At 41.4% G+C, this 103,757-nt stretch overlaps 3 protein-coding genes and 1 long non-coding RNA gene across 7 annotated transcripts; 1 reads left to right on the top strand and 3 right to left on the bottom strand.

Annotated features, from left to right (window-relative positions):
- The first annotated feature begins 6,419 nt into the window (after positions 1 to 6,419).
- Positions 6,420 to 11,369, top strand: LOC115143648 (uncharacterized). The gene is made up of 7 exons (XR_003865682.2): positions 6,420 to 8,144; positions 8,311 to 8,452; positions 8,606 to 8,778; positions 9,017 to 9,265; positions 9,356 to 9,524; positions 9,663 to 9,790; positions 9,956 to 11,369. It is a non-coding gene; the product is annotated as an uncharacterized LOC115143648 (long non-coding RNA).
- Positions 11,370 to 17,869: 6,500 nt separating this feature from the next.
- LOC115142883 (copine-3-like) lies at positions 17,870 to 59,816 on the bottom strand. 4 transcript variants are annotated; one of them, XM_029682696.2, is made up of 16 exons: positions 59,730 to 59,807; positions 55,206 to 55,337; positions 43,212 to 43,391; positions 42,992 to 43,066; positions 42,806 to 42,877; positions 42,595 to 42,678; positions 37,178 to 37,267; positions 36,871 to 36,966; positions 36,246 to 36,332; positions 35,359 to 35,418; positions 34,738 to 34,871; positions 34,173 to 34,227; positions 34,028 to 34,079; positions 27,144 to 27,277; positions 21,282 to 21,518; positions 17,870 to 21,024 (listed from the first exon to the last, which is right to left on the bottom strand). In XM_029682696.2, the coding sequence occupies exons 1-16, from the start codon at positions 59,778 to 59,780 to the stop codon at positions 20,911 to 20,913; spliced, it is 1,653 nt and encodes a 550-aa protein (XP_029538556.1). In that variant the 5' UTR covers positions 59,781 to 59,807; the 3' UTR covers positions 17,870 to 20,910. The 4 variants fall into 4 exon arrangements, 3 of the variants coding, with proteins under 3 accessions (XP_029538556.1, XP_029538555.1, XP_029538557.1); XM_029682695.2 differs by lacking the exon at positions 36,871 to 36,966 and adding an exon at positions 36,706 to 36,804; XM_029682697.2 differs by lacking the exons at positions 36,871 to 36,966; positions 59,730 to 59,807 and adding exons at positions 36,706 to 36,804; positions 58,437 to 58,685.
- Positions 59,817 to 66,548: 6,732 nt separating this feature from the next.
- Positions 66,549 to 81,349, bottom strand: LOC115142882 (RNA-binding protein 12-like). The gene is made up of 2 exons (XM_029682694.2): positions 81,279 to 81,349; positions 66,549 to 70,067 (listed from the first exon to the last, which is right to left on the bottom strand). The coding sequence occupies exon 2, from the start codon at positions 70,040 to 70,042 to the stop codon at positions 67,433 to 67,435; it is 2,610 nt and encodes an 869-aa protein (XP_029538554.1). The 5' UTR covers positions 70,043 to 70,067; positions 81,279 to 81,349; the 3' UTR covers positions 66,549 to 67,432.
- A 20,823-nt stretch (positions 81,350 to 102,172) lies between these two features.
- Positions 102,173 to 103,309, bottom strand: LOC115143647 (odorant receptor 131-2-like). Its single transcript, XM_029684126.2, has one exon. The coding sequence runs from the start codon at positions 103,229 to 103,231 to the stop codon at positions 102,236 to 102,238; it is 996 nt and encodes a 331-aa protein (XP_029539986.1). The 5' UTR covers positions 103,232 to 103,309; the 3' UTR covers positions 102,173 to 102,235.
- Between the last annotated feature and the right edge of the window lie 448 nt (positions 103,310 to 103,757).

The following is a 103,757-nucleotide window of genomic DNA, read 5'->3' as shown; positions in this document are numbered from 1 at the left end:
ATTTCCTCGTCTTAGCTTTCGGGAGACTTATGTTTGTCTCATTATCTCCATCTCTCTCCGCCTATCTTTTCATCCCTGTTAAATATTTTTCCATGGCGTCTCTTAAGGGTTTGTTATCTGCACTTCATATCTCCTGCTCTGTGCTGTGTGCTCTTGTTTGGTGCAAAAAACCCTACTCCCTGCGGCAAAAAAAGCATGTTCCCTGGGGTCACACGCGCCCCCCCCCCTGGCATCGCTCTGAGCCCCCCCAGGGGGGCACGCCCCACTATTTTAGAAGGACTGCTGTAGTGGTTGGTTTTGACTGTTGTTCAGGCATCTGAAGCACAGGGTCATGGCTCAGGGACACCACGTCGTCTTCGGCGTCATCGGGTTCCATAGGTTGTGGCTGAGGCGAATCAGCATTTTCAAAGCTGAGGTTGCCTCTTGAGCTGAAAAAAGGTCAACATAAATGAAAAGTTAAATGTGTTTTAAGTAAACTTTAGAAACCTCAGCTCAGGCTCAATTAATCACAATGTCACAATGGCACAATGTCTAATACTGCTGGTTTTCATCATTCCTCTGTAATAAGAGACTGATTCATAAGCTATAGGCCTATATAATCACTCATTCAGAAATGGGATACCAGCTGACATGAACCAATCACGTAGTGACTTAGCAGGTAGAAAATAAAGGCAGCAATACTGCAATTTGTTGAGATTTAAAATTCTGTGCAATAAATTCAAATGTATATTATAACTTACCTTCTTGGCTGAACGTAAGGTATCAATGATAATATTTTCATGTATTTCCATTCTTTCTGATTGGTTCTCCCAGAACCACTGGGCTGGGCCTTCCGTAGGTTCCTTACAAAAGTGTCACGGAGGGACTTCCATCTGGTTTTGCACAATTCAACTTCTGTGAAGAGTAAATAAAATTTAGATTGTTATCCAATAACAAAACGTTTATTTTGTCATTACAGAGGAGGAGGCAGAGACGGATATTGTCGTGGAGGAAGAGCATCAGCGTAGCCAGGGAGTGAAGCAGTGACAGGACTATGATACAGCTCACTTCACTACCAGAGATTACCCGGTGAGATTACCCGGTGGGTATTTGGCATCTGGAGACTATTTGCCTGTTTGCCTGGCCTTCACCTATCGTCTTGGATTCGAGACAGTGTCGCAGTGCATTATGGAGACCTGTGAGGCCATAGAGAGGAAGATGCTGGCGATCCATCTGCCACGACCCACTGAGGAAACCTGGAGACAAACTTCAAGAGTTTCATGAAAAATGGGACTTTCCCAATTGTTTGGGATCGGTTGATGGAAAACATGTTATGATCACCAAACCACCAAACTCAGGGACACATTTTTTTTAAATTATAAAGGAACCTTCTCTGTGGTGTTACTCGCCCGTGTGGATGCCAATTACCACTTCACAGCTATTCAAGTGGGGGATTTTGGGAGAAACAGTGATGGAGGAGTCTATGCCAACTCCCCACTTGGAAGGGCAATGGCATCAAAAACACTGCAGGTGCCTTTCTGCCTGGGGGTGAAGATTTAGGAAAGATACCATACACATTGGTGGTGCACGCTGTCTTCCCACTAAAGCCCTACCTGATGAGGCCATATGCCGGGCATAACATCAGCTACGAGAAAGAAATCTTCAACTATCGTCTCTGTCGAATGACAGTGGAGAAGGCATTCGGGATCCTTGTGGCCAGATGGAGGATCCTCTACCAAAAATAAACCTACTGCCAAGCGAGGTTGATATCCTAGTGGTTGCAATGTACATCCTCCACAACTTCCTCACAGAGCCGTGTGATGTGGAGATGTGGCTACAGCAGGGTGGGGCAGGGATGAGGCAAGGCATGAGAGGCATAGCCATCCAGGCCAACAGAGCAGGTCAGGGGGCAGTTTCTGTCAGACAAAAGTTTACTAAGTATTTCACCTCTGTGGAAGGCAAAATTTACTTCCAGGACAGAATGGTTGTAGCTAGGCCTACTTAGATGCACTGTGTGAGAGTGTGTGTGTGTATATAGTTTATCAACTCGGGATAGTAAGTTCAACTTTGACATCTTCGTTTGTTTTGTGTATTCATTCTACACTTTAAAACGATTGTACTATCCCACCATTATTTCAACAATGAACAAAACATTTACATGAACATTTGAAAAATTGAAACACAAAAATCTCACATGACTGTTGGCTTCAGAGGATTTATGTATTAATAAAAGCATACAGCATACAGCACACATGACATTTACATTCAGCTAACGCTAGCTAGTTCGTTTTGGGTTGTTATACTTTACCTGAAATGTGCATGGTCTTTGCAATCTCTCTCCATAACACATCTTTATTAGTTGGATCCTTGTAGAATTTTGAAGACGGGTCATATAAAAGTGAGTACTTCTCTACTTCAACGATAAATCTCTCCTCGTCCATCTTTCAAGCACCCACGTTGGCTTTTGTTTACAGGAAGTAGGGGACAGACATATGTTTGTTGTGAGAACCAATGAGTTGATGAGAGGCGGAACTTCCAGACTTGATATGGCGGTTAGCAACCAATTTAATGTGCATTCCGCCACCAACTGGAATGGAGTGTGTACCTTGCAGTTCGTCTTTCAGTCACACTTGTGGGTATAACCAATGAGGAGATGACACATGAGTACCTGATAAACCAATGAGGAGATGGGAGAGGCAGGACTTCAGCGCAATCTGTGTCAGAAATAGGAATGACTTCTATTTTAGCCCTTGGCGTCACAGACGCTCGCGAGCAGTGGGTGCAATAATTGAATAACATGGATTTCTACATTTATTTTGCAACGCTTGGGCACGCGACGTGTCCGGTCTGGTCAGCATGTTATGATTAACTTAGACTCAGCAAATGAAGATAAATAAAATATTTTTCAGTGGGTTATACTAGACTAGGTCAGTGTGTTAATGCTGCCGGACCCCAGAGTACTGAACGATGTCTCGCTCATCTAACACATCTGTTTCAACTCATGAAGACTGAACTATGTCAGAGAGATGTCTATATTGTCCAGTACTGTGCTGGGTCGGAGAAGGACTGAGAAACATTTGAGTTAGCTGGTTTGATTGCACATGTGAAGATTTGGGATTTCTGTTTAAAACCAGGTATATACGTGGCAGAGCAAAAATATGTGAAACTGTCTGAGCTGACATTTGATTCTTTCTTGAAAGAAGGCATGTGTGTGTTACCTTAGGTTTGATGGTGCCTTTAGTTAGTTAAGTTGTATTTTTCTTCATATTGACACTATTTTTTAATTTTTTTTTTATATATATATATATATATTTTTTTTTTTTCACCTTTATTTTTTTTTATTTCACCTTTATTTAACCAGGTAGGCTAGTTGAGAACAAGTTCTCATTTGCAACTGCGACCTGGCCAAGATAAAGCATAGCAGTGTGAACAGACAACACAGAGTTACACATGGAGTAAACAATTAACAAGTCAATAACACAGTAGAAAAAAAGGGGGAGTCTATATACAATGTGTGCAAAAGGCATGAGGTAGGCGAATAATTACAATTTTGCAGATTAACACTGGAGTGATAAATGATCAGATGGTCATGTACAGGTAGAGATATTGGTGTGCAAAAGAGCAGAAAAGTACATAAATAAAACAGTATGGGGATGAGGTAGGTGAAAATGGGTGGGCTATTTACCAATAGACTATGTACAGCTGCAGCGATCGGTTAGCTGCTCAGATAGCTGATGTTTGAAGTTGGTGAGGGAGATAAAAGTCTCCAACTTCAGCGATTTTTGCAATTCGTTCCAGTCACAGGCAGCAGAGTACTGGAACGAAAGGCGGCCAAATGAGGTGTTGGCTTTAGGGATGATCAATGAGATACACCTGCTGGAGCGCGTGCTACGGATGGGTGTTGCCATCGTGACCAGTGAACTGAGATAAGGCGGAGCTTTACCTAGCATGGACTTGTAGATGACCTGGAGCCAGTGGGTCTGGCGACGAATATGTAGCGAGGGCCAGCCGACTAGAGCATACAGGTCGCAGTGGTGGGTGGTATAAGGTGCTTTAGTGACAAAACGGATGGCACTGTGATAGACTGCATCCAGTTTGCTGAGTAGAGTGTTGGAAGCCATTTTGTAGATGACATCGCCGAAGTGGAGGATCGGTAGGATAGTCAGTTTAACTAGGGTAAGCTTGGCGGCGTGAGTGAAGGAGGCTTTGTTGCGGAATAGAAAGCCGACTCTTGATTTGATTTTCGATTGGAGATGTTTGATATGAGTCTGGAAGGAGAGTTTGCAGTCTAGCCAGACACCTAGGTACTTATAGATGTCCACATATTCAAGGTCGGAACTGTCTGAGCTGACATTTGATTCTTTCTTGAAAGAAGGCAGGGTGGTGATGCTAGTCGGGCATGCGGGTGCAGGCAGCGATCGGTTGAAAAGCATGCATTTGGTTTTACTAGCGTTTAAGAGCAGTTGGAGGCCACGGAAGGAGTGTTGTATGGCATTGAAGCTCGTTTGGAGGTTAGATAGCACAGTGTCCAATGACGGGCCGAAAGTATATAGAATGGTGTCGTCTGCGTAGAGGTGGATCAGGGAATCGCCCGCAGCAAGAGCAACATCATTGATATATACAGAGAAAAGAGTCGGCCCGAGAATTGAACCCTGTGGCACCCCCATAGAGACTGCCAGAGGACCGGACAGCATGCCCTCCGATTTGACACACTGAACTCTGTCTGCAAAGTAATTGGTGAACCAGGTAAAGCAGTCATCCGAAAAACCGAGGCTACTGAGTCTGCCGATAAGAATATGGTGATTGACAGAGTCGAAGGCCTTGGCAAGGTCGATGAAGACGGCTGCACAGTACTGTCTTTTATCGATGGCGGTTATGATATCGTTTAGTACGTCGCTCTGGATAAGAGCGTCTGCTAAATGACTTAAATGTAAATGTAAATGTACCTTGAGTGTGGCTGAGGTGCACCCGTGACCGGCTCGGAAACCAGATTGCACAGCGGAGAAGGTACGGTGGGATTCGAGATGGTCAGTGACCTGTTTGTTGACTTGGCTTTCGAAGACCTTAGATAGGCAGGGCAGGATGGATATAGTTTGGGTCCAGGGTGTCTCCCCCTTTGAAGAGGGGGATGACTGCGGCAGCTTTCCAATCCTTGGGGATCTCGGACGATATGAAAGAGAGGTTGAACAGGCTGGTAATAGGGGTTGCGACAATGGCGGCGGATAGTTTCAGAAATAGAGGGTCCAGATTGTCAAGCCCAGCTGATTTGTACGGGTCCAGGTTTTGGAGCTCTTTCAGAACATCTGCTATCTGGATTTGGGTAAAGGAGAACCTGGAGAGGCTTGGGCGAGGAGCTGCGGGGGGGGGCGGAGCTGTTGGCCGAGGTTGGAGTAGCCAGGCGGAAGGCATGGCCAGCCGTTGAGAAATGCTTATTGAAGTTTTCGATAATCATGGATTTATCGGTGGTGACCGTGTTACCTAGCCTCAGTGCAGTGGGCAGCTGGGAGGAGGTGCTCTTGTTCTCCATGGACATCACAGTGTCCCAGAACTTTTTGGAGTTGGAGCTACAGGATGCAAACTTCTGCCTGAAGAAGCTGGCCTTAGCTTTCCTGACTGACTGCGTGTATTGGTTCCTGACTTCCCTGAACAGTTGCATATCACGGGGACTATTCGATGCTATTGCAGTCCGCCACAGGATGTTTTTGTGCTGGTCGAGGGCAGTCAGGTCTGGAGTGAACCAAGGGCTGTATCTGTTCTTGGTTCTGCAACGGAGCATGCTTATCTAAAATGGAGAGGAAGTTACTTTTAAAGAATGACCAGGCATCCTCAACTGACGGGATGAGGTCAATGTCCTTCCAGGATACCCGGGCCAGGTCGATTAGGAAGGCCTGCTCACAGAAGTGTTTTAGGGAGCGTTTGACAGTGATGAGGGGTGGTCTTTTGACTGCGGCTCCGTAGCGGATACAGGCAATGAGGCAGTGATCGCTGAAATCCTGGTTGAAGACAGCGGAGGTGTATTTGGAGGGCCAGTTGGTCAGGATGACGTCTATGAGGGTGCCCTTGTTTACAGAGTTAGGGTTGTACCTGGTGGGTTCATTGATGATTTGTGTGAGATTGAGGGCATCCAGCTTAGATTGTAGGACTGCCGGGGTGTTAAGCATATCCCAGTTTAGGTCACCTAACAGAACAAACTCTGAAGCTAGATGGGGGGCGATCAATTCACAAATGGTGTCCAGGGCACAGCTGGGAGCTGAGGGGGGTCGGTAGCAGGCGGCAACAGTGAGAGACTTATTTCTGGAGAGAGTAATTTTCAAAATTAGTAGTTCGAACTGTTTGGGTATGGACCTGGAAAGTATGACATTACTTTGCAGGCTATCTCTGCAGTAGACTGCAACTCCTCCCCCTTTGGCAGTTCTATCTTGATGGAAGATGTTATAGTTGGGTATGGAAATCTCTGAATTTTTGGTGGCCTTCCTGAGCCAGGATTCAGACACAGCAAGGACATCAGGGTTAGCAGAGTGTGCTAAAGCAGTGAGTAAAACAAACTTAGGGAGGAGGCTTCTGATGTTGACATGCATGAAACTAAGGCTTTTTCGATCACAGAAGTCAACAAATGAGGGTGCCTGGGGACATGCAGGGCCTGGGTTTACCTCCACATCACCCGCGGAACAGAGAAGGAGTAGTATGAGGGTGCGGCTAAAGGCTATCAAAACTGGTCGCCTAGAGCGTTGGGGACAGAGAATAAGAGGAGCAGGTTTCTGGGCATGGTGGAATATATTCAGGGCATAATGCGCAGATAGGGGTATGGTGGGGTGCGGGTACAGCGGAGGTAAGCCCAGGCCCCGGGTGATGATGAGAGAGGTTGTATCTCTGGACATGCTGGTTGTAAATGGGTGAGGTCACCGCATGTGTGGGAGGTGGGACAAAGGATTTATCAGGGGTATGAAGAGTGGAACTAGGGGGTCCATTGTGAACTAAAACAATGATAACTAACCTGAACAACAGTATACAAGGCATATTGACATTTGAGAGAGACATACAGAGGCATACAGTAATCACAGGTGTTGAATTGGGAAAGCTAGCTAAAACAGTAGGTTAGACAACAACAGCTAATCAGCTAGCATGACAACAGCAGGTAAAATGGCGTTGACCAGGCAACGGGGCCAACAGATAAAACAAACAAGCAGAATGGAGTACCGTGATTAATGGACAGTCCAGCGTGCATCAGCTATGTGGCCAAGAGATCAGTGTCCAGGGGGCAGCGGTGGATGGGGCAGGGAAGCTGGACTGGCGAGTGTTATCCAGGTTAAAAAAACTAACAATGACTAAATAGCTTGTAGCTAGTTAGCTTCTGGAGGTTCTTGAGTGTGTTCTAAAAAATTAAAAATAATAGCGATTCCGTATCACATTGGGTGAGGCAGGTTTCCGGAAGGTATAAACAAATTAAAAATCAAAAAGAGATAGAAAGTAAATATGGGTGTTTGGGACGCGGTGATGCAGACGGTTAGCAGGCCTGTGCTAGCAGGCTAACAGTTCGTAGATAGCTAGTTGTGAAGATCCAGCTGAAAAATGTTCCATTTGCGGTGGGAATCCGGGGAAGAATCCGGGGATGAAAAAATAAATAGGTCCGTTATGCTCTGGTTAGAGTCGCGTTGTTCGAACTGGCGAGAGCTTTCCGGGCTGAAGGTTAGCTGATGACCGGTTAGCTGAAGACCGCTAGCATGGCTAGTGGTTAGCTGGCTAGCTTCAGTTGAGCTTCAGTTGAGGGGTTCCGGTTCCGAAAAATAGCTACATCGGGTGAGGCGGGTTGCAGGAGAGTATTTGGAAGCTTATTAGGTTTAGCAAAAAGTTTTTAAAGAGATATGCAAAGAAAAATATGTAAAAAACTAAAAAGATATATACAGGGGACACGACACGACAGGACGACTTACTGCTACGCCATCTTGGAAGGTCCCCTACTAGGTCCCCTACTATTTCACCTGGACACACAATGTCTGTTTTTTCTTCTTCTTCAGTTTTCATCAAATTCAGCATACCAGAGGAAAGACAGTCTGACATCAAAGTGTATGACCAGTCTCACACAGAAATTGACTCAGAGGTGTTTGAAGAGATTGCAAAGGAGTCACCTGACACCTTCTGGACCACTCTAGGCGATGAAGGACTTGGTGGGTCATCCCTGTGTGAAATTATTTGTAGTATTTATTAATTCAGACTCTTCACAGTTTAATGTTAAGCTGAAAGGTTGATTTATAGCAAGTATGACACAATTCAAAATACTAAATGTTCACATATTCACATGGCTTTTACATTTTTTGCTCTCCTATTTTAAAGCTTTTCAATCATCATCGTCATCCTCTGTAAGATCTGATGACACTAATTCTGAATTTCACTGTGTGTGACCATCATGAAGAAGCAGCCACTGGTGAAGGGAGCCAACCCAAAAGACAGTGCCGGATAAACTGAGGCTAAAACGGTATGTGGTAGAAACTACTGTTTAGTGTAATCTGTATGTTTGTTTCATATTATGGGATTGGGGAGTGTTCTTGAGCTGATTCTTTACTATTTTAAAAATATTAAAGTTTAATTTACTCACCAAGAGCACCTAATTTCTTTATTTTGTTTAAAGTTGATTGAAAGAATCCGAACATCAAAACCTGGTGGTGAACGCATCATACAAGAGTATGGAAAAACCAAGACTCTGACAGATGCCACCAGAAGGCAGATGTCAGGATGATGTATGCACAGGGAATTGTTGCATTGTTTCCTTATCTCGAAGACTAATTTTCAAAAAATGTATATGTAAGTAAAGTAAAAGTGTCTCTGGAACATTACGTACATGATCAGTCTTTGAAATGTATACATTATGCATTTATATGTATCTTTTATGTGGGAACATTACTATGATCAAGAGAGTGGGTCTGGATACATGGCATGTAATTGAGGACCATACAAAATAAAAGCACATCTCCCAAAGGTAGGTTCACATACATATTATAGGTTAATATAACAATGATTTAATGAGTTGTGAATCATGCAGGCTCTCAAATGGACTTTGTCTCCAGTTGGTGGGCCAGGCCATTGTCGATAGCCCTTCACCCGTGACGAAGTGCCAACTAACGAAGACATCGAGGCAGCCATTGCTGTTTTGAGATACTCTGCTGATGAAGACTCTGTCCGGGAGAAGATGAAGACTGCCTTCCCTCATTGCCAAGCAATGGTTAATGATGCAGACAAATAAGCAGATGTCTTCTCAGTCTTCCCCAGGGTATTGGATATACCAGGACTGGTATGACATGTTAAATCACTACACCACCAAAATACCAAATACCGCTTCAAGTGTTAATCAGAAAACTATGTCATGTTTGTTTCATTGCAGATAGAACAATACTTCAGGCTTCTGTTTGGTGAGGCCACAGCCAACAAGTTCTTGGAGAAGTGGCCAACCACTTTTAAGGGAAAAGTGATGGAAAGTCATGGACTTACACCCACCACAGAACTCTTGGAATTGATGCGCAATGCTGAGTCAGCTGTTGAAAATGAGAATGGTATGAGCAAAGCAATGCTTTATCTTGCCATTATTGTTTTTGTGCAGGTGCACAATATGCATTTTGGTAGCAATGTAAGTTTGTGACAACCAGTATTGAATGCAAATGTCCATTTGACATTGATTTACTGATCAACAGGCTGGGACAGTGACATGGCTGCTATCTTGCTGCTGCTACATTTGCTACCACCAGCTGTGCAAGGTCGTAAGAAGCCAGGACAGATGTCTGCATGTCAAGTGGTAGATCAGCTCATCAGATTTCAAAAGGTGTGTTGAAAAGTTGTCTAAAATGTGTACACCAGAAATGGCTCAAGTTTAATAATCTGTCCCTACCTCAAGCTCCCATGCATAGTGTGAAGTGATCTGATGTTCCTATAACCTTTAAAAGAAGTTAGTCACTAAATGCTCCTACAAATATCTCTTGTGTTTTAGGTTGGAACCAGTGTGCAGCAGCATCTGGATAGCATCACCCAAAGCGGTCAGCCCTACCTTCTTGCCTTGGGATCCACAAAGAGCAGCATTCACTCCTACTTTGTTGTGATCGACAAGCATGCGGTTCCATGCAAGGCAACGGCCTCAGTAGGAACCTTTGACGAACTCTTTAAGACTCACTTCATCGTTGGTACATCATACAGTTCTTGCCTGAGTAACTTCTTCACTTTTGTGCAAACAACCATCTATAACATTGATATGGGGGAAACAAAGGAGACTCCCCAAGTTGCTGAGTTGAGAACAAGAATGTTGCATTAGTGAAGATCTGCTAAGGTGAAATTATGAAGTGTTTTCTATGCAAGACTGAGCATACAAGTTCCGCTTCTAGTGTCAATCAGAAAATTATGATTGTATAATAGTAATAATTGTCAAGCACCTTAAAGTAATTAATGGACTTTGTCCAGGGAGAACTCTTTATCTAAAATGTGGTCAAGTGGGATGTTCACGTTCCTTTGGTAGCTTTTCTGGTTTTAGAAAGCATTTAAGTAATTGCCACATTAGCAGTTTATTTGGTTCAGTCGATGATGTTGATTTTTCAAACTCTCAAAGCACCTTTAACACTTGTAAAGGTAGTGATGTTAGAGAAGTGTTGACTGAAAATGTAGAGTGAGTCAGCGACGTCTTCCCCAGACATTGTAAATAGTTGTGCGTCTGTAATTGCTGATCTAAAGGCAGCAGGTGTAGGTCAAAGTACAGTTAATTCTGTTGTGAATTCCATGGAAGAGAGAGTTCATGATATCCAACAGCGAGCTAAATAAACTGTCGTTAAGCATGTTCTATGTGATGAAGGACAAACTGAAATATCCAAGAAAGGAGGCATCTTTTGAAGGGTTAGAGAATCCTTTCACTGTGCTAAATTCTGAATACAAGATGTCCACATTTTTCAGAGAAGTGAAAAACTGTAGAACCAGTTGAACATGTCATTGGCTCAAGATTTGACACAAGACGAAACAAAAAGACTGGAACATATGACCAGATTGTAGTTCAAGACAAATTCATGTATGTTCCAATATTGTCTACCTTGCAGTCAATATTCAAATGTAAACATGTTTCAGAGATGTTTCGCGATCCTAGTGACACAAGACTGTGATGGATCTTTTATTAGGAGTCACCCTCTTTTCTCAACAGAAAGACACGTCATACAGATTAAATTGTTCTAGGATTATTTTAAGGTTGCAAACCCTTTCATAAATTGGGTGCTATATATTTTACTTTAAGGAACTTCTCTCCTAAATGGAATTCTTGTTGGGCTAACATATACCAGTGTGCCTTATTTCATGCTCAAGATCTTAAATGTTATGGATTAAGGGCAATCCTTGCTCCTATTGTCCGAGACATTAAAGTGTTAGAGTGATGGCATTGTGGTTCCTTTATACAGTGGTTGTGTTCATGGCAGTGTGGTTCAGGTTACTGGCGATAATCTGGGTCTTACATAGTTTGTTTGGCCTGGTGGAGTCTTTCAGCGCAAGGTATTGCTGTAGGCTCTGTCTTGCAGAAAAAGATGACTCAGACAGAATTCTCTGAAGATTGTCCCAAGATAGTGTTGTGAACTAAAGAAATGCACACTGCTCACTGTCAGGAAATGAATAGGAATCCAACTCTTCCTTACGTTTTTGGTGTGACGCATTCATGTTTATTAAACTGAGTATTATCACAGAACTGAGAAGTTGATGTGTTAGAGGGTGTGGCCCAGTACGAGTTGAAGTTATTTATCTGAAGAAAAAACATGTAACATCAGCAGAATTAGATTTAAGAATACAAAGTTTTGATTATGGATTCATGGAAAGAAACAAACCAGTGGCTGTGAATTTATCAGAAGGATGAATGATTTGGGGCTTAATGCAATTCAGTCACAGTGCCTACTGAGAAACGCTCCTCTTATTTTGGGGGATTTGGTAACTTCTACTGAACAGCACTGGGGCCTACTCCTTTTATTACTTCAAATAGTTAACATAATATTTTCTCCTATGTTAACAGCGGGTCTCTGTGTTTATTTAAACAGTTGTTTTCCCAGAGAGAACTTTTACCAAAGCACCATTTTCTAATCCATTATCCCCGCTGCATCTAGAAAATTGGACCTGTAATTCATAGTTGGTGTATGCAGTATGAAGGTAAGCATGTTTTTTTAAAACTACAATCTTTAAAAAAATAATGTATAAAAAAATATGGCGTATAATTGGCAATCCTCTACACTTTTTAGTCAATAAGACATTGGTCCTGTGAAATGGTGCCTTTGAATATGGTAAAAGCTGGTTCTATGATTGCTATGGCAATGCAAGTGCCCATTAGCACTCAGGTTATGAAAGTGGACTGGGCTAAATACCATGGCTTTGTTTACTGCCCAAGCAAGGTTATCTGTTGTAAAATTGAATTTGAAATGCCTCTGTTTTATCAAATGCAGAAGTGCAGAATGCAGAAGTGTTGCTGCTCACGGTGCCTTTAATTACTCACATTTCAATGTGTACAAAGTAACCAAGTCAAAACATGGTTTTGTTTTCTTTCATGTCCGACAGACAACCTGCATTATCATAGACCATTTGATATACAATGGTGCTTGCCTACGGAGCTGTGAGGGGAACGGCACCTCAGTACCTCCAGGCTCTGATCAGGCCCTACACCCAAACAAGGGCACTGCGTTCATCCACCTCTGGCCTGCTCGCCTCCCTACCACTGAGGAAGTACAGTTCCCGCTCAGCCCAGTCAAAACTGTTCGCTGCTCTGGCCCCCCAATGGTGGAACAAACTCCCTCACGACGCCAGGACAGCGGAGTCAATCACCACCTTCCGGAGACACCTGAAACCCCACCTCTTTAAGGAATACCTAGGATAGGATAAAGTAATCCTTCTCACCCCCCCCCCCTTAAAAGACCTAGATGCACTATTGTAAAGTGTCTGTTCCACTGGATGTCATAAGGTGAAAGCACCAATTTGTAAGTCGCTCTGGATAAGAGCGTCTGCTAAATGACTTAAATGTAAATGTAATGTAAATGTATGGAAGGAATTAGATCTCTATTTGTTGTCCCATATTGCTTTCTCTGGTGAGCATGTCACTTGCGATGTTGACAGTGTAAATGGTTACATTGATTAAAGGCAAGGTGAGGGGTGGGTTGATGTGCATTAACATTGAAATGGATTACTTTTATCATGTGTAATTGTGTTTATTCACATTGACACCAAGTTAAGTAATTGGGTAATACTACTGTGCAGTGGAGCTTTCTGGATAACACTAGAGAAAAAAACAAGTGTCAATTTTAACACAACTTTGAGTATACTTGACTCTGAAAAGCGTGATTAAATAACAATGCAGAGTGCAACTAAACCATTGTTGAATATGATTACACATTTAAGTGTACATTTTAACACAACATCGAGTATACTTAACTCTGAAAAGTGTGATTAAATAACACTGGAGTGTAACTAAACCAGTGTTAAATATTATTACACGTGTGAATTTTAACACCAATTTTGAGTCAAATTAACTCTGAAAATGTGACACTAATGTTACCTGAAACAGTGTTGAATTCAACTCAAAAGGAGTTAAATTAACACTTATTTTTACTGTGTATTTGAACTAAGCAAGCGGTTAAAATGTTCAGTTTGCATCTTAAAACAAACACTAGCTGCTATATCTAAGAACAAACATGGCAATAGTTAAGTTATTTTCAAAACAAACTACTTCTGTTCACAGGTTTCACTATATATATCAACACAGAACCCTCAAATCTACACCCTTTAGCGAGTGTTAAAATGCTGCGTAAAACAAAGTTTGACGATTCGTAACATCAATCGTGCTCTTGCCCATATATACTGCTAATTTTAATGTTACTGTTGATGAATCGATACAGGAGACCAAGTTGAAACACTGGACAAGGTGGATCAGGTATAGTAAAGACAGTTTATTTTATAGTGTAGAGATATCTGGCATAGCGTGCACGGACTCTCATTCGTCCAGCTCAGAGGGAACCTTCCGACAAGAGCCCCGATACATTGTGTACAGTCATTTTATTCATGGGTATGACGTAGGTAGATTCTGGTAGATCAGGCCTCTGGTAGGTTGCTGGTAGTTGATTGGCAGTTCCCTCCAGACTGGTGTCGGCGTCCCATTGGCAGTTTGGAAGAGTTCTTTGTCTTTGGAGTCCATCCCCAGGGGTGGGGGTGCGTGTGTGCAATGTGTGTGCGTTCCTGTCTTGGCAAGTCTGTGTGTCCTCGCAATGAGTGTGTGTATGTGTGTGCGTTCCTGTCTTGGCAAGTCAAGGCTGTGTGTCCTCGCAATGAGTGGGTGTAATGTGTGTGCACTCTTATCTGGGTGTCCTCGCAGTGAGTGTGTGTAATGTGTGTGTGCTCTTGCAGTCACGGGATGTTGTGGCCGAACTGACGGCTATCACCTGTGGCTAGGATGTATCCTGTTTCGACAGTGTTGTGGATGATTTAAATGTGTGTGAGAGATATCCTGTATGAGGCCTAACATGTTTTACTGTGAAAATACGTTGTTATGTGCTGTCTCAGTTATAGCAATGTAATAGCAGTAAGCTGGTCATTTGCATAGGAAATAGCACTTCATTACATTACCCAACACTCTAATTCTCACAAGGATTATACAACCCCAAAATCTGCCAAGAAGCAGGGTTGATCCAAGCTCTCTTGACCTCACAAAATATAATACTTTTGTCTCACACCCAAGCTAACTGGCTAAAGTTGGCTAGCTAACGCTACTTCTAGAAACAAACAAGAGAATACATCCTCACTCTCCATTATACTCTTCTAGCAATGCTGGTTAGGCTTTTTTCATGTTATTCAAACAAAAGTTGGTGACTACCCTGTGCTGCTGGCAATAATTCAAATTACGTTATTTCCCTAACATTTACTGACAAGGATAAATTCAACCCGTCGTATTCTGCGCTCTGGTACATTCAAACCAGTGCTCTGAAATCCGAACAAAATAGCCAGAGCGAATTTATAAAGCATCCCATTTAACAATTTCCATTGAGAACGCACAACGACTATGCCATTTAGCCAAGCATGACGTGAATAGTCAATATACTAGCAAGTTCGATTCATAAGGATAGGGCAACCAACAAACGTCATAATTAGTTCAAACAAATCATTTGTATCTTAAGATCAATAAGCATACTACATACTCAAATGACTTCACAAAAAAGTATGATTAGGCTAATAGAATGCTAACATCAACACGCTGGTGTATTGAACTAATGATTATTATTTTATGTCATTGTGTCAAGTCACAAATACATCCCTCAATTCTCAAAGATTGGAATTTTTCTTTCAGCAGGGCCAAATTTTTATCTATGATTAGATTGAGATCTTACGAGAGAAAAAGGAAATGTTAATTTAAGAATAAAACAGAGACAGACAGAACCCCCTTCACGTCTTTATTGCAGGATTGTAATGTGATTAATCAACGTTGACACTTGTGATGTTTAACTGTATTTTGTATACATCATTTGCTAACATAGGTAGCCCTATAGATATGGTATATAGGATATACCCCTTTTCATTTGCAAACAAGCTTTCACAGCTTTCCATATGAGGATAGAAAACAAAGAAATAGGCTTCATTATACTCATTAGACAGCACTGACTATTATGTTGCTAGTATCTCAAAGTTTTCCCCTCTAGGGATTGGAACGGGAGAATATTTTCATAATGTCTTCCCACAAAATGACCTGCCCTATCCAGTAGCCTACATTCTCCCGTTACTGACAGCTGGAGCTGCAATTTCACCCTCTTCCATGGCTGTTATCTACAAATGAATTTGGATAGGTAGCTAATAAAGTTAGCTAGCTGATGGCATTTCATTCACTTGGCTAAACAGTGTGTAACGTTAGCCTACAAAATGGTCTACTGTAGCCAGATAATAATAGATCTCTTTTTACATAAAACTGGATTTAATTACTTGAATAGGTTCTCCCACTGCCTCTTTAAATCTTAGCTTCTTAGTATGCTTTTTAAACATTCAATCATTGTCAATCCAAATACCAAGGTATTTGTATGCAGGGTCTTGTTCAATTATAGAACCATCTGATGAGTGAAGATGTTCTCTGAACGGAACTTGAAAACATGTATTAAGCACAAGTTTTAAGTCAGTTAGGGCTTTGTGTACAGCTGCAAAATCGGACTGTAGTCTTGTCATATCCAGGTCAGCAGTCGGGGCAATTGCGTACATAATAGTATCATCTGCATATAGATGAAATTTACAATTTTTTACATATTGACCAGTAGCATTAATATAAATGGTGAAAAGAACAGGTCCTAGTAGTGACACCTGTAGAACACCTTTTATGTACTTCAAGAAATTCGAACTTAACCTCAATCACGATGGCCTGAGTTCTGTCACTAAGATAATCATGAAACCATGAGCAGGCATCAGAGCCCATGCCAATCGAACAGCATGACCGACAGTATCAAACACTTTTGACAGGTCCAAAAACAAGGCAGCACAATTAATTTAAGTTTCTAAATCATTAAATCATTAACTACTGTGGTTGCTGTGCCCTGGCCTAAACCCAGATTGATTAATATTCAATATACCATGCTCAGAGTTTATTGCTTATCTACCAAAGACTCGAATCTTAGCTAGACATGGAAGCCTGGAGATGGGACGTTAATTATCAAGATCAATACTATCCCCGCCCTTGGAATGGCGGTACATATGCCGTTTTCCCTGCTTTTGGAATATTTCCTGTTAAACATAACATTAAGATATGGCCTACTGAGCCAGCACACTTGAGTATACCCGGTTCCAATTGGTCAGCCCCTGATGATTTCTTTGGCAACTTTGTGAATTGCCAAAATGCTAAAACTTAAACCATTTTCTGAGTCAATCTGCAAAATTCCAAATCAGCATTCAGCTCAGAGTAGAGCAAGAGGCTCTTTCAAAAAGTAAAACGATTAAATGCATCATTGATGGCATTTTTGTCCGTAATGGGGCCAGAGTCTGAATGAATTTGTTGGAGCAGAGAGGAAGCACAATCTTTCAGAGATTTGACAGTTTTCCAGAATTTGGCCAGACTCCCCTTACCATCAGAAAGAGTGCTTACATAAATAATCAGCCGTTCTAATTAGTCATATACATTAGGCATCTGAGGAATCAAACAATCGCCAATCCAGGCCTATGTTCCCGGCAACATTTCTTACAAATGACTTCAGATAATTCAGGAGTGAACCAGGCATTCGATCTACTTTTAACTGATGTTTTGAAAGGTGCATGGTTATCTAGTGTTAAAGACATTTACAAAAAAAAGCTAAATCAGGTTCAGGGACTATGGAGTTTGAGTTCATAAATAGGAAAGAGTAGTCCTACCTACAGCATTAACTAATTACAAAAAAATGGAAGCAGTGGCCTCCCGAGTGGCACAGTGCTAGCTAGATTCTGGGTTCGAGTCCAGGCTTTGTTGCAGCCGGTCGTGACTGGGAGACCCACAGGGCGGCACACATTTGGCCCAGCATCGTCCGGGTTAAGGGAGGGTTTGGCCGGCAGGGATGTCCTTGCCCCATCGTGCACTGCGCCCGACCCGCCACACGAGTCACTAGTGCAAGATGGGGCAAGGACATCCCTGCCGGCCAAACCCTCCCTTAACCCGGACGATGCTGGGCCAAATGCTGACACTGTCGCCAGATGTACGGTATTTCCTCCGACACATTGGTGCTGCTGGCTTCCAGGTTAAGTGGGCATTGTGTCAAGAAACAGGGCGGCTGGGTTGTGTTTCGGAGGACGCACAGCTCTGCCTTCGCCTCTCCCGAGTCCATACGGGAGTTGCAGCGATGAGACAAGACTAACTACCAATTGGAGAGAAAAAAAAGGGGTAAGAAAATAAATAAAACCGCAACCAGACAAGTCATTTTGAAATATGTATTTATTTCAGAATGCAAAAGACATGTTGCAAAAAGCTATATTTCAGAAAGGGTGAAAACGAAAGCATCCTAAATATAATTGGCTGAATGTTGGTATGGCTAGGCTTAGATAAGGTCTCTTGGTTACAATTACAATGATATTTCATTTTTATATAATTTGTGTTGGCTCCTTAATTTAGTTGAATTAAATCTCATAGCACAACTGTTTGGCATTAAGTTAGAAAGTGTGTTTTTTCTAATCTAAATGGCACAAATGCTGCCATCAGTCTTGCTGTATAACGAACACAAAATCAAGCCCATGGCCCTGTGTAACCCAAACAATGTGGGGCAAGAACAAAAAAAAAATAAGATTCTGTTCAAATATGTAGATTACAACCAAATCCACTTTGGCCTCAAAAGCACATTAAAGCAAACCAGATTCATGGCACAGAGAACTCATTTTCGTAAAATAATAAAATAAAAATATAATAGAACATTTGTCTTAATTATAATTGCACACCACATTTCGGGAAAAATACAGAGACCCCTTTGAAAAACAGCCATCATTAGGTCGTCTCACTGCATAAGGTTGTTTAAAATAAAGTGAATCAATAATAGTCAATTCTCAACTCACTAACTCAGTTTTTCATATTCACATATTGTAGCGGAGACCCTATTTTACCAAATCTGTGGTGTTCGTTGTCCCCACCATCAGCACACTTGATAACAGGGAGTGTAATTTCAATCAGAGAAATAGAATTCCTAGATTGGACCTATCCCTTCAGACCACTACAATTTAGCTGGTACGCCATAGGTATTAAATAGTATTGACATTTTAACGTCCAACTACTAACCACAAAGACGGCTGCCGGTCCTCTCACCGTTGAATGGGACTGTCTATTCCAGCGGTACTCAACTCATACCCTACGAGGTCCGGCGCCTGCTGGTTCTCTGTTCTACCGGAATTTATTTCACACACCTGGAGTCTCGTTTGAGGGGTTATTCGATCATCTATATTTCTACGATTTCAACACGTTTCCTATAGAACCCTCAAACTCAACTCTGGATCTCAAAGCCAGTTCCACTGTATTTTTTTCATTGTTCCCCTCTAATCAGTGATTGATTTAGACCTAGGACAGCAGGTGTGTGGAATTCATTATGAGGTATAACAGAAAACCAGTAGGCTCCGGACCTCGTAGGGTGAGTTGAATACCCCTGCTATAGAAGATTGACAATATTATTTAAAACAATGGATATTCCCATTCAAGTCAACATTCTCTGATGGGTGGACCTGCAACAATTTTTATGGTACCATTTGGAGTTGAAATGTTACATTTTAATTCACATTTTAGTATTGTACTGTATTTAAAGAGTATGGTGGGCATAACAAACACCTAATTTGATGTGAAATAGGGTATAAACTACAGCATAACACAAGAAAAACATGTTTTGTTAATTGACGTCAAAAAGGTGTAAAAATGACAACCCTGTTTGTATGCTTTCAAATTGCATCAAAATCAACACCGTCTGAATCAATGACCAAGATATGGACATGTGGGACGACCCTATAATGTAAATACATAAACATTACATTCTCAAATCTATAATTTTAGTTTCCATTGTTTTAGGGAGAAAATAGAACAGGCGAAAGCATCTAACATCTGGATCAATAGCAATTTCCTGATAATAATATGGTGTTCAAATGGGGGTAGTAAACAATGTGAGAAGTTCTACAGCACTACTCTAATTAAGGCACATTTTATTTATCTTTGGTACAAAACTTTAGCAATCCATAGCATACATTCTATTGCAGCAGATTAATATGATGTAGCATACATGTCTAATTAATCTCCAGCATGAGAATACCATTCTAAATTGGATACGTTACAAACGTCAAAATGTGAACATTACTGGAGCCACATCAGTTTGTTTCAGTTAGCTCGCTAGAGTTCTATAGATTTAGAGTTAGCTAGCTACCAATCCTATACTGTAGCGTCATGCCTCCAAAAATGACTGTCTCCAGTTATGTTTACATTTTGGCATTTGTGACATACACTTTAAGCATATTAAGTGCAAGGTGGTGTATAATACCAGCTCTCATAATGTGACATACACTATCGTTAAAAAAACTACATTGCATAAAGGTTAATAGTGCAAAAGGCCATGCACAAGTATTCAAGTTTGAGTGGTGGAATGGTAATGGCTTTTTTTCTCAAGCGAAGGTCTTTTAAGGGAGTATGCAAGCACACTCGTTCGGTTCACAGAGCCAATTTCTGCTAGGTGCCAGCCGAACCAAAGCATACAGAAGCCTTTAGAAACATGTAACGTGCGGTGCAAGCTAAGCATTTGTAGCCATTATTATTATTATGAAGATGTAACACCTTGATCAGACCTACAGCATCATTGCAGCAATGCTGCAAAATCAATTCTGGCGGTCAAACTTTTTTCATTACATAATACAATCGTTTTACTGGATGTGAGAAACAAAAGTTCAACATTCACCTTTTGTTACTATTTCCGTCAAGTCTACAAATACAATTCAATGCATACGTTGGATAAATCCATGTATGCGCCACACAGAACGCACTGCTTCTGCAACAGAGTTTTGGTGTACCAAAACGCAATTACGCTCTTGATCTGATCGAGGAGTTCAAACTTTGTGTTACGCGAGTAGCCTACTTTATTTAATCAAATGTTTTGAAGCTGCATTACATGAAATGCATGATTATTTTGGCTTTATTAAAGCTCTCCTTTCCACTATTTTTTAACATCACCCTTCTTGAACTCCTTGTTACTTCCAGAGGAATGAAATAAGAATATCTGAAGCAGCAAAGAATGAGAAATATCTATGACTGTAGAAAAAAGAATATATATATATATAGTCAGAATTGTCATAAGTGGCATCAAAGGGCAAAATGAGCATTGACAGAAATAATTTCAGTATTTTCACATCCGATAGTGGGCATACTCAAAACCCTGTGTGGTGGAGTGTGCTGGCTCCCTCATGTGGCTAGGAATGCAAAGTGCTGCATTTCTGCTTGCTCCACTAAGCTTTGGGGGCAGGAATGTTGACTGGATCCAGTTTCAGCATCTTGTAGTAAGACACAAGTTGATTGGGCACTTCAGCCAAGACACTCTGGGCGAGGGCTTCCTTAGGGGCCTGCAGAGGGCGGAAGGACAGTGAGAAGATAAGTGCTCCAATAGCAGTGCAACAAAACAAAAAAATAAATTCAAGATAGAAAAGTACGTAAAAACCTGTCAATATCTCGCCAAAGTGTTATGGAATGGTGCCACACTACCCACTGATACTATTACTGATGTACACGTGTGAATCTTCTCAATTCCTCGCCAAACTGGTGTGGTACTGGTACTGACAACACACTTCACAATGACAAATGCAGATTAAAATAAACATACATTGGCAAACTGTCTGAGGGGCACAAACTGCACAATATCCCTGGTCACGGACTCGCCACTCAGGGACTTGAGTACGCCGTCGTCTCCATCTAGCAGCTCCATGGCCTTGAAGTCTGCTTCGCCCACCCCGATGATGATGATGGACATGGGCAGCCGTGAGGCTTTGACAATGGCATCCCGGGTCTGGTCCAAGTCCGTGATCTCGCCATCGGTGATGATTAGCAGGACAAAGTATTGCTGACGGAAGTTAAGAGGACAGAACAGTTTGTTAAATTTTATTTAGTTTGAAATGAACAAATGCGCTAGACATGGCAAATCCTCCTGCTTTCCACTGTGTTCATTCTGACCAAGACACTTTTTCATAACTGTTGAGTAGGCTTGTATTGTAAATGTCTGATTTGCATCATGTTTGTACACAGTGCCTTCGGAAAGTATTCAGACCCCTGGACTTTTTCCACATTTTGTTACAGCCTTATTCTAAAATGGATTAAATTGTGTTTTTTCTCTCATCAATCTACACACAATACCCCATAATGACAAAGCAAAAACAGCTTTATACATTTTTTCAAACAGTACTAGTCAAAAGCTGACACCAAATCATTCAAGGGTTTTTCTTTATTTTCTACATTATAGAATAATAGTGAAGACATTTAAACTATGAAATAACACATATGGAATCAACGTGTTAAATGAAAATATATTTTATATTTGAGATTCTTCAAAGTAGCCACCTTTTGCCTTGATGACAGCTTTGCACACTCTGGGCCTTCTCCCAGCCAGCTTCATGAGGAATGCTTTTTCAACAGTCTTGAAGGAGTTACCACATATGCTGAGCACTTGGTTACTTTTCCTTCACTTGGAGGTCCAACTCATCCCAAACCATCTCAATTGGGTTGAAGTCGGGTGATTGTGAAGGCCAGGTCATCTGACGCAGCACTACACCACTCTCCTTGGTGAAATAGCCCTTACACAGCCTGGAGGTGTATTTTGAGTCATTGCCCTGTTGAAAAACAAATGATAGTGGGACGAAGTACAAACCAGATGGGATGGCGTATCAGTGCAGAATGCTGTGGTAGCCATGCTGGTTAAGTGTGCCTTGAATTCTAAATAAAATCACAAGACAGTGTCACCAGCAAAGCACCCCCACACCATCACACCTCCACCATGCTTCACGGTGGGAACCACACAAGGAGATCATCTGTTCACTTACTCTGCGTCTCACAAAGACCCATTGGTTGGAACTAAAAAATCTCACATTTGGACCAAAGGACAGATTTCCACCCGTCTAATGTCCATTGCCTGTGTTTCTTTGCCCAATCAAGTCTTCTTATTTGTGTCCTATAGTAATGGTTTCTTTGCAGCAATTTGACCATGAAGGCCTGATTCATGCAGTCTCCTCTGAACAATTGATGTTGAGATGTCTGTTTCCTGAACTCTGAAGCATTTATTTGGGCTGCAACCTGAGGTGCAGTTAATTGCCAATTTCTGAGGCTGGTAACTAATGAACATCCTCTGCAGCAGAGGTAACTCTGGGTCTTCCTTTCCTGTGGAGGTCCTCATGAGAGCCAGTTTCATCATAGTGCCTGATGGTTTTTGCGACTGCACTTGAAGAAACATTCATTTTCTAGATTGACTGACCTTCATGTCTTAACTTCACTAGGGTAGGGGGAAGCATTCGGAATTTTGGATGAAAAGCATGCCCAAATTAAACATTCTGGGACTGAGTAGCAGACAATAGGATATGCATATAATTAGTAGATTTGGATAGAAAAGACTCTAAACTTTCCAAAACTGTTAAATAATGTCGGAGTATAACAGAACTGATATGTCAGGCAAAAATCCGAGGAAAATCCAACCAGGAAGTACTATTATTTTGAAAGGCTGTTTTTCCATTGAAAGCCTATCCACCATACAAAGACTTAGGACCCAGTTCACGAGCTCTGTGCGTTCATCTACATGTGACCATTGTGTCAGGCTTTTACTCTGAAAGTGCCGTATCTCCCTCATTTTTCAATCAGTGACCAGTGGAAATTTCCATTCATCAGCCATGCGCCCTGTGAACGCGCCTTTGTTTCTCCTTTCCTATTGACGAAGCTTTTGTCCGGTTGAAATATTATTCATTATTTATGACAAAAACAACCGGAGGATGGATTTTAAACATCGTTTGGCATGTTTCTACTAACTTTTATTGTACCTAAAAAAAAAAAAAACTTTGTCCTGGAAATAGTGCCCGCCCGCGCCTTCTGAATTCGGATTACTGGACAAAACGCATGAACAAAAAGGAGGATTTTGCTCATAAAGAGGGACATTATCAAACAAACAAACATTTGTCTAACATGGAGACAGTGCCACCAGATGAAGATCATCAAAAGGTATGTGATTAATTTTAATGCCATTTCTGACTCCTTTGTTGGAAAATGGCTGTATGCGTTTCTCTGGCTAGCTAACATAATTGCAAAGTGTGCTTTCACCGTAAAGCGTTTTTGAAATCTGACACAGCGGTTGCATTGAGAAGTTTATCTATACATTTCCATGAAAATACTTGTATAGTTTATCAATGTTTATGATGAGTATTTCTGTCATTTTATGTGGCTCTCTGCACTTTCACCGGATGTTTGAGACAATGCATTTCTGACCACAATGCGCCAATGTAAACTGATTTTTGAATATAAATATGAACTTTACCTAACAAAACATGCATGCATTGTGTAACATGAAGTCCTTTGAGTGTCATCTGATGAAGATCAAAGGTTAGTGATTCATTTTATCTATATTTCTGCTTTTTGTGAATCATCTCTTTGGCTGGAAAAATGGCTGTTATTCTGTGAATAGGCACTCACCTAACAATCATTTGGTTTGCTTTAGTTGTCAAGCTTTTTTGAAATGGTGTAAAATACATGTTTGAGGAATTCTAATAATGGTATTTCTGTTTTGAATTTGGCGCCCTGCAGTTTCACTGGCTATTGACGAGGTGGGACGCTACCGTCCCACGTACCTTAGAGAGGTTAAAAGTAATGGACTGTCATTTCTCTTTTCTTATGTGTCGTCTCCCGAGTGGCTCAGCAGTCTAAGGCACTGCATCTCAGTGCTAGAGACACCCTGGTTCGACCACAACTGGCCGTGATTGGGAGTCCCATAGGGTGGCGCACAATTGCCCCAGCGTCGTCCGGGTTTGGCCCTGTGTAACCCTTCATTGTAAATAGGAATTTTTCTTGATTTCCTAGTTAAATAAAGGTTAAATAAAAATGTGAGCTGTTCTTGCCATAATATGGATTTGGTCTTTCACCAAATAGTGCTATTTTCTGTATACCAACCTTACCATGTCACAATACAAGTGATTGGATCATACATTAATAAGGAAAGAAATTCCACAAATTAAGTTAAGGCACACCTTTTAATTAAAATGCATTCCAGGTGACTACCTCTGGTTGAGAGAATGCCAAGCTGTCATTAAGGCAAAGGGTGGCAATTTGATGAATCTCAAATATATTTGATTTGTTTAACACTTTTTTGGTTACTGTGTTATTTCATAGTTTTGATGTCTTCATTAACCTGTTGTGTAGGGGGCAGTATTTTGATGTTTGGATGCAAAAACTGCCTATTTCTCAGGCCCAGAATATGCATATAATTGTCAGATTAGGATAGAAAACACTAAAGTTTTCAAAACTATCAAAATATTGTCTGTGAGTATAACAGAACTGATAGTGCAGGTGAAAACCTGAGGAAAATCCAACCCGGAAGTGCTGTTTTTCCTGAAAGCCCTCTGTTCCATTGCCTGCCTTCGCTCCATTTAAAGGGACATCAACCAGATTCATTTCCCTATGGCTTCCACATGTTGTGAACAGTCTTTAGACATAGTTTAAGGCTTTATTTTGAAAAAATGAGCGAGAAAGATCACATCGCGTCATTGTATGGCTGGGTGCCAGCAGCGGTTTGCATGTGCAACAGCTTAGAGCAGACATTTTCTCTCTCTCCTATTGAAGAAGGTACAGTCCGGTTGAAAGATTATCGATTATATATTGTAAAAACAACCATAGGCTTGATTAGAAAAAACGTTTCACATGTTTCTACGAACTTTATGGATACTATTTGGAATTTGTCTGCCCGGTCGTGACCGCTCGAGCCTGTGGATTTCTGAACATAACGCGCCAACCAAATGGAGGTATTTTGGATATAAAAATAATCTTTATGGTACAAAAGGAACATTTATTGTGTAACTGGGAGTCTCGTGAGTGCAAACATCCAAAGATCAAAAAGGTAAGCGATTCATTTTATTGCTTTTCGTGACCAATCTACTTTGCTGCTAACTGTAATGTTATGTCTGCTGAGAGAGATGTCCTTACATAAACGCTTGGTATGCTTTCGCCAAAAATCTTTTTTGAAATCTGACACGCCAGGTGGATTAACATCAAGCTAAGCTGTGTTTTGCTACATTGCACTTGTGATTTCATGAAAATTAAATATTTTTAGTGATTTAATTTGGCGCTCTGCAATTCAGCGGATGTTGACGAAAATGATCCTGCTAAACGGGATGGGTGCATCAAGTAGTTAACAAGGACAACACACAGGTCTTTCCATCATTGTATGATTTTTTTGGTGTCCAAATGAACAAGTTTACAGACAATGTCAAATGTGAAATAGCGAAGCACTTTTGAGTTGGGTGCACAATTATGCAGGTACTTTCCCCGAAACGGATGACAAACAACTGGATTCGTTATCCCTTTCATGCCCTGCCTCCAGTCCACTTACCAATATCTGAACAAGAGAGCCTCATCGAAATGTAATTTAAATCAGAAGCCACTGCCAGATTTCTTGATTGGGCTGCGCTCAGAGTATCCTGCCGTGGCAAGACAAGGATGCCCTTTGCAACCACGTACCTATGAGAGTGTGGAATCTAAGCCATCACTAGCATGAAAACTAAATACAGGCACAGACTGTGTGTGGAAAATTATTTAAAACATACTCTCTCCAATACAACATTGCAGTTATGTGCATCTTTTTAAGCACACCCTTCTCATTAACCTGTGGCCAGTTATTCACAATTTTCAATGAACAAGTAAGGTTTTATACTTAAGATGGTTAAATAAGAGCAAAATGATTGATTATTATTAGTGCCCTGGTCCTATAAGAGCTCTTTGTCACTTCCCACGAGCCAGGTTGTGACAAAACTCATTCTTATGTTTAATAAATGCATTGTATAGTGTATGTGGCAAACTTGCAATGATGGCAAAAAAACATTTGAGAGAGTGTGCGGACCCTGGTGCTAGAGGGGGTACGCAACTGGAGGTTGAATGTTTGAAGGGGTACGGTACTATAAAAGGTTTGGGAACCACTGCTGTAGAGCATCTTCTGTTTCCAGGTATAAAAGTTATCTATAAAGAGTGATTTCAACAGAGCTACAGTAATCTTTTAGCCAAGTGTGTAATGCCAGTAGCCTGCTGAATCTTTCACACTCGTGGGCCAATAGAGCTGCCAATGACAACAGCTGGTGCAATGGCGGAGGAGGTCCGGCCATTCTTTCGCCTTGACTGGTTTTGCAAACCCCTCAAGGATCGAAGGGCGGTGGGGCCCAATGGACCCGAGCCAGCTGTAGTATCCTTTGTGGATGATTAATGGGCCGGACTCTCAGGCAGCCTCACATTCCCTTCCTGGAGCCCACCCCTCTTTATTCACGTTTTTGTTTAGTCTGATGTTTTCTTGTTTAATTTGTACAATTGCAAAGCGACTTTGGGTCCTTGAAAAGCACTATACAAGTCTCATGTTTTATATTGTTATGGCCTATTTTAAAAGGTAAGCTGAAAAAGTGAAGATAACCTTTAATGAGATGGAGGGATAGAGGTGTTGCATGTGGTCTAGACTCACCGATGCGTTGTTCTGCTGTGCCGCCCCTGACGCGATGCCTGCCACGTGGTTGATTATGGGGGAGAAGTTGGTGGGACCGTATAGCTTCACCTGAGGTAGGGCCATGCGGTAGGCCTCCACAATCCCCTGGACCCCTGCAACATATTAAACACACAGGGCCAGTTTGAGCTTGAACTGGTGTAGGTAGGTCAGTGATACTCAAATACTATTTGGGAAAGTTCAATCACACAGATTTCCTAGTCGGATGGATATTGTAATTTATCGCACATTTTATGACTTGGGTTACATGTTTTTGCATAAAATGTTTTGATGAATACTGGTAAATGCATCAAATGAGACTAATTAAATATTTCAATTAATTAAAAACACAACTATTTTGATTTTGAAAATGTGCCTTAACAGTGCAGGAATTTGTACATTAGGCTACTGCTATTTTAGTACAACATTAATTATTAACCTCTCTGGGATCGTTCGGGATACTAGCGTCCCACCTCGCCAACAGCCAGTGACATAGCAGGGCGCCAAATTCAAAACAGAAATCTCATAATAAAAATTCCTCAACCATACACGTATTTTACACCATCGTTAATCCAACCAGTGTCCGATTTCAAAAAGGCTTTTCTGCGAAAGCAGAACATATCATTGTTAGGTCAGCAACTAGTCACAGAAAGCATTCAGCCATTTTCCAACCAAAGAGAGGTGTCACAAAAAGCAGAAATATAGATAAAATGAATCACTAACCTTTGACGATCTTCATCAGATGACACTCCCAGGACTCAATGTTACACAATACATGTATGATTTGCTCGATCAAGTTCATATTTATATCCAAAAACCTCAGTTTTACATTGGCGCCATGTTCAGAAATGCCTCCAAAACATCCGGAGAAATTGCAGAGAGCCACATCAAATAACAAATACTCATCGTAAACTTTGATGAAAGATACATTTTGTATGGCGGTCCATGTATATTTGTAAACAGCTGGTGCACGATATTTAACTTTTTATGGCTGCAGGGGCAGTATTGAGTAGCTTGGATGAAAAGGTGCCCATTGTAAACGGCCAGCTCCTCAGTCTCAGTTGCTAATATATGCATATTATTATTAGTATTGATAGAAAACACTAAAGTTTCCAAAACATTGTCTGAGTATAACAGAACTGATATTACAGGTGAAACCCTGAGGAAAATCAAAACAGGAAGTGGCTTCTATTTTGAAAACTCCATGTTCCATAGCCTCCCTTTGCTGGATTAAAAGGGATATGAACCAGATTCCTTTTCCTATCGCTTCCTCAAGGTGCCAACAGTCTTCAGACAGTTTAGGGCTTTTATTTTGAAAAATGAGCCAGAACGATAACATCGCGTCAAGTGGTCACATGAGTTTTGCTTGCGCAACAGAGTTTGGATAGTATTGCTTTTCCCTCTCCTACTGTGAAAAACATTTGCGGTTGATATATTATTGATTATATATTTTAAAAACAACCTGAGGATTGATTTAAAAAAACATTTGACATGTTTCTGTGGACATTATGGAAACTATTTGGAATTTGTCTGCGTTGTCATGACCCTCTTTCCTGTGGATTTCTGAACATAACGCGACAAACAAACGGAGCTATTTTGGATATAAATAAAAGGAACATTTGTTGGGTAACTGGGAGTCTCGTGAGTGAAAACATCCGAAGATCAAAGGTAACCGATTAATTTGATTGCTTTTCTGATTTGTAACCAAGCTTCCTGATGCTATGTGTACTTAATGTTTTGTCGTGCGATCGATAAACTTACAAACGCTTGGATGGCTTTCGCTGTAAAGCAGAATTTCTAAATCTGACACGACAGGTGGATTAACAAAAGGCTAAGTTGTGTGTTCCTATATTGCACTTGTGATTTCATGAATATAAATATTTGTAGTAATATTTATTGAATGTAGCGCTATGCTATTCAGCGGTTGTTGATGACACTTATCCCATTAGTGGGATTGCAGCCATAACAAGTTAATGAAGTCTCAAGGTTTTGCTCGCCTAAGGTAGAGAACTCATAAACTGTAGACGACACTATCTACCAAGAGAGTTTTCATTTATATTCTTTGTAGCTGTCTATTTACCACCACAAACAGATGCTGGCGCTAAAACCACACTCCATGAGCTGTATACCGCCATAAGCGGCGCTCCTAGTGGCCGGGGACAATAATGCAGGGAAACTTCAATCCATTTTACCTAATTTCCTTCAGCATATTAAATGTGCAACCAGAGGGGAGAAAAAACAAAAACAAACTGTAGACCACCTTTACTCCACACAGACATGTACAAAGCTATCCATCGCCCTCCATTTGGCAGATCTGACCATAATTCTATCCTCCTGATTCCTGCGTACAAGAAAAAATGAAAGCAGGAAGCACCAGTGACTAGATCAATAAAAAAAGTGGTCAGATGAAGCAGATGCTAAGCTACAGGACTGTTTTGCTAGCACAGACTGGAATATGTTCCGGGATTCTTCCGAAGGAATTGAGGAATACACCACAGTAGTCACTGGCTTCATCAATAAGTGCATCTTTGACGTCGTTCCCAGTGACTGCACGTACATACCCCAACCAGAAGCCATGGATTACAGGCAACATCCGCGCTAAGCTAAAAGGGTAGAACTGCCGCTTCCAAGGAGCGAGACTAACCCAGAAGCTTATAAGAAATCCCGCAATAATCTCCAACAAACCATCAAAACAGGCAAAGCGTCAATACAGGCCTAAGATCGAATCGTACTACATCGGCTCTGACGTGGCAGTGCTTGCAAACTATTACAGACAACAAAGGGAAGCACAGCCGAGAGCTGCCCAGTGACACAAGCCTACCAGACGAGCTAAATTGCTTCAAGGAAAGTAACACTGAAACATGCATGAGAGCATCAGCTGTTCTGGAAAACTGTGACCACGCTCTCTGCAGCCGATGTGAGTAAGACCTTCAAATAGGTCAACATTCACAAGGCCGCAGGGCCAGATGCATTACCAGGACGTGTACTCCGAACATGAGCTGACCAACTGGCAAGTGCCTTCACTGACATTTTCAACCTGTCCCTGGCAGAGTGTGTAATAACAACATTTTTCACGCAGACCACTGTCGTGTGTTTACTATCATTAACTGAAGACTTAAAGTTATCAAAGATTCTCTGTAACTATTTGAAGGTTTTCGATAGTCTAGCATTTCGTGATTAACTAATCAGGCAAATGTAATTAACTAGGAAGTCGGAGCACCAAGGAAAATATTTAGATTACAAAGTTATAATTTTCCTAATATAACTTTTCAGATATTTTAATATCTGATCAATTAGTCTTCTGATTAATGACTTATTCTTTATTTTACCTCACGTTAGTCTCATTCCAAACGTCGTACATTGTTGGTTATCTGCACAAACCCAGTCTTCACGGAATCATCCATACATCAATTGTCTTAAATCATTTATTTACTAACTAAGTAATTCCCAGAAATGCATAAACAAACAGTAGATAGTTACAAGGAAACGATAACAGAGTTTCCCTAGTGGGATAAACCGGTATCGCGGCTTGGTGGACGAAAAGGGAAGTGGGGGTCAATTGAGATAAGACAACACACAGTTGATAATTATAACATTGAAATGCTAATCCTTTGCACATGAACTCATTCGGGAATAATTGCAATCGATATACATATTTACACTCAGTGTGTCGTCGTGATCTCTGAAAAGTTTGTTTCTGCTGGAGAGTTTGTCCGCTCTGTCTCGTGGTTAGAATGGATAGTTCAGAGTGACATTTATTCATGTCGTTATAGAATAGATGTTTCAAAGACTTGTTCTTATTCTGTCGGTATCGATAGTCTAAGAGTTTAACCACGTGGGATGGTTAAAAGATTCAGCATTCTGGTCTCAAACATTGTCCCTCTCGTTATCGAGGGAAGCTGGTCTGCAACCTTTGTCCTCTCGTAATTGAGAGAAACATGGTCTGGTGATAGAAAACCCAGGTGGGGGTTTTATCTGGAACATCGAAAAGGGTCATCTCATGACTGTTAAAATAGTGTCTGAGTATAACAGAACTGATTTGGCAGGCGAAAACCTGAGAAAAATCCATTCAGGAAGTTGTGTGGTTTTCTAGTTTTCTATTCAATGCCATTACAGTATCCATTAACTTTGGACTCAAATTGCAGTTCCTATGCCTTCCACTAGATGTCAACAATCTTTAGAAATGGTTTCAGGCTTGTATTCTTATGAGGGAGTAAGACCCGTCTGAATGAGTGGACCCTGACGTGTCACAGAGCTTTTTCATGCACAATCCCGAGAGTGCATTTATTGTTTACCTTTTTATATTGACAACGTTCTTGTCCGGTTGAAATATTCTAGATAATTTAAGCTAAAAACAACCTGAGGATTGAATATAAATATCGTTTGACATGTTTCTATGAACCCTACGGATACAATTAGGATTTTTTTATCTGCCTGTTTTGACAGCGTTTGAGCCTGTGGAAAACGCGAACAAAAACAGAGGTTTTCGGATATAGAGACCTTATCGAACAAAAGGAACATTTATTGAGAAAATGAATGTCTTCTGAGTGTCACCATATGAAGATCAAAGGTAAGGGATTAATTTGAGCTCTATTTCTGAGTTTTGTAACACTTCTGCTTGGCTGGTTACTATTTGTAATAATTTGTCAACTGGGCTATGTTCTCAAATAATCGTAGGGTAAAGCATTTTTAAAATCTGACACAGTGGTTGGATTCACAAGTTAATCTTTAAACCTATGTCAAATGTTTTGTTCTCTGAATTTTTACAATGAGTATTTCTGTATTTGAATTTGGCGCTCTGCAATCTCATGTTGGCCACATACCCTAGAGGTTAAACAGTCCAAAATCTCTCTATACTGTGGCCATGAGGAGATAATCTCCTCCAGGAATTTACGACCTCTCTGACCACAGCAGCCTGGGTGAGGGAGACAGGAGGGTAGGGGTATTGTGCATAGGAAAGGGCTGGTGCAGAGGGAGGGTAGTGCTCGCTGTACCCAAAGAGGGCAAGGTCATGACACCACCATAGTTCCTGTGCCCAAGAACCTGCCTAAATGACTACCGACCCGTAGCACTCACGTCTGTAGCCATGAAGTGCTTTGAAAGGCTGGACATGGCTCACATTAACACCATTATCCCAAAAACCCTAGACCCACTCCAATTTGCATACCGCCCCAACAGATCTACCGATGATGCAATCTCTATTGCACGCCAAATTGCCCTTTCACACCTGGTCAAAAGGAACACCTATGTGAGAATACTATTCATTGACTACAGCTCAGAGTTCAACACCATAGTGCCCTCAAAGCTTATCACTAAGCTAAGGACCCTGGGACTAAACACCCCCTTCTGCAACTGGACCCTGGACTTCCTGACGGGCCACCCCCAGGTGGTAAGGGTAGGTAACAACACATCCGCCAGGCTGATCCTCAACACGGGGGCCCCTCAGGGGTGCGTGCTCAGTCCCCTCCTGTACTCCCTGTTCACTCATGACTGGATGGCCAGGCACGACTCCAACACCATCATTACATTTGCAGATGACAAGTGGTAGGACTGATCACTGACAACAACGAGACAGCCAGGTCAGAGACCTGACACAACAGTGGTAGGCTTGATCACCGATAACGATGAGAGCCTATAGGGAGGAGGTCAGAGACCTGGCCATGTGGTGCCAGGTAAACAACCTCTCCCTCAACGTTATCAAGACTAAAGGAGATGATTGCGGACTACAGGAAAAGGAGGACCGAGCACGCCCCCATTCTCATCGACGGGGCTGTGGTGGAGCAGGTTAAGAGCAGGTGTCAACAACACCAACAAACTAACATGGTCAAAGCACACCAAGACAGTCATGAAGAGGGCACAAAAAAAAAACTATTCCCCCTCAGGAGACTGAAAAGATTTGGCATGGGTCCTCAGATCCTCAAAAGGTTCTATATCTGCACCATTGAGAGCATCCTGACGGGTTGCATCACTGCCTAGTATGGCAACTGCTCGGCCTCCAACCCGCAAGGCACTACAGAGGGTAGTGCGTACGGCCCAGTAAATCACTGGGGCCAAGCTTCCTGCCATCCAGGACCTCTATACCAGTTAGTGTCAGATGAAGGCCCTAGAAATTGTCAAAGACTCCAGCCACCCTAGTCATAGACTGTTCTCTCTGCTAACGCATGGCAAGCAGCACCGGAGCGCCAAGTCTAGGTCTAAGAGGCTTCTAACCAGCTTCTACCACCAAGCCATAAGACTCCTGAACATCTAATCAAATGGCTACCCAGACTATGGCTACCTAGACTATTTGCATTGTGTGCCCCCTCCCGCTCTGTTTATCATCTATGCATAGTCACTTTAATAACTCTACCTACATGTACATATTACCTCAACTAACCGGTGCCCCCGCACATAGAGTCTGTACCGGTACCCCCTGTACATAGCCTTGCTACTGTTATTTTACTGCTGCTCTTTAACCATTTGTTTTCTTTTTTTAGGTATTTTTCTTAAAACTGCATTGTTGGTTAAGGGCATGTAAGCAAGCATTTCACAGTAAGGTCTACCTGTTGTAGTCGGCACATGTGACAAATACAATTTGATATTGGAGGTTACACATAACCACGGTTCTAAGAACTAATCGGCACATTCGGGTGACAGAGGAAAATACAGTCGGTGTTATTCGGTCCGTGTTGAGTATGGCCGCTGTAGGTTTATGTTTAAAATGGCAAATAAATGAATTAATAAATCATTGTGCATTTAGGCTAACAACAGGCAGAGTATGGTTTCATTTAATATAAACAGGTTGGATTAATAAACATGAGGTGATAGTCATGCTGATGGACATGGATTATATTAACATACACACTTCACAGAAAGGAAATATTTACCTTGACAGTAAGGATTACTTGGGTTGAAGTTCAGTGCAAATTCATGGGATACCTGCAGGGTTAATAACAACAATTTACTAACTTATAAAATGTGTTTTCCTGAAATATTTACCCATGATGCTTTTTATTTTATTTTTCATCTAACCTTGAAGTCTGGGGGCACTTGAGCTCCAAATCCAAAGGCAGGGAAGAGTTTGTCACTGAGGAAGCGCATAAAACTTGATTTGAGTAGACTATCACAATTACCATGAAAACAATGGAGGGATGTTGTCCACGCCTCAATACAAGAGAGTCACAGAGTAACAGGCCAAACCTGCCATGTTAGTCCATTTAGGTCCACGCCTCTATAGAAATAACAATTTGGTAATGATCCTTAGGGCTAAACATTTCCATGACCTAAATCTGCCCAACCAGGAAGTCAAGACATGTGCTCTTATTCATCTCAGTTGCTGTATTCGGATTCCCTTTGCCTCTCCCCCTAAAATGTGCAGTTCCATCTTCCTCTCATAAATTTAACAGCATTGAACTGGTGTTAGCATGAGCTGGAGAGCGTACCCAACATATTTGTTAAACCAGATATTTTAAAAATGCGGTGGGGGGGGTGAACAAGTGTACACTGAGGAGAAGGGTAGGGAATCTGAATTTAGCCATCTATTAATCTACTCATGGTCTCTCCCTCTTCGGCGTTCTACTGAGCAGAAAGTTCTTACGTGTCATAGTCCTGGACAACAAGGCCCACTGACCAGGTGGCCGACAGGTACTGGTTCAGACCGTCAGGGCTCAGGTAATGCAGGGACTGTGGAGAGCGAGGGTCGCCGTTTGACCCAGTGAAGTCAATGCCCACCTTAGAAAAATATAGGAACCATGAGTGATGGTCCATATTGGTATAAAAGCCTCATTTAAAAGAAGCATTCCGGGAATGGTACATCAAATGTTGGAATTTTATAGATATAGCCATTGATTCTTAAAAGAACTTCTAAATGCCTCATGAGCTTATTAGTCTATTTGCCATGCCACACCAGAACTGCAAATATAAGCTTGTTTTACTCAATTGTTTGTAATTGCTGTAAAATCTGTACTTTGTCTATTTTGAGTGGTTACATTTCTCCAGCCCCATCCCTCAGCCATTTACAATTTGACATTTAAAGTCATTTAGCAGACTCTCTTATTCAGAGCGATTTAGTTAGTGCATTCATCTTAAGATAGCTAGGTGGGATATCCACATCACACATTTTCAATCCATCAAAGATATTGCTTGAGTTTTAGACATGCGCTAATAAACAAAACTTCAACCCCTTACTTCTGATTGTATCTGAAGAGCCTGCACTTACCGTAAAATTTATTTGGCAACCTCCCATGACGTAGTCCAGGAATGTGTACTGTGCCTGTATCTAGGGGGAAATTACAATTTGCTTTAGAAGTATCAACTTTTAAAAATAGGGTAAAATCTAAGGGATAATAAGCTACTGTGCAATTGTCCTGAACAAAAATATAAACGCAACATTTAAAGTGTTGGTCCCATGTTTCATGAGCTGAAATAAGATCCCAGAAATGTTCCATATGCAAAAAAAAGGAGCATATTTCTCTCAAATTTTGTGCACAAATGTGTTTATATCCCTTTAGTGAGATTCTCCTTTGCCAATCAAGATGCTGGTTAAACAGCATGATCATTACACAGGTGCACCTTGTGCTGGGGATAATAAAAGGACACTAAAATGGGCAGTTGTGTCACAAGACAATGCTACAGATGTCTCAAGTTGAGGGAGCGCGCAGTTGGGCATGCTGATTACAGGAATGTCCACCAGAGCTGTTGTCAGAGAATTGAATGTTCTTTTCTTTATCATAAGCCATCTCTGTTGTTTTAGAGAATTTGGCAGTATGTCCAACCGGCCTCACAACCGCAGACCACGTGCAACCACACCAGCCCACAACCTCCACATCTGGCCCCACTTGCGGGATGGTCTAATTGGCTGAGGCTGGCACCCCAGTGGGTGGAAATCAGTCATTTGAAATAAATGAATTAGGGCGTAATCTATGGTTTTCACATAGGTGGGCATAGACCCACCCACTTGGGAGAAGGACCACCCATGTGAAATCTATAGATTAAGGTCTAATTCATTTATTTAAAATGGAATGATTTCCATTTATGAACTGTAACTCAGTAAAATCGTTGAAATTGTTGCATTTTATATTTTTGTTCTGTATAATTATAACCTACCTGGCAGCTCTTGACACTGATTACTCCAGAGTTTTTGTAACTCTTCTTCTTCTTTTTCTTCTCTGGATGGACACAGTCAAACTCCACCTGATCACAATGGACAATATACACAACTTCCTCAATTACAAAACTACCATCACCATGATTAGATACATGAGGCAGAAACAATTTACATTAAGCTGCTCAGCTCTTACCATATACATTATATATTAACTACATGTGTATCTATACTGTAAAGGCACAGAACAATGATTCAATTGTAATCAGAAACTGGCAAAAAAAACACGAGTAATTAGTGAAGTTACTGTGTAGTGGGATACAATTAATTACACAAAACTTTAAATTCATGCAACATGGTATCTTTACAATTTAATGTCAAGTGGGACCAATAGAGAGACAGAAGCTTAATGGTAAGGTAAGCAAAAAGTAAAAGTGCTAGAAGAAAAATACATGGTCTCACCAGTGAACCATGGGCAGCTTTCTGCAGCTCAGACACATTAGTTTGGAAAACACCGATAAGGTCATGCGAGCCATCACTATCATAATCAGAGCAGTGGACCTGGGGAAGGGGGACAGGAGAGAGGGAGTTTGAGACAAAAGGACAGAGGTGTTCTCTTTGGCTCACCGCACGGTCTTTAGCATCCAAAAGCTGGCGGGTAGTGCAAGTAAACTCGCCTATCATATCTGAACTGGTGTCTTCGTCCTTATCGTAACAAGTGACCTGCCAGTAACAGACACATAGGTAAGCCCTGGGGCTACAGTAGGTCAGAGATACCATAACAATAGGGCTGTAGGTTATATCAAGACAAAACAACTTTTTTTGTAGTCACAATATCTAATTCAACAGGTTCTATAGGACACCATAAGCTCTGAAAGTTCTCTACATGCTAGTGCAGGTCTGTCAAATGCCATGGTCTTTTAGCTATTCATACCTTGATTGGTTTGCTCATGTCACAGTTGCAGAATGTTTGCAGAGCCACAGTGAATTTCTTCCATGACGGACTCAGATTATTCTTGACAACCTAAAAAAAAAAAAAAATACAAAGAGAATGTAAAAAAGTTCAAATGTGACCGACGGCTCAAAATTGGTCTTGTCTAACAATGTTTAGTTGTATTTATTTTTACATTGGATATAAGAGACTTGGGTTGCAAAGCGTCGGAAAACTTTTTTTTGCTTAAATTCGTCAAAAAAGTTAGCTTAAACAGTGAACCTTTTTTGTGGGATGCACATAAGGCTATTCTAGGGTTTGTGGCATATTTTAGTTAAACTATCCTCAATTCAATGGAATTGCAACCCTCTGCATGCACAGTGCATTCTTCCATCACATGTACAGCTGATTCTCAAGATCTTGCACACTAATGAGATGCTTTAAGCCCACACTACCCTGTTTGAGCCAAGGACTACATGCTTTCTGGTAAGTTTTGATTACAATACTGGGTGGGATGTGTATATTTCATGACATACATTAATTTTTGTTAACTAGTAAAGAGTAGCCTACAGAAAAGTGTTTAAATTATTTCTAACTTAACACTTTCTGCTAGTTAGTTTTTGCTACCATGTGGGTTTTAGCTTGCTTGAGCCTGCTAACTGAGTGTTAAATTCACCTGTTTCCATACACGTTTCATTTTAAAACATTTACCTTACAAAATAGCTGTTTAAATCTAACTGCTTAACTATTTATCTGTACATGGAATTGTATTAGTTTTTTTTAACTCATTGTTTTCTAATCTTTACAGGAAAATGCCACAGGCACAATCTGATGTGGAGACATTTCACTGCAGCGAATGTAGAATGAAAAGCTGTGTACATTTGATAATGTGCCAAAGCATGTGAAGAATGCAACAAAGATGCAGAATCATCTGGCCAAGTGTCATAAATTCCCTCAGTGCTCACAAGCAACCTCTGACAAAAGTCCCTCTACTTCTAGTCGAGGGAAAAATGATGAATACACCTTAGATAGCAACAGCTCATGGTCCTCCTGGAATTTGAAGTTGATTTGACTCAACGGAGGAACGTAGTTAGGGAAAGGCTGATGAATGTCTTGCTCAAACTGTGTATGCAACTGGTTCACCTGTGATGCTCACAGGCAATGTGTATTGGAAGAGATTTCTGAATGTTCTTCGCCCAGCATACACCCCTCCAACCAGAGGGGTGTATGCTCATTTGCTGGATGCAGAGTTCAACAGAGTTCAAGTGAAGGTCAAGCAAATCATAGAGAAAGCAGACTGTATTGCAATCTCTGATGGGTGGTTGAATGTTCGTGGGCAAGGAATAATGAACTACATCAACTCCACCCCATAACCAGTATTCTACAAGAGCACAGACACGGGACAGACACACCGGTCTCTACATTGCAGATGAGCTGAAGGCAGTCAATGACCTTGGACCACAGAAGGTATTTACACTGGTGACAGACAATGCTGCAAACATGAAGACTGCTTGGTCTAAAGTAGAGTCCTACCATCACATCACACCCATTGGTTGTGCTGCGCATGCATTGAATATGCTCCTCAAGTACATCATGGCACTGAAAACAATGGATCCACTCCACAAGAGAACCAAGGAAATGGTTAGGTATGTGAAGGGTCATCAAGTTAGCAGCAAACTACCTCCCCAAGCAAAGTGAGAAGACCACCACCACATTGAAGCTGCCCAGCAACACCCGTTGGGGTGGTGTTGTCATCATATTTGACAGTCTCCTGGAGGGGAAGGAGTCTCTGCAAGAAATGGCCATATCACAGTCTGACAATTTGGACAGCCCCATCAAGAGGATCCTTCTGGATGATGTATTTTGGGAGAGTGGTAAAGCAGCCTGAAACCTATAGCAGTAGCCATTGCAAGGCTTGAGGGAGACAATGCCATCTGGTCTGATGTTCAGACTCTGCTAGCAGATGTAAGAGAAGAAATCCTACTGCCCTGCCCACTTCACTGTTGCTCCAAGCAGAGTAAACTGCAGTTCTGAAATACATCAAAAAGCGGGAAGACTTCTGCCTGAAGCTCATACACGCCGCAGCGTACATGTTGGACCCCAAGTATGCAGGCAAGAGCATCCTGTCTGGTGCAGAGATCAACAAGGCCTATGGTGTTATCACTACCGTGTCTCGCCACCTTGGCCTGGATGAGGGCAAGGTTCTTGGCAGTCTGGCGAAGTACACGTCCAAGCAAGGGCTTTGGGATGGAGATGCAATATGGTAGTCGTGCCAACATATCTCATCAGCTACCTGTTGGAAGGAACTTAGTGGATCTGAGACTCTTTCCCCTGTTGCCTCCATCATCCTTCAAATCCCACCAACATCAGCCACCTCAGAGGACAACTGGTCCTTGTTTGGGAACACACACACCAAAGCACGCAACAGGTCGACTAATACAAGGGTTGAAAAATTGGTTGCCACCCAGGCAAATTTTAGGCTTGTTGAGGATGGCTCGCTGTCAGGCTCAAAAAGGTTGGAAAGTGACAGTGAAGATGAGACCTCAGTCTGATGTTCAAGAGGTGGACATTGAGGATCTCCAGGGAGAAGACATTGAAGCCTGAGTCTAGAAACTGAAGCTTTGGTTGTCCTTCCTCTATCATTTTACAGATGTATATTGAAAATGTTTTTGGGAGATGCGATGGATAATTGGGGGATCACTCAATATTCCCTTTCTTTCGTTGTTCAGTGAAATCATCCCATGTGAAGAGTCAACTCATTTAATTAAAATTCAATTGGTAACTGAATAAAAAAAAATATGCGTTAGACAGGATTACCTAGACATACTGACTAGCTCAGAGGCGCGCTATATGGCAAACCAATCCAAAATCATCTCTCGGCATGTCCAGCTCACTCATTATCTCAGCCAATCATGGCTAGTGGGAAGGTTGCTGCCTTTTTCTTTGGCTAAACCAACTAGACTCGTAATTTAACAATTGTATTCGTATTTACAGATGGAATACAAGTTTGTTATTAAGATACATGAAAGTTCACGTTTTTCTGCCAAAAACTAATTGTGATAATAAAAAATAAAAACATTTATGTTCAAACCGCTCTGTGAAGTAGTGACATACACCTAGTTTCCTGAAATGGGTCACAAATGGCCGAGAGCAACAAGTCACAACAAATAAAAATTACAATTGCAACCATGCCAAAATAACAATACAGACAAATAAGGTCAGGCACGATACTCTCTCCATTAAACAAATACTACTTTATTAGAGAAAGTTTCAAACATGCTGTTCTGGTGAAAACAACTTCAACAGACAGAATGAATTATAAAAAATTAGGTAGCTGTATTCTGGACTGGTCTCAGAGTAGTGGTGGGCTTGTGCAAAGAAGCGGGCCTTTTTAAAGAAACATGGGTGGTGAAATGCACGTGAAGTAGCCTATTTTGTTCTGTGTCCTTGAGGAAATTCATGGAGGATAACTACTAAATCAGTTTTTAATCACATACACAACTAAACCTTTTTATGAAAGCAAAACATGACAATTTATTACCAGTATTCTGCATCATAAACACCCAATGAGTATTCAGTCTCGTAGTCATTTTCCTTGAGGAAATGCATGACTACTAAAGCAGTTGAGTTCCCATACACAGAGCAAAAAAAAAGAAGCAATTGTGACAACATGAAGATCTGCAACCAGTGTATCCTCATTTGACTTTGCTGATATGTGTTGGTATAAGACTGGTATGAAGGTAGGCCGGGGGTGTTCTACGACAGTCCGGGAGGGCCAAAACACTTACTGGGTTTTCATACACTCCAAATAAGGGACCGACTCAGACCTGGGACACCAGTTAAGTGCAATTAACGATCAGGTAGAAACGAACCAAAAAAGTGTTTCGGCCTTCCAGTAGCAGAATTGAAAAATCCCGCTGTAGGCCTGCTCACTTCGTAAATTGGTTGTCACCAGCTCGTCAACAAACTTGTAGCCGGGCAGGCAAACGCTTAAGTCGGCCCTTGAGCACGCTTGTTATTGGGGTTTAGAAACTGGACATCGACAAGTTTAATATTTCACCTTGCCCTCGGTAGCCCACACAACCGCAATTAAACACGATAGATGTCAAATGTTCACAACACATTAAGATGTTAACCTCTTCAACCTATGGGGGCGCTATGTCATTATTGGATAAAAAAAAACGTGCCCGTTTTAAGCGCAATATTTTGTCACGAAAAGATGCTCGACTATGCATATAATTGGCAGCTTTGGAAAGGAAACAGTCTGACGTTTCCAAAACTGCAAAGATATTATCTGTGAGTGCCCCAGAACTGATGCTACAGGCGAAACCAAGATGAAACTTCAAACAGGAAATGAGCAAGATTTTTGACGCTCTGTTTTTCATTGTCTCCTTATATGGCTGTGAAAGCGCCACGAATTAGCCTGCCCTTTCTATCGTTTCTCCAAGTTGTCTGCAGCATTGTGACGTATTTGTAGGCATATCATTGGAAGATTGGCCATAAGAGACTACATTTACCAGGGGTCCGCCCGGTGTCCTTTGTTGAAATTGTTGCGTAATCTCCAAGCTGCTCGCATTCATCCATGTGATTGAGACAGAGGAGACTTCCAGAAATGATATATCATGAAGAGATATGTGAAAAACACCTTGAGGATTGATTCTAAACAACATTTACCATGTTTCAGTCGATATTATGGAGTTAATGTGGAAGAAAGTTTGGCGTTTGGATGAATGAATTTTTTATTTTTTTTGGTAGCCAAACATGACGCAGAAAACGGACCGATTTCTCCTGCAAATAATCTTTCAGGAAAAACTGAACATTTGCTATCTAACCGAGTCTCTTCATTGAAAACATCCGAAGTTCTTCAATGATTTTATTTGAATGGTTTTCTGGTTTTTGTGAAAATGTTGCCTGCTGAATGCTAACGCTAAATGCTATGCTAACGCTAAATGCTGTTACACAAATGCTTGTTTTGCTATGGTTGAGAAGCATATTTTTGAAAATCTGAGATGACAGTGTTGTTAACAAAAGGCTAAGCTTGAGAGCTAGCATATTTATTTAATTTCATTTGCGATTTTCATGAATAGTTAACATTGCGTTATGGTAATGAGCTTGAGGCTGTATTCACGATCCCGGATCCGGGATGGCTCGACGCAAGAAGTTAAGATGCATGCATTTACATACATGCAATGTTTTTCCAATGTATGAGTGATTTTACGACGTTCATTCTGAGTTTCACCAACTTCGATGAGCCTTCCTCTCTACAGCCTTGTCTGCCCGAATCTCTGCACTCGCTGGCAAGAACTGACAGAAACCAATTACATGTGCGCTTTCAATAAGCCTACTTTCTTTTTGACATACCCAATCTCTGTTCCACATATTGGGTTGCAGCTACCCCAAACAAATATGGTGATAAGTACCTCTGTTCTGTGAACCAGCTGCCACTTGCCATCATCTCCTTGCTTAAAGAATTCTAGGAATGGATCAGATTTCCCAAACAAGTCCTGCAATAGAGACAACCATGAGCACTGGGGAATAAATAATGGGTGGGAGAGAATTCAGAACTGTTTATTACATCTTAATAAAGTAGGCCACTTTCCATTTGAAAAGACTTCACTGAAGTGCCTGTACCTTCTTATCCAGACCTTTAGCCTCCACCTCCAGCACTATGGCCCTGTTATCCTTTATCTCCTCAGCAGTAATCTATAAAACACACAATAACACAAATGAGAGAATTAATTTAAATATCTCAAGACAATGTTTGCATTAGCCTTATGTTTGTTATCACAACATTTACACAGCCAGTTAAATACTTACAGTAATGGTGCCTTTGCCTGCAGGCTTCCCCTTCTTCAGTTGTAGAGGTCTGGTAATCTTCTTGCTGGACACAATCTGAAAGGCAAAATGGTTGGTTGTTGGAGACACCATCATTCGTGTTAGAAATTCTATAACAACATTGGGTTAAGTTTACACTTAAGAAAAAAAAATGTACACAATGTATGCGGACTAATTGGTCCACACATTCTTAGATCCTCACCTGTCCCAGCGTACACTCAAACCCCCCCAGGAAGTCATCATCCTTCAGATCGACAGACTTGTTGTCTATGTCATAGACACCCAGCTTCAACTTCTGCACCTTCTCAAAGTGGTAGTCCAGGAGCAGCTTCTTGGAGAACTCGGGGTCCTGGCAGTTTTTCACCTGCTCTGTGCGGTCCAACTGTATAGTGAAACAGAAAACATCTTAATGAACAAACAATAGGCCATTTGAGAAAATATGGAAAAAGCCCTTAACCAACAATGCAATTCAAGAAATAGAGATAAGAAAATATTTACTAAAACTAAAAATTCTAATAAAAAGTAACAATAACGAGGCTATATACAGGGGTTACCGGTACAGAGTTAATGTGCGGGGATACAGGTTAGTAGAAGTAAGCTGTACGTAGGGGTAAAGTGACTATTCAGTGTTGCTTGCCTTGAAGCGAGCATAAAAAGGCATTTAGCTCGTCTGGTAGGATCACGTCACTGGGCAGTACGCGGCTGGCTTTCCCTTTGAAGTAAGTAATAGTTTGCAACCCCTGCCCCACCCGACGAGTGTCAGAGCCGGTGTAGTAGGATTGAATATTAGTCCTGTGTTTATGCATTGCCTGTGTGATGGTTCGTCTGAGGGCATAGCGTGATTTCTTATAAGCATCCGGGTTTAGTGTCCCGCTCCTTGAAAGCGGCAGCTCTAGCCTTTAGCTCGGTGTGGATGTGGCCTGTAATCCATGGCTTCTGGTTGGGATATGTACGCACAGTCACTGTGGGGACGATGTCGCCAATCCACTTATTGATGAAGCCCGGTGACTGAGGTGGTATACTCCTCCATGCCATTGAATGAATCCCGGAAAATTGTCTAGTCTATATTAGCAAAACAGTCCTGTAGCGTAGCATCCGTGTCATCGGACCACTTCCGTATTGAGTGAGTCACTGGTACTTCCTGCTTTAATTTTGGCTTGTAAAGCAAGAATTATGGTCAGATTTTTCAAATGGAGGGCGAGGGAGAGCTTTGTATTAGTCTCTGTGTGGATTATATGTGGTCTAAAGTACAAATAATGTAGATAGTGTGGTCTACAGCTTATCATGAGGTACTCTACCTCAGGCGAACAATACCTTGAGACCCCACCCCTCGTCTTACCAGACGTAGCTGTTCTGTCCTGCTTGACGCATGGAAAACCCAGCCATCTCTATATTATCCGTGTTGTCGTTCTGCCAAAAATAAGATATTATAACCTTGAACGGAGATAATCCATTTTATTTTCCAGTGAAAATAGAACAGATGGTAGAGGTGGGTTACCCACTCGCCGAATAATTCTCACAAGGCAGCCTGATCTCCGCCCCCTGTATTTCTGTCTTTTCTTCATGCGAATAATGGGGATTTGGTCTCGGAGAAACAGTATATACTTTGCGTCAGACTCATTAAAAGGAAAAAAATATTCATCCAGTTCGAGGTGAGTAATCGCTGTTCTGATATCCAGAAGCTCTTTTTAGTCATAAGAGATGGTAGCAGCAAACCTATTTACAAAATCAAGATTGTTATAATACTGTTATTGCATCAAATGGTTGCTTTATGTGATAGAATAGGGTTCTTAGAACTCTCGTGTCTGTGTTAACACTGACAGTAAATTTAAGATGACTTAGGTGATAAACCTAACAAGCCACATTCCATCCATGCGAGGGAGATTGCTCCAGCCTGACTGGAAGGTAACAGGGAGAGATGGCTCGGGTTGAGAGGAACTTCGTTTTCGGGGCCAAACCCTGGATTCCTTACAATGAGAACAGTCTTCACAACAGATACTGTCCGCTGTGAATTATTCATTTCTTTCATAGCAAATGCTATCTGGCTGGGGGAATACTCCTTTCTCATATCAAGTGATCCATTCCACACATCTGTTGTTTGTCATGTAGACTAAGGGGGTGCATCTATGCCATATAAAATATCTTGGTATTCTTTGTGTCGGGGCTCAACCCAACAGTCAAGAGTATTTAGTTGACCAGCCTCGTTATTGCATAGCACTCACATCCTTCACTAGTGTGTGTGGTGTGATCTGCTTTCCTTATTAATAAGTGAATAAAGATTTTAGTTTAAGTATAACTTTAATAAAATAAATAACCACTAGTTAAATGCGGGGAAAAAGAAGATTATAGCAGTTTGCTAGGAGCTTGTAAAACATTTACATTTACATTTAAGTCATTATCAGACGCTCTTATCCAGAGCGACTTACAAATTGGTGCATTCACCTTATGACATCCAGTGGAACAGTAGTGCATCTGGTGACAGAGATTCTCACATGGCCCTTATATTAGGCTAGCTGTATTACTGGGCTAGATCAGCCAATATGCTAAATGTAGTTTGAAGAGAGCAGAGTTGCAATTGCACTTTCTCAAGAGCTATTTTTATAGCCTACCTTTTAGGAGTGGGAAGAATTACAGACGGAGAAATATGGGTGAACAATATTTAGGCCTTTCTAGGCAATATTGTAAACTGTAGCCTAATCATAGGCCTATTTAGGAAATATATTTCCTTGGAAAAAAACTGCCCCGTACTTCTCCAATTATTTAACTTTTTCCCACCTTTATTTAACTAGGCAAGTCAGTTAAGAACAAATTCTTATTTTACAATGGCGGCTCATGTATAGCCTACTCAATTTGAGACCATACGTGCAACCTGATTGCGCGGGTAATGACTACCGAACTTGAAGCAGCAAGAACGATGATGCCGACCCTTGCTACGTTTCGCATAGGCCTATAGGATATGGCCTTACTTCTAGGAGGATGATTTGCAGGCAGACAAAATGGGTAATCAACACTTCTTGAAAACTAAAAGGCGCAACCCGTGCGCACCTAAGTAGCCTAACCTGTGCGCATTGTGCCTTTTCAAAAAAAAAATCCGTTGCACTTCGACTCACATTACTCTGGACCCTGATCTCTCTTTTGAAGAACATATCAAGACCATTTCAAGGACAGCTTTTTTCCACCTACGTAACATTGTAAAAATCAGAAACTCTGTCCAAAAATGCAGAAAAATTAATCCATGCTTTTGTCACTTCTAGGTTAGACTACTGCAATGCTCTACTTTCCGGCTACCCGGATAAAGCACTAAATAAACTTCAGTTAGTGCTAAATACGGCTGCTAGAATCCTGACTAGAACCAAAAAATCTGATCATATTACTCCAGTGCTAGCCCCCCTACACTGGTTTGCTGTCAAAGAAAGGGCTGATTAAGGTTTTACTGCTAACCTACAAAGCATTACATGGGCTTGCTCCTACCCATCTCTCCGATTTGGTCCTGCCGTACATACCTACATGTACGCTACGGTCACAAGACGCAGGCCTCCTAATTGTCCCTAGAATTTCTAAGCAAACAGCTGGAGGCAGGGCTTTCTCCTATAGAGCTCCATTTTTATGGAACTGTCTGCCTACCCATGTCAGAGACGCAAACTCGGTCTCAACCTTTAGGGTCTTTACTGAAGACTCATCTCTTCAGTGGGTCATATGATTGAGTGTAGTCTGGCCCAGGAGTGGACATCCTTCCTGCTGCTTGTTTCATCCTGGCTACTTCTTCACGGACATCCTTCCATGCTGCTTGTTTCATCTTGGCTACATCCTTCACGGACATCCTTCCTGCTGCTTGTTTCATCTTGGCTACTTCTTCACGGACATCCTTCCTGCTGCTTGCTCTCCTAAATTTGCTTCTTGCATTTCTACTTTCTCTTCTCTTTTGTTACATTTCTCCAGTTCTCTTGAGGTCCTCTAGTGCTTCTTCCTCACACTCCCTCTTCTGTTCCATTTGTTTTGCTGGTAGTCTATCTTCCATTCCAGCACCATATGCAGATCCTAAATCTCCTTCACCAGACACCTGGCCACCCCCAAATGGGTTGTGAAGGGGTGGGACTCCACCAACTCCGTCTGCTGGTGGAGGATTCGGCAGTGGTGGATACCAGGGGGCCCCATGAAAGGGTTCCGCTCGGAGAAGGGCTAGCCAGGCTTCTTTTTCCTTCTGTTCATCTTTCGTCTCTGGTAGTCCTACTTGTTTTACCATCAGTCTTCTTACAGCTCTATCTATTGAAGCAATACGCTTTTTGAGGCAAACCACGCACACAGTTCTGGGTTCCGCATTTACAGCAAGAAGCGGTCTCCTGCCTGACTGAGAAAGCAGTAATGTTCTGATGGCACCACATACATACCTGTGTGAGTCAGGGCTCTCAACTCGGGTGTACTTATGAAAATAAAAAAAACAAGTACAGAAACAGACTCAATGGTGAGCACAACCTCAGGGGTGCAGTATTAAACTGAACCCAGAATAGACACGCTTGTTAAAAACTTCAACCAGCCACACACACACACCTCTCATTAGGACTGTGTGTGGGGGTTTTCTGTGAGATGTGATCAGTCAATTTATTCCAATTCAGAATACAAATGTATTGTATCAGCAACAGTTCCAACCTAGACTGATGTAAATGTGGAAAAATAAAACATGAATAGCTATTTATATTATTACATTACATTTATTTGTCTACAAAGCACTCACAAACTTCTACAGATACACAATCAAGAGCATCCTGGCGGGCTGTATTACCGCCTGGTACGGCAACTGCACCGCCCTCAACCGTAAGGCTCTCCAGAGGGTAGTGAGGTCTGCACAACGCATCACCGGGGGCAAACTACGTGCCCTCCAGGACACCTACACCACCTGATGTTACAGGAAGGCCATAAAGATCATCAAGGACATCAACCACCCGAGCCACTGCCTGTTCACCCCGCTATCATCCAGAAGGCGAGGTCAGTACAGGTGCATCAAAGCTGGGACCGAGAGACTGAAAAACAGCTTCTATCTCAAGGCCATCAGACTGTTAAACAGCCACCACTAACATTGAGTGGCTGCTGCCAACACACTGACACTGACACAACTCCAGCCACTTTAATAATGGGAAATGATGTAAATATATCACTAGCCACTTTAAACAATACTACCTTATATAATGTTACTTACCCTACATTATTCATCTCATATGCATACGTATATACTGTACCCTATATCATCGACTGCATCCTTATGTAATACATGTATCACTAGCCACTTTAACTGTGCCACTTTGTTTACATACTCATCTCATATGTATATACTGTACTCGATACCATCTACTGTATCTTGCCTATGCTGCTCTGTACCATCACTCATTCATATATCCTTATGTACATACTCTTTATCCCCTTACACTGTGTATAAGACAGTAGTTTTGGAATTGTTAGTTAGATTACTTGTTGGTTATTACTGCATTGTCGGAACTAGAAGCACAAGCATTTCGCTACACTCGCATTAACATCTGCTAACCATGTGTATGTGACAAATCAAATTTGATTTGATTTGTGTTTGTTTTAGGCTGGCATAAGGGAAATGAAATGTACTGATGTTTACGAATAGTTGCATGTTTTCATAAGCTTGGGTCCCAGGAATAACTGAATATCTGATTTGGGTCCCAGGGTGAAAAAGTTTAACAACCCCTGTTGTAGCGGGTTTACTAAGGCGTTAGTTCTATTAGCTATGTTGACTATGACGTTACTTTAGCTAATATGGTGACGTCGCTGGAGGCGGTGCTTAGCAGTTACGATATGGTTTGGCCTGGAAAGTTATTTTTACCTGGTCACATACAGCTGATGTGTTGTGCAGTGATTTCTTATTTATTTATCTAGGCAAGTCAGTTAGGAATAAATTCTTATTTACAATGACTACCCCGGCCAAACCCGGACGACGCAGAGCCAATTTTGCGCCGCCCTATGGGACTCCTAATCGTGGATGGATGTGATGCAGCCTGGATTCGAACCAGATACTTCAGTGTCACCTCAAATTTCTCTCCTCAACCTTTGTGCATCTACATTGAACATTTTTCATAGGCTAGCTCGATGCAATCTCATGATGGGTATATTGAAAATTTGAGTATCAAGTATTAGCCTAAACCTATCGCTGTTACATTGAACTGGGTGAATGGAAGTTTAAATGTTCCAAAAGCACAAATCAGTGGACTGGAGATGCTAAATATGTTTGTTAATTAAAATCAATTACCGTGATACCGTCAGTCTTATGCATGACAATAACCGACTGATAAAATTCTTCATGACCGCCACAGCCCTTGGTGGGCCTGATCACCAACGACGATGATACCGCCTATAGGAAGGTTAGACCTGGCAGAGTGCCAGGACAACAACTTCTCCCTCAACGTAGACTTTACCTCTCCCTACACATGACCAAACGAACGTGGACACCTGCCCAATGAACATCTCATTCTAAAATCATGGGCATTAATATGGAATTGGTCCCCCCTTTGCTGCGATTTACATTTACATTTAAGTCATTTAGCAGACGCTCTTATCCAGAGCGACTTAACAGCCTCCACTCATCTGAGAAGGCTTTCCACAAGATGTTGGAACCAGAGGTCGACCGATTAATCGGAATGGCCGATTAACTTCTCTAGGGTAGGGGGTCAGCATTTGGAATTTTGGATGAAAAGCATACCCAAATTAAACTGCCTTCTACTCAGGCCCAGAAGATAGGATATGCATATAATTCGTAGATTTGGATAGAAAACTCTAAAGTTAAAAAATAATAATAATAATGTCTGAGTATAACAGAACTGATTTGGTAGGCGAAAACCTGAGAAAAATCCATTCAGGAAGTAGGATCTTTTTGTGTAGTTTTCTATTCAATGCCATTACGGTATCCATTGACTTAGGACTCAAATTGCAGTTCCTATGCCTTCCACTAGATGTCAAGTCTTTAGAAATTGTTTCAGGCTTGTATTCTGAAAAATGAGGGAGTAAGAGCAGTCTGAATGAGTGGACCCTGCCGTGTCAGAGCTTTTTCATGCGCGCGACCGAGAGTGCCTTTCTTGTTTACCTTTTATATTGACGACGTTATTGTCCGGTTGAAATATTAATAGATGTAGGCTAAAAACAACCTGAGGATTGAATATAAACATCGTTTGACATGTTTCTATGAACTTCACGGATACAATTTGGATTTTGTCTGCCTGTTGTGACTGCGTTTGAGCCTGTGGATTACTGAAGAAAACACGAACAAACCGGAGGTTTTGGGATATAGAGACTTATCGAACAAAAGGAACATTTATTGAATAAATTAATATCTTCTGAGGACAATCATATGAAGATCAAAAGGTAAGTGATTAATTTGCTCTATTTCCAACTTGTGTAACTCTTCTACTTGGCTGGTTACGGTTTGTAATGATTTGTCAACTGGGCACTGTTCTCAAATAATCGTAAGGTATGCTTTCACCGTAAAGCATTTTTGAAATCTGACAGTGGTTAGGTTTAAAGATTAACTTCTTGTGAATCCATGTAAAATAGTTGTATCTTTTCTGTATTTGTATAATGAGTATTATAATGAGTATTTGTATTTGAATTTGGCACTCTGCAATCTCACTGGATGTTGGCCAGGTGGGAGGCTAGCGTCCCATATATCCCAGAGAGGTTTAACTAGTCCAACGCTCTAACCACCTGCCTCTCATTGCACTCCACGAGGAGCCTGCCTGTTATGTGAATGCAGTAGAAGCCAAGGTAAGTTGCTAGCTAGCATTAAACTTATCTTAGAAAAAACAATCATAATCACTAGTTATAACTACACATGGTTGAGGATATTACTCGTTTAACCTCTTGCTTCTACTCGGGACGCTTGCGTCCCATCTAGAGCTCTGGAAATGCAAATGCGCTACGCTAAATGCTAATAGTATTAGTTAAAACTCAAACGTTCATTAAAATACACATGCAGGGTATTGAATTAAAGCTACACTCGTTGTGAATCCAGGCAACAAGTCAGATTTTTAAAATGCTTTTCGGCGAAAGCATGAGAAGCTATTATCTGATAGCATGTAACACCACAAAAGACCCGCAGGGGACGTAAACAAAATCATTAGCATATTCGGTGCTACACAAACCGCACAATAAAATAGAAAACATTCATTACCTTTGACCATCTTCTTTGTTGGCACTCCTAGATGTCCCATAATCACTATTGGGTCTTTTTTTCGATTAAATCGGTCCATATATAGCCTAGATATCGTTATATGTAGACTGTGTGATCAACGGAAAAAAACAGCGTTTCATAACGTAACGTCATTTTTTTTAATTCAAAAAGTCGACGATAAACTTTCACAAAACACTTCGAAATACTTTTGTAATGCAACTTTAGGTATTAGTAAACGTTAATAAGCGATCAAATTAATCATTCGACCATATTAATGACCCAAGGCTCGTATTTCTGTGTGTTATGTTATAAGTCTGATTTTATAGAGCAATCTGACTGAGCGATGGTAGGCAGCAGCAGGCTCGTAAGCATTCATTCAAACAGCACTTTTGTGCGTTTTGCCAGCAGCTCTTCGCAAGCACAGCGCTGTTTATGACTTCAAGCCTATCAGCCTAATGGAGCTGGTGTAACCGATGTGAAATGGCTAGCTAGTTAGCTGGGTGCACACTAATAGCGTTTCAAACGTCACTCGCTCTGAGACTTGGAGTAGTTATTCCCCTTGATCTGCAAGGGCCGCGGCTTTTGTGGAACGATGGGTAACGCTGCTTCGGGTGTGGCTGTTGTCGATGTGTTCCTGGTTCGAGCCCAGGGACAGAAGCTATACTGTTACACTGGCAATACTATAGTGCCTATAAGAACATCCAATAGTCAAAAGGTATAAGAAATACAAATGGTATAGAGAGAAATAGTCCTATAAGTACTATATTAACTACAACCTAAAACCTCTTACCTTGGAATATTGTTAAAAGGAACCACCCATTTTCATATGTTCTCATGTTCTGAGCAAGGAACTCAAAAGTTAGCTTTTTTACATGGCACATATTGCACTTTTACTTCTCCAACACTTTGTTTTTGCATTATTTAAACCAAATTGAACATGTTTCATTATTTATTTGAGGCTAAATGGATTTTTATTGATGTATTATATTAAGTTAAAATTAGTGTTCATTCAGTATTGTTGTAATTGTCATTATTAAAATAAATAAAAATGTAAAAAAATTTACGGCCGCTTATTGGCTTCTTTGTTCCTCCAATAATCGGTATCGGGGTTGAAAAATCATAATCGGTCGACCTCTAGTTGGAACATTGCTGCAGGGACTTGCTTCCATTCAGCCACAAGAGCATTAGTGAGGTGGTGCACTGACGCTGGGCAATTAAGCCTGGCTTGCAGTCTGCGTTCCAATTCATCCCAAAGGTGTTCAATGGGGTTGAGGTCAGGGCTCTGTGCAGGCCAGTCAAGTACTTCCACACCAATCTTGACAAACCATTTCCGTATGGACATCATTTTGTGCACGGGGGACTTCCCCAAACAGTTGGATGGACGGAATCATCTAGAATGTCTTGGTTAGCTTTAGAGTGAAGATTTCCCTTCACTGGAACTAGCTTTACGCCACTCCAGCAGACGCTTGGCATCGCGCATGTTGATCTTGGGCTTGTGTGCGTGCGGCTGCTCAACCATGGAAACCCATTTCATGAAGCTCCCAAAGAACAGTTATTGTGCGGATGTTGCTTCCAGAGACAGTTTGGAGCTCAGTAGTGAGTTTTGACAATATTTACACGCTACGCACTTCAGCGGTCCTGTTCTGTGAGCTTGTAAGGCCTGCCACTTTGCAGCTGAGCAGTTGTTGGTCCTAGACGTTTACACTTCACAATAAAAGCACTTAGTTGAGGGGCAGCTCTAGCAGCACAGACATTTGACGAACTGACTTGATGGAAAAGTGGCATCCTATGACAGTGCCACGTTGAAAGTCACTGAGCTCTTCGGTAAGGCCATTCTACTGCCAATGTTTGTCTATAGAGATTGCATGGCTGTGTGCTTGATTTTATACACCGGTCAGCAACAGGTGTGGCTGAAATTGCTGAATCCACTAATTTGAAGGGGTGTAACACACTTTCCAAATGCACTTTATATACACACACAAAAGTATTTCAGACTTTGCTACATTATTCTAAAAAGGATTCAATTGTTATTCCCCCCCCTCCCCCTAATCTACACAATACCCCATAATGACAACACAAAAAAACATATTTAGTCATTTTTGTCAATTCAAAAAAATAATACTTTTACATAATTATTCAGACTCTTTACTCAGTACTTTGTTGAAGCACCTTTGGCAGCGATTACAGCCTTGAATCTTACCGCTACAAGCTTGGCACACCTGTATTTGGGGAGTTTCTCCAATTCGCTCCGCAGATCCTCAAGCTCGGTCAGGTTGGATGGGGAGTGTCGCTGCACAGCTATTTTCAGGTCTCTCCAGAGATGTTCGATCGGGCTCAAGTCCAGGCCACTCAAGGACATTGAGAGTTGTCCCGAAGCCACTCCTGCGTTGCCTTGGCTGTGTTTAGGGTCGTTGTCCTGTTGGAAGGTGAACCATCACCCCAGTCTGAGGTTGAGTGCTCTGGAGCAGGTTTTCATCAAGGATATCTCTGTACTTTGTCAACCACGGGTGGATGCCAATCAAGTTGTAGAAACATGTCAAGAATGATCAATGGAAACAGGATGCACCGGAGCTCAATTTCGAGTCTCATAGCAAATGGTCTGAATACTTAAGTACTTATGTTTGTATTATATTTGCAAAAATGTAATTTACCGTTATTTAATCCATTTTAGAATAAAGACTAAATGTAACAAAATGTGGAAAAAGTCAAGGGGCACTGTATACTACTAACATGAATGACTTTCAGCTTAAGCTTTAAAATAATTAGGGATTGGTGTCCCGTCCACGGGACGGTTAAGCTAACATATGCTAATCGCATTAGCCTGAGGTTGTAAGTAAAAAGAAAATTTCCCAGGACATCTGTATTGGCAGAAAGCTTAAATTCTTGTTAAATCTAACTGCACTGTCCAATTTACAGTAGCTATTACAGCGAAAGAATACCATGCTATTGTTTGAGGAAAGTGCACAATTTTGAACATGAAAAATGATTAATAACATTTGCACAGTCTTGATATACAATTTTAAAACAAATGCAATGATTCATTGGATCAGTCTAAAACTTTGCACATACACTGCTGCCGTCTAGTGTCCAAAATATCATTGCACCTGGGCTGGAATAATACATTAAGGCCTTTCTCTTGCATTTCAAAGATGAGACAAAATAAATAAAAATGGTATTATCTTTTACCAGATCTATTGTGTTATATTCTCCTACATTCCTTTCACATTTCCACAAACTTCAAAGTGTTTCCTTTCATATAGTACCAAGAATATGCATATCCTTGCTTCAGGGCCTGAGCTACAGGCAGTTAAATATGTCATTTTAGGCAGACCCTAAAGAGGTTTAAAACACTATTTTTGGGAGTGAGGAATATTGTAATAAGGAAATATGCAGTTCACAATTTTTATAAATGGGTGAGCAACAATATTAACCGTTTACTTTGCAAGCACACCAGTAGAGGCATAAAGCAACATTTACTAGCACAGGCAAATGGTATTTTAGCATGTCAAAATTGCATTTGGAATATGTTCAAATTAATTTTTACGTAATCAAAATATTTTTAAGACAAAGAACAGCTCAATAAATAGACAAAGATCTGTAGTTGAACAAGTCATTGCATGCATATATGTTTATTTTTACTTGAAAAAACTTGACTTGAACGTTGTGACTCAAATAATATTGACTTAGTCTCACCTCTGTTGTAGCCATTGCGTGCTAGGAATATGGGACCAAATACAAAACGTCTGACTAATAAGTGAATTTGCCCAAATACTTTTGGTTCCCTAGAATGTGGACAAAAAGTGCAATCATTTCTGAACGATTCACCCGATATGGATGAAAATAGCCTGAAACAAAAGCTGACAGTCTGCACATTAACCTCAGTCATTGTATCATTTCAAATCCAAAGTGCTGGAATACCGGGGCATAACACACAATGTATCAGTGTCAATATACCTTTGGACCTCACTGAACGTTGCCAATTTTTTTACGTTTCGATTAGTTAGACTTTCTCCCTACCTCGGTCCACTTGTCATCCCCAATGCTCTGCAGCAGCACGCAGAGTGGGTCAGACTTGGATCCAACGTCTTTGTCGAGGAGATTGCTGCACGAGATGGAGAGTTCTACCTTTGACACGCATTGAGAAGCCATCTGAAAAAGACAGAAAGAAAAAACAAGATTTCAGATCAAATATGACCATATTAAAAGCAAAAGTTAAAAACATTAACAATGGGGTCCCTGCCACTTGCGTTGGTATGACGCTAAGGGAATGTGCCAGGGAAATTAAAACCTCTCAAATTCATAGATAACACTCCAGATGCAGGGACCGACAGTGCATTACATTTTTTGTTTTATATTTGAAGCCCGTTTACATTCTTGTTGTTTATAAACAATCGAGTAACGAACCCTTATATGTTGGGTTATGATAAAGAAAAACAGCCCATGAGGCATTTATAAATTATATTCTTCAGGAATAAATAATATAAAGAATTTAAATTACCATTAACCGCTTCCCATATCCCAGGCTTTGCTTTAATGTACACTGCTCAGTAAAAATGGCAATTTTGAGAATGAGTGAGTCAACCAGGTCGGCATAGAGGATTTTTTTTAAAAAATGGGACAGGTTCTTAGCTAGCAGATTGTAATGGGCTGGGATGCGATGCTCCATTAGCAGTCACGTTAGATACTGTTTGGTGCAGCAGAGAACGGCGATTTTTCCTCAATTTCCGATTTGGAAGGCAATCAAATGTATTCTAAACATCCATGTCCAGTTGCAGGGGGTTTTGTTTGAGTTCAGAAAATGTGATGTTATTAAATAATTGTCTTGCTAAGGGAAGTAATTCAACAACGTGCACACCGCCATCTTGTCAATTTCAAATCTTTTCTCTCATTGAGGGGATTCGGTTAATCTGGCCAAGGCACTCGGTAGGTGTGTTGTGCACCAGGAGAAAGTTGATTGCATTAGAACCAGACTGCCTTCCAGGCGTGAGCAAGGTGCCCCGTTCAATGCCTAGGTCAGCTCAAAAAAGTGACCTAATTAAAAAGGGCCCAGTGTGTGTACACACACACACAAAGTCAGAAGGCTGCATACATTTAGGTTGGAGTCATTAAAACTAATTTATCCAACCACTAACAAACAATATTTTTGGCAAATTGGTTATGACATCTACTTTGTGCATGACAAGAGTAATTTTTCCAACAATTGTTTACAGACAGATTATTTCACAGTATCACAATTCCAGTGGGTCAGAAGTTTACATAGTAAATACACTAAATTGATTGTGTATTTACTTTGCCACCATGGCCTTTTTTGCCTTTACCTCCCTTATCTCACCTCATTTGCTCACATTGTATATAGACTTATTTTTCTACTGTATTATTGACTGCATGTTTGTTTTAATCCGTGTGTAACCCTGTTTTGTTGTACCTTGTCGAACTGCTTTGCTTTATCTTGGCCAGGTTGCAATTGTAAATGAGAACTTGTTCTCAATTTGCCTACCTGGTTAAATAAAGGTGAATTTTTTTTTTTTGACCATGCAGACGATCGAAAGTGTCTCGTGGTCAAAGCAACAACAAATGCGCTCCTTGAGTGACAGGGGGTGGGACTAGGTCTGTGTGGAAAGCAGCATGGAGAAAGAGTGGGGGGATGACTCAAGTAGCGGTGTAAACTATAAGAATTGACGTTACACGCGGCGTATCACATTTAACAAACCAAACATTCAAATACTGTTATAGAAGTAAAAACCCAAACCAGTCCGTGCATCAATACCGGTATATAGTAAAATACAGTATTACCGCCCAGCCCTAGACTCTACACACCTGCTCACATATGAGCTGCTGCTACTGTTTGTCTTATATCCTGTTGCTTAGTCCCCTTCCCCCTATACATATCTAACGCCATCACTCCAGTATGGGGCGCTAGGTAGCCTAGTGGTTAGAGCATTGGACTATTAACCGAAAGGTTGCAAAATCGAACCCCGAGCTGATAAGGTAAATTCTGTCGTTCTGCTCCTGAACAAGGCAGTTAACCCACTGTTCCTAGGCCGTAATTGAAAATAAGAATTCCCTGCACATGTAAATATGGTATTGGATCTGACTTTAAAATATTTCCTGTATGTATGCTTGCTTTAATGTGCATTTCATATTTCCTATTGATTGCTGAATTGTTGAGTTTTGAGTTTACAAGAAAGGCACTTCACTGTACTTAACCAGTTTATAATATCAATAAGGCACCCTGGGGGTTTGTGGTATATGTTGCTGTATCCAGGCATTCCGTGTTGAGTCCAGCATAAGAACAGCCCTTACGTTTCGATCACACCGACAGCTTCATTGCATTTTGGTACACCAGAATGACATTCATTTCCAACGAAACGCTGCGTTTGCCTTGCAGCATTGCGTTGCAGAGGCAGGTCGTTCGGTGTTGCATATTTATCGAACGTATGCGTCAAACTGTATGCGTTCGGCTTGACAGAAACGGTAGCAGAAGGTGAATGTTTTACTTTTGTTGCATACATACATGTCCAGATGATGCTGTACACTAGATTGCGCAACCATACTATCCGTGTTCTCGAAGCGTTAGCCGTGGTGTATTGGCCACATACCACACCCCCTTGTGCCTTATTGAGTAATCATAACAGTCAAACGAGTTAATTTTCCATCAATGGATGTGGATTTATCTTGGGAGTTTAATACGAGCGAATTATCTTCTCTTGAGACATATTCAAATTCCTTTAAGTCATAGCTCGCAATAATAATTATTTAGAGTTAAACCGGATATTGCATCTAACGTTAAAAATTACTACGATATTTCTTAATTGCCTCAACGTTATGTTGAGGGAAAAAAAGGTTTATTGTATAAATGTCAACTCTTTTGCTGTGAAAAAAATGGTGGGCTAGTTCAGGCCTTTTGGGCGGGTTTTGAGTAGTCGTCATGCTAGAAACCCTGGCTCACAACACACTGGTACTGTATTATTTACAATAAACTACATACTTCCTAGTTAACAGCAAAAGTTCAGATGTGAATCAGACACCCTGAAAACTACCAGACGCTTATTTTATAGTAGAGACTCGAAATGGGGAGAGAACTTCCTATAAAGTTAACTCAACCATGAAAAAAAGAAGCCTGACAAGAACCCCAAGGCCAGGGCCTATTACGCCCATAAAATAACAATAAACGGGTTTGCCTGCCTCACCTCGATCTCTAAACTAGCAGAGGCCACTTTATAAAAATAGGTAGGCTACAAATATTACCTTGTCGCACGAAACGGAATATCAGGTCTCTTTTGAAACAGTTGTAATTGTCTTGCAACTGAACAGCACACTGCCGTAACACGAAATGAATGTGGAGTCGAGGAAATATTTCATAAAAAAGGTGTGGCAGATGGTCAAGTGAGCTCAACATTGGATGATCAGCCACCATAAAAACGTTCTTATTGGACAAGAGACAACGTCACTTGTGGTGCCCGCAGTGCAGGGGGAAGGGTCCGTCCGTGCTAGCCGAATTCCTTGGGACGTCCCTATACCATGCAAGCCGTTGAAGTTTAACATGGTTAAGGCAAATATTTGAGGTTATGGTTAGGTAGGGGACGTCCTAAGAATCCCGGATAGTACTGACCGTGCAGGAAGTGACTACACACATATCCCGGTTGACACTAGTTACCACAGCCACAAATTGCCTGTATAGTAAAAAAATAATGAAAACCAAAATGTGCTTTTTGGTCTTAATTTCAGATTAAGGTTAGTCATAATGTTAGCAGTGTGCCTAGGGTTAAGTTTAGGGTTAGGTTTAGAAATGGTAGAAATAGGCGGGGTTTATCCATTTGTGGCTGTGGTAATTAGTGACGAACGCATATCCCTGATTGAAGCTACACCCAGTGAGACAGGGTGAATGATTTTTTTTCTACAGATATAAAATATGTAGCCATTTATATTATATTAGCCTATCCATCCGATGTGCAATGTTAACGTATAAACTCCATTCAATAAAAAGCCAGCCATTAACCACCGTTGGAAACGGAGCTAACTAAACCAAGCGATACACGTACATTTGTTAATAATTTTATATTATTAGAATTTGCTTGTACAATATCTATTCTAGTGTCACTAGCGCTGCATTCCAAACACTTAACAGACACATCCTTTCCCCCCAGCCCTCAAATTAAGTGGACACTTCTGATAACGTTTCATGACGTCTGACGAGTATACACTTGCGGGGTGAGGAAGGAAGGAATGATTTTTAAACGGACCGCCCTTGCCCGGAAATTCGTCACATGTTTTCATCCACCGGTAGCTTGTTGGTGCTTTATATGCGTTACAGTCAAATATGATTGCATGTCTACTTACATTAAATATATCATTATTAATATACGCCTACTGTATAATAGCTAGCTAATTAATTAGCTAACTAACGTTAGCCTGCCTAGCTGGAACTTCTGAAGAAGGAACATGTTTTATTTCTACAATTTCCAAAAACATCACTTTAACTAGACGTGTTTGTGAATTAGTAGCACAATTTATAACTTATTTACATTTGTTTATACTTACACTTGTATGATGACATATCCATATTGATGTTGAGGTTTTAAGTTTTGGCATACTTTTCTTAGCAGATGTACAATCGTCGCGAATTGAATTATGGGGCGTTTCAGGCCCGACGTGAACATAATAGTACATCCGCAAACGCTATTAAAAACGAGGGCTGAGTGGCTAACATTGCTAACTGCCATTGCTTGGCGTCTTCATTTGGACCAACGACAAGATTGGGCGCGGCAATTTCCCTAAGGGCATAAGGCGATGGTAAATTGACGATGGTGTGTCTTTTATCAGTTTGAAACGCAGCCCGGATCTCTCGTGCCTTGCGAATTTGCAAATTAATAGGTAACCATGTCCTGATAAAAAATATTCTTACATATGACAGAGAGCAGAGCTTGAAACTGGTGCATTTTTGCCAAGCACCTCATTTAAAATATGGACGTCTGCAGTAAAATTCAACATCAAAATATACATGTTTTCATTCAAATCAGTTTTGTTATAATCCACTTATGCTTTGTACTGGTTTAAAAGGTGTGCAATTTATTTCTGCACTACTACTCATCTAAATGTAAATAATTAAGTAACATTAACACCACTAACTGTACATTAGGCTACTGCACACAAAGGGCACACAACCCTTTCTCTATACAGCAAATACCAAATACTATTTCCTATGTAGGCTATCTAACATTTCCACTTTGAGCTGTAATTTTTGTTTTCAAATTCTGGCTATCCATTTATCCACACTTATACGTTTTATAACTATACATACATTTCTACCTATATCCTTGGACAGAATGCCTATTCAGCTCAAATGATAATACAATCCTGTAGAACAGACAGTTCAGCTCACTCTGAAGTTCAGCACATCAATTAATAAAAAATAAGTAAAGCAATTAAGTTAGTTAATAGCCAGCAACACTAGTCTTAGCTGTTCACTGCATCACTGAAATTATTTTTTTCTGTATGATAATAATGTAGCCATTACAACCCAATACATTCGATCTTCTAGTGTTGTTGGCCTATCAACTGCACTCAATAAATAGCCATTTGTAAAGTTGATTGAGACTAATTGGGAACAACACAAATTAGGCAAATCAATCGGATACACTTTTTACTGAACAAAAATATGCATCACAATGAAATCCAGTGTCAAATGGAAGTGATGCAACTGGCTTATTCTGCACAAGGCTGTGCTTGCGTCCCATGTCAGATTCACTCCGGATTTGGGATTGTGTGGTCCTCTATTATATCAAAGACCAGCTATATGGCCATTTCTGATATAGCCTACTGCTTTAGATTACAATCCGGTTAACGGCTTGATTTCAAAAGTGTGAGATCAGATGGGAAAATAAGGAATACCGTGAAGTCTAACCATAATAAATCATGTCCAGCAAAAGTTTGCCTAGATATTGGAAGCATAATTCCACAAATACTTAATCTATTATACACCATGTCACCTCGCACAATTCATAAATATAACTAGTACTTACCTTTGCATGCAAATCCAACAGTAAACCAATTGGCTCTGCAAGTGGCTCTCATTGCCTTATACCTGACAGTTTGGTACCCAAAAAGTAGTGTAATGCATAATATTTAAGTCAAATCCAGAAGCACACTGTCACTTTTAAAGGAAGCAAACCAAAATAGGCATGTATGAATACTGAATGACAGTTAAGTCCGAACTTGCTTTGCATTGCAACTCAGCAGCTCTTTCCATGGGCTCTCTCTAAAAGGCATCTTCCAGGCCATATTAGTTTCCAGCCTAGTGGTTAGAGCGTTGGACTAGTAACCGAAAGGTTGCAAGTTTGAATCCCCGAGCTGACAAGGTACAAATCTGTCGTTCTGCCCCTGAACAGGCAGTTAACCCACTGTTCCCAGGCCGTCATTGAAAATAAGAATTTGTTCTTAACTGACTTGCCTGGTTAAATAAAGGTAAAATTAAATTAAATTTACGTTCATCAGCATGTTCAAAGCAAGCCCTAGGTTGTCATGTATGTCCACAAAACAGCCTACCATTTCTTGTCAATTTCAAATCTTTTCTCTCATTGAGGGGATTCGGTTAATCTGGCCAAGGCACTCGGTAGGTGTGTTGTGCACCAGGAGAAAGTTGATTGCATTAGAACCAGACTGCCTTCCAGGCGTGAGCAAGGTGCCCCGTTCAATGCCTAGGTCAGCTCAAAAAAGTGACCTAATTAAAAAGGGCCCAGTGTGTGTGTGTGTACACACACACACAAAGTCAGAAGGCTGCATACATTTAGGTTGGAGTCATTAAAACTAATTTATCCAACCACTAACAAACAATATTTTTGGCAAATTGGTTATGACATCTACTTTGTGCATGACAAGAGTAATTTTTCCAACAATTGTTTACAGACAGATTATTTCACAGTATCACAATTCCAGTGGGTCAGAAGTTTACATAGTAAATACACTAAATTGACTGTGTATTTACTTCGCCACCATGGCCTTATGGCCTTTTTTGCCTTTACCTCCCTTATCTCACCTCATTTGCTCACATTGTATATAGACTTATTTTTCTACTGTATTATTGACTGCATGTTTGTTTTAATCCGTGTGTAACCCTGTTTTGTTGTACCTTGTCGAACTGCTTTGCTTTATCTTGGCCAGGTTGCAATTGTAAATGAGAACTTGTTCTGTGACTTTTAAAGGAAGCAAACCAAAATAGGCATGTATGAATACTGAATGACAGTTAAGTCCGAACTTGATTTGCATTGCAACTCAGCAGCTCTTTCCATGGGCTCTCTCTAAAAGGCATCTTCCAGGCCATATTAGTTTCTAAATATGCTTTACGTTCATCAGCATGTTCAAAGCAAGCCCTAGGTTGTCATGTATGTCCACAAAACAGCCTACCATTTCACCCCAGTGCCGTATACTAGGCCTTTCTCAATCTGTGGGCTCATTAGGACAAAGTGAGAAATGCAGATATCCCAAATATCAAAGAACACCCAGCATTTCACTCTTTAAAACATTATGAAATAAACAACTTAATTGATGAGTAGCCTATATAAAAAAAGTATGTATACGTTTTACAACACTTCAAAATAAAAATGAATGTTCAGAGAACTCATATGAATCAGTCAAAAATGTTCCATTAAACCGCATGATAAAAACAAGGTACATTTAGGTTTAGCGCTAGGCTAGCTTGTAAGACAAGAAACAGAGTAAACTCAATGTTTTTGTATTTTTTTCAGTAGTCTACTGTTGATATGGTCTCACATTTTTTATTTCAGTTTACAGATGGAGCACTGTATATAATTATGTTCATAAATTGTGTGTTTTAAGAGAGTACACATTTATTCCACTGTCACAAGGCCCACTTTCAATTCCACTGTAGATGCTAGTGGCAAACATGCCTACTAGAAGGCTAAGATAACATCTGTTTCTTGTCTTACAAGCTAGCCTAGCGCTAAACCTAAATGTACCTTGTTTTTATCATGCGGTTTAATGGAACATTAGACTTTTCCAGTCATGTTTGGTTACATTGCAATCAACTGGTTTGTTTGTAACACAACCAAACCTGATGGGTCATTTCGCGGGACATATTGACTGAAAGAAACCGATTTGAAGACAACAAGTAATGACATCATTGTGCACCAATGATTTGCCCGCTGTTTCGTTGATTGACTGTATTTTAACCCAATGACCACTGATCGTCTTGAAATCTAGCTGGGTAGATAGCCAATGAGCTGAGGTAAACGGCAATATGTAATGTTTAGGTGTTGGAAGACCAACCCATGTAGTAAACTCTGACGTAAAGAGGGTCATTCGCCATTGAAGTTTCATACCGGAAGGAGCAATGCATGTTGCACACAGCGTTGTTTTGGTAAAGTGCATATTCAGCTGTTTATATATCAATCAGTATGGCGACTAAGTCAGGGAAAGCTAAATCTAAGTCTAGATATACAGATGTACACACAATTTCAGAAGAAATTGATAGAGGACGATTCATTTAGCGATTCCCAAATGGAGGAATATTTTTGAACGGAGAGGACATCGTATTGGACTGGTAAGTTCTTCTCATTCTAATGCCGTTGTTTGAAATTAATAATATAAAATATTATTTGTGAAATGAAATAGCCTATTTGAGGCTGTTGAGGGGAGTGCAGGCCCACAACAATGGCCAAAGTGAAATGGAGACAGTAGATACAGCTGGTCTGTTGTAATATAATAAAGACAGTAGATCTAGCTGGTCTGTCATAATATAATAGACAGTAGATCTAGCTGAAATGTCATAATATACATGAGACAGTAGATTTACATTTACATTTAAGTCATTTAGCAGACGCTCTTATCCAGAGCGACTTACAAATTGGTGCGTTCACCTTAAGACATCCAGTGGAACAGCCACTTTACAATAGTGCATCTAAATCTTTTAGGGGGGGGGTGAGAAGGATTACTTTATCCTATCCTAGGTATTCCTGAAAGAGGTGGGGTTTCAGGTGTCTCCGGAAGGTGGTGATTGACTCCGCTGTCAATCACCACAGAGTTTGTTCCACCATTGGGGGGCCAGAGCAGCGAACAGTTTTGACTGGGCTGCGCGGGAACTGTACTTCCTCAGTGGTAGGGAGGCGAGCAGGCCAGAGGTGGATGAACGCAGTGCCCTTGTTTGGGTGTAGGGCCTGATCAGAGCCTGGAGGTACTGAGGTGCCGTTCCCCTCACAGCTCCGTAGGCAAGCACCATGGTCTTGTAGCGGATGCGAGCTTCAACTGGAAGCCAGTGGAGAGAGCGGAGGAGCGGGGTGACGTGAGAGAACTTGGGAAGGTTGAACACCAGACGGGCTGCGGCGTTCTGGATGAGTTGTAGGGGTTTAATGGCACAGGCAGGGAGCCCAGCCAACAGCGAGTTGCAGTAATCCAGACGGGAGATGACAAGTGCCTGGATTAGGACCTGCGCTGCTTCCTGTGTGAGGCAGGGTCGTACTCTGCGGATGTTGTAGAGCATGAACCTACAAGAACGGGCCACCGCCTTGATGTTAGTTGAGAACGACAGGGTGTTGTCCAGGATCACGCCAAGGTTCTTAGCACTCTGGGAGGAGGACACAATGGAGTTGTCAACCGTGATGGCGAGATCATGGAACGGGCAGTCCTTCCCCGGGAGGAAGAGCAGCTCCGTCTTGCCGAATTATTATTATATTATATTATAATAATAATAATAACACAAACACACAAACATACAATTGTTATTCTCAACAAACAGAGGTGTGGGCGATAGAGAGCATAGGTGACAATGACAAACAAAACAATGAAAGTAACAAAATAAACGTTTTACTGTTTGAAACAAACTCGTATAATACACTGCTGTTCTAGCAGGTCTATAATAAGGTTGAATATATTATGTTCCCTGTACTCTATATATATCTGTTTATTATACCTGTTGATACAGGGTTCATATGTGAAACTATTCTAACTGAACATTTTCTTTCACAGTGACACTGACTCCGAATGGGAGCCCCCAGTGCCAAGGTGTCCATCCCCCACTGAAGCTGGTTCATCCAGCTCCTGCCACAAGTGGTGTTCATCTGCCCAAATGTATTTCTGCAGGCATGGATGTGCTATGGCACCTGGCATCAGCAGCATAATATTGTGTAGAGGGTCTTCCAAATATTGAAAGTGTTATTTTGTAAATGTATATATTGTTTTCTTCATGTTTTTTCTCATTTTTTTTGGGGGGGGGGGGTGTTAGAATACCATTTTGGTATTTTGTATATAGTTATTCCATTCAAAATGTATAACTTCACCAATTTGTCCACTGGGGACATTTGGGCTACTTGTGTGGGACACCTGGGTCACTTTATGATAAATGTCATGTAGCACACTCATTTTGGAAGTTATCATTCTGAAACTTTGCACAAGTACTGTTGCCCTCTTATGTTTTTCACTGAAATTGTCCCCATCATCCTATCTGAATGTTTGTTTTATCTTGTTCATTTTAAAGATAATACAATAAAAAGAAAAAAACATGTTTTTTTTTCATTGTATTATCTAAACCAGATCTATTGTGTTATATTCTCCTACATTCAATTCACATTTACACAAACTTCAGTGTTTTCTTTCAAATGGTACCAATAATATGCATATCCTTGGTTCTGTGCCTGAGCTACAGACTGTTAGATTTGGGTATGTCTTCAGGCGGAAATTTAAAAAAGTAGGGGGTAGCTCTCTAAGAGGTTGTTAAAGGCTGGTTTCCCAGACACAGATTAAGCCTGGTCCTGTTCTAAAAAGAATTCTTAACAGAGAATTGCCATTGAAAGGGCATTTTAGTCCATGACTAGGCTTAACCTGGGTCTGGAAAATCAGCCTACTGTATGGGTTTCTTGGCAAACCCTATCAAATGTCCCATTCAACCCTATATGGTCACTTGCAAAACCTCGATATAGCCTATATTACCCTTTTTAAGTAGTTTAAACAGCTAAATGTAGGCCTAACTTAAAAGGCCCAGTGCAGTCAAGCTCTTCCTGTGTTATATAAATAAAATGAGGTTGGAATAACACTTAAAATGATAATACCCTTTTCCCCCGTAAGAGAAGTTTCAAAAGGCTGCCACAGACAATTCAACCTGTTTTGGTGGGATGGGGTTTTGGCCTGCTCTTTGAAGCTATTTTGTTTATTTTTGACCATTTTAATTTAAAACAATCACAGTAAGGTACTTAATTGTTACCCAGAAATGATTTGAAAACTGCTACATTGGGCCTTAATAAAAATTAATTAATTACCTGGACCGTTTGGTAAAATCTGGGTGCCTTCCCAAAACCATTTTATTGTTCATATAGAAAATCATCAAGCAAGTGAAAAATGAGAAAAATAGAATGGCTTGTAAATCTGTCAGGAATGTCATTTTATTGACAAATGTGTAAGCTAAACAGTATATACATACTTGTGAAATAAGCTGGAACGTCCCCAAAAATATAAAACTTAAGTGTCTCTCGTTAGACAACACTACAAAACTAAAACATTCCAAATAGTATTTACATCTTTGCAAAACAGCTCATTTTCAAAAAGAGTATATCCATATCACCTGTGGTGGCAGATACAAAAAGTTCTAAAGAGCTCTGCAGACCATTAAACCAAATGCAATGTTCAACATCTTTTTCTCAGAAACAAGCAGTACAATTTATCATACAACATAGCTAGCAACAACATTGACATTTGCATTTATTAACAGTGAAAAACAGCATAGAGCAAATAAGCAAACGCTTTAACCATGACACAATGAGTGTTCTCTGTACTAACACCATGCATGGCAGCATTTGGCAAGTACCCCCTTTAGAAAATCATCACAAAGAGAATGTTAAATCTATGGAAGAAATACAAGAACACAAAATGTGTCAGGGCATTTGAAAATAATTACATGCTTCCAAGTGAAAGTGACATCTCAGCACAGAAATAAGACTGTCCTCTTAATCCAACCATATCATCCAAGGCTCTTACTCTAAATATGATTGGACTCAAGCTACATCAACAGTTGGCTTTTTGCCATTTGGAAAATCCAAACATCCCACTTTAGCTATATTATACATCAAATCAATATAGCAGCGTTCCATTTGATTCTTACGCTACTAACAACTTGATAACTTTGGTAAAGGAGCTAAAGATAGTTGGGAGCTTAAATCCTAAATGCAAGTTCTTACCTTTGCATTAATGAAACCGGATGTTTCACTTAATCATTATTGGTAGAGAGGAACATTGGAGTCTTATCCTAGGGTTATCTTCACTTTCCTAGCCCCAATAGGCCTATCATTTAAATCCATGACAGCAGATGATGCCTCCTCGTGTGACTCAAAGGCAACCATTGCCTCACCAGTGGGCAGGCCCTTTTCACTGAACTGTTGACAGACTGAACCAGGCAGCACTTGATACCCATAAAAGAAATCTAGGATCTCATCGACTGTTACGGTGAAAGGCATGTTTTGGATCTTTACAATGGTTGGTCCACGAGGGTTACCAGGGCCTCCGGGTAACTGCTCTCTCAGAGGGTCAGAGCCAGGGCCACGGCCCAAGGCAGACTGAGGGCGCACATCTAAACGCCCTTGGCCACTTCCTCGGTTGTTATGGCCTCCGCTCTTTCTAGAGCCGTTGTCAAAAGGTGGCCTGTCCCTCATGCCCTCTGGTCCAAAGCCAGGTGGGCCATTGTTGCTACCTGGTCGGAAGCTTGGGGGTGCCAGAACTGCTCCAGGCAAGTGACCAGCAACCATGGGTGGGGGAATGCTATGGGCTACATTCTCTAGACTTGCTGCAAATGGGGGTAGAGGAGGAGGGCCCACTATTCCATTACCTGGGACAGTAAATTGAGCAAAAGGACCATTGCCTAAATTGCCAACAGTGTTTCTGAGGAAGTTGAACTCTTCTCCTGTTATACTGGCAAAAGGGTGAGCTTGGGCTTGAATAGGATCCTGTGCCTGAGCATGGCCGTGTGCCTGGCCTTGAGAGTTCCCTTCAAATTTCTGTCCTCTCTTAACCTGTGGTGGTGGGTTTCTCTCGATTTCCTTCATCTGCTCAAAGGTGACCAAATGCACAAAGGCATCTCTGCCATTTAACTTCTGCCTGTGTAGTCTCTCAGCATTTAGCGCATCCTCCTCTACCCTGAACTGCACAACAGCCTGACCTAGACCGTTACCACTGCTGTCAACCAGAACTTTAAGACTTTCTTCAAATACTGCAATGCCTTCCAGAAACAGATGGACATCTTTCTTTGACACATTATATGGAATATTTGAGATGTGTGCACAGTTTCTAGGGCTCTTGCCGGACTCAGAGTTGTTTTTCTTATCAACACCCTGCATCCTTTGACGAATGGAATCAATCTTTTCAAACATAGCTTTCTTACTGATGGGGTGAACTTGTATGAATCGGCTTCCCATATACTGCATGTGACAGCTGAGGGCAACCTTGTAATCCATTTCATTTTTCAACTGGACAAAGCCCTCACCTGTAGCTCGGCCAGTGGGTCCATAAGCAATGTAAATGCGGTCTTCCATAATGTCCAGCTTTTTGAAGAACTCACAGATCTGTTTATTTACTGCTTCGTATGGCAGGCCTTTTAGGTAGACACAGAACTCCTTGTTGTGAGGGGAGCGAGACCTTGCATGATCTCTGGTTGAAGGAGATGCTGAATTCATGTTGCTGCGGTGGTGCTGGTCTTGGGGCACATTACTGGATTTTGAGTGGGCTTGCCCTCCAACCCCGTTGCCACCACTGCTGACACTCATCCACTGGCTCTCTGTGGCCGGAGAGATGTCCACGTACCTCTGCCTTAACATTCCGCTGCTTCTTTTGAGTGCCTCAAAAGTGTCCTGAGGGGAAAAGAACTTGGCCAGGGCCCTGCCGCTACTCCGGCCAATGTTGTCCCTGACCAGTCGGATGGAGTCCACCCCTAACCCACAGAAAAACTCCCCAATATCCATTTCAGTAGCTGAGAAGGGCAGGCCTTGAAGGTGAACATATAACTCGTCTGAATTACGTATTGCTGCCTTCATGTGTGCCTGGAGATTTAACAGAGGGTTCATATGGCCAACAAACATGTGATTTGGGGCCAGTCCACTAGGGGGTGGGACACCTGGGTTGAATGGTGGCATTGAGCCCATGTGGGACAGACTCATGGGAAGGACAGGGGGGCCTTGGGTTAAAGGTGACACAGTGGGAACAGGAGGCACAGAGGACACTGGTGGTGGAAGTGGCATGGGGGGTATGGAAGGCATGGGTGGCAAGGATGGCATGGTTGTCAAAGGGTGAATAGGTGGTGGTACAGAGTTGCGGGAGGACATGGCTGTTCTCATACTGGATCCCATGGTGAGATTTGGGCTGCTGAAGTTGTTGCTGAAACTGGGGGGCATGTTTCCCATGCCAGTGGTGGCAAACGTGGACACATTTTTGTTGCTTATGGTTTCATGTGCAGAGGTAGGTGTGGTGACGGTGGCTGGTGTGGTGTTGCTGAACCCTTGTAAAGTGTTGGGTAGACTGCCCCTCCCACATGTGTTGACGGGGGGACCTGGCCTTCTACCATTTCCTGCTGCTCCCTCTACATTGCCCGTTTTAAAACGCCTGCGGCTAAGCTCAATCATATTCTGCATCTCGGTCTTGCTGCTCAGCAAAAGTGACACTTTTGAACCTTTGATTGCTCCCCCGTTACGCATCATGCCAAGCCTGGCATCTTCATCTGTGGCGAAAACAATAAAAGCCTCACCATGTTCACCCCCTACAATATGCACCCCACCATCTGGGATGGTCAATCCAGAGAAGAAATGGCGTATGTCCATGGTCCCCGCCACTATCGGGAGACCCTGCATGCGGATGACCACAGCCATGCTGCTGAGGCGAAACAACACACACCTGCAGGTAAAAAAAGGCAACCACCGTAAGACTAGAGGAAAGAGCAATGAACACACAAGAAACAAAGAGCAGGAGAGAAACCATGATTTACAAGACGGCTTACATTTGTATATATTCGATGAGAGCCCAATGCATCAGAGAAATTCAAAATGTATGTACAAGTATTAGGTGGTTTGTCCACTCATCACCACTCTTAGACAGCCATCCACACATTGCTTCATTCACCACATACATCAGCCTTGGCTCAAGGACATTATGTAGACCCTAGGTCTAAAAAGCAAATCTTGAATGTAGAAATGTTACTCGTAGGCCTAAATCTTGCTCATAATTATAGTACCACACATTTCAATTCAATTTAGGCTTGGGCGGTATACCGAACAGCGGGGTATTTGGAAATAGCCACAGGATGGTTTTTCATTACCGTCAAAACAATTTCTTTGACTTTTTTTAATGAATTAGAATATTAGCTAGTTTACCTGCAGTCAACTTGTGTAATACGTTAGGAGATGAAGATTGTGAACCCTCATTTCACCCGTCACATAATTTGTCATTATGAAGCTTGTTGGTAGTCCCAAGTCACGTGGTGTTTGTTTACAAGCACAACGATGAGAGACCAGAGCCTAGAGTCACTCACTGTTGCTAAGCACGCATCAGGTGATCTACTTACTGTATGGAATTCACATCTAAATGTTTGCAAGCTAGATATTGTATAAATGCTAAGTTAACGGTCTAAAATGTTGTAAATGCTCTGCAGTTGTGCATTTGTTTTGCTAATTTAGTAGCTAGTTAGCCATCTCACTAAGTGGTTAGCTTCTTCCAAAATTAAGCTTTGCTTGCTTGGAAACAGCAGACAATTCTCTACTGGATCAAAAGCCTTGATGTCTAATATTTGTTTAGTGCATGCAGCAAACTGTAGCATTTTTTTGTTACTTGTATAACTTTGAGTTGGGATGTCTGTCTTGCAAATACTTTAGGTCAGAGACTTTATAAAATGTTAGCATTTAGATGGGTTTTTACATTTACTTGTTAGCATTGCTCAGTGGGGTTTGAAAATAGCACCCTTTGTGTGGTACAAGGTCGGTATAAAAAGGTATGACAATCTGGATACATCCCAAGCCTAATGCAATTAATTAATTGTATAAACCTACAGTGTAATCAGAAAGAATTCAGACTCCTTCCTTTTTTACACATTTTGTTACAATACAGCCTTATAATAAATTGGATTAAATAAAATGTTTCCCCTCATCAATCTGCAGACCCTTTGTGATGAGACTTAAATGATGAGCTCAGGTGCATCCTGTTTCAATTGATTGGACATGATTTGGAAAGGCACACACCTTTCTAGATACAGTTGAAGTCAGAAGTTTACATACACCATAGCCAAATGAATTTAAACTCAGTTTTTCCACAACTCCTGATATTTAATCCTAGTAAAAATTCCCTGTCTTAGGTCAGTTACGATCGTCAGAATAATAGAATGATTTATTTATTTCAGCTTTTATTTCTTTTGTCACATTCCCAGTGGGTCAGAAGTTTACATTCTCAATTAGTATTTGATAGCATTGCCTTTAAATTGTTTAACTTGGGTCAAACGTTTTGGGTAGGCTTCCACAAGCTTCCCACAATAAATTGGGTGAATTCTGGCCCATTCCTCCTGACAGAGCTGGTGTAATAGAATCAGGTTTGTAGGCCTCCTTGCTCGCACACACTTTTTCAGTTCTGCCCACAAATGTTCTATGGGATTGAGGTCAGGGCTTTGTGATGGCCACTCCATTTAAAGGCAATGCTGCCAAATATTAATTGAGTGTATGCAAACTTCTGACCCACTGGGAATGGGAATAAATAAATAAAAGCTGAAATAAAAATCACTACTATTCTGACATGTCACATTCTTAAAATAAAGTGGTGATCCTAACTGACCTAAGACAGAGAATTTTTACTCTGATTAAATGTAAGGAATTGTGAAACTGAGTTTAAATGTATTTGGCTGAAGTTTATGCAAACTTCCGACTTCAACTGTAAGGTCCCAAGGTTGACAATGCATGTCAGAGCAGTGGCCTCCATCATGCTTAAATGGAAGAAGTTTAGAGCAACCAAGACTCTTCCTAGAGCTGGCCGACTGGCCAAACTGCGCAATCAGGGGAGAAGTCCTTGGTCAGGAGGTGACCAAGAACCCGATGGTCACTGACAGATCTCCAGAGTTCCTCTGTGGAGATGGGAGAACCTTCCAGAAAAACAACCATCTCTGCCGCACTCCACCAATCAGACCTTTGTGGTAGAATGGCCAGACGGAAACCACTCCTTAGTAAATGCCCCCCCGCCCCCCGCTTGGAGTTTTCCAAAAGGCACCTAAAGGACTCAGCCCATGCGAAACAAGATTCTCTGGTCTGATGAAACCAAGATTGAACTCTTTGGCCTAAATGCCAAGCGTCAAGTCTGGAGGAAACCTGGCACCATCCTTATGGTAACGCATGGCAGCAGCATCATACTGTGGGGATGTTTTTCAGTGACAGGGACTGGGAGACTAGTCAGGTTTGAGGGAAAGATGAACGGAGCAAAGTACAGAGAGAGCCTTGATGAAAACCTGCTCCAGAGCGCTCAGGACCTCAGACTGGGTTGAAGGTTCACCTTCCAACAGGACAATGACCCTAAGCACACAGCCAAGACAAAGTAGGAGTGGCTTTTGGGACAAGGCTCTGAATGTTCTTGAGTGGCCCAGCCAGAGCACAGACTTTAACCCGATGTAACATCTCTGGAAAGACCTGGAAATAGCTGTGCAGCGACGCTCCCCATCCAACCTGACAGAGCTTGAGAGGATCTGCAGAGAAGAAGAATGGGAGAAACCCCCCAAATTCCGGTGTGCCAAGCTTGTAGCATCATACCCCAAGAAGACTCGAGTCTGTAATCACTACCAAAGGTGCTTCAACAAAGTACAGAGTTAAGGGTCTGTGATAAGTATTTTATGTATTATACTTTCGCTAAAAAACAGTTTTTGCTTCGTTATGAGGTATTGTGTGCAGACTGAGGAGGAAAAAATACAAATTTAATACATTTTAGAATAAGGCCGTAACAATTTTGGGGGGAAAAAGTCAAGGATTCTAAATACTTTCCGAATGCACTGTATAGCTCAACTTCCAATTGATCAATCTGATGCCTAATTAGGCCCATGTCCAATACATTTCAGGTGGAAGAAGGGGCATGAATTTAAAAGGTTGAGTAAGTCGCTTTAGAAGCTTACAGGGTGCATTTACTTACCAACAACAGATGCAAATCCTAAAACTAAACCACATTTTGAAGTCGACTTTCATTGATTTATCTGACTAGACCATCTTGAATCTAGCAATTAAGTTGTGGTTTATTAAGGGTTGGGGGGAGGGGCTGCCAAGATAAGTCACAGAGGTTTGGGAGGCAAAATCTGCATAGTGTTACAATTTCGCATGGTTCTATGCTAGATTGTTTGTTCCCAAACATTTAGCATGACAGCTAAAATGGCTCAGAAAATCTGATCTCAGCTAATAAGGAGAAGTATCTAACAAAATAACTACATTCTGGCATTCACTAATTATAAACAATTTACAATATAAATGTGGGTACATTTGTTGATGAAAATCTTACTTACTCAACCTTTAAAATATAAACGTGCCAATTTGATATAATTGCAATGCAGTATCCCTAACACTCATTTCAGTAGCAACTGGTAAACACAATCAAATGCATTTCTCATGATAAGCTGTAGACCACACTATTTACCAAGAGAGTTTTCATCTATTTTTCATAGCTGTCTATTTACCACCACAAACCACTAAGTCCGCACTCTATGAAATGTATAAGGCCATAAGCAAACAGGTGGCGCTCCTAGTGGCCGGGGACTTGAATGCAAGGAAACTTATATCCGTTTGACCTAATTTCTACCAGCATTTTATATGTGCAACCAGAAAAGAAAAAAAACTCTAGACCACCATTACTCCACACACAGAGATGCGTACAAAGCTCTCTCACCCTCCATTTTGCAAATTTGACCATAATTATATCCTCCTGATTCCTGCTTACAAGCTAAATCTAAAGCAGGAAGCACCAGTGAGTCGGTCAATAAAAAAGTGGTCAGATGAAGCAGATGCTAAGCTGCAGGACTGTTTTGCTAGCACACTGGAATATGTTCCGGGATTCTTCCGATGACATTGAGGAGTACACCACACTGGCTTCACCAATAAGTGCATCGATGACATCGCCCCCACAGTGACCGTACGTACATACCAAAACCAGAAGCCATGGATTACAGGCAACATCAGCATTGAGCTAAAGGGTAGAGTGTCAATACAGGACTATTATTGAATCATACTACACCAGCTCAGACGTTCGTCGGATGTGGCAAGGCTGGCAAACTATTACAGACTACAAAAGGGAAGCACAGCCGCGAGCTGCCCAGTGAAACAAGTTTACCAGACAAGCTAAATTTCTTCTATGCTCGCTTCAAGGAAAGCAACATTGAAGAATGCATGAGAGCATCAGCTGTTCCGGACGACTGTGTGACCATGCTCTCCTCAGCCGAAGACATTTAAACAGGTCAACATTCAGACAGATTACCAGGACGTGTACTCCGAGGACGTGTACATCTATGCTGGCTGGGTAGCATACAGGTTTTTAGCAAATGTTCGAAAAAGGCCCCTTCACAAAAGATTGTGGCTGGATTTGACACAGAGGTCTACCGGCTGGCTAGGGTGTTCAAATACAAGACTCTACTCAAAAACAAGCGAGAGGCACTCACTGAGCTCAACACAAATAGGCTGACAATCATGTACTTCAATGGAGATGTCTGTGATAGATGGAAAACGTACAATGGACAGACATAGGAGCTCATAAGGTAGTTCCATAGGTTTTGCCTATTGCTGCATTATTGCCTGAATCCTTTTTTTTCATTTACAATGAAACACTTCGAAGCACTTTATTTGACAAAAAACAATGAATGCAATGTTGTTGTTTTTTTACATAAGTATAACTCTAGGTTGACTATTGCTTGCTGCATTGTTGCCTAGATTCCTGCATTACTTATTTTCATTTATAATGAAACACTTAGAACTGTATTGAAGCACTTGCCTTGATAAAAAAAATATTGCAATGTTGTATTGCATCATCACAAATGTACTTTTATCTAATTAAATTGTTGACGTTTTATTAATTTACATTATTAGACACTCTTTCTGATGATAAAATTAGCATAAATTGTAAAACACAGAATTCAGACAAATAAAAATAGAAAACAGTGGAATTTGGGGAAAAACTAAATGGATTTCATAGGGCCCTAAATTGTCAGACTCTAGCCACCCTAGTCATAGACTGTCCTCTCTGCTACTGCACGGCAAGTGGTACCGGAGCGCCAAGTCTAGGTCCAAGAGACTTCTTAACAGCTTCTACCCCCAAGCCATAAGACTCCTGAACAGCTATTTCAATTGGCTACCCAGACTATTTGTATTGTCCCCCCCCCCCCCCCCTTTTACGCTGCTGGTACTCTGGTTATTATCTATGCATAGTCACTAACTCTACCTACATGTACATATTACCTCAATTAACCTATGCCCCCGCACATTGACTCTGTACCGGTAACCCCTGTATATAGCCTCGCTACTATTATTTTACTGCTGCTCTTTAACTATGTTATTTTTATTCTTTACTTTACACATATTTTTCTTAACTGCATTGTTGGTTAAGGACTTGTAAGTGAGCATTTAACTCAGGTCTACCTACACTTGTTGTATTCGGGACATGACAAATACAAATTGATTTGATGAATTGTTTAAAATTCGGAGAGGATCAGACAAATTAGGCCATGTGTTATCGCATAAATGCATAACAACATTAAAACACTAAAGGTGCAAGACAATTAGCCTATGTGTTGGCTCAAGTCTCAAGCATTGTTCAGAGCAGGTGTTCGCCAAAACAACCTAGTAAAAAGCAAGTAGAAAATGTGGTCAACAGAAGGAGATCAGTTCATGAAGTGGAGACATTTACTTGGGGCTTGTGGATAATGTGGTATCTTGTCAAAGAAAGCCACCAACATACCATGCTCTTCCTCTATACCACTCATACCTTGGTAGGTCATTCTTAGCTCTGCTCAACTTCAGAGGTTTCCACAATAGAGTACACTATCCCAAAAGGGACACTAGTCAAAAAGGGAATCAATAAGGTCAATGAATATAGCCTAACAAAGCTAATAATTACTGGTAAAAACCATGACGAGCAGACAGAAGGTCGTGGGGGTTGGACTGGAAGTCCAAGCCTGTTCAGGACATATTCACAAGCTTACCTGTAATAATGGTGCTTCGTTAAAACTGTGGCACAGGATATCCAAGCCAATCCTGACAGCAAGCAATTTAAATCAATTCTTGACTAACAAAACAATAGGAAATGGAAGCAAAAACATGAGCAAAAAGCAGGCAAATGAAGGCATCCTTAGTGAACAGCATGTACAAAACACTCTTGATTCAACCCCATATCAGCTTTTGTTTTGCATCAGGAGAAATGCAGTAAATTAGAGCACAAACTCCTTCAAATGGCTGCCGCGCCAAAAAGCCTTACACTAATATATTTCACAAAGATTATGCATCTCATAATTTCTCATGTTGACATCAAGCATGAAAATACATTTAATTCATCACAAAAATCCATAAAAGTGAAATAAACATCCATGTCATTGAAAACTTGTATTTCATTGCTAAAGTTTCCCTCGATAGCTTATCCTTAAACTGTTCTATGTAAAATTATGTCAACTATATGGCCTACATATGCAAATAAGGTATAATAATATGGTAATGGACCGGTCAGTTGGAAGACTGCTTCTCATCTCCCACCAAACACATAATCTGATCATGGTTATCAAGAGACTCTGAAGCCCAATACCTGAACATACTATGGACAAACCTAAAATCAGGTCTGCTGCGTCAGTCTCACACTGAGGATTGTATTCAGACCCTGCCCCATGAAAAATGCAAGCCTGGGCCTACACTAAAATGTAGCCTTGCATATTTCCTTATTTTGTATGGAAAATGCAACCACCTGCATGTGTGTGAACTCAAAGCTTCAGCACACTACAATATCTCAATTGTGTGGGAATCTTTCCACAAAACATACAGGGGACAACGGTCACTCCTGTGAAAGCACCTAACATGGTCCACATCTGCAACAATGGACAATAAGTGAGGTCATCAACTGTGGTTGTCCCACCTAGCCATCTTAAAGTGGCAATCCGCAGTTGAAACAATAACAAAGCGGCACCTCGCCTCTATTTTGGGTAAAAACTGAGGAAAAGGCCTGGAGAAATGTAACCACTTTCAAATTTAAAAAAAATAGATGGCTATTGATGCAATGACTGGCCAACCAAGATATCAAAATCATAGTTTTCAGCATAACTTGAGGCCATACAATGCCAGTATCATTTACTTAAAATAGTCGATCTAAGATTTTAAAAATTACAGATTTCTTGAGTTGACGTTTTTGCAGAGGAAGATTTAGTTGCGCAATTTTACTTCTATCCAAGGTGTGACATGTCTTATGTAAACAAACTCTGATCCGTTGCACTGCTGGGCAGGTCTGTCTCACTGTATATGTGTTCTGCGGTATGATTGGATAGTGCGCAGCAGTGTGTATCCCGTGTTAGTGGGCAAGTTAGCCTTGTTGAAATCAAAACCAAACCCTCAAGTCATGACAAACTCACTTTAAAAATAAACTGTTTTGGATGAGACTGACTTTTTGACCAAAATTATCCTATTTACACTTTAGTCGATTTTGAAACTAGAATAAATGTTTGACTTTTCGATCAGATAAGTGGCATCGATATAAGTTGTTTATTGCCTTCAGTTGCGCTTTAAACACGTGGTAGGCTCCCATCATTAAGTGGGAGTACACAGGGAGTACAGGAGGGGGCTGAGCACTCACCCTTGTTGGGCCCCTGTGTTTAGGATCAGCAGTGGAGGTGTTGTTTCCTACCTTCACCACCTAGGGTCAGCCCATCAGGAAATCCAGGACCCAGTTGCACAGGGCAGGGTTCAGACCCAGGGCCCCGAGCTTAAAGATGAGCTTGGAGGGTACTACTTTGTTGAAGGCTTAGCTATAGTCATTTAGTTCAGTTACCTTTGCTTTCTTGGGTACAGGAACAATGGTGGACATCTTGAAGCAAGTAGGAACAGCAGACTGGGATAGGGAGAGATTGAAAATGTCCGTAAACCCTCCTGCCAGCTGGTCTGCGCATGCTCTGAGGACTCGGCTAGGGATGCCGTTTGGGCCGGCAGCCTTGCGGGGGTTAACACGCTTAAATGTCTTACTCACATTGGCCACGGAGAACGAGAGCCCACAGTCCTTGGGAGTGGGCCGTGTTGGTGGCACTGTGTTGTCCTCAAAGCGGGCGAAGGTGTTTAGCTTGTCCGGGAGCAAGACGCCGGTGTCCGTGTCTTGGCTGGTTTTCCATTAGTAATCTGCCATATACGTATAGTGTCTGAGCCATTGAATTGCTACTCCACTGTCTCTGTACTGACATTTTGCCTGTTTGCTTGCTTACAGTTTGTATTCAACCATATTCCCAGTCACCTTGCTGTGGTTAAATGCGGTGGTTTGCGCTTTAAGTTTTGTGCGAATGCTGTCATCTGTCCACCGTTTTTGGTTTGGGTCGATTTTAATAGTCACAGTGGGAACCACATCCCCTATACACTTCCTGATGAACTCAGTCACTGTATACACCAATGTTATTCTCATAGGCTATCCGGAACATATCCCAGTCTGATGTGCGAGTACTAAAGGCAATGTTTTGATGTGTCAAATTTGCTTAGTTAAAATACCCAGCTACATAAATGCAGCCTCAGGATAGTCCAGTGTAATTCCTTGAGGGCCATCGTGGTATCGGCTTGATGGGGAATAAACACGGCTGTGACTATAACCAAAGAGAATTCTCTTGGGAGGTAATACGGTCGGCATTTGATCGTGAGGCATTCTAGGTTGAGGGAACAAAAGGACTTGAGTTCCTGTACGCTATCACAATCACATTATGAGTTGTTAATCATGAAACATACACCACCTTTCTTCTTCCTCCCGGAGAATTCTTTATTCCGGTCTGAGCGATGTACTGAGAACTCAGCTGGCTGTATGAACGGGGACAGTATATCTGGAGAGCGCTATGATTTTATGAAACAGTATGTTGCAATCCTGATGTCTCTCTGGAAGGAGATCCTCGCCCTGAGCTCGTCTACTTTATTGTCCGGGGACTGAAAATTAGCTGAACTGCACATTAGCGAATATATACTCGGAAGTGGCGGATGGTGTGCAGGCCTCCTGAGTCGGACTACAAGTCCACTCAGAATACCTCTTCTCCACCAGCAGCGTCTTGGAGCAGCCTCTGGTATAGGTTCAGTTGCCCTGGAGGGTACGAACAAAGGATCCAATTTGGGAAAGTCATATTTCTGGTTGTAATGTTGGTGAGTTACCGCCGCTCTGATATCCAAAAGTTATTTCTGGCTGTACGTAATAACACAAAAACCGTTCTGGGCTAATAATGTAAGAAATCACAACAACAACAAAACAAAATACTGGAAAGTTGCTTAGGAGCTAGAAGCAGAGCTGCCATGTCTGTCGGCGCCATCTTCATATACAATGGTGCCACTGGACTCAGATCTACAACTCACTAATCAGTCTGAAGTATCGCGGGGGGTTGGAACTCAAGAGGGCAGTCACATGTGTTTGCGAGGCAGAGGTCCTGAGTTCCGAGTCTCGATATGAGCTGAATCGGGGGGGGGGGGGGGGGAATGGTACTCAATAAGAAAGCAGCGTGTCGTCCTTTACATTAACTTCCTGAACTTATCCCTATAGGCTTTAGCCAAGTGGGTCAACACAGTCTTGTGACATGCAGGAGACCTGGTTCGAACCCAGTCAGTCACAAGATTAAATATGGAGTGAAAAGTTTATCCATGTTTTTTTTGTGCGACTCCCTTCTATAATATCCTGGCGAGGCCTGTGGTCATCATGCCAGATTGGCTTCAGAAACCACCAGAAGCTTTTGTTTACCATAGACCGTTTGATTCGATACGTGCTCCTTATCTGAAATTATGAAACTTTGATCAACTTTAAATTATAGTTTGTAAACTTGATACAGACAATGAATGCAATCTACCATATTCAAACTGAATATATAAATATTCTATTTGAAATCACATTTTAAAACTGAACGCAATTTTCAATTCCGTTTCAAATCATGAAATATAAATTCAATGATTCAATTTGTGCATTTCAACCATGTTTGGACAAATGGTTTTCGTTTCCAACGAAAACGTGTTTCTATTGGACAAATTCAGGTAGGTCCCTCCCCCTTTCGTTTGGTTCTTAAACGGTGAACGGTTTCTGCTCAAGGCGTAATGAATACACCCCTGGACTGCCCAATCTCTGGTCACGACAAATAGCACATATTGGGGGAAGTTGATGAAATAGCAATGGAATTGCATGGGCACGAAAACGCTGTCAACAGGAACGAGACTTCATTGTAAAACACATTTGCCAATAACGTAGCTAAAAGCTCTGTCTGTCACAGTACTAAAGCGGTTTCCAAATGTGAAGGGCTGCAAAAAGACAGCAAATTCTGCAAGGCTACAGGAAGAGACCACAGACGAATTATATCTAGCCATTTCAACATTTGAATGTGAACCACATTACTCGAGAAAGGGCGCCGTGCAAGCTAGCTAACGTTAGTTGGATTGATATTAAGAGCAGACAGCCAATATGGCGTTGGTCCTGCAATGAAAACCCATTCTCCGACCTAGAAGCTAGCTAGTTAGTTAGCAAGATGGGTAGCTAGCTAGCATCATTGGGTAAAGACAGAACAATTGCCCTTCAACGTACTTATTCAGACTAGTAGCTACCTAGCGAAACACGAGAACATCAAACGTTTAGCTAGCTAGTTCCCACATTTCTAAAGCTCACGAAAAGCACAACGTAATACATGAGTGATATAGCTTGTTGTTCACTAAACACATAGCTAGCTAACGTTACCCCATTTGGGCATGTAGAACATCTCACATGCCACCCCAAATATCTAGTAGCTAGCTAGCCCTTCTAGCTAACGCTATAGTCACCCAATGTCTAACTGCAGGTTTGTATTTTCACTCATCTGTAACAACCACTTCATTATTACTATCTCTGTAATTGCATTTGTCCGCTGTGTTTTTATTTGGTCCTTACCGAAATATCTGTTAACAGGTCTTTATTTTATGGTGCGTCCTCCTCTCTTGCTCTTCTCTCTCTGCTTGTGTAGTTTTTTTTTTGTAACAATAGACAATACTCAATTCAGGCAAAAACACATCAAAAATCACTGTACACAATTTTAAATAAAATAAGACATCACATCATACATAAAATATTGCATTATAATTTTCTACAAATTACATAGTAACAGAAGTCATTTAAAAGCTACAAATTCATAGGGGAAGGCTTGAAATCTGGGTTCTTGGGAAATGTACATATCTTGAATTTACTTAGTATTGAAATTAACAATAAAATCTAGCTTCTTATCAATGTTTAAAAATAAAAAATGTGTTGCGCAAGGTAAGATTTAAACAGACTTATTTGAGAAATATATAATATCCCAGAATTTGGATATTATATTATATTGATTAAAAAAACAACTTCTAAATAGAGGTGTTTGTTGGATATACACGGAGTGTACAAAACATTAAGAACAATTTCCTAATATTGAGTTACACCCCTTTTGCCCTCAAACGCCTCAATTCGTCGGGCATGGACTAAAACAAGGTGTCGAAAGCATTCCATGTTGACTCCAATGCTTCCCACAGTTGTGTGAAGTTGGCTGGACGTCCTTTGGGTGGTGGACCATTCTTGATACACACAGTAAACTGTCCAGCGTGAAAAATCTAGCAGTGTTGCAGTTCTTGACGCACAAACCGTTGTGCCTGGCACCTACCACCATACCCCATTCAAAGACACTTAAATATTTTGTCTTGCCCATTCACCCTCTGAATTGCACACATACACAATCTAGGTCTTCTGCTAGATTGGGTTGGCGGACAGCATCCAACTTTTAAAGTGCATACACTGCCAACTACTGTACTGGATTGTGAGGCCAGTCACGGCCTACCTTCATTAGTCCGGTTCCTCTAAGAAAGTAAAATAGAGCCCTGGACAACACTCCCCTGCCCCCACTACACCACCCAAACCCCATCCAGCCTCTCTAACCCTTTCACACAATCTCTCCATTCCTCCACTAAACACTCACACAGACCTGTTTCATGTCTCCCATGTCTCCCAGTGGCATTCAAACCTGTGTGCCCAAACCGTAGTCTACTCTACACAGCTTCCTCTCCTACATCCCATACTCCCCACCTCTCCTTTAACTTTTATTTTTTATTTATTTTACCTTATTTAACTAGGCAAGTCAGTTAAGAACAAATTCTTATTTTCAATGACGGCCTAGGAACAGTGGGTTAACTGTTCAGGGGCAGAACGACAGATTTGTACCTTGCAACCTTCCGGTTACTAGTCCAACGCTCTAACCACTAGGCTACGCTGCCGCCCTTAAAAACAAATACAACGGATCTATATATCAATCCATTAAGGATTAAAACCCTTCTTTAACCTGTGTCCTCCCCCTTCATCTACACTGATAAAAGTGGATTTAACAGGTGACATCAATAAGGGATCATAGCTTTCACATGGTCAGTCTATGCCATGGAAAGAGTAGGTGTTCCTAATGTTTTGTGCAGTGTAAATAATGTAGCACCTTCTAATGGACCTCTCTAGCCTTGTTTGGTATACAAAACATGCAAGGCATTAACCATGCTTTTTTCCAATCTGGGTCTTGAATACTGAGTTCCAATAAAACTTTCTCTTGGGGTGACTCTCTTTTGACAATGAAACACCTCTTAATGGTTTGTTACCACATATTGGATCATTATTTATTATAAATATCCATTCCTCCAACTAAGCATTTATGGTTAAGTCTCAGATCCTATAGGACCTCATTAGGTGAATAAGGCCATTTGGGATCGCATTGATCACAGCACCAAATTATAATAAAGTAACTCATTATTCAAGATATTGGTTTGATAAAGGGAAAAGTTGTGTACGAAGCTCAACTTCCACACTAACAGATGTTGTTCATGACGTTTTGATAGTATTATAGGCAATTTAGATGTAGTCACATGTTAACAAATTCTAACCAACAATCTTCTCAAAGATATTGTGGAACGAAGTACCAAAATGGAGTCAGGTGCAACGATACACCTCTTCATCCAGTTACCTTTTTAAAGTTGTAATTTCCATCCAAAAAGTCCAACATATCAAACCCTCCTGCTTTCTCCCCAGCTTTAACTGCATCCTTAAGATTTTTATGCTTATTCTTCCAGAAGAAATCCACAAAGGCTTTGTTAATGTCTTTGCAAGTAGTTCCATGGACAAATAATGAAAGTGCAGGGTATCTGAAACAAGACAATCCTTCTGCTTTCACCAAAATAACTCTGCCTAGTATAGACAGGTCTCTTTGTAACCAATTATTGAAAAGGAGAATTGCTATCTTAAAAGTCTGGATGAGAAATTCATTGGATGTCTGACAATGTGGTTTTTGGTAATATGAATACCCAGATACCAACACTGTCTCTACTATGCCTCCCTCCAGTCCCTCGACTTCTTGGCACTGACGGAAACATGGATCACCACAGATAACACTGCTACTCCTACTGCTCTCTCTTCGTCCGCCCACGTGTTCTCGCACACCCCGAGAGCTTCTGGTCAGCGGGGTGGTGGCACCGGGATCCTCATCTCTCCCAAGTGGTCATTCTCTCTTTCTCCCCTTACCCATCTGTCTATCGCCTCCTTTGAATTCAATGCTGTCACAGGCGAAATCTCGCGTCTTGTGACGGCCGGCCGCCCAACAACCTGCCCGCTTGACCCTATTCCCTCCTCTCTTCTCCAGACCATTTCCGGAGACCTTCTCCCTTACCTCACCTCGCTCATCAACTCATCCCTGACCGCTGGCTACGTCCCTTCTGTCTTCAAGAGAGCGAGAGTTGCACCCCTTCTGAAAAAACCTACACTCGATCCCTCCGATGTCAACAACTACAGACCAGTATCCCTTCTTTCTTTTCTCTCCAAAACTCTTGAACGTGCCGTCCTTGGCCAGCTCTCCCGCTATCTCTCTCAGAATGACCTTCTTGATCCAAATCAGTCAGGTTTCAAGACTAGTCATTCAACTGAGACTGCTCTTCTCTGTATCACGGAGGCCCTCCGCACTGCTAAAGCTAACTCTCTCTCCTCTGCTCTCATCCTTCTAGACCTATCGGCTGCCTTCGATACTGTGAACCATCAGATCCTCCTCTCCACCCTCTCCGAGTTGGGCATCTCCGGCGCGGCCCACGCTGGATTGCGTCCTACCTGACAGGTCGCTCCTACCAGGTGGCGTGGCGAGAATCTGTCTCCTCACCACGCGCTCTCACCACTGGCGTCCCCCAGGGCTCTGTTCTAGGCCCTCTCCTATTCTCGCTATACACCAAGTCACTTGGCTCTGTCATAACCTCACATGGTCTCTCCTATCATTGCTATGCAGACGACACACAATTAATCTTCTCCTTTCCCCCTTCTGATGACCAGGTGGCATAAACGCATCTCTGCATGTCTGGCAGACATATCAGTGTGGATGACGGATCACCACCTCAAGCTGAACCTCGGCAAGACGGAGCTGCTCTTCCTCCCGGGAAGGACTGCCCGTTCCATGATCTCGCCATCACGGTTGACAACTCCATTGTGTCCTCCTCCCAGAGCGCTAAGAACCTTGGCGTGATCCTGGACAACACCCTGTCGTTCTCAACTAACATCAAGGCGGTGGCCCGTTCTTGTAGGTTCATGCTCTACAACATCCGCGAGTGACCCTGCCTCACACAGGAAGCGGCGCAGGTCCTAATCCAGGCACTTGTCATCTCCCGTCTGGATTACTGCAACTCGCTGTTGGCTGGGCTCCCTGCCTGTGCCATTAAACCCCTACAACTCATCCAGAACGCCGCAGCCCGTCTGGTGTTCAACCTTCCCAAGTTCTCTCACGTCACCCCGCTCCTCCGCTCTCTCCACTGGCTTCCAGTTGAAGCTCGCATCCGCTACAAGACCATGGTGCTTGCCTACGGAGCTGTGAGGGGAACGGCACCTCAGTACCTCCAGGCTCTGATCAGGCCCTACACCCAAACAAGGGCACTGCGTTCATCCACCTCTGGCCTGCTCGCCTCCCTACCACTGAGGAAGTACAGTTCCCGCAGCCCAGTCAAAACTGTTCGCTGCTCTGGCCCCCAATGGTGGAACAAACTCCTCACGATGCCAGGACAGCGGAGTCAATCACCACCTTCCGGAGACACCTGAAACCCCACTCTTTCAGGAATACCTAGGATAGGATAAAGTAATCCTTCTCACCCCCTTAAAAGATTTAGATGCACTATTGTAAAGTGGCTGTTCCACTGGATGTCTTAAGGTGAACGCACCAATTTGTAAGTCGCTCTGGATAAGAGCGTCTGCTAAATGACTTAAATGTAATGTAATGTAAATGTCTCTAACATGAATATTACATATTGTAGTTTCTACATTATCATATAAACAGAGATCATACTTTGAGACGTTCCATCCTATAACAGAAAACAAATCAATAGGTGTCAAGTGCTTTGGCAATTTGATATTTGCTTTCCAGGAATATTGTCAGCAAACTGTGAGATCATAACCTCTCCCAAATATTGATAGACCTTTGATGGGTCATTAAGGATACTTGGAGATAATAATTCCAAAGTTAAAACCAGAAAAGGTGAAATTACGCATAACTGGCGAACCCCACGTTTGATAAATAGTGTTTGATTGTAAAATTACTGAACTTAATGTCCTTATGTCCTCATTGACAGTTTAAGTAAGAAAAAGGAATTGATGTTCAATGGTATCAAATGCCATGTAGAAATCTAGAAAGAAAATAACAGCTTCTGCTTGTGCGTCTAGCTAGTAAAATGTCAGTATTTCTCTCCCTAATAAAAAACAAATATACAAATATTGCTTCACAAGGTTGGGATTCAAATTCACACATTGAGATGAGGCAAACAAATTCTCCATTTTCTCCTTTACTGTGACATGAAACCAGTGTTTACTGTCAACCTCATTAGCACGCTGCATGTTGTCAACATATAGCGAATACTGATCCATTAACTAAATGGAATGTAACACATACAGTTGCAGTCTGAAGTTTACATACACCTTAGCCAAATAAATTTAAACTCCGTTCACAATTCCTGACATTTAATCCAAGTAAAAATTCCCTGTTTTAGGTCAGTTAGGAGCACCACTTTACTTTAAGAATGTGAAATGTCAGAATAATAGTAGAGAATGAAATCAAATCAGCTTTTATTTATTTAATCGCATTCCCAGTGGGTCAGAAGTTTACATACACTCAATTTGGTAGCATTGCCTGTAAATTGTTTAACTTGGGTCAAACATTTTGGCTAGCCTTCCACAAGCTTCCCACAATAAGTTGGGTGAATTTTGGCCAATTCCTCTTGACAGAGCTGGTGTAACTGAGTCAGGTGTGTAGGCCTCCTTGCTCGCACACGCTTTTTCAGTTCTGCTCACACATTTTCTATAGGATGGGGTCAGGGCTTTGTGATGGCCACTCCAATACCTTGACTTTGTTGTCCTTAAGCCATTTTGCCACAACTTTGGAAGTATTCTTGGGGTCATTGTCCATTTGGAAGACCCATTTGCGACCAAGCTTTAACTGATGTCTTGAGATGTTGCTTCAATATATACACATCATTTCCCATCCTCATGATGCCATCTATTTTGTGAAGTGCATCAGTCCCTCCTGCAGCAAAGCAACCCCACAACATGATCCTGCCACCCCTGTGCTTCACGGTTGGGATGGTGTTCTTCGACTTGCAAGCCCCCCACATTGCCTCCAAACATAACGATGGTCATTATGGCCAAACAGTTCTATTTTTGTTTCATCAGACCAGAGGACATTTCTCCAAAAAGTACGATCTTTGTCCCCGTGTGCAGTCGCTAAGCCTGGCTTTTTTTAATGGCTGTTTTGGAGGAGTGTCTTCTTACTTGCTGAGCAGTCTTTCAGGTTATGTCGATATAGGACTTGTTTTACTGTGGATATAGACACTTTTGTACCTGTTTCCTCCAGCATCTTCACAAGGTCCTTTGCTGTTGTTCTGGGATTGGTTTGCACTTTTCATACCTGAGTGGTATGACGGCTGCGTGGTCCCATGGTGTTTCTACTTGCATACTATTGTTTGTACAGATGAATGTGGTACCTTCAGGCATTTTGAAATTGCTCTCAAGGATGATCCAGACTTGTGGAGGTCCGCAATTTTTTTTCTGAGGTCTTGGCTGATTTCTTTTGATTTTCCCATGATGTCAAGAAAGGAGGACTGATTTTGAAGGTAGGCCTCGAAATACATCCACAGATACATCCCCAATTGACTCAAATTATGTCAATTAGCCTATCGTAAGCTTCTAAAGCCATGACATCATTTTCTGGATTTTTCCAAGCTGTTTAAAGGCCCAGTCAACTTAGTGTATGTAAACTTCTGACCCACTGGAATTGTGATACAGTGAGTTATGATTTCACTTATAAGTCTGTAAACAATTGTTGGAAACATTATTTGTGTCATGCACACAGTAGATGTCCTAACCGACTTGCCAAAACTATAGTTTGTTTAACAAGATATTTGTGGAGTGGTTGAAAAACGAGTTTTAATGACTCCAACCTAAGTGTATGTAAACTTCCGACTTCAACTGTATGTTCAACATAGGAGGGCCAAGCACAGGAAGCAGCTCTTTCAGAAGTTTAGTTGGAATAGGGTCCAGTATGCAGCTTGAAGGTTTAGAGGCCATGATTATTTTCAACATTGTGTCAAGAGATATAGTACTAAAACACTTGAGTTTCTCCCTTGATCCTAGGTCCTAGCAGATTTGTGCAGACTGAGTTTAGGAGGAATACGCAGATTTAAAGAGGAGTCCATAATTTGCTTTCTAATGATCATGATCTTTTCCTCAAATAACTTCATGAATGTATCACTGCTGAATAACACATGTGCCTAGTGAATTATCCTTGGAACTAATAAGCATATGAACTCACCAGCAGCACATAAACGCCACAATTGTAGCTGTCTCTTTGCTTGGTGTGTGGTATTGTTGTCGCCTGCCAGGGAACATTGCTGAACACAAGATTGTGTGCCGGTTCTGTGGGTTCGTTCCTCAAACCAGTATCTGTTTGGGTAAGAAAACATGAATGGTTTATACATAGGCTATGACATGCTCTCCTCACAACATTCATGCACCTGCATAGTGTCGCATAACACATGAATGGCTAGTCACGATTGAGACGGCATGCTTGAACGGAAATCAATAATGCTTCATAATTATCTCTTCATAGCCTACAACATTTATAACATGAACACATTAAGTCATGAATATGCAACTGGACTATAAAATTGACAATAGTGTCAACATTGACAGGTCAACTTAACATTATGAATAGTATGCCGGACATTGGAGAAATGGTTGAAGAATCTTTTTGCCAGACCATACAATAGATGTACCCTGTGGTGGAAAAAGTACCCAATTGTCATACTTGACTACAAGTAAAGATGCATTAATAGAAAATTACTGAAGTAAAAGTGATAGTCACCCAGTAAAATACTACTTGAGTAAATGTCTAAAAGTGTTTGGTTTTAAATATACTTAAGTAGTAGTGGTTAAGGGCGCTGTTCTGCAGCGCCAGCTGTGCCACCAGAGACTCTAGGTTCGCGCCCAGGCTCTGTCGTAACCGGCCACGACCGGGAGGTCCGTGGGGCAACGAACAATTGGCCTAGCATTGTCCGGGTTAGGGAGGGTTTGGCTGGTAGGGAAATCCTTGTCTCATCTCGCAGTGCGCGCTAACCAAGGTTGCCAGGTGCACGGTGTTTCCTCCGACACATTGGTGCAGCTGGTTTCCGGGTTGGATGGCGCTGTGGTAAGCAGTGCGGCTTGGTTGGGTTGTGTATCGGAGGACGCATGACTTTCAACCTTCGTCTCGTACGGGAGTTGTTGCGATGAGACAAGATAGTAGCTACTAAACAATTGGATACCACGAAATTGTGGAGAAAAAGGGGTAAAATTTAAAAATAAATTTTAAAAAAACTGGCAGAGGAATAAACAAAAATATTTAGTTTTATTTGAGGACCAGAGTTACGAATCCCTTTTTGGCCCGGCAGCCTAGGGGGGGGGGGGGGGTAATATAACGCATGCAAATTATAATAGTGACAAAGTAAAAGTGTGAATGAAAAACCACAGACAACTCAATTACCGTCAAACACACGGTAAAGGGGCTGAGTTGGACCCAAGACAAGAAACAAATATCCAAAAACACCCCTAAGCTAGATGAGCCTACTACTAACTAACTATACAGCTAACTAACTAAAAATACAGTGGGTGGTCTGCCCAGTTCTACCTAGTGTTCTTAGACAAAGTAGTCCTTGTCTTGGTTCCCCCTTTTCCCACCAGCTAAAACAAACAAGAGAACTACCGAGAGATTGTATGACAGATATTGACAGAGAGATTGAGCTCCTGAGAAAACAACTGATTGGGGTTTTAAACCAAGGGAAAGGAAATGTGATAGGGTAAGGGAAAAGGAGGAGGTGTGTCTTAATTGATGACTGCATGTTGACTGATTGGGGAATGATGATTGCCACCTGTGAGGGAAGAAGGAGAGAAAAGAAATACACACACACACACACACAGGATACACACACAGAATACCTGTATCGTAACAACCAGGATGTTGACAACTGTGCCATACAGATTGCAAAATAGTTGGGAAGAGATTTTTGTTGTACTGATTCCATGGTACAGGGTGTAGGAGTTGATATATAAAACAACATAAAATTCAAGACTGTGCTTTACAGCTAAAATTATATAGAATTCTTGCCACCAACAAAATGTTGAATATTTGGGGCATAAAATCATCGAAGCTCTGCAGATTTTGTTGTGAGGATACAGAATCAGTAAAGACATGGGTAAAATGCCAGAAGGTCCAGACCATATATTATTGGGGTGGGCTGGTAAATAAAGAAATATATACAGTGCATTCGGAAAGTGTTCTGACCCCTTCCCCTTTTCCACATTTTGTTACGTTAATTTTTTTTTTAAATAATTCAATCCTCAATTTACACACAATACACCATAATGACAAAGCGAAAAAATGGGTTCTTAGACATTTCTGAAAATGAATAAAAATACATAAACCTTATTTACATAGGTATTCCGACCCTTTTCTATGAGACGTGAAATTCAGCTCAGGTGCATCCGGTTTCCACTGTGGTAAATTCAATTGATTGGACATGATTTGGAAAGGCACACATACATACATACATATATATATATACACAGTGCGTTGCGAAAGTATTCGGCACACTTGAACTTAGCGACCTTTTGCCACATTTCAGGCTTCAAAACATAAAGATATAAAACTGTATTTTTTTGTGAAGAATCAACAACAAGTGGGACACAATCATGAAGTGGAACGACATTTATTGGATATTTAAAACTTTTTTAACAAATCAAAACTGAAAAATTGGGCGTGCAAAATTATTCAGCCCCCTTAAGTTAATACTTTGTAGCGCCACCTTTTGCTGCGATTACAGCTGTAAGTCGCTTGGGGTATGTCTCTATCAGTTTTGCACATCGAGAGACTGACATTTTTTCCCATTCCTCCTTGCAAAACAGCTCAAGCTCAGTGAGGTTGGATGGAGAGCATTTGTGAACAGCAGTTTTCAGTTCTTTCCACAGATTCTCGATTGGATTCAGGTCTGGACTTTGACTTGGCAATTCTAACACCTGGATATGTTTATTTTTGAACCATTCCATTGTAGATTTTGCTTTATGTTTTGGATCATTGTCTTGTTGGAAGACAAATCTCCATCCCAATCTCAGGTCTTTTGCAGACTCCATCAGGTTTTCTTCCAGAATGGTCCTGTATTTGTCTCCATCCATCTTCCCATCAATTTTAACCATCTTCCCTGTCCCTGCTGAAGAAAAGCAGGCCCAAACCATGATGCTGCCACCACCATGTTTGACAGTGGGGATGGTGTGTTCAGGGTGATGAGCTGTGTTGCTTTTACGCCAAACATAACGTTTTGCATTGTTGCCAAAAAGTTCAATTTTGGTTTCATCTGACCAGAGCACCTTCTTCCACATGTTTGGTGTGTCTCCCAGGTGGCTTTTGGCAAACTTTAAACGACACTTTTTATGGATATCTTTAAGAAATGTCTTTCTTCTTGCCACTCTTCCATAAAGGCCAGATTTGTGCAATATACGACTGATTGTTGTCCTATGGACAGAGTCTCCCACCTCAGCTGTAGATCTCTGCAGTTCATCCAGAGTGATCATGGGCCTCTTGGCTGCATCTCTGATCAGTCTTCTCCTTGTATGAGCTGAAAGTTTAGAGGGACGGCCAGGTCTTGGTAGATTTGCAGTGGTCTGATACTCCTTCCATTTCAATATTATCGCTTGCACAGTGCTCCTTGGGATGTTTAAAGCTTGGGAAATCTTTTTGTATCCAAATCCGGCTTTAAACTTCTTCACAACAGTATCTCGGACCTGCCTGGTGTGTTCCTTGTTCTTCATGATGCTCTCTGCGCTTTTAACAGACCTCTGAGACTATCACAGTGCAGGTGCATTTATACGGAGACTTGATTACACACAGGTGGATTGTATTTATCATCATTAGTCATTTAGGTCAACATTGGATCATTCAGAGATCCTCACTGAACTTCTGGAGAGAGAGTTTGCTGCACTGAAAGTAAAGGGGCTGAATAATTTTGCACGCCCAATTTTTCAGTTTTTGGTTTGTTAAAAAAGTTTGAAATATCCAATAAATGTCGTTCCACTTCATGATTGTGTCCCACTTGTTGTTGATTCTTCACAACAAAAATACAGTTTTATATCTTTATGTTTGAAGCCTGAAATGTGGCAAAAGGTCGCAAAGTTCAAGGGGGCCGAATACTTTCGCAAGGCACTGTATATATATACATACACACAGCTGAAGTCAGAAGCTTACATACACCTTAGCCAAATATCCTCTGTCAGGAGGAATGGGCCAAAATTCACCCAACTTATTGCGAGAAGCTTGTGGAAGGCTACCCAAAACGTTTGACCCAAATTAAACAATTTAAAGGCAATGGTGCCAAATAGTAATTGTGTGTACGTAAACTTCTGACCCACTGGGAATGTGATGAAAAAAATAAAAGCTGAAAAATAATTCTCTATTATTCTGACATTTCACATTCTTAAAATAAAGTGGTGATCCTAACTGACCTAAGACATGGCATTTTTACTAGGATTAAATGTGAGGAATTGTGAAAAACTGTTTAAATATATTTGGCTAAAGTGTATGTAAACTTCCGACTACAACTGTAGGTATATGCATACAATCAGAGGTAAAGTGGCTGAGCAGCAGGATACAAAATAAATAAAATAGTAGCAGCAACGTATGGTGCGTTTGTTAGGAGAGAGTGAACTGCTCCCGCATGAACAAAGGAATCTACAGTACCAGTCAAAAGTTTGGACACCAACTCATTCAAGGGTTTTTCTTTTCACTATTTTATACATTTTAGAATAAATAGTGAAGACATCAAAACTATGAAATAACACATATGGAATCACGTAGTAACCAAAAAACTTTAACAAATCAAAATATATTTGAGATTCTTCAAAGTAGCCAGCCTTTGTTTGCCTTGATGACAGCTTTGGACACTCTTGGCATTCTCTCAGCCAGCTTCACTTGGAATGCTAATCCATGCTCCATGCTCTAGCTAGCTAACTAGCTATAACTTGCAATGAAAACGACTTTCTGACAAATTTAGAAACGTATAATATCTGAAACTATAGCAAGACTCTTACCCGTATACAGTGGCTTGCGAAAGTATTCACCCCCTTGGCATTTTTCCTATTTTGTTGCCTTACCTGGAATTAAAATAGACTTTGTGTGGGTTTGTATCATTTGATTTACACAACACTTTGAAGATCGAGAATATTTTTTATTGTGAAGAAAACAAGAAATAAGACAAAGAAAACTGAACTTGAGCGTGCATAACTATTCACCACCCCAAAGTCAATCATTTGTAGAGCCACCTTCTGCAGCAATTACAGCTGCAAATCTCTTGGGGTATGTCTCTAAAAGCTTGGCACATCTAGCCACTGGGATTTTTTGCCCATTCTTCAAGGCAAAACCGCTCCAGCTTCTTCAAGTTGGATGGGTTCTACTGGTGTACAGCAACTTTAAGTCATTCCACAGGTTCTCAATTGGATTGAAGTCTGGGCCATTCCAAGACATTTAAATGTTTCCCCTTAAACCACTTGAGTGTTGCTTTAGCAGTATGCTTAGGGTCATTATCCTGCTGGAAGGTGAACCTCCGTCCCAGTCTCAAATCTCTGGAACACTGAAACAGCTTTCCCTCAAGAATTTCCTTGTATTTAGTGCCATCCATCATTCCTTCCATTCTGACCAGTTTCTCAGTCCCTGCCAATGATGTTCTCGGGATGATGGGAGGTGTTGGGTTTGCGCCAGACATAGCGTTTTTCTTGATGGCCAAAAACCTAAATTTGAGTCTCATCTGACCAGAGACCCTCCTTCCATATGCTTGGGGTCTCCCACATGCCTTTTGGTGAACACCAAATGTGTTTGCTCATTTTCTTCTTTAAGCAATGGCTTTTCTTCTGGCCACTCTTCCATAAAGCCCAGCTCTGTGGAGTGTACGGCTTAAAGTAGTCCTAAAGACAGATACTCCAATCTCTGCTGTGGCACAGCAGAGATGCCTTCCTTGCCTGGTCCGGGAGAGCTCCTTGGTCTTCATGATGCCGCTTGCTTGGTGGTGTTGCATACTCTGGGGCCTTTCAGAACAGGTGTATATACAGTGGGGCGAACAAGTATTTGATGCACTCCCGAATTTGCAGGTTTTCCAACTTACAAAGCATGTAGAGGTCTGTAATTTTTTATCATAGTTACACTTCAACTGTGAAAGACGGAATCGAAAACAAAAATCCAGAAAATCACATTGTATGATTTTTAAGTAATTAATTTGCATTTTATTGCATGACATAAGTATTTGATACATCAGAAAAGCAGAACTTAATATTTGGTACAGAAATCTTTGTTTGCAATTACAGAGATCATACCTTTCCTGTTGTTCTTGACCAGGTTTGCACACACTGCAGCAGGGATTTTGGCCCACTCCTCCATACAGACCTTCTCCAGATCCTTCAGGTTTCGGGGCTGTCGCTGTGCAATACGGACTTTCAGCTCCCTCCAAAGATTTTCTATTGGGTTCAGATCTGGAGACTGGCTAGGCCACTCCAGGACCTTTAGATGCTTCTTACGGAGCCACTCCTTAGTTGCCCTGGCTGTGTGTTTCGGGTCGTTGTCATGCTGGAAGACCCAGCCACGACCCATCTTCAATGCTCTTACTGAGGGAAGGAGGTTGTTGGCCAAGATCTCGCGATACATGGCCCCACCCATCCTCCCCTCAATATGGTGCAGTCGTCCTGTCCCCTTTGCAGAAGAGCATCCCCAAAGAATGATGTTTCCACCTCCATGCTTCACGGTTGGGATGGTGTTCTTGGGGTTGTACTCATCCTTCTTCTTCCTCCAAACACGGCGTGTGGAGTTTAGACCAAAAAGCTCTATTTTTGTCTCATCAGACCACATGACCTTCTCCCATTCCTCCTCTGGATCATCCAGATGGTCATTGGCAAAATTCAGACGGGCCTGGACATGCGCTGGCTTGAGCAGGGGGACCTTGCGTGCGCTGCAGGATTTTAATCCATGACGGCGTAGTGTGTTACTAATGGTTTTCTTTGAGACTGTGGTCCCAACTCTCTTCAGATCATTGACCGGGTCCTGCAGTGTAGTTCTGGGCTGATCCCTCACCTTCCTCATGATCATTGATGCCCCACGAGGTGAGATCTTGCATGGAGCCCCAGACCGAGGGTGATTGACCATCATCTTGAACTTCTTCCATTTTCTAATAATTGCACCAACAGTTGTTGCCTTCTCATCAAGCTGCTTGCCTGTTGTCCTGTAGCCCATCCCAGCCTTGTGCAGGTCTACAATTTTATCCCTGATGTCCTTACACAGCTCTCTGGTCTTGGCCATTGTGGAGAGGTTGGAGTCTGTTTGATTGAGTGTGTGGACAGGTGTCTTTTATACAGGTAACGAGTTCAAACAGGTGCAGTTAATACAGGTAATGAGTGGAGAACAGGGGGGCTTCTTAAAGAAAAACTAACAGGTCTGTGAGAGCTGGAATTTTACTGGTTGGTAGGTGATCAAATACTTATATCATGCAATAAAATGCTAATTAATTACTTAAAAATCATACAATCTGATTTTCTGGATTTTTGTTTTAGATTCCGTCTCTCAAATTTGAAGTGTACCTATGTTAAAAATTACTGACCTCTACATGCTTTGTGAGTAGGAAAACCTGCAAAATCAGCAGTGTATCAAATACTTGTTCTCCCCACTGTATACTGAGATCATGTGACAGATCATGTTATACCCCGCCCCACCCTGGGGCGGCAGGGTAGCCTAGTGGTTAGAGTGTTGGACTAGTAACATGAAGGTGGCAAGTTCAAACCCCTGAGCTGACAAGGTACAAATCTGTCGTTCTGCCCCTGAACAGGCAGTTAACCCACTGTTCCCACTAGGCCGTCATTGAAAATAAGATTTTGTTCTTAACTGACTTGCCTAGTTAAATAAAGGTAAAATAAATACTTAGATTGCATACAGGTGGACTTTATTTAACTAATTATGTGACTTCTGAAGGTAATTGGTTGCACCAGATCCATAGTAAAGGTACATATGCACATTTTATTTGTATTTTTTTTACTTCACTTCACCATTTCGACTATTTTGTGGCATGAAATCCAAATATAAATCCATTTAAATGACAGGTTGTAATGCAAAAAAATAGGAAAAACGCCAAGGGGGATGAATACTTTTGCAAGGCACTGTACATGGATGAATGCTTCCCGGCAGACTGCAACCCCTTTCATTAGTCCTGTGTCATTCCATTTTTATTGTTTCGCTTACTTGGCCCACTGTGTCAAAGTCACTCTGGTTGAGAGCAGTAGCAACGCATTTGCAGTTCTCCATGGCTAACATTATATCTTTAGAAAATACTGCAGTAGAAAGGTATCTACACACAACGAGCAGCTCCATTTTATAGACAGATGCTACACAGCAGACCAATCCGAAACTCATCTCTCGGAATGTCCAGCCCATTCATTATTTCAGCCAATCATGGCTAGCGGGAAGGTTCCTGACTTTTTCTGTGGCTAAACCAACCAGGCTAGGAATTTAACGACTTTATTCGTATTTACAGATGGCATACACGTTTGTTATGTAAGCACATGAAAGTTTACATTTTCCAGAAGGCAATTCTGCCAAAAATGTTTTTTTGATAAATAATAATAAATGTTTAAATGCCTCTCCTGTGAAGTCGTGACTCTAGTGTGACTCTAGTTTCCTGAAACGAGTCACAATTTGACAAGCACTTGATAATGCCTTGAATTTCCCAGCGGCAAATACATCATTCACAAGTCATAGGCTAATATTGTCACCATCAGACTATTTTTGATTTAATCTCATCTTTACATATACTAAATAATATTATGCATTCGGAAAGTATTCAGACAGCCTTACTGTTACCCCCAAAAATTACATTACAGCCTTATTCTAAAATGTATTAAAGCTTTAAAAACATGTATCTACATACAATACCCCATAATGACAAAGCAAAAAAACGTTTTTTTAGAAATATTCAGACCCTTTACTCAGTACTTTGTTGAAGGACCTTTGGAAGCGATTTCAGCCACAAGTCGTATTGGGTATGACACTACAACCTTGGCACAACTGTATTTGGGCAGTTTCTCCCATTCTTCTCTTGCAGATCCTCTCAAGCTCTGTCAGGTTGGATGGAGAGCTTCGCTGCACAGCTATTTCCAGGTTTCTCCAGAGATGTTAGAAAAGGTTCATGTCCAGGCTCTGGCTGGGCCACTCAAGGACATTCAGAGACACTCCTGCGTTGTCTTGGATGTGTGCTTAGGGTTGTTGTCCTGTTGGAAGGTGAACCTTCTCCCCAGTCTGTCCTGAGTGCTCTGGAGCAGGTTATCATCAAGGATCGCTGTACTTTTCTCCGTTCATCTTTCCTTCAAACCTGACTAGTCTCCCAGTCCCTGCCGCTGAAAAACATTCCCACAGCATAATGCTGCCACCACCATGTTTCACCGTAGGCATGGTGGCAAGTTTCCTCCAGACATGACACTTGCCATTCAGGCCAAAGATTTCAATCTTGGTTTCATCCGATCAGAGAATCTTGTTTCATGGCTTTGTTTTTGCTCTGACATGCTCTGTCAACTGTGGGACCGTATAGAAAGGTGTGTGTGCCTTTCCAAATCATGTCCAATCAGTTGAATTTACCACAGCTGGACTCCAATCAGGGTGTAGAAACATCTCAAGGATGATCAATGTAAACAGGATTCACCTGAGCTCAATTTCGAGTCTCAGAGCACAGGGTCTGAATACTTACATAAATAAGGCATTTCTGGTTTTTATTTGTAATAAATTCACAAATTCTAAAAACCTGTTTTTGCTTTGTCATTATTGGGTATTGTGTGTAGATTGATGAGAATTTTTATTTATTTAAACATTTTAGAATAAGGCTGTAACGTAACAAAATGTGGAAAGAGTGAAGGGGTCTGAATACTTTCCGAATGCACTGTATGTGTGAAATTGGTTTGGATTTAAAATGGACCATTATCATGCACCTGTCTCCAGGCACGGGAAAAAAATTTCATCTATGCACTTAAATAGCGACTGGAGGAAGCTATTCCTTTACTTAATTTGCATTGCCCTCCTGTTGTAAAGAGATGCATTGTACTTAATATTAGGAAAGTTGATAAATAAATATAATAGGCCTAGCATATAGAAAGCCGATGGGATCCTCTTTTTCATGGAGGCAATCACTCTGTTTTCTCACAATCTTTTATTTAAGCTTTATTTAACTAGTCAAGTCAGTTAATTACATTGATGGCCTACCCTGGCCAAGCCCTAACCCAGATGACTCTGGGCCAATTGTGCGCTGCCCTATGGGACTCCCAATCACGGCCGGTTGTGAAACAGCCTGGAATGGAACTAGGTCTGTAGTGACGCCTCTAGCACTGAGATGCGGTGCCTTAGACCGCTGTGCCATATCCTATAGAAATTTTGTGCAACATGGGCTCTCATGAAGTGTTTGATTTAGATTTCCGAAACATTTGCATTGATATCAGAGTGATTAGAGGAACAATGGAGTGCTGAGTACCAGGCAGTTAGCAAGTTTGGTAGGCTACTAATGACCATCCGCTGCATCAGCGCTTGGAGAAGCCTAATTAACATGACTAAACGGTCACGCGGAAGTTGACTGCCATCATGACTCGTGACCGCTGGTGTGTTGGTCATATGGTCACCGTAACAGCCCTACCCATAACATAATGCAGACACCACTAAGCTTGAAAATATGGAGTGATACTAAGTAATGTGTTCTATTGGATTTGCTCCATACATTGTGCTTTGTATTCAGGATAAAATGTTAATTGCTTAGCCAAAGTTTTGACAGTATTACTTTAGTGCCTTGTTGCAAATAGGATGCATGTTTTTGAATATTTTTTTATTCTGTACGGGCTTCCTTTTCACTCTGTCAATTATGTTAGTATTGTGTAATAACTAATACTGTTAATCCATCCTCAGCTTTCTCCTATCACAGCCATTAATAAAAGGCTATAAGTAACATAAAACAACCCCCATCAAAAACCAATTTACGGCTGTCCGCATCTGCGTCGGAAGGTCGCCGAGCGACAGTGGTGTTTTTGTCAGACCATGAGATATCCTGAAAATCAGCCTTCTTACGAAAACGTCTGTAGCGTTCGAATCCTTTGGGCTACAAACTAATATGACCCCACGTTGGAAAGGGGAGACTCTCACAAACATGATAATGGTTGGTCTACGACACCAAACAGTGCCACTGGACTCTCTGAATTTAAACCATACAAATGAATGGAAGTATGGAGGTAGTTTTGTGCCAACAAAAATATATACACTGCTGAAAAAAATAAAGGGAACACTAAAATAACACATCCTAGATCTGAATGAATGAAATATACTTATTAAATACTTTTTTCTTTGCATAGTTGAATGTGCTGACAACAAAATCACACAAAAATGATCAATGGAAATCAAATTTGGAGTCACACTCAAAATTAAAGTGGAAAACCACACTACAGGCTGATCCAACTTTGATGTAATGTCCTTAAAACAAGTCAAAATAAGGCTCAGTAGTGTGTGTGGCCTCCACGTGCCTGTATGACCTCCCTACAATGCCTGGGCATGCTCCTGATGAGGTGGCGGGTGGTCTCCTGAGGGATCTCCTCCCAGACCTGGACTAAAGCATCCGCCAACCCCTGGACAGTCTGTGGTGCAACGTGGCGTTGGTGGATGGAGCGAGACATGATGTCCCAGATGTGCTCAATTGGATTCAGGTCTGGGAAACGGGCGGGCCAGTCCATAGCACCAATGCCTTCCTCTTGCAGGAACTGCTGACACACTCCAGCCACATGAGGTCTAGCATTGTCTTGCATTAGGAGGAACCCAGGGCCAACCGCACCAGCATATGGTCTCACAAGGGGTCTGAGGATCTCATCTCGGTACCTAATGGCAGTCAGGCTACCTCTGGCGAGCACATGGAGGGCTGTGCGGCCCCCCAAAGAAATACCACCCCACACCATGACTGACCCACCGCCAAACTGGTCATGCTTGAGGATGTTGCAGGCAGCAGAACGTTCTCCACGGCGTCTCCAGACTGTCACGTCTGTCACATGTGCTCAGTGTGAACCTGCTTTCATCTGTGAAGAGCACAAGGCGCCAGTGGCGAATTTGCCAATCCTGGTGTTCTCTGGCAAATGCCAAACGTCCTGCACGGTGTTGGGCTGTAAACACAACCCCCACCTGTGGACGTCGGGCCTTTATACCACCATCATGGAGTCTTTTTCTGACCATTTGAGCAGACACACGCACATTTGTGGCCTGCTGGAGGTAATTTTGCAGGGCTCTGGCAGTGCTCCTCCTGCTCCTCCTTGCACAAAGGCGGAGGTAGCGGTCCTGCTGCTGGGTTGTTGCCCTCCTACGGCCTCCTCCACGTCTCCTGGTGTACTGGCCTGTCTCCTGGTAGCACCTCCATGTTCTGGACACTACGCTGACAGACACAGCAAACCTTCTTGCCACAGCTCACATTGATGTGCCATCCTGGATGAGCTGCACTACCTGAGCCACTTGTGTGGGTTGTAGACTCCATCTCATTCTACCACTAGAGTGAATGCACCGCCAGCATTCAAAAGTGACCAAAACATCAGCCAGAAGCATATGAACTGAGAAGTGGTCTGGTCACCACCTGCAGAACCACTCCTTTATTGGGGGTGTCTTGCTAAATGCCTATAATTTCCACCTGTTGTCTATTCCATTTGCACAACAGCATGTGAAATTTATTGTCAATCAGTGTTGCTTCCTAAGTGGACAGTTTGATTTCACAGAAGTGTGATTGACTTGGAGTTACATTGTGTTGTTTAAGTGTTCCCTTTATTTTTTTGAGCAGTGTATTTTCCTGAGCTTTCTTATATCTCCTAGACATAGGACATGCATTTTAAAACATTATGATTTATTTTGTAAATGTATGAATGTGTTATTCAGTACATTTCTATGGGCTGTAGTAGTAAAGGCCAAATAAAATATTTTATCAAATAACTTTTGCATATTATTGTACACCCAAAGGGGTCCTAAAATTCCAAATCAAATAGCTAAATGATCCATGGTATGGCCACCTTAAAACAATTCCATATTTTAGCTTACTAGAATTTTAACCCATCTACCAATAGGTACCCTTGGCGAGGCATTGAAAAAGCTCTCTGGTCTTTGTGGTTGAACCTGTGCTTGAAATTCACTGCTTGACTGTGGAACCTTACAGATAATTGTGTGTGATGGGTACAAAGATGGTGTAGTCATTCAACAATCCTATTAAACACTATTATTCCATGTCCATGCTTTTTATGTGACTTGTTAAGAATGTTTTTACTCCTGAACTTATTTAGGCTTGCCGTAACATAAGAATACTTATTGACTCAATACATTTCAGCTTTTTATTTTTTACATTTTTATTTTTTATCAGTGACACAATCAGAACATTTTTAAAGCCATTTTAAATTCCGAATAACACAACAAAATGTGGAAGAAAAAGTCAAGGGGTGTGAACTTTCTGAAGGCACTGGTGTGTATACATGCATACATGCTGAGTGTACAAAACATTAAGGACACCTTCCTAATGTTGAGTTAGAGCCCCCCTTTTGCCCTCAGAACAGTCTAAATTCGTCAGGGCATAGACTCTATAAAGTGTCAAAAGCATTCTACAGGGATGCCTGCCAATGTTGACTCCAATGCTTCCCACAGTTGTCAAGTTGGCTGGATGTCATTTGGGTGGTGGGCCATTCTTAATACACACAGGAAACTGTTAAGCATTAAGAACCTAGTTCAAAGGCACTTAAATCTTTTGTCTTGCCCATTCACCCTCTGAATGGCACACAGACAATCCATGTCTCAATTGTCTCAAAGCTTACAAATTCTTCTTTAATCTGTTTCCTCCCTTTATCTACAATGAAGGGGATTTAACAAGTGACATCAATAAGGGATCATAGCTTTCATCTGGATTCACCTGGTTAGTCTCATGGAAAGAGCAGGTGTCCTTAATGGGGTTTTTTTACACTCAGTTGATAGATAGCTATTGAATTACACATTTTTTCTTCCACATTTTCATTACAATTCAGCTTGCTGCCATAATTATTTGGTGAAGAACAATAAAACCCTTTATCTCTATATATATATATCTTTATATATATATACACACACACATATATATATATATATATATATATATATATATATATATATATATATATATATATATATATCATGAGAAAATGAATTTAGTTACACACCTTTCAAAATAAACCACTGAAAATATAGAGTATATACACATGGAGAAGAATTATCCTGCTATGTGATCTATAAAGACCTTTTCCCTTGGCTGGTGGTGTTTGAAAGGGACACATTTTGAGGATAAATGCTCATTCACCCGACACATCAGGTACCTCTTCAGATACTTACAAAAGGTCTGATCTCTAAGCCCATAAACTATTGGACTAATAAGCCTGGGCAAAATATGAACAATTACATAGCTAGTAAACCGGATCTCCAGCGCGTGTGTGGAAAATATATATAGCATCAGGCTGTCAATCAAAGGGCCTATGTAGGTGAACATGCACATTAACAACTGTACAGCATGAAGCAAGATGGTGTTGCGAGCCTTCCTGGCATCCGCATTCGCCGCCTTGGCAGTGAACATGATCCTGAAATACGTATAGAAAAGAGTGAACCAAACAACAGTCAGATACACAGCGTGGGAAATGTTTTTCTTCTCTATCAGGTACGGGTTGCGGAAAAGTGAGTCTCGGCTACAGAATATTTTGGAGTGGAAGAACTGAAGTGGTTCTGTGGCCAAGAGAATGAAAAGGTCAGGTAAAATTGGAATCGTGGCCATGATCCAAATGATGCCAATGAGAATGTAGGTCCTGCGCACTGTACATATCTGAGAATGGCGCAGCGGTATACATATAGCTATATAGCGCTCTAAGGCCATGGTAGCCAGGTTCACAGGAGTATTCAAAGTGGTAAAAATGGCAATCATCAAAAGAAAGCAGCAAAAAGACACATTGATTGTGAACAGGATGTAGCTTATGACATGCAGGAAGACAGCAATGGTCAATTGGATCATGTCATTGATCACCAGGTGGATGAAGAGGATGTAGCGAGGGTTGACATTGAAGGTCTCGTGTTTCAAGAAGGTGTGGACAAATGTGCCATTGATGTAGTTGATGGAGATCCACAGTGCCACCACAATAATGTTCTTTGTCAAAGCCGTGACAAACGTGTCTCTGACGTTGAGAGAGACGTGTGTGACGTTGCCATCGACTGAGAAATTCATCGCTCAATAGTTGCAACCTGTAATGCAGTAGATTAGCAATATTTGGGCTGAAATATAAGGTAAATCAGAGAGTGCTTTGTCATTTACATCCTCAAATGTTCAGATATTTACCTCATCATCCATGAGTTTTATCATACTGCTGCTATTTCTAAATCTTGCTGTAAAAATGACTTGGTTAGGTACAGTAATGTACCATCTACTCACCTTTCTAGATGTCCTCTAATCTCAAGATCAACCTGACATAATATGTGAGTCTTCATCTCTGGCATGAGTTTATATAGTATAATTTGAGTCCTGGGACTAACTTCTGACAAGGAGGGTCATTCCCTTAACACGGGCCATATTGCTCACACATACAGCTTTCCACATGAGGGTGTTGGAAAAAAAACATGATTACATGATATGGTTTAAGTGATGTTTAACTCATAATCTAATGTAACACCTTTTCCCACTTACTTTGGCTGTCATCGATTGCCCAAGACAGATTCTTTTGATATTTTCTAGCTAAATACATTCCTTTAATTGT

This window comes from Oncorhynchus nerka, linkage group LG15, assembly GCF_034236695.1.
Source record: "Oncorhynchus nerka isolate Pitt River linkage group LG15, Oner_Uvic_2.0, whole genome shotgun sequence".
NCBI lineage: Eukaryota > Metazoa > Chordata > Actinopteri > Salmoniformes > Salmonidae > Oncorhynchus > Oncorhynchus nerka.
This window is presented reverse-complemented; position numbering and strand designations above follow the sequence as displayed.

Excerpts from the sequence above, each read along its gene's own strand:
- LOC115142883 (XM_029682695.2), bottom strand. The coding sequence starts at position 59,780 with ATGCCAAAACTTAAAACCTCAACATCAATATGGATATGTCATCATACA. Across the intron at positions 55,338-59,729 it reads GGATATGTCATCATACAAGT|ATGGCTTCTCAATGCGTGTC; the intron begins GTAAGTATAAAC and ends TGTCTTTTTCAG. Across the intron at positions 37,268-42,594 it reads AGCTGGTTCACAGAACAGAG|GTTGTCAAGAATAATCTGAG; the intron begins GTACTTATCACC and ends TTTTTTTTTTAG.
- LOC115142882 (XM_029682694.2), bottom strand. The coding sequence starts at position 70,042 with ATGGCTGTGGTCATCCGCATGCAGGGTCTCCCGATAGTGGCGGGGACC.
- LOC115143647 (XM_029684126.2), bottom strand. The coding sequence starts at position 103,231 with ATGAATTTCTCAGTCGATGGCAACGTCACACACGTCTCTCTCAACGTC.